The sequence below is a fragment of the Triticum aestivum genome, chromosome 2A (genome assembly GCF_018294505.1).
Source record: "Triticum aestivum cultivar Chinese Spring chromosome 2A, IWGSC CS RefSeq v2.1, whole genome shotgun sequence".
Classification (NCBI taxonomy): Eukaryota; Viridiplantae; Streptophyta; class Magnoliopsida; order Poales; family Poaceae; genus Triticum; species Triticum aestivum.
In genome coordinates, this window is record NC_057797.1 from 150,925,298 (window position 1) to 151,069,476 (window position 144,179).

General features: G+C 45.7%; 1 protein-coding gene across 1 annotated transcript; it reads left to right on the forward strand.

The window, feature by feature from the left end:
* Nucleotides 1-61,822: 61,822 nt before the first annotated feature.
* On the forward strand, nucleotides 61,823-65,012 carry LOC123188090 (uncharacterized). The gene is made up of 2 exons (XM_044600126.1): nucleotides 61,823-62,104; nucleotides 64,789-65,012. The coding sequence occupies exons 1-2, from the start codon at nucleotides 61,823-61,825 to the stop codon at nucleotides 64,906-64,908; spliced, it is 402 nt and encodes a 133-aa protein (XP_044456061.1). The 3' UTR covers nucleotides 64,909-65,012.
* The last annotated feature ends 79,167 nt before the right edge of the window (nucleotides 65,013-144,179 follow it).

Sequence of the window (144,179 nt, forward strand, 5' to 3'; positions counted from 1 at the left end):
GGTCTGGTCATAGTCACTTGTTGAAATCTCTAAAAAGACAAATACTCCCTCCGTTTGGAAATACTTGTCATCAAAATGGATAAAAGGAAATGTACCTAGACGTATTTTAGTTTTAGATACATCTCTTTTTATCCATTTTGATGACAAGTATTTTCGGACGGAGGGAGTAGAAAATAGAGTTGGTGATGATGGTGTGCGTGCCATCCTGCAATATAGGCCGTCTTTATATCTAACAGATAGGAAAGAAACTATGGCAATTTTGCAAAAATATACGCACACGCCTCTCCACGTTCACAAATAAGGCCTTCCCTCATTCAACCTTTTCTCTCACAAGATAAACTACTCATACAAATGCATCTTGAGGTGTCCATAGAATCGAAGAGAGGGATGATGTGTGTGTGTGTGCGCGCGATCGATAAAGAGTGCCATCGAATTTGTGTGTGCCCACGTCAAAGATATAGAGTGGCTGGCATACTGGAACGTGAGATGGGACATGTGCAGTTTGTCGCTGTGGCATGGATACCTACCTGCAGCGCTCGACTATCGGTGTGTGGTGGGGGAACGGGGAGGCCCAATTAACTATAGAGGTACAATGGCCGGTATATGTGTGGAGGAGGAGAGAGGCCTACCTCATGTATTAAGGAGATCGATCTGCCTCATGTATTAAGGGAGATCGATCGACATCCATGCATATGTGCAGGAAAGGAATAAGGTTGGGAGAGAGACAGAGCTAGAGTGTTGGAGGGGGTGGTAGTGGTAGTGGAGTTGCTTCTAACAAATGGTGGGATAGGCTTGCTAGACAAACGGAGGGCACGCCCGCAATGTCAATAAGAGAGGAGATGACTGCTTGTTGTCTGTGCACGTGCGTGTGAGAGACGGGTCAGGAGGCATGCATGAATGATGAGGGGGGACGATGTGGCTGTGGTAAGCAGACGTAACTACATAGGAAGATCAATTGCCCTTTGTTAGAGAAAGGAGAGACATAACTTGTGAGGTACGTCAATCGATGGGGGGTAGTTACAGTCGATCTAGGTATATGTTGGGAGATCGATCAGTATACATGCATGTGTGTGTTAGAAGCAAATGAGGCATGAGGAGAAGGATAGAGAGAGAGGGATGCATGTAAGAGGTGGTACGAGAGGCATACTATATCGAGGGGGGAGGAGTGTGCGAGTATGAGAACGATGAAAAGTGTCGTGGGTTTGTCACGGCAGATGTCCTTGTGAAAGGACTTAGTCGTGGAGCCATCGCTATGGGTTAGCTTTAAGGGGTTAAACCGGACAAGGGGACACGGGGAATTTTATACTAGTCCGGCCCCTTCGAGGAAGGTAAAAGCCTACGTCTAGTTGTGATTGGTATTGCTAGGGTTTCGAAGGCCAGGGAGCGAATCCGCTTTTTCTGGCTCTCAAGTTGTTGTCTGTCCCTAAACCGCTGCCGGTTTGTCCCTTTATATACATAGGTTGACGTCCGCCGGTTTACAGAGTCCCGAAGCCGGATCATAAACGTATCCAGTTCAGTCTCTATCCTTCCTATCTTACAATACAAGTTACACGACTAAGCCGGTTTACATTTACAGGCTTTAACCCGCCTTCGGGCCTTGGGCCTCCATGAAGCGCCATCATCCTTGCATCTTTACGGGCTTCTAATCTTCAAGGAGTGAACCCGGCTACATAAGGCCGGTTTACCTCCAGTAGTAATATCCCCAACATTAGGCCCCAGATTGGTTTGAACTCGTTCATGTCAATCTTCTATAGTTAGAAAAATTCTTCCCACATATCTTCACCTCGATCTTGTAAACCGTCGTGACGTCATACTTCAAGATTATGATAAACCGCCCTGACATCATCTATCCGTTGATGTCGAAGATTACCTTCATTTAATATGTCTTCAGCCATCGAGGCGACACCCCTATTAACTTATCCATTTTTTGGCTCCTCGATTCCTGCACTTGCCGTCTCATCTCTTCGGCCTATAAATAGGGACAACAGACCCCTTTTCTTTTATTTCTGCTACCCATTCATCTCTTCTTCTTCCTCTCGATGACCTCGCACCCGAGCACCGCCGTCATCTTCGAACTCCACCTCTGCTTCGCCGTTGGCCGCTGCATCAACCTGTTCGCATCAGAGTTTCACAGCGCCCTTCCGCTATTTCCGCCATCGCAGTAAGTCTTTTCCCCTTTCTTTCTTAGATCCATTAGGGTTTCCTTGTTCTTCGCTGTTCTTGAGGTTCGTCAAAGCTTTCAGTGTTGCTCTTTCATGGCCTTTAGGTGAATACTTCATATCTGACGCACTCCTTGTCGTAGCTAACCTTCCATTATCACTTCATAAGTAGCACAGGATTACTCAGACATTTTACCTTTATAACTATACTCCGTTTTAACAGTGTCTGAGTAATCCTGTGCTAGTATTACCTTTTTCCCTTATTGCATTAGTCTCCGGTTTACACCATTTCGCATATCAGTATGTTTCTTACTCCCTTGTCTCTTGCATATAATCATGCGTAATTTATAAACTGGCCTTTCATTTTCAGCTTGTTTTGTTTCGCAATGGCCAAACAATTCATTGCCTGCAACTGGGCTCGCTCCCGGGTTACTGAGATTCAGTTGAATGAGATGGTTAGCATCGGCTCCCTGCCTAAGAAAACTGAAATCAAATGGCGAGTTCCAGGAACAGAAAATCTTCCAACCCCAAGGCAGGGCGAGGTGGTGGTCTTTGTTGACCATATAGGCTGTGGCTTCAAACCGCCAGGGTCAAAGTTTTATCGAGATGTGCTTGCCAGCTTCCAACTTCATCCGCAAGATATTGGTCCCAACTCGGTTTCCAATTTATGCAACTTACAGGTCTTCTGTGAAGTATATTTACAAGAAGAACCAACTGCAGAACTATTTTGGGATTTCTTTCACTTAAACCGGCGCACAGAGTTTGTAAATGGCCCGAACACAGAACTTGGTGGTGTCTCGATTCAAAAGCGGAAAGAAGTTGAATTTCCTCATGCCAAACATCATAGCCACCCAAAGGAATGGAATCAAACTTGGTTTTATTGCAGAGACACTTCCCCTGAAGACGAAAATCCCCTCCCTGGCTTTCGTGATCACAGACTATCCAATACTCACCCCATGCCTCAACGCCTGAGCTCTTCAGAAAGGGCAAAATACGCTCCTCAACTCGCCAAACTCCGGGCCTTTATGGCAAACGTTTTAACAGGCGTGGACTTTGTGCGCTGTTGGATATCCTGGAGTATCTTGCCGCTAAGCCGGCGTCCTGGTTTAATGTGTGAATATACCGGTGAGGTTGACGACCCTCAACGCCATTACAACATCCAATTATCTGAGGAAGAAGTCACTGGGGGTGTAAAGAAGATTCTGAATGAGTCGGAACTGATCTGTAGTCAAACCGGTCTGAGTCCCTTCTATGCCAAGAACAAACCGCCTGCTGTAAGCATTATACTTCCTCTTCATCTCTAATATCTTTAACTTATGCAACCTGTAACCCTTCTTCTTTATATGTAGGGTGATGACCCCTTATGGAAACGAAAAACCATAGAGAAAGCGGCAAAGCCGACTGTTGATAAGGCGGCCAAGCCATCCCGCCCAAAGACCAAAGCCGTAAAACGGATGTCAAAACGGAAAATGGCTGACCGGATTAATATGGAGCTTGATGATGATACTGATGATCTAGAAGTTGAGGTAGAACTTGACTCACTTGGCTCTCTTTTCATGCATCTCATTAACAATGATCTTCCTCAGGAGGACGCAGAAGCTAGTCAAGCTGATGACGTAGAGGTAATTACCCTTTCCTTTGGTTCAGACTCTATGCCAACACAAAAAACTCGCCAAGCAGTCCGGAAAGTAAGCTTTTCTCATCCTCTTGCTCACTTGGATCCAACATTTATTTTGAAGACTCAACAGCATGAAGCTCGCCGGACAACCCAGCACAGTGGCCAACAGGTCACTTCAGCCGGTTTACCTGATACTCCGGTTCGGAAGCGCCGGTCTGAGGTCTCTCCTACTTCTGACCATTCTTACCCCAAGGCAGGTTATTTCAGACAGCCTCTTAATCCGTCCAATTCAAATTATTAGGTGACACCTCCTTCATCTTCTAGTGAATCGACATCAACTCAACTCCCCCCTTTGAAAACTGTGGTCGGGTGAGTTGTAAAAACCTTTCCTTTCAATGCGCCATAAATCCTTTGAATAGGATGTTAATCCTCTTTTATTCTGTTTGCAGGGCCAAAGCCAGACCCAGCAAGAAAGCTTAGGTCACCAATCTGCCAGAAGACCCTATCACCGAAGAAGAAGAACCAAGAGGTGAACCGGAACAGACTGGTGAACCGGAAGGCCCTCATCCTGAAGCTACTTTTAATGATCCACCCCTTGAAGGCCAACATACCGATGAACCAACAGATGCTGAGCCTGCCGCACCTGATACTGAACCGGCAGAACCAAACCGACCTAGTCTGGTGAAAGACACTGAAATTCCAGTATCATCAACCAAAAACCCTGAAGGCCAAGGTGATGATGTTATTATTACTGGAATGGGCCACAGCTCCCCTGGCCATCCCATCATTTTGGCTCAGCGGAGTGCCAAAGAAGAGCAAGCTGCCCGGGATAAAGATAAATGGAGCAGCGACTTATCAAGCTATGCTCATCTTAACGCTGATGAGCTTCATTCTGGCTTCTTGAACCGTCTGCACTCAAACCGGGATTATGAAGCCGGTTTGGTGAACTTGATGAAAGAGCGATATGAGGTAAATTCCTCTCCTTTTGTTGATTGATTTACAACTGAATTACTATCCCAAGTAGCCCCCAAGGGTCGTTTATATGATTATTAATCATAAACCGGGTCTTTGTGACACTTTACACTTCTCATCATTGATCCTTGCAATGGCAAGTCTCTACTAAGAGGTAAAACTCATCTTGAAATAATTAGATAACGTTCTGCAGCATAGCCCCCAAAGGACGGTTTAACTTAGAAGGTTAATCTGGGTTTTAATCTGCACCTCCACTTTAGAATCGACGCACATTAGCCCCCAAGTGTCAAGGATAACGTTTGCATTCTTCTGGAGACTTGTGTAAATTGTAGCACTTTTTAGAGCAAATAGGCATTAGCCCCCAAGTATGAAGTGTATAACTTGTTATATGCTTTATACTTAGCACATATATATGTTGTTTGTTGAATATACCTTCAATGTTGTAGGCTGAACTGAGAAACAAAGATGCTCGAAATTCTGACTTGCAAGAAAATGTGAAGTCACAACAAGCCGAGGCTGCAAAAGCCAAAGAGGAGCTGACCCAGGCCCTGGCCGTAATGGAAAAGCTAAAAGAATCCTTCAACCAAGAACACGCTGAATGGGAAACCGAGAAATCCGGTTTAACCAAAAGAGTTGTAGACGCCGAGGCAGCCCTGAAGCCAGTGGTTGAAGAACTAGCCGGTTTGAAACGCCAAATCAATGCTATGACCTCTGCTATCTTTGGTAAGTGTCTGCTTATGTGTGTTGCGCCAGTCGATGAATCTTATAGCTGACCAAAATGTTCATAAAATCTTTGGCAGGCACTCGGATCGCTCAGCTGGGTACAGATATGCGGATGAAGCTCAAAGCGGCATATACATTGGTTCAACAACTATACTCTAGGTCTCAGCGGGTTATTAGCACGGCAGCTTATAACAAATCGGCTCCAACTTTGATTAAGGAGACCCTTGAGAAGCTGGGCATGTTACCAGCCCGTATTGCCGAGTTGAAGAGAGCAGCTGCCAGAGCAGGAGCTTTAACCGCCCTTATTCGAGCCAAAGCCTAGATTCCAGACCTTGCAGTGGAGGATATCATTAAAGGATACCCAGGCGTTAAAGAAGACGGTTCAAACTTCAACAATGATGATCTTTGGTGCCTGACCAAACAGATGCGGCCAGCAGCCAGCAAGTTGGCTCATGATACCTATTTGTCCCATTTTCAACTGTTTTATGATGCAGAAGGGAAAAGACAGCCGGCCGACATCCGTGAAGTCGAAGAACGTGTGCCTCCGATTCGTAAGCACACTTACGCCCCTGATATTAACCCTTCCAAGCATTAACTGGAATCGACTGGTCAACGGCTGATTTCCAGCGTCTGGGGAGGGATGAAGAAGTGCCTACACCAACTAACCCTCAACTGTCAAACCGTCGCGATGAAGAGTCCTGATCTGGTCGCCGGTTTATATGGCTACTGTGAAAAACAATGATACTGTTTGAGCCGCTTTGAAGCTTCATGTAATAGGATAGCTGAAACTCCGTTATCTGCCATGCCATCGAGCATGTTTCATAATACTTTGTGACAATCTGTGCCGCCCTTTGGGATATATTTATGCATAACCCATGATGAATTGCATTCCTGGGTACAACAATTTACAAGTATCTAGCGGTTTACCGCTAGACGTGTCATGATGTCCAAGAAGTATATAGTACCTAGATGAATAATCAAGTGTTTGTACAAAAAGTAATGTACAGAACATACCTCATTGGTTGACCAAACATGTATACGGCAAAGGTGTTAATACCAATCTGGAACGTTGATAACTCCATCTTCATAATGTCGGTCTATATATTAAACCGGACCGGGATAACCACCGGATTATCTGTATAACACTGGCGATTTTGTCAAACCAGACCGGGTCAATGAACACCGGTTTATAATTGATCATGTGCCCACAACTTGTAGGTGAGAAGCAAGTCGGGTCAAGGACACCGGTTTATCAAAAAATACTTATGATTTTCAAGAAACAAAATTCAAACAGGAAAATATGCAAGGCTTTTTACGAGCTGCCAGGCTCCAAATCGAGGCTTTTCATGGGCTGCCAGGCCTCTGAGTTAAACCATTTAACAAAGACTTTTAAGATGGGCCTCCAATTAACCAATCATTGTTTTAACTGTGACAAGTTCAGGGTCTGTAAAAGATTGACTTGTCAAACATTCGATGGGTCATACCAGGATTACCTGGACAGGGGTGGCTTACTTGATGAAGGCAGGTTAACCCGGGTTTTTAGGTGAATACACCAGGCTTCCAAGTCGTGGCTTGATAGCCAATTACGAGGGTCCTTTCAAACTCTTTGTTGCTTTGCAAAAAGAGCCCCCAAGTAACTTTGTGAGTGATGCTCAGTGTGTGCCCATGTTTGAGTCTGTACTATGTACAACACTCTCTTTGGCTTCACAATTTTTTTCCCTTGTGGCTTAAATGCCTATCAAGAGGTGTAGCTATGGTGTGAGGACAACCAAGCCCCCTAGTGATATCCCTTCGTGGTTTAAAAACCGATCAAGAGGTGTAGCTGTAGTTCAAATATGACCAAGCCCCCTAGTGATTTTCTTGATATCTATGCAGCTGCTAAAGCCGGATTAACAAAAACTCCGCTTTGTCAGTTAACTTGTAAAAGCACACACAGAATATAAAAAGAACAGATACCCCGCTTATAACGGAGGCTCCGGTTTATTATATGATATATACACTGTCATAAATATGTACAGATGAAGAGCCTATGGCTTCAAGTATAGTAAAGCCGAAGGAGAGCTATGTTCCATGGCCGCTTGGTCTCCTCCTCCGATTGACGTGAGTCTTCATGCTCTCGAACATCAATGAGGTAGTAAGATCCGTTGTGCAGATTTTTGCTGACCACAAAGGGTCCTTCCCAAGGTGGGGATAATTTGTGCATATCAGTCTGATCCTGGATGAGCCGGAGCACCAAATCACCTTCTTGAAAGGTTCTGGTTTTAACCCGGCGGCTGTGATAATGTCGGAGATCTTGTTGATAAATCGCCGATCGTGCTGCTGCAAGATCACGCTCTTCATCCAACAGGTCCGGTGAATCCTGACGTGCCTTCTCATTATCAGCTTCAACATAAGCTGCCACACGGGGCGAATCGTGACGGATGTCACTAGGAAAAACCGCCTCCGCTCCATAGACCATGAAGAAAGGTGTATAACCCGTAGACCTATTGGGTGTGGTGTTGATGCTCCATAATACAGAAGGTAGCTCCTCAACCCAATAACCCGGCGTCCTCTTTAAGGGAACCATAAGCCTTGGTTTGATACCCCGAAGAATTTCTTGGTTTGCCCTTTCTGCTTGACCATTAGATTGGGGGTGAGCCACCGACGCTAGCTCAAGCCGGATGTGCTCACATTGATAGAATTCTTCCATCTCCCCTTTTGATGGATTAGTACCATTATCTGTTATAATGTTGTGTGAAAAACCAAACCAGAATATCACCTTCTTGATGAATTGAACCGTCGTGGCTGCATCACACTTGCTGACTGGCTCTGCCTCCACCCATTTATTGAATTTATCAACTGCTACTAACAGGTGGGTCTTTTGTCCTTAGAACGCTTGAAGGGTCCAACCATATCAAGCCCCCAAGTTGCAAATGGCCACGTAATTGGAATCATCCGCAACTCTTGAGCCGGAACGTGCGCACAGCGGGCAAATTTTTACATCCATCACATCTCTTGACTAAATCCTCCGCATCAGCATGCGCCGTCAACCAGTAAAAACCGTGGCGAAAAGCTTTGGCAACCAACGGCTTTGAACCGGCGTGGTGACCGCAATCCCCTTCATGGATTTCTCGCAAAATCTCACAACCTTCTTGAGGAGAAACACAGCGCCGAATTGCTCCTGAAACACTGTAACGATGTAACTCCCCGTTGAGTATGGTCATGGACTTGGAACGCCGGATTATCTGTCGAGCCAACGTTTCATCGTCTGGTAACTCGCCCCGGATCATGTAAGCCAGATATGGGATCGTCCAATCCAGTATGGCATGCAGAGCTACCACCAACTAAGCCTCCGGATCAGGAACAGCCAAATCTTCTTCGGTTGGCACTTTGACTAACGGATTATGCAACACATCAAGAAAAACATTAGGCGGGACCGGTTTACGCTGAGAACCAAGACGACTTAAAGCGTCCACCGCTTCATTCTTCCGCCGGTCTATATGGTCCACCTGATAACCTTTAAAGTGACCAGCCACTGCGTCCACCTCTCGCCGATATGCAGCCATGAGTGGGTCCTTAGAATACCAAGTGCCAGACACCTGCTGAGACACTAAATCTGAATCGCCGGAGCACTTAACCTGGCTCAAATTCATCTCCTTAGCCATCCGAAGACCATGGAGCAAAGCCTCATATTCAGTTGCATTGTTAGTACAAGGGAACATTAAACGGAGGACATAACAAAACTTGTCACCTCGTGGGGAAGTTAGTATGACTCCAGCCCCCGAGCCCTCCAACTGTCTGGATCCATCAAAATGAATAGTCCAATATGTATTATCTGGTTTCTCTTTAGGTGCCTGTAACTCTGTCCAATCATTGATGAAATCCACGAGTGCCTGGGATTTGATCGCTGTGCGGGGTATATATTTGAGTCCATGAGGTCCAAGCTCAATAGCCCACTTGGCAATCCGGCCAGTTGCTTCTCTGTTTTGAATGATGTCGTCCAGAGGAGCTGAACTGACCACTATGATAGGATGGCCCTGAAAATAATGTTTAAGCTTCCGGCTTGCCATAAATACCCCATACATCAGCTTCTGCCAATGCGGATACCTCTGCTTTGACTCAATGAGCACCTCGCTGATATAATAAACCGGCCGTTGAACCAGATATTCCTTGCCAAGCTCCTTGCGCTCTACCACAATGGCTACACTAACAGCCCGAGCATTAGCAGCCACATATAATAATAATGGCTCTTTATCGATCGACGCTGCAAGCACGGGCGGTTCAGCTAGCTGCCTCTTCAGATCCTCGAACGCTTTATCAGCTGTCTCGCTCCAGACAAAGTTATCTGTTTTCTTGAGCATCTGATATAAAGGGATGGCCTTCTCTCCAAGGCGACTGATAAACTGGCTCAAGGCTGTAATCCGGCCGGCCAAACGTTGAACATCGTTAATACACTCCGGTTTAGCCAAGGATGTAATTGCTGCAATCTTTTCCGGATTGGCCTCAATGCCTCTGTTTGATACCAGAAAGCCTAAGAGCTTGCCTGCCGGGACACCGAATACACACTTCTCCGGATTGAGCATCATCTTGTAAACCCGGAGATTGTCAAAGGTTTCTCGTAGATCATCTATCAATGTCTCCTCCTTTCTGGACTTGACTACAATATCATCCACATATGCATGAACATTGCGCCCAATTTGTTTATGAAGGCAATTCTGAACACATCGTTGGTAAGTTGCCTGGGCACTCTTGAGTCCAAAAGGCATGGAAACATAGCAGAAGGCTCCAAAGGGAGTTAAGAAAGTTGTTTTCTCCTGGTCCTTAACCGCCATTTTGATCTGATGATAACCAGAGTAAGCATCCAGAAAACACAAACGGTCACAACTCGCCGTAGCATCAATTATCTGATCAATGCGAGGGAGAGCAAAGGGGTCTACAGGGCAAGCCTTGTTTAAATCTGTGTAGTCCACACACATGCGCTAAGTGCCGTTTTTCTTAAGAACCAGCACCGGATTAGCTAACCACTCTAGATGAAAAACTTCGACAATAAACCCTGCGGCCAAGAGACGGGCTACCTCTTCACCTATAGCCTTACGTCTCTCTTCATTGAAACGGCGGAGGAACTGCTGGTACGGTTTAAACTTAGGATCAATGTTGAGTGTGTGCTCAGCGAGTTCCCTCGGTACACCTGGCATGTCAGAAGGTTTCCATGCAAAGATGTCCCGATTCTCACGGATGAACTCGATGAGCGCGCTTTCCTATTTGGGATCCAGGTTAGCACTGATGCTGAACTGTTTGGATGAATCTCCAGGAACAAAGTCAACCATCTTAGTGTCTATAGACGATTTGAACTTCAACGCTGGATCATGTTCTGTAGTTGGCTTTTTCAAAGAGGTCATGTCTGCCGGATCAACTTGCTCCTTATAGAATTTCAACTCCTCCGTGGCACAAACCGACTCAGCATAAGCCGCATCACCTTCTTCACACTCCAAAGCAATCTTTCTACTTCCATGTACTATGATAGTCCCTTTATGACCTGGCATTTTAAGCTGTAGATAAACATAACATGGCCTTGCCATAAACTTAGCATAAGCCGGCCGCCCAAACAAGGCGTGGTATGGACTTTTGATCTTTACCACCTCAAATGTCAATGTTTCTGACCTTGAATCATAGTCATCTCCAAAAGCTACCTCCAAAGCTATCTTGCCAACAGGATATGCAGACTTACCAGGCACCACACCATGAAAGACTGTATTTGACGGTTTAAGATCCTTATCTGTCAACCCCATACGGCGGAATGTATCATAATACAAAATATTGATACTACTTCCCCCATCCATGAGTACTTTTGTAAACTTGTATCCCCCAACTTGAGGGGCCACCACCAGGGCCAAGTGACCTGGATTATCAACCCGGGGTGGGTGATCATCTCTACTCCACAAAATAGGTTGCTCAGACCAGCGTAAATATTGAGGTACTGCCAACTCAACAGAGTTTACTGCCCTTTTGTGAAGCTTCTGATCATGTTTGCACAAACTAGTAGTGAAGACATGATATTGACCGCTGTTCAGCTGTTTGGGATTGCCCTGATAACCCGACTGCTGCTGCTGCTAATTCCCCTGATGGTTGTAACCTCCCAGGTTGCCTTGGTGCCCTTGATTGACGTGTCCGGTTTGGTTGCCTTGAAACCCTAAACCGGATCCACCACTTCCGTAACCCGGCCCGTGGAAACCTCCTCCTGAACCGCCGGGCGGGCCGTTGTCATATTGGAACATATTGGAATTCTTGAAATCCCGCATGATATAGCAGTCCTTCCAAAGATGTGATGCTAGTTTCTCCTTCGATCCATGCTTTGGACAGGGCTGATTTAACAAGCGCTCCAAATTGGGGCCTGAACCTCCACCCCTCTAGGGCTGCTTGCCCTTACGGCACTGGCCATTCTCCTGCGCGCTGGTATTTGCAACAAAGTCCAAGCTACTGTCGGCCTTGCACTTACCATCGTTTCCATGGTCTGTCGGATTATGCTGTTGACCCTTGGCATTGCCATTCTTCTTACCTTTCTCCGGTTTGTCCTCCTCTGAATCTGGATCCTTGGTATTATCTGAATCGGCGTATTTAACCAAATCGGCCATGAGTGTTGACATATCATTGCAGTGACGTTTGAGCCTTCCCAATTTCTGTTTTAGCGGTTTGAAATGACAATTGCCCTCTAATGTTAACACTGCAGTGTCTGCATTGATACGATCTGATGAATGTAAAATTGTTGAGGCCCGTTTGACCCAATGGGTCGTGGACTCCCCTTCCTCTTGGACACAAGCGGCCAGATCCACGATTGACATCGGCTGCTTACACGTATCCTTGAAGTTCTGGATAAACCGGTGCTTCAATTCAGCCCATGATCCAACAGAGTTGGCCAGCAAGCTCTTCAACCAAGTGTGAGCTGTTCCTTCCAACATCATGGTGAAATATTTCGCACAAACTGCCTCATCCACATCTAACATCTCCATTGCCATCTCATAGCTCTCCACCCATGCCTCTGGTTGCAAATCGGCGGTGTAATTTGGTACCTTACAAGGTCCCTTAAAATCCTTGGGCAGTCTCACATTACACAAAGCGGGGGTTAGACACGGCACCCCTAAGGAACTGAACATCACTCCTGGCTCCACGGAGGCCGTGGGGTGAACCGGAGTATGCTGTCGCGCTCCGTGTCGAGCCGCCAACTCGGCCTCCCGACGTGCGCGGCCATGGTCCACAACATCTTGCGCATTAGCGCCTCCCCCGGCCGGGTTGTTCCCTCGTGGTGAATTTCGGTGACGTGCACTACTACGGTCGGTTCGTCCTCCACATGTCTGCTATAGCTCCGGCTTGGACGGGGAGTAGAATGAATCCTCTCACGACTGTGTGAATACGCCTGCTGTTGATTTAGTGTTGTTTGAAGGAGATCCCTGGCCCGACATGCTTCCACTGCAACTGGTGACTCGCCGTCGGTTGGGAGGGCCGCCAGGCGTGAAGCGGCGGCCACAATGTTGTCCAACAGGTTGGAATAATGCCCGGGCGGTGTTGGTACATACTATGGCACAATGTTGTTCTGGCGAGGCGGGTCCGTCGTGCGCGGTTGAACCGGCGCTCCTTTTCTCGGCGCCCCCGCCCGGTTTAGTGTGGGTTGGCTACCCGCTCCTTCTCCTGGTGTGTTGAAGAGATTCTGCGGCTCATAAACCGACGGGAGACGTGATCGATACCTTCTTCTCATGACTTCCTCTGAAGCATTCTGATCCAGTCTAATCCGGTAGGCCTGTGCTTCCAATTCAGCCCGCTCTATAGCCATCCTAGTATTCTCTGTTGCCAGGTCCACTTTAGCCTGGGCTATCTAATCTTTTACCTTTGCAATCTCCGCATTGTGCTGATCCCTGGCTGCTGCATCCACCTCCGCGGCCATCAACGTTGCCAAAGCGTCGAACAAATCAGACAGGACTTGGGCCAGAGGTGGCGCCGAGCTTCCTGCCCCTGCTGGTGTGGCTGTTGTTGAACCGGGGAGCATTGCTGCGGCGGTAGATGAATGAGGTGCCGATTGTGTGCCGGCCATGAAGATGGCGGCCCAGTTTGGTAGATCGGGGGAATCTGGAATACTGTTGCCCTCGGATCCTCCATCAATCCGGCCGTCCTGCAACTGGTAAAGTGATTCGGTCTCTCCAGAAGACTCGTCATCAGAACAGACCACGGTCTCTCCATCGGACACCGGTCCATCCTCGTACCTCGATCCATGGATGACACCCATGAAAACATGCCTTGCCTCGGGCTGAACCGGCGAAGAACTTGCACGCCGAGCCGTTTCGATGATGTCGGTGTAGATGTCCGGCTCAGGGGCCGGTTCGTCGATCTTGCCGATGAAGACGTGAATCCCACCAAAGGGGACCCGGTACCCGTATTCGATTGAATCGGCCTCGGGACCCCATCCTACGTTGTCGACGTAGAGCTTGCCGCGACGACTCTTCGTCATCCGGCCCACAGCGTATCCCTTGAGTCCATTGAAGCTGCCCTTCAAGAACTCAAAACCATCGTGCGATAGCCCCACGGTGGGCGCCAACCGTCGTGGGTTTGTCATGGCAGATGTCCTTGTGAAAGGACTTAGTCGTGGAGCCATCGCTACGGGTTAGCTTTAAGGGGTTAAACCGGACAAGGGGACACGGGGAATTTTATACTAGTTCAGCCCCTTCGAGGAAGGTAAAAGCCTACGTCTAGTTGTGATTGGTATTGCTAGGGTTTCGAAGCCAGGGAGCGAAACCGCTTTTTCTGGCTCTCGAGTTGTTGTCTGTCCCTAAACCGCTGCCGGACCGTCCCTTTATATACATAGGTTGACGCCCGCTGATTTACAGAGTCCCGAAGCCGGATCATAAACGTATCCAGTTCAGTCTCTATCCTTCCTATCTTACAATACAAGTTACACGACTAAGCCGGTTTACATTTAGAGGCTTTAACCCGCCTTCGGGCCTTGGGCCTCCATGAAGCGCCATCATCCTTGCATCTTTACGGGCTTCTAATCTTCAAGGAGTCAACCCGGCTACATAAGGCCGGTTTACCTCCAGTAGTAATATCCCCAACAAAAAGAGTGGTGGGAGTGAGGCATGGACAGTGACAAGAGAAGAGGGGAAGCTTGTGTTTGTGCTAGGCACTCCTAGCTAGAGAGGCATATCGATCGATGTGTGTCGTAAAGAAGGAGTTGGGGGGCCTACACACACCGTGGGTGAACGACCTAAAGTGAAAAGATGAATTTGCGCGATGGACCTAGAGAATGCTGAGAGAGGGTGAGAGGGATGCGGGCGTGTGCATGCACAAGAGAAAGTTAGCGCTAGCTAGAAAGATAAGAGGGTTGTGTGGGTGTAAAAGACGAATAGAGATCATATATACTTCATTATAAAAAGCGAATTCAGATTATTTGAAGAATTTATCATAGTGTTTCAAACCGACGCATGTGTGAATATATATAACAGTGATACACATGGTGTGGTTATGAACATGTTATACTACATTTAATATATTTTATCTCTACTCTTATAAAAAATGGAGTTGTTGATGATGGTGTGCCTGCCATCCTGCATTATAGGCCGTCTGATTTATATCTGGCGGATAGCAAGGAAACTGTGATGGTTGAAGTTGGCAACAATCATGATTGTAGATTCTTATTGAAATAGATAAACGAATTCAAATTTAGTTCGAATTGCAGTGGTAGTATAGACATTTGGAATGCACTAAAATGTTGGTATGAGTAGGTTACATGCATTATACAGCAAGCGAAAAAATTTAATCGGACATAACATGGATTCATACTCCCTCCTTCCATCTATATAGGGCATAATGAGATTTTTAAGACCGCCTTTGACTATTGACAAGATTAATAGTACATGACATGCACAATGTGAAAATTATATCATTGAAAGAACCTTTCATAGACGAATTTAACGGTGTGCTTTGTGTAAGTTGCATGTCATATATCATTGCTCTAATATTTGGTCAAAGTTAGCATCGAAAAACACATTAGGCTCTATATAGATGGAAGGAGGGAGTAGCTTTGAATAGCATTTGTATAGTAAAACGGGGCAAGTCTCTCTCTTTGTGTGGTGTGAATAGTTTTATTTTTTTCGTTTTCTTTTTGGTTGAGGGAAGTGTGAATTGATTTGGTATGTATACAAGTATAATATTACTACACGTTAGGATTGTCCCTAAAATTCAACTCGCGTCTTGTTATATCCCGAAAATTTAGATATCGTGCTCCCAAAACTGGCGCCTTTACAACCCGCGCCTTGCTATCCCGAAATTACAACGCGCGCGAAAACTCCCTCCAGCTACCAAATCTCGACACGCGAAATCCCCCTTCTAACCCTGAGCCTAAAGGACCGCTAGTTCAAATCGGTGAGGGTACTTTTGTAACACACCCTACATTTTGGACAAGTGCGTCCCTAAGTCATGCTTCACCCCCTCCCATCGCCCCCTTTTCGCCATTCGAAATCCCAGGCCGCCATAACCTCTCCGCTCCAACCGCGAAACCCCACCCTCCTTCGTCTGCCACGTCACCGCTGCCCAGCCGGAGCCTCTTCCCCGACGATGTCGTCCACCGCAACAGCTCGACATCCCTCGTCCACCTCCCCAGATGAGGATCCGTCGTCCATCTCGCTGTCCTGCCGGTTCAGCCGCCCCGTCCTCCACCTCCAAGGAGCTGCTCCGACGATCGCCTCATCTATCGCGTCTGCTCCATCCCCACAGCGCCGCCTTAACCTACTCCACCGGAACCGCAGCATCCTCACCGACTCCTCGGACGAAGCCGAGGCCTACTCGGCGCCACCAAAGAGGTTGTACACTCATCGCATCGCACCTTCTCCTTAACTCGACCTCCCGGCGCCAATGGTGCTCCATCCCGCACCCCCATGGAGCGGCTACCTTGAAGCCGGCACCGCGGGCAACATCTCCACGGCGGCTCTCCCCCAGTGCGAGGCCCCTTCGGCGGTGGCGACCATACCAGCCGGATCTGCTACTGCTGCTCCGGCTCTCGCTCGCTCGCTCGCGCTGCTGCTGCTCCGGCTCTCGCTCGATCGCTCGCTCGCCCAACTGCTGTTGCTGCTCTCCCCCTCGCTTGTGCTGCTGCTCTGCTCCGATTAAGCCATACTTCAGTCGACTGAAGCGACTTTTGGATCAGTCGATTTTCAGGGGTTGGGGGGCTCGCCGGAGTTAAGGAAGAACCACCCGCAGCGGGGACAGGGGCTCGCCGGAGAGGTACCCCACTATCTATCTTAGGGTTCAGGGTGGGGCGGGGGGCCTAGAGGGCTGGCCGAGGGCGGTGGTGGCGAGTTGTTTCAGGGCAGCGTGGCGGCGCTGGGGCCGGCGGTTCGGCCGGTAGTGGCTGGCGGCTCAGGGGGGTGCAGGTTGAAGATGAACTGCAGGCCCTCCCTAAACTACATGTCAAGTGCCTCTCTGCTACCATTGCGTTCAGTTTGGACAGTAGCATTCAGATTCCACAGTAAATTTCAGTTTCGACGGTTAAGTTCAGAGTCAACAGTTTTTACCTCATCTGTTGTAGTCAGGTGGTTTTTGGTGATGTTAATTTTACATCCATTTTACATCATCTATTGGAGATGCTATTAGAATCCCACTTGAGATTGACGATGTCTGTCTTGTGCTGCTTCAGCCTTGACGTCTTACGGCTCACCGGAGCTGCTCCAACGACAGAACGATCCATCACAGCAGAGCAGTGCCCTGGACGCCGTCTATAGATTCCTCAGATCTTCCTCCACACCTCCGACAGCCACCTCTGCCTCAACTGCTTCAGCGACCAACCCAATGATGCTGAGGTCGACACGGCTACGGCAAAGAGGTTGTACACTTGTTGCATCACTTATTACTATACATTCACGTCGATCCATTAGGGCTATTTTGGTTCAACAGAAAAACGTTGATCCACTGGTTGTTACCATCACTCTAAATTTCTTCATGCTCTCCTTACATAATCTCCCCATATTTTTTTCGTATGCATGTCAGATATTGTACACAGTCATGCTGAACATGTAGAGAAAAAGAGGAGATTTTTGTGCAGCAATACAATGTCATGCATACATTGCTCCATGGTGGGTTCAACGGCAAACCCTCCCCACCCCTCTCCAGATTGTAATCCAGAGGAAGATATCTGTTCTGAGGCGGATTCAGACGCCGCTGACCACTCCAATTTACCCCCCAAGGTGTTTGCTCTACCTTGGCATGATGTTAGTCATACCATGCATATGTTGCCTTGCAGTGCCTACTTTTGACATCATATATGTCATCTGCTTAGTTTAGACATGTTCTGTAATGCCACCTATTTAGTTTCTATATCATATATGGGAATTATGCAGTCTCATGTCTTTTAGCAAGCCATAATATATGTGAAATGTGCAATGCCATCCTGTTTAACCAGGCATCATATATTTGAATGATATCTTGCCCATCCTTTTCTTCATTACATTTCCATTTGTCGACAATGTTTGTACATTAAACTACTTTTCCTGTGAATCAGCCATTTGGTGGGAGATGGAAAAATCTAGAGTGAAAACAAGGCCTTCAGAGCAAACAGTGCTACCTGTCAAAGCAGATCTCTTGTTGTGTCCCGATAGCTCCTCAGAGATGGATTCAGAGACAGATGACCAGTCCTATTCCCCCACCGAGGTGTATGCTCTAACTTGGCATGGTTATACTGCTCATATCATGCATACGGTGTCGTGCATTGCATAGTTTAGACATCATATACACAATATTCAACACCATGTTTTTAGTTCAGACATCATATCGAATGCCCTCTGTTTAGCATATAAATCACATATGTGAATTAAATGATGCGATCCTGATTACTTAGATAACATGTAGGTGAATTATGTCATGCGATCTTGTTTAGTTATTCATCATATCTTTGAATTATGTTATGCTATACTATCCAGTTTAGATAGACATCATATATGTGAAATTATGTCATGCTATCCGTTCTAGTTAAACAATATACATGTCAACTATTTCATGCCCTCTTTTTTCCACACTATCTATTGCATCTGTCTCTCATACAATGTCTGTACATTCAACTATGTTTCCTGTTTATCAGCCATTTGAATTGGAGCGGGTGATGCCAGTATCTAGCAGACTAAAAACACGGTCTTCAAATAAAACAGTGCTACCTCTTGGAGGAGATAGCACCCTGGTTGTACATGCACAAGAACCAGTCCTACCACACATAACCCAAACTCTCCCAGATTGTACCCCAACTGCGATGGACAGAGAACCAGCTTCACTCAATCTAACCCCAACCCCAGCCGATAGTAACCCAGTTCCTGTTGACACGGCACCATCTCCACCACAGAGCTCCCAAACAAGAGCAGTTAGTAAGGCAGCTCTAGTGCCCAATGGGCCAGTACTATCACGGCGAACCCCAACTCCACTAGTTAGTACGCCTATTCCTGTGGAGGAAGCACAACCAGCTAGTCATAGTTTAGCATCTATCGCATTTGATGTTGTTAAATCGTATGTGCGTATCTTCCCATCTTGGAAATATTATACTGAAGATGAAGGAAAATGCCAGTTGCAGGTGTTTGTCCAGGAGTTATGTGTAAGTAATGTTATTCATGGCAATTACTTTGCTTCGTCTCATACATCCTACCTCCATGATGGTTATAATACAGCAAATTTTCCCATTTTTCTCTATAGAGAAGGACCGATTTGGAAACTTAGGATGAGGTAACCTGTGTTAATACCTCTGCTATCTTCAAGAATGCTTAGTGGCAGTATCGGAATTACCTAAAGAAAACGTACTTCACCCGCAAACAAACTCATCAAATTCCCTTATGTTTTCCTGAGACACATTTACTGGACAATGACTGGGAACGCCTTGTTCTGTACTGGTCGTGAAGCAAGAATGTGGTAAGGTCTATGAACTCATTTTCTATTTTTAAGTATTATATTCTTGTGTCTTACTGTACTCTGTTCATGTAGAACAAGTCCTAAACCTGAAGAACAACTGTTCTAATTTAAGATTCCATTGTTATCATAGTTCAAAAAAGTGCTAGGCGTTAATTGTGTGTTTTGCCACCGCCTTGCGCTTTATTGACCAAAGTGCATGCTTATGCGTAGTTATGCACAGATTATGCGTAGTTATGCGCAATGCATTTTGCCAACGCCTAGAGCCTAGGCGCGCTTAAGCGCTCACTTAGGCGCACCTTTTTTAACTATGATTGCTTTGCTCTTGTATCACTGTATTTACTCATACAAACTTATTTTTAAATTGAAGGATCCAAACGAAACTCCAATGGCATAGCAGGTATGTTCACGCATGTTTCTTTAACAGGTTTGCTCTTATCAATAGCTCTACTGATTTCAATTTCAATTGTGTATACAGTTGACTTTCATATCATGCACATTACTAGCATCACAACAGAGCCAATAGTGTTGTTGTACATGTAGACCCGTGGTACCCATCTGAAATCTTGTTGTGCCGTGTAGTTTCCCACGCTTTGTATTCTTTCACTGGTGCTCTGTCTTGAACTGATATGATTTGAGTCGTGTCTCTATTTTGATTTGGCAAGACAATGCAGTGACCATAGGACATAGATATATGTTTGTTTGATGCTTTTATTATGTACTAGTACTTGGCAATAGAAGACTTGGTAGTTTAATCCTGTCCACCTTACTGATGAACTCGTTCACCGAAATGAGTTTCATATACTAGTACATGCTAAACTTGTTATGTGTCTGCTTGTTTCTTCTTTTAGAATGCTGACCGAATATTGGGGAAGAGTGCCTTATTAAGCAATGGTAAAGGAAGTAATGCAGATAAGGTTCAGGATAGTGACACATCCTTGTTGGTCTCCAACAAAGCTGATAAAATAGCTAAAGAAGACTATCTTGAAGACAGCGAGACAACCCCAAAGTCCTGTCCTGGTTTAGTGTTCGAGTTACTAGCCACTACCGCTTGCACAAGCTATTCAAACTCACTGTCCAAATCAGTTCAGTTTCTTGAGTCTCAACTACAAGCTGAAAGACATCGATCAGTTGTGCTGCGACAAGAAGCGAAAGGACTGCAGAAGTCCCTGGAGCATTCAGATGCATACTTTCTGGTGCAACAGCAAGCGTTGGAGGATTTTAGCACCAAACAGGACAAAGCTAATCAACTTGCTAAGCTTATTGCCAGCATGGTGGATACCCATGATAACGTTTCTTGAGCTCTTCTGAAGTTGTTTCAGTTATGCTCTTGTTTTGCTGCCGCGTTTATTTGCACTGGTAGCCAATTTTGACGGCCAATGTATGTAATGTGCTGCTTTGTTCCCTATATTTGCACTGGTGGCGAACTTTGATGCCCAGTGCATGTAATATGTGTAATAGCGGTAATAGGCTAGCGTTAATTGCTTGCTTATTTATTTCCTTATTGTCTTGTTTAGTTGTTTGCTTGTAGTCACTGCAGTTCTTTTTCTATTTTTTTCTAGTGGCCACAATAGCCTATTTTTGATAACTAGGCCAAAATAATCATGGGCCTTCTACGGGCAGTATGATCCATGGGCCTTCGTCTGGCCGTAGGATCCATCGGCCTTCTATACGGGCCTTAGGGTCCATGGGCCTTCTACGGGCCGTACTATCCATGGGCCTCATACGGGCCGTAGGATCCATGGGCCTTCTACGGGGCGTATCATCATTTCGCCAATCATGGGCCGTACTATTTGTGGACCATAACGGGCCGTTAATAGGCCGTATTTGATAACTCTATGAAAACAGCCCAACGGTTTTTTTTACATGAAAACGGCCCAACGTATTAACGATCCGCAAATGGGCCAACTGTAACGACGGGCTGAATTTGGCCCACAAGCAGAAAATGATAGTAACGGGCCGTATGTAACCGAATGCTGCAGATGAGCCCAAGAATCAATGGGCCCTGAGAAGGCCGAAAGATAACTTGGGCTAGAAATGGCCCAATGGAATAATGGGCCGTTAATGGGTATAAAGTGATACACTGTTCATTACGGGTCAGTTTCACCATGGGCCGTTAATGGGCCAAGAGTTACAAAGGTCCTTATATGGGCCGAAAGAATTCATGGGCCACACATGGGCTGGAAGTTAAAACGGGCTGAATCATATTGGACGGCCCAGATGACGCTACTGGGCCTAATTCGGAAAGGGAGTAACGGGGCCTGGGTTAGCGGGCTGTAAATGGGCTATATGCGAACATGCCGTTAACAAGCTTTCCGTGGGCTGGCCCGCCACCTTTTGACCAAGTCAAACGAGCCGACCTATTCACATGAATGGGCCTCTATTGGGCCATGCCACGTGTCGCCGTATCATAGGCGCCTTCGGTCCAATGAGCGGATGACATCTGTCCCAACGGTGAGCCGACACATGTTTCCTCCAGCCAATGATGATTTTACACGTGGAAAATCCCCATTGGTCGGGGCAGTTAACGGGTTATTGATACGTCTCCATCGTATCTATAATTTTTGATTGTTCCATGCCAATATTCTACAACTTCCATATACTTTTTGGCAACTTTTTATACTATTTTTGGGACTAACATATTTATCCAGTGCCCAGTGCCAGTTCATGTCTGTTGCATGCTTTTGGTTTCGCAGAATATCCATATCAAACGGAGTCCAAATAGGATAAAAATGGAAGGAGCTTATTTTTGGAAAATATGGAAAATTCGGAAGGAAAATCAATGCGAACCAGTGCCCGAGGTGGTCACGAGGCAGGGGGCGCCCCCCCTAGGGCGCGCCCCTACCCTCGTGAGCCCACCGTAAGGCGGTTGACGCTCTTCTTTTGCCGCAAGAAAGCTAATGTTCGGAAAAAAAATCACGGCGAAGGTTTTAGGCCAATCGGAGTTACGGATCTCCATATATGTACAAAACGGTGAAACAGAGCCAGGAGAGAACGCAGAAACAGATAGAGACAAAGAGATAGATCCAATCTCGGAGGGGCTCTCGTCCCTCCCACACCATGGGATCCAAGGACCAGAGGGGAAACCCTTCTCCCATCTAGGGAGGAGGTCAAGGAAGAAGAAGAAGAAGGGGGCCCTCTCCCCCTTGCTTCCGGTGGCGCCGGAGCGCTGTCGGGGCCATCATCATCACCGCCATCTTCACCAACAACTTCACCGCCATCATCACCAACTCTTCCCCCCTCTATGCAGCGGTGTAACCTCTCTCTTACCCGCTGTAATCTCTACTTAAACATGGTGCTCAATGCTATATATTATTTCCCAATGATGTATGGCTATCCTATGATGTTTGAGTAGATCTGTTTTGTCCTGATGGCTATTTGATGATCGTGATTGGTTTGAGTTGTATGTTTTATTATTGGTGCTGTCCTATGGTGCTCTCCGTGTCACGCAAGCGTGAGGGATTCCCGTTGTAGAGTTTGGAATATGGTTATGATTTGCTTATGGTGGGTGGCGTGAGTGACAGAAGCACAGACCCGAGTACGTAGGTTCTTTGCGTATGGGATAAAGGGGACTTGATACTTTAATGCTATGGTTGGGTTTTACCTTAATGAATCTTTAGTAGTTGCGGATGCTTGCTAGAGTTCCAATCATAAGTGCATATGATCCAAGTAGAGAAAGTATGTTAGCTTATGCCTCTCCCTCATATAAAATTGCAATAATGATTACCGGTCTAGTTATCGATTGCCTAGGGACAAATAACTTTCTTGTTGACAAAGGCTCTCTACTAAAACCAATTTAGTTGTGTCTTCATCTAAACAGCCCCTAGCTTTTATTTTCTCGCTCTTTACTTTCTTGCAAGCCTATCCAAAAAAACCCACAAAGTACTTCTAGTTTCATACTTGTTTCCGGTAAAGCGAACGTCAAGTGTGCGTAGAGTTGTATCGGTGGTCGATAGAACTTGAGGGAATATTTGTTCTACCTTTAGCTCCTCGTTGGGTTCGACACTCTTACTTATCGAAAGAGGCTACAATTGATCCCCTATACTTGTGGGTTATCAAGACCTTTTTCTGGCGCCGTTGCCGGGGAGCAATAGCGTGGGGTGAATATTCTCGTGTGTGCTTGTTTGCTTTATCACTAAGTAATTTTTATTTGTTGTTCTTAGTTGTTCTCTATCTTTAGTTATCGATATGGAACACGAAATACCAAAAAAAATTAGGTGTACTTGCTGCTCATGGAGATGGGGAACCTCCTAAAATCCTCGATGCTGGTTATGTGAAAGATATTATGTACTACTTTAATGATCCTGAGAAAACCCCATTCAATTATGTAATGGGAGTAAAGTTGGATCAACGTGAATACTTTAGGGATTACCGCTTGACACAAAAAGGGAAACTATTATGGGATCAAATTCATATATTGAAGTGGTATGCTAGACAACTATGCGTGGAATATGATTATACTTGTTGCTCTAAGATGAAGGCTCCACACCTTCCCTTTTCATGCAAATTTAATGATAATAAAACCTTAGCCTCTTATGCTAATGGTATATATGATTACTATGATGTGGAACAAATAGAAGAATTTGTTTCTTTTATGGGTGCTTATGAAATTGAATCTATGTTTAAAGAGTTTGAAGATTTTGATGATGCTTGTTATAGATCTGAAAATTTAGCTATCCTTAAATATTGCTATGAGAATTATGAATACAATTACGAAATTAATGCACTTGTTGAGAAAGTCACTGTTGTCCAAGAAGAGACTAATATTTTGCAGGAGTCTATGGAAGAAGAAGTTGATGAAACTGTGAGCTCATTGGATGAAAAAGATGAGGAGGAGAGCGAAGAACAAAAGGCGGAAGAGCGGATTGATCACCCGTGCCCACCTTCTAAGGAGAGTAACTCTTCAACTCATACATTGTTTAATTCCCCTTCGTGCTTACCAAAGGATGATTGCTATGATGACTGTTATGATCCCTTTGATTCTTTTGAAATATCCCTTTTTGATGATGCTTGCTATGCTTATGGCCAAGATGCCAATATGAATTATGCTTATGGAGATGAACTTGCTATAGTTCCTTATGTTAAACATGAAATTGTTGCTATTGCACCCACACATGATAGTCCTATTATCTTTTTGAATTCTCCAAACTACACTATATCGGAGAAGCTTGCACTTATTAAGGATTATATTGATGGGTTGCCTTTTACAGTTGCACATCATGATTTTGATGAATATAATATGCATGTGCTTGCTGCTCCTACTTGCAATTATTATGAGAGAGGAACTATATATCCACTTCTCTATGTTTCCAATATGATAAAATTGCAAGAAACTGTTTATACTATGCATTGGCCTTTACTTTGTGTGCATGAATTGTTCTTTTATGACATGCCGATGCATAGGAAGAGAGTTAGACTTCTTCATTGCTTGATATATGTTACTTTGTGCTCACTACTAAATTACAAATCATCGTTGATTCAAATTGGCTTTGATATACCTTGGGATCCGGGTGGATTCACTACTTGAGCACTATATGCCTAGCTTAATGGCTTTAAAGAAAGCGCTGCCAGGGAGACAACCCAGATGTTTTAGAGAGTCATTTATGTCTGTTGAGTGCTTTCATACGGTTTAAAAACAACAAAAATAAAGAGGGGAACCCAAAACTTTTTCTAAAAGAAAAGTGAAAGTGAGAGAGACGAGCATTGTGAAAGTGGGGGACGTCCTTGAACTTTGTTCATGCCCATGGGAACTTTGTGAATCTTAATTACAGAAACCTTTCAACAAAAAAATAATTATCCCCTTGTAAAATTCCATTGTATTATAAAAATAATGTGCCAAGGTTTGCCTTTAGGATGTTTACATTTGCTTGATGGTTTGTACGGTGCAGGACAGAAACTTTGGCTGTACTGCGCGATTTTACATTTTTAGCTGGAACGTCAAATGGTTCTGATTATTTTTGCACTGTCTTTCTATACAAATTGTTTATTTTTCATAATTTTGGCTGAATTGTTCAACTATCAGAAGTATGGTGAATGTTCAGATTGCTACAGACTGTTCTGCTTTAGACAGATTCTGTTTTTGATGCATAGTTTGCTTGCTTTGATGAAACTATCAATTCATATCAGTGGATTAAGCCATGAAAAAGTTATATTACAGTAGACACAATGCAAAAACAAAATATGAATTGGTTTGCAACAGTACTTAGAGTAGTGATTTGCTTTATTATACTAACGGATCTTACCGAGTTTTTTGTTGAAGTTTTGTGTGGATGAAGTGTTCGATGATCGAGAAGGTCTCGATGTGAGAAAAAGGAAGAGAGGCAAGAGCTCAAGCTTGGGGATGCCCGAGGCACCCCAAGTAAATATTCAAGGAGACTCAAGCGTCTAAGCTTGGGGATGCTGGGGAGGCATCCCCTCTTTCTTCAACAAGTATCGGTATGTTTTCGGATTCGTTTTGTTCATGCGATATGTGCAATCTTGGAGCGTCTTTTGCATTTAGTTTTCATTTTTATTTTATGCACCATGCTGGTATGAGATAGTCCTTGGTTGATTTATAGAATGCTCTTTGCACTTCACTTATATCTTTTGAGTATGGCTTTGTAGAATGCTTCATGTGCTTCACTTATATCATTTGAAGTTTGGATTGCCTGTTTCTCTTTACTTAGACAACCGCCATTTGCAGAATGCTCTTTTGCTTCACTTATATTTGTTAGAGCACGGGCATATATTTTGTAGAAAGAATTAAACTCTCTTGCTTCACTTATATCTATTTAGAGAGATGACAGGAATTGGTCATTCACATGGTTAGTCATAAAATCCTACATAAACTTGTAGATCGCTGAATATGATATGTTTGATTCCTTGCAATAGTTTTGTGATATAAAGGCGGTGATATTAGAATCATGCTAGTCGAGTAATTGTGAAATTGAGAAATACTTGTGTTGAGGTTTGCAAGTCCCGTAGCATGCACTTATGGTGAACTGTTATGTAACGAAGTCGGAGCATGAGGTGTTTATTGATTGTCTTCCTTATGAGTGGCGGTCGGGGACGAGCGATGGTCTTTTCCTACCAATCTATCCCCCTAGGAGCATGCGCGTAGTACTTTTTTTTGATGACTAATAGATTTTTGCAATAAGTATGTGAGTTCTTTATGACTAATGTTGAGTCCATGGATTATACGCACTCTCACCCTTCCATCATTGCTAACCTCTCTAGTACCGTGCAACTTTCACTGATACCATAAACTCACCATATACCTTCCTCAAAACAGCCACCATACCTACCTATCATGGCATTTCCATAGCCATTCCGAGATATATTGCCATGCAACTCTCATCATCATCATATACATGACTTGAGAATTCATTGTCATATTGCTTTGCATGATTGTAAGATAGCTAGCATGATGTTTTCATGGCTTGTCTGTTTTTTGATGTCATTGCTACGCTAGATCATTGCACATCCCAGTACATCGCCGGAGGCATTCATATAGAGTCATATCTTCGTTCTAGATATCGAGTTGTAATATTGAGTTGTAAGTAAATAAAAGTGTGATGATCATCATTATTAGAGCATTGCCCAAAAAAGAGAGGCCAAAGAAGCCTAAATAAAAAAAGGAGGGCCAAAGAAGCCTGCAAAAAAAGAGAAAAAAAAGAAAAAGGGGCAATGTTACTATCCTTTTACCACACTTGTGCTTCAAAGTAGCACCATGTTCTTCATATAGAGAGTCTCTTGAGTTATCACTTTCATATACTAGTGGGAATTTTCATTATAGAACTTGGCTTGTATATTCCAACGATGGGCTTCCTCAAATGGCCTAGGTCTTCATGAGCAAGCAAGTTGGATGCACACCCACTTAGTTTCAGTTTGAGCTTTCATATACTTATAGCTCTAGTGCATCCATTGCATGGCAATCCCTACTCCTCACATTGATATCTATTAATGGGCATCTCCATAGCCTGTTGATATGCCTAGTTGATGTGAGACTTTCTCCTTTTTTGTCTTCTCCACATAACCCCCACCATCATATTCTATTCCACCTATAGTGCTATGTCCATGGCTCACGCTCATGTATTGCGTGAAAGTTGAAAAGGTTTGAGAAACGTCAAAGTATGAAACAATTGCTTGGCTTGTCATCGGGGTTGTGCATGATGTGAATGCTTTGTGTGGTGAAGATGGAGCATAGCCAGACTATATGATTTTGTAGGGATGAGCTTTCTTTGGCTATGTTATTTCAATAAGACATGATTGCTTGGTTGGTATGCTTGAAATATTATTGTCTTTATGTCAAAGGATAGATTATTGCTTTGAATCACTCGTGTCTTAATATTCATGCCATGATTAGACATATGATCAAGATTATGCTTGGTAGCATTCCACATCAAAAATTATCTTTTTTATCATTTACGTACTCGAGGACGAGTAGGAATTAAGCTTGGGGATGCTGATACGTCTCCGTCGTATCTATAATTTTTTATTGTTCCATGCCAATATTCTACAACTTCCATATACTTTTTGGCAACTTTTTTATACTATTTTTGGGACTAACATATTTATCCAGTGCCCAGTGCCAGTTCATGTCTGTTGCATGCTTTTGGTTTCGCAGAATATCCATATCAAACGGAGTCCAAATAGGATAAAAATGGAAGGAGCTTATTTTTGGAAAATATGGAAAATTCGGAAGGAAAATCAATGCGAACCAGTGCCCGAGGTGGTCACGAGGCAGGGGGTGCCGCCCCCCTTAGGGCGCGCCCCTACCCTCGTGAGCCCACCGTAAGGCGGTTGACGCTCTTCTTTTGCCGCAAGAAAGCTAATGTTCGGAAAAAAATCACGGCGAAGGTTTTAGGCCAATCGGAGTTATGGATCTCCATATATATACAAAACGGTGAAACAGAGCCAGGAGAGAGCGCAGAAACAGATAGAGACAAAGAGATAGATCCAATCTCGGAGGGGCTCTCGTCCCTCCCACACCATGGGATCCAAGGACCAGAGGGGAAACCCTTCTCCCATCTAGGGAGGAGGTCAAGGAAGAATAAGAAGAAGAAGGGGGCCCTCTCCCCCTTGCTTCCGGTGGCGCCGGAGCGCTGTCGGGGCCATCATCATCACCGCCATCTTCACCAACAACTTCACCGCCATCATCACCAACTCTTCCCCCCTCTATGCAGCGGTGTAACCTCTCTCTTACCCGTTGTAATCTCTACTTAAACATGGTGCTCAACGCTATATATTATTTCCCAATGATGTATGGCTATCCTATGATGTTTGAGTAGATCTGTTTTGTCCTAATGGCTATTTGATGATCGTGATTGGTTTGAGTTGTATGTTTTATTATTGGTGCTGTCCTATGGTGCTCTCCGTGTCACGCAAGCGTGAGGGATTCCTGGTGTAGGGTTTGAAATATGCTTATGATTTGCTTATGGTGGGTGGCGTGAGTGACAGAAGCACAGACCCAAGTAAGTAGGTTGTTTGCGTATGGGATAAAGGGGACTTGATACTTTAATGCTATGGTTGGGTTTTACCTTAATGAATCTTTAGTAGTTGCGGATGCTTGTTAGAGTTCCAATCATAAGTGCATATGATCCAAGTAGAGAAAGTATGTTAGCTTATGCCTCTCCCTCATATAAAATTGCAATAATGATTACCGGTCTAGTTATCGATTGCCTAGGGACAAATAACTTTCTTGTTGACAAAGGCTCTCTACTAAAACCAATTTAGTTGTGTCTTCATCTAAACAGCCCCTAGCTTTTATTTTCTCGCTCTTTACTTTCTTGCAAGCCTATCCAAAAACCCCTACAAAGTACTTCTAGTTTCATACTTGTTTCCGGTAAAGCGAACATCAAGTGTGCGTAGAGTTGTATCGGTGGTCGATAGAACTTGAGGGAATATTTGTTCTACCTTTAGCTCCTCGTTGGGTTCTGCACTCTTACTTATCGAAAGAGGCTACAATTGATCCCCTATACTTGTGGGTTATCAGTTATCAGATCCAAAACCCGACCCGATAGCTTAACGGCGTTCCGTTATGGTGGATGCCACGTGTCGGTCACCCTTGACGAAAGCACTTCTGTGACGCGCGATTTATCGTCATGGAAGTGGACACTTCTGTGATGATAATTTTGGTAATGTCATGGAACACTTCTACGACAGCACAGGTATGACTATCTTGATTCTGTCATAAATTTGTCATGGATGTACATGCATGACAAAAAACGCGACCTACTGTGACAAACACGTATCATCACGGAAGTGTATTTTTTGTAGTGTCGTCTATCAGTAACTTTACTTGAGGCTATATTTTTATTCACCACATGATATGTGTTTTTCTTGGAGCGTCTTGTATGATTTGAGTCTTTGCTTTTTAGTTTGCCACAATCATCCTTGATGTACACACCTTTCAGGAGAGACACACATGAATTGGAATTTATTAGAATACTCTATGTGCTTCACTTATATCTTTTGAGCTAGATAATTTTGCTCTAGTGCTTCACTTATATCTTTTAGAGCACGGTGGTGGTTTTATTTTATAGAAATTATTAATCTCTCATGCTTCACTTCTATTATTTTGAGAGTCTTCTAGAACAGCATGGTAATTTGCTTTGGTTATAAAATTAGTCCTAATATGATAGGCATCCAAGATGAGTATAATAAAAACTATCATAAAAAGTGCATTGAATACTATGAGAAGTTTGATACTTGATGACTGTTTTGAGATATGAAGATGGTGATATTAGAGTCATGCTAGTTGAGTAGTTGTGAATTTGAGAAATACTTGTTCTAAAGTTTGTGATTCCCGTAGCATGCACGTATGGTGAACCATTATGTGATGAAGTCGGAGCATGATTTATTTTTTGATTGTCTTCCTTATGAGTGGCGGTCGGGGACGAGCGATGGTCTTTTCCTACCAATGTATCCCCCTAGGAGCATGCGCATAGTACTTTGTTTCGATAACTAATAAATTTTTGCAATAAGTATGTGAGTTCTTTATGACTAATGTTGAGTCCATGGATTATACACACTCTCACCCTTCCACCATTGCTAGCCTAGCTAGTACCGCGCAACCTTCGCCGGTACCATAAACCCACCATATACCTTCCTCAAAACAGCCACCATACCTACCTATTATGGCATTCTCATAGCCATTCCAAGATATATTGCCATGCAACTTTCCACCGTTCTGTTTATTATGACACGCTTCATCATTGTCATATTGCTTTGCATGATCATGTAGTTGACATCGTATTTGTGGCAAAGCCACCGTTCATAATCCTTTCATACATGTCACTCATGAGTCATTGCACATCCCGGTACACCGCCGGAGGCATTCACATAGAGTCATATTTTGTTCTAAGAATTGAGTTGTAATTTTTGAGTTGTAAGTAAATAAAGTGTGATGATCATCATTATTAGAGCATTGTCCCATGTGAGGAAAGGATGATCGAGACTATGATTCCCCCACAAGTCGGGATGAGACTCTAGACGAAAAAAAGGAAAAAGGGAGGCCATAAAAAAGGCCCAAATAAAAAAATTAAAAATGAGAGAAAAAGAGAGAAGGGGCAATGTTACTATCCTTTTACCACACTTGTGCTTCAAAGTAGCACCATGATCTTCTTGATAGAGAGTCTCTGATACGTCTCCAATGTATCTATAATTTTTGATTGCTCCATGCTATATTATCTACTGTTTTGGACATTACTGGGCTTTATTACCCACTTTTATATTATTTTTGGGACTAACCTATTAACCGGAGGCCCAGCCCAGAATTGTTGTTTTTTGCCTGTTTTAGGGTTTCGAAGAAAAGGAATATCAAACGGAGTCCAAACGGAATAAAACCTTCGGGAACGTGATTTTCTCAACGAACAAGACCCGGGAGACTTGGACCCTACGTCAAGAAAGAAAAGAGGAGGCCACGAGGTAAGGGCGGGCCTACCCCCCCCCCCCGGTGCGCCCTCCACCCTCGTGGGCCCCCTATTGCTCCACCGACGTACTCCTTCCTCCTATATATACCTACGTACCCCCAAACGATCAGATATGGAGCCAAAAACCTAATTCCACCGCCGCAACTTTCTGTATCCACGAGATCCCATCTTGGGGCCTGTTCCGGAGCTCCGTCGGAGGGGGCATCGATCACGGAGGGCTTCTACATCAACACATAGCCCCTCCGATGAAGTGTGAGTAGTTTACCTCAGACCTACGGGTCCATAGTTATTAGCTAGATGGCTTCTTCTCTCTTTTTGGATCTCAATACAATGTTCTCCCCCTCTCTTGTGGAGAACTATTCGATGTAATCTTCTTTTTGTGGTGTGTTTGTTGAGACCGATGAATTGTGGGTTTATGATCAAGTCTATCTATGAATAATATTTGAATCTTCTCTGAATTCTTTTATGTATGATTGGTTATATTTGCAAGTCTCTTCGAATTATCAGTTTGGTTTGGCCTACTAGATTGATCTTTCTTGCAATGGGAGAAGTGCTTAGCTTTGGGTTCAATCTTGCGGTGTCCTTTCCCAGTGACAGTAGGGTCAGCAAGCACGTATTGTATTGTTGCCATCGAGGATAACAATATGGGGTTTTCTTCATATTGCATGAGTTTATCCCTCTACATCATGTCATCTTGCTTAAGGCGTTACTCTGTTTTTAACTTAATACTCTAGATGCATGCTGGATAGCGGTCGATGAGTGGAGTAATAGTAGTAGATGCAGGCAGGAGTCAGTCTACTTGTCTCGGACGTGATTCCTATATACATGATCATACCTAGATATTCTCATAACTATGCTCAATTCTATCAATTGCTCAATAGTAATTTGTTCACCCACCATAGAATACTTATGCTCTCGAGAGAAGCCACTAGTGAAACCTATGGCCGCTGGGTCTATCTTCATCATATTAATCTCCTACTACTTAGTTATTTCCTTTGCTATTTACTTTGCCTTTATTTTACTTTGCATCTTTATCATAAAAACACCAAAAATATTATCTTATCATATCTATCAGATCTCACTCTCGTAAGTGGCCTTATAGGGATTGACAACCCCTATTTGTGTTGGTCGTGAGGATTTATTTGTTTTGTGCAGGTACGAGGGACTCGCCCGTAGCCTCCTACTGGATTGATACCTTGGTTCTCAAAAACTGAGGGAAATACTTATGCTACTTTGCTGCATCATCCCTTCCTCTTCGGGGAAAACCAACGCAGTGCTCAAGAGGTAGCAAGAAGGATTTCTAGCACCGTTGCTGGGGAGGTCTACGCAAAAGTCAACATACCAAGTACCCATCACATACCCTTATCTCCCACATTACATTATTTGCCATTTGCCTCTCGTTTTCCTCTTCCCCCCACTTCACCTTTGCCGTTTTATTTGCCCTCTCTCTCTCTATCCTCCCTCTCTTTCTCTATTTGCCTCTTTTTGCCCGCTTGCTTTCTGTTTGCTTGTGTGTTAGTTTGCTTGCTTCTCACGATGGCTCAAGATAATACTAAATTGTGTGACTTCACCAATACCAACAACAATGATTTTATTAGCACTCCGATTGCTCCTCTTACCGATGCTGAATCTTGTGAAAATAATACTGCTTTGCTGAATCTTGCCATGAAAGATCCGTTTTCCGGCCTTCCTAGTGAAGATGCCGCTACCCATCTAAATAGCTTCGTTGATTTGTGTGACATGCAAAAGAAGAAAGATGTGGATAATGATATTGTTAAATTAAAGCTATTTCCTTTTTCGCTTAGAGATCGTGCTAAAGCTTGGTTTTCGTCTTTCCCTAAAAATAGTATTGATTCATGGAATAAGTGCAAAGATGCTTTTATCTCTAAGTATTTTCCTCCCACTAAGATCATCTCTCTTAGAAACGATATTATGAATTTTAAGCAACTTGATCATGAACATGTTGCACAAGCTTGTGAGAGAATGAAACTAATGATACGTAATTGCCCTACTCATGGTTTAAATTTGTGGATGATTGTTTAGAATTTTAATGCCGGATTGAATTTTGCGTCTAGAAATCTTTTAGATTCGGCCGCAGGAGGCACTTTTATGGAAATCACTTTAGGAGAAGCTACTAAACTCCTAGATAATATTATGGTTAATTATTCTCAATGGCATACTGAAAGATCTACTAATAAAAAGGTGCATGCAATAGAAGAAATTAATGTTTTGAGTGGAAAGATGGATGAACTTATGAAATTATTTGCTAATAAGTGTTTCTTTTGATCCTAATGATATGCCCTTGTCTACTTTGATTGAGAATAATAATGAATCTATGGATGTGAATTTTGTTGGTAGGAACAATTTTGGTAATAACGCGTATAGAGGAAATTTTAATCCTAGGCCTTATCCTAGTAATCCCTCTAATAATTATGGTAATTCCCACAAAAATTCTTATGGAAATTATAATAAGATGACCTCTGATTTTGAATCTAATATTAAAGAATTTATTACTTCGCAAAAGAATTTTAATGCTATGATTGAAGAAAAATTGCTTAAGATTGATGATTTGGCTAGGAACGTTGATAGAATTTCTCTTGATGTTGATTCTTTGAAACTTAGATCTATTCCACCTAAGAATGATATCAATGAGACTCTCAAAGCCATGAGAATTTACATTGATGAGTGTAAAGAAAGAACCGCTAGGATGCGTGCTAAGAAAGATGCCTTTATAAGAGCATATTCTTCTAGTTCCTATGAAAATAAAGATGAAGATCTAAAAGTTATTGATGTGTCCCCTATTAAATCTTTGTTTTGCAATATGAATCTTGATAATGATGGGACTGAATATGATCCACCTTTACCTAGAAGGCATTCCAAGAATTCGGAATTTGTTGATCTTGATGCTAAATTTGATAAAAGTGGGATTGAAGAAATTAAAACCCTAGATGTTGCTAAACCCACTATTATGGATTTAAAGGAATTTAACTATGAAAATTGCTCTTTGATTGATTGTATTTCCTTGTTGCAATCCGTGCTAAATTCTCCTCATGCTTATAGTCAAAATAATGCGTTTACTAAACATATCATTGATACCTTGATGCAATCTTATGAAGAAAAACTTGAATTGGAAGTTTCTATCCCTAGAAAACTTTATGATGAGTGGGAACCAACTATTAAAATTAAAATTAAAGATCACGAATGCTACGCTTTATTTGATTTGGGTGCTAGTGTTTCCACGATTCCAAAGACTTTGTGTGATTTGTTAGGTTTCCGTGATTTTGATGATTGCTCTCTAAACTTGCACCTTGCGGATTCCACTATTAAGAAACCCATGGGAAGAATTAATGATGTTCTTATTGTTGCAAATAGGAATTATGTGCCCATAGATTTTATTGTTCTTGACATAGATTACAATCCTTCATGTCCTATTATTCTTGGTAGACCTTTCCTTAAAACGATTGGTGCAATTATTGATATGAAGGAAGGAAATATTAGATTCCAATTTCCATTAAGGAAAGTCATGGAACACTTTCCTAGGAAGAAAATTAAATTACCTTATGAATCTATTATGAGATTCACTTATGGATTGCCTACCAAAGATGGCAATACCTAGATCTATTCTTGCTTGTTATGCCTAGCTAGGGGCGTTAAACGATAGCGCTTGTTGGGAGGCAACCCAATTTTATTTTTATTCCTTTATTTTTGCTCCTGTTTAGTAATAAATAATTTATCTAGTCTCTGTTTTGGTTGTGTTTTTGTGTTTAATTAGTTTTTGTGCCAAGTAGAACCGTTGGGAAGACTTGGGGAAAGTCTTGTTGAACTTGCTGTAAAAAAACAGAAACTTTAGCACTCACGAGAACTGCTGTCATTTTTCTTTGGATAGTGATATTTAGTTAATTCTTTTTGAATATGATTAATAGTTAAATTCCTCACGTCCAGCAATTCATTTTAGAATTTTTGGGGTTCCAGATATTGCGCTAGCTACAGATTACTACAGACAGTTCTGTTTTTGACAGATTCTGTTTTTCGTGTGTTGTTTGCTTATTTTGATGAATCTATGGCTAGTAAAATAGTTTATAAACCATAGATAAGTTGGAATACAGTAGGTATAACACCAATATAAATAAATAATTAGTTCATTATAGTACCTTGAAGTGGTCTTTTATTTTCTTTCGCTAACGGAGCTCACGAGATTTTCTACTTTAAGTTTTGTGTTGTGAAGTTTTCAAGTTTTGGGTAAAGATTTGAAGGATTATGGAACAAGGAGTGGCAATAGCCTAAGCTTGGGGATGCCCATGGCACCCCCAAGATAATCTAAGGACACCTAAAAGCCAAATCTTGGGGATGCCCCGGAAGGCATCCCCTCTTTCGTCTACTTCTATCGGTAACTTCACTTGGAGCTATATTTTTATTCGCCACATGATATGTGTTTTGCTTGGAGCGTCTTGTATTATTTGAGTCTTTGCTTGTTAGTTTACCACAATCATCCTTGCTGTACACACCTTTTGAGAGAGCCATACATGATTTGGAATTTGTTAGAATACTCTATGTGCTTCGCTTATATCTTTTGAGTTATATAATTTTGCTCTAGTACTTCACTTATATCTTTTAGAGCACGGTGGTGGATTTGTTTTATAGAAACTATTGATCTCTCATGCTTCACTTAGATTATTTTGAGAGTCTTAAATAGCATGGTAATTTGCTTAAAATCCTAATATGCTTGGTATACAAGATTAATAATAAAATTTCTCTTGTGAGTGCGTTGAATACTATGATAAGTTTGATACTTGATAATTGTTTTGACATATGGAGATGGTGATATTAAAGTCATGCTATTTGAGTAGTTATGAATTTGAGAAATACTTGTGTTGAAGCCTGTGATTCCCGTAGCATGCACGTATGGTGAACCGTTATGTGATGAAGTCGGAGCATGATTGATTTATTGATTGTCTTCCTTATGAGTGGCGGTCGGGGACGAGCGATGGTCTTTTCCTACCAATCTATCCCCCTAGGAGCATGCACGTAATACTTTGCTTTGATAACTTGTAGATTTTTGTAATAAGTATATGAGTTATTTATGACTAATGTTGAGTCCATGGATTATACGCACTCTCACCCTTCCACCCTTGATAGCCTCTCTAATACCGCGCACCTTTCGCCGGTATCATACACCCACCATATACCTTCCTCAAAACAGCCACCATACCTACCTATTATGGCATTTCCATAGCCATTCCGAGATATATTGCCATGCAACTTTCCACCGTTCCGTTATCGAGTTGTAATTGTTGAGTTGTAAGAAAAATAAAAGTGTGATGATCATCATTATTAGAGCATTGTCCCAGTGAGGAAAGGATGATGGAGACTATGATTCCCCCACAATTCAGGATGAGACTCCGGATGAAAATAAATAAATAAATAAATAAATAAAAGAGGTCAAAGAATCCCAAATAAAAAAAGAGGCCATAAAAAGGAGAAAAAGCCCAAATAAAAAAATGAGAGAAAAAGAGAGAAGGGACAATGTTACTATCCTTTTACCACACTTGTGCTTCAAAGTAGCACAATGATCTTCATAGTAGAGAGTCTCTCATGTTATCACTTTCATATACTAGTGGGAATCTTTCATTATAGAACTTGGCTTGTATATTCCAATGAGGGGCTTCCTCAAAATGGCCTAGGTCTTCATGAGCAAGCAAGTTGGATGCACACCCACTTAGTTTCTTTTTGAGCTTTCATATACTTATAGCTCTAGTGCATCTGTTGCATGGCAATCCCTACTCACTCACATTGATATCTAATGATGGGCATCTCCATAGCCCAATGATACGCCTAGTTGATGTTAGACTATCTTCTCCCTTTTTGTCCTCTCCACAACCACCACTCTATTCCACCTATAGTGCTATATCCATGGCTCACGCTCATGTATTGCGTGAAGATTGAAAAGGTTTTGAGAATGTCAAAAGTATGAAACAATTGCTTGGCTTGTCATCGGGGTTGTGAATGATTTAAATATTTTGTGTGGTGAAGATAGAGCATAGCCAGACTATATGATTTTGTCGGGATAACTTTCTTTAGCCATGTTATTTTGAGAAGACATACTTGCTTTGTTAGTATGCTTGAAGTATTATTATTTTCATGTCAATATGAACTTTTGTCTTGAATCTTTCGGATTTGAATATTCATACCACAATTAAGAAGAATTACATTAAAATTATGCCAAGTAGCACTCCGCATCAAAAATTATGTTTTTATCATTTACCTACTCGAGGAACGAGCAGGAATTAAGCTTGGAGATGCTTGATACGTCTCCAACGTATCTATAATTTTTGATTGCTCCATGCTATATTATCTACTGTTTTGGACATTATTGGGCTTTATTATCCACTTTTATATTATTTTTGGGACTAACCTATTAACCGGAGGCCCAGCCCAGAATTGCTGTTTTTTGCCTGTTTTAGGGTTTCGACGAAAACAAATATCAAACGGAGTCCAAACGGAATGAAACCTTCGGGGACGTGATTTTCTCAATGAACAAGACCCGGGAGACTTGGACCCTACGTCAAGAAAGAAAAGAGGAGGCCACGAGGTAGGGGGTGCGCCTACCCCCCCCCCCCCAGGCGCGCCCTCCACCCTCGTGGCCCCCCTGTTGCTCCACCGACGTACTCCTTCCTCCTATATATACCTACCTACCCCCAAACGATCAGATACGGAGCAAAAAACCTAATTCCACCGCCGCAACTTTCTGTACCCATGAGATCCCATCTTGAGGCCTGTTCCGGAGCTCCGCCGAAGGGGCATCGATCACGGAGGGCTTCTACATCAACGCCATAGCCCCTTCGATGAAGTGTGAGTAGTTTACCTCAGACCTATGGGTCCATAGTTATTAGCACGATGGATTTTTCTCTCTTTTTGGATCTCAATACAATGTTCTTCCCCTCTCTTGTGGAGAACTATTCGATGTAATCTTCTTTTTGCGGTGTGTTTGTTGAGACCGATGAATTGTGGGTTTATGATCAAGTCTATCTATGAATAATATTTGAATCTTCCCTGAATTCTTTTATGTATGATTGGTTATCTTTGCAAGTCTCTTCGAATTATCAGTTTGGTTTGGCCTACTAGATTGATCTTTCTTGCAATGGGAGAAGTGCTTAGCTTTGGGTTCAATCTTGCGGTGTCCTTTCCCAGTGACAGTAGGGGCAGCAAGGCACGTATTGTATTGTTGCCATCGAGGATAAAAAGATGGGGTTTTCTTCATATTGCATGAGTTTATCCCTCTACATCATGTCATCTTGCTTAAGGTGTTACTCTGTTTTTAACTTAATACTCTAGATGCATGCTGGATAGTGGTCGATGAGTGGAGTAATAGTAGTAGATGCAGGCAGGAGTCGGTCTACTTGTCTCGGACGTGATGCCTATATACATGATCATACCTAGATATTCTCATAACTATGCTCAATTTTGTCAATTGCTCAACAGTAATTTGTTCACCCACCATAGAATACTTATGCTCCGACAGAAGCCACTAGTGAAACCTGGCCCCCGGGTCTATCTTCATCATATTAATCTCCTACTACTTAGTTATTTCCTTTGCTATTTACTTTGGCTTTATTTTACTTTGCATCTTTATCATAAAAGTACTTGTCGGTGTCAAAACCGGCGGATCTCGGGTAGGGGGTCCTGAACTGTGCGTCTAGGCCGGATGGTAACAGGAGGCAGGGGACACGATGTTTTACCCAGGTTTGGGCCCTCTTGATGGAGGTAAAACCCTACGTCCTGCTTGATTAATATTGATGATATGGGTAGTACAAGAGTAGATCTACCACGAGATCAGAGAGGCTAAACCCTAGAAGCTAGCCTATGGTATGATTGTATGTTGTGGTTGTTGTCCTATGGACTAAAACCCTTCGGTTTATATAGACACCGGAGAGGGTTAGGGTTACACAAGGTCGGTTACAAAGGAGGAGATATCCATATTCGTATTGCCTAGCTTGCCTTCCACGCCAAGTAGAGTCCCATCCGGACACGAGACGAAGTCTGCAATCTTGTATCTTCATAGTCTAATAGTCCGGCCAATGGAGATAGTCCGGCTATCCGGAGACCCCCTAATTCGGGACTCCCTCAGTAGCCCCTGAACCAGGCTTCAATGACGATAAGTCTGGCGCGCAGTATTGTCTTCAGCATTGCAAGGTGGGTTCCTTCTCTGAATACATCACAGAAGAATTTGAATACGAGGATAGTGTCCGACCCTGTAAAATAAGTTCCACATTCCACCGTAAAGAGAATAATATTTTCACAGATCTAATTTGCTGGCTTGTTTTAGCAGCATGACGTTACGTCATGGCCCGGTGATTATTCAAACTGTTTCTTTTAACCAGCTCCACACATAACGTGAGGCGGTTTCTTGACACGTCTTGTCGAAGCGGAGATCGTGTTCCCCCAATTACGGGATTCTCATTAATGCGGTCGTGGGTAACCCAACCGTGTCTAGGACTCCTAGATTATAGACAAGTCCTAAACGGCTACGGAGAGGACGCTTGATATTCACCCTCTTTATAAAGGGACAAGGTTTTCGCTTTTTTTCCTCTCGTGCTCAATCGAACCCTTCCCCCGCCTCGAGTTCTAACACCCAAAGCCCAGGTTAGGTGCTCCGTATCTTCAATCATGTCCGGATCCAGCCTTCAAGGCCGATGGATGCCCTCATCCGTTATGGAAGAGGACATTAAGAAGTTGAGGGAGACCAGATACCTGACTGTCGAGGTTTCGCATCGGCTGCCTGCTCGAGGGCAGATCGTCCCTACTCCCGAAACTAACGAGAATGTTGTGTTCGTCTCCCACTTCCTCCGAGGTCTAGGCCTCACTCTGGATCCCTTCGTTAGGGGTTTGATGTTCTATTACGAGCTAGATTTCCACGATCTAGCTCCGGACTCCTTTCTCCACATCTCGACATTTGTTGTCGTGTGTGAGGCTTTCCTCCATGTTACCCCTCACTTCGGCCTATGGCTCAAGACCTTTGAAGTAAAGCCAAAGATGATCGAGGGGCAACATGCAGCGTGCGGAGGTGCATCAATAGGCAAGATGGCAGGAGCTCCATGGACGAAAGGTTCCTTTCCAGAGGTGTCCGAATTATGGCAACGGGAGTGGTTTTACGTCACGGCTCCCAGAAGTGCCAGGTGGGCGGCTGCCCCCGCTTTCCGCTCAGGCCCCCCACCACAACTGATGTCATGGATTAGCAGAGGTCTGAGCTGGGGTCCAGCCAAGGACGTGCCTATACTGCAAAGCCGCATCCGAGATCTCTTCGAGGGAGATTTTAATTTGGTTGTGGTAATACAAGTTATGCTGGTTCGTCAAGTCCAGCCTTGCAAACACCATCCCCTTCGCTTGTGGGAGTTCAACCCAGAGGGACCACGTGCCATTCAAAGTTTCCTCGGCCTGACACATGAGGAGATGTACAAGTCATTCTTCGGACCTCAGGTAGAGTGTCCGGATATTACCGAGGACGTGGGCCTGAGCAGTAACCGCGCCGCCGAACAAGTAAGAAATCCTCTAGCCGAACACACTGTCTTTTATTCGTCATGAAGTTATTTCTGAGAGTTCGCTTTTTGACCAGGACTGGCTAACAAAGGCGAAGATGATTCGGTGTTTGGCCCCCCTCCCTGAGGGTTTGGAAAATCCGGTATTGGAAAAGATGCTCGAGGTCGCACCTTGCCCGGAGCCCTCGAAGGAAGATACGAGGGGATAATACAGGCGGACGCGGGCCCCCATCGCTGCCCGTTCCAACCAAGGGAATGAGCGTCTCCATGAAGGAGGATAACCGGGGGAGGAAAAGGACTGCTTCCGAGGATCCAGAAGCCAAAGCCTCCAAACAGGAGAAGAAGTCTCCCACAGAGGGTCCTGCCTCGGGGGGTGCTTTTGCCGCACAAAGTCCGCGGGGGGATCAACCCTCCAACGAGTCGTAAGTGATCCAAAATACTTTAATAGTAAAGGTATGCTATCTTTTTTTGAGAAAATAACCACCGCATATATCTTGCAGTTCGGGCCTTAGCCCCTCTCAGCTGAGCTCGTCTTCGAGGGATCTTCTTCCAGAGATGATGGAGAGCGAAACGCCTCCCCCGGACTCCTCCGCTCAAGAAGCGGGTGACCCCGAAGTGTCGTCACGGAGGGCCTCTTTGGATCCGGTGAGGCCAGAAGATAATCCCATAGACCCCCGAAGTCCCCAGCGTCCGGCTCCCGAAGAGAGCAAACAAAAGAGTCCGGCACCATCTGGTATGCGGTTGGACGTTCTGAGGGAGTTGGTGGGGCGGGCGGCCATCTCAGAAGAACACTGTACGCTGATGGGTACGGTGATGGAGAGAATTTCGTCCGCCGAAAGCGGATTACATGAAGCCTTTATGAGTCTACTGATAGGCTTTGAGGTACGTGAGATAATATGTGATAGTACTGCACATGTTAGGTGTGCCCTGTGTAGATAGTAGCCCCTGAGACTCTGGTTGTCGTCGAGAATGGCGGCGAACAGAGGATCATATTCCCAGGCAATAACCAGACTGCCCCTATGTGCAGGTGGTGGAAGCTCCGGTGGCTAGCCGGACTAGTGAGTTTTCCAAATTAAAACGGCAACTGGATGCGGCAGACGCCGACATCGAGCTTGTTAACAAGAGGCTTGACGAGGCACAGGGTAAGTGCTATTATCTGGTGAACACCACATAGTAAGAGCAGCATGATGCCAGTATCTTTAAGATGTTGTGACCGCAGATGGAGCTGCCACCGTGGAAACCTTGCGGGCAGAACTTGTCTGAGCCAAGGAACAAGCGAGGATTAGTAATGTGGCTGCTTTGAAGGTGGCCGAAGAGTTGAAAGCCGAGAAGGCCGCACATTGCAAGAGCCAAGAGAAGATGGCCAAGATGGCCGTAGAATTAAAAGACACTGCCGACCGTTGCCGGGTCCTTGAAAAAGAAAACCGAGCGAAGGCAACGGACCTTGAGAAGGCCACGATGGCGGACAAAGACACCCGTTCTGCTAAGAGAGCGAAGAAGGAGGAGCTGCGAGAAGCCGGGGATATTGCGGCTGGGAAACCCTTCATGTTACGGAGGAAGTTCGGAGATCCACGGTATGCCCCTCTGGATCGGCTGTGGAGTTCGGCAGATGCGTATATGGATTTGGCGGCGAGCGCTGCCGATGCGGCCAAGTACTTCCAAGGTCAGATAGATCGTGAAGTGGACAAGCTGTTCTGGTCGCAATTCAACGTTCCAGAGCGTCCGCTTTCATTGCCTGACCAGCTAGCCGAATGGGCCGAACTGAATAGGTTGTCCGGACTCGCCATGAGGTCTGTTGTGGATCAGCTATGGCCGGAAAAGCCAAAGCCGAACAACTATTTCAGCTTAGTGCAACAGTTCCTTGGTGCGGTGCCGCGCATTAATGCGATGAAGAGGTCGGCGTGCATAGAAGGCTCGCGGATGGCCCTTGCCTGTGTTAAAGCATACTAGGCGGAGATGGACGCTACCACTATTGCAGCGCAGGGTTCGGCCATAGGCCGAGTGGCTGCCGAGCACTATTTCGAGGAGGTTCTCGAGGGTGCTTGTTTGATAGAGGCCCAGTGCTCGAAGAATATTATGTTTGAGTGATATGTATTCTCATTGTAAACACAATGCTTTTATGAAGTTTTATAAGGCTATGTTTATACTTTTGCCTAAAAGTAGTATGATGCCTCCTGTGCGGCCGTTTATGTATACATGTGTATAACCTGAAAGATTGCAGTCGTCGGCTTCAACCCCCACGCATATAATGCGGAGGTGCTCGCGAAAAACGCATGTTCAGACTTAACCCAACGTCTTGGTCCTATTAAGGAGGTGATAGCGTAGCGAACGAAGCAACCGGACTATAATGCTTTAACACTTTCACTTAGCCATAGGAGTTTGACAGTGGGGCTACTAGATAGCCCATGGTGGCTCCGCACTCTCCCGATCACGGGGTGCGTACATGCCTGGCCGGAAAACGGCCCTTCGTTAAGGCGGAGGAATTCTAACATTCCGATAGGTCATCGAGTGGTTGACCAGTCTCACGCTATATCATGACAGTCAGTTTTCGGCTTTCTCTACTGAGGTGCTCGTCCGGATGAACCAGGGCACAATCGCAGTAGTTCTCCTGGTGCTACCTTAGCCGATAAAGCGTAACGTAAGGCACCAAAACACAGGAGCCGGGCAAACCCAATATTTGACCAAAGACAATGATTCGGAGCTGATGCATATAAGGCCAAACTCGCGATGCCAAACACTCCCTAAGGTATTCGGTCTTTATGGTATAAATCGGGCCTAAATAGTGCCCTTTGTAAGAAGCCCCTTGTGTCCAGGTACGTGCATTATTCTGACGTGGCCACATGCCAAGACGTCAACATCCTTCTCAACTGTGCTGAGAATTCGGTGGATGTGTATCAACAAGAGACAGTAAAAAAGGTTTACGCAGGGTCTTAATCTAAAAAGAATCCTTGGAACGGGTCCCTGCTGCACATCTGCGCCTGTGTCTCCATTGTGCCGTATCCTGGACGGGTGTAGCACGATGATCATCTGTAAAAGAGAGGAACTTAGGTGAAAAAGTTGTCGTGCAAAAAGATAGTTTTTAAAGAAACCATGTATAATTCAAGATGAGTAAAAATTGCCACTTGTCCGCGCACGTTGAGCCCCTTGTATTTGTAATAGGGGTGTGACCATTGATCTGGTATGAATTACATATAGCTGCGCCGGACTCGTCTTAATCGTGTCCGAGGTCTTGACGACCTGTTAAATGCTTTAGTTGGTGAGTCCATTTTTAGTGTGCGCCTGCCAAAGCAGCCGCACTCTCTTCGGCGCGCAAAGATCGCTTAATACTTCCGTTCACTGTAATGATGCCACGTGGGCCGGGCATCTTGAGTGTGAGGGAAGCGTAGTGCGGTATTGCATTAAAGCAAGCGAAAGCTTCGCGTCCGAGTAGTTCTTGATAGCCACTTTGGAACAGAGCGATGTGGAAGGTTAAATGTTCGCTACGGAAGTTATCGGGGAAGCCGAATATAACCTTTAGTAGCAGGGAGCCCGTGCAATGAGCCCCTGGGCCTGGCATTACCCCTATAAAGGTAGTATTGCTATGGCAAATTTTCGTTGGGTCTATCCCCATTTCGCGGATTGTATCCTGGTATATCAGGTTGAGACTGCTGCCACCGTCCATCAGGACTCGTGTGAAGTGGTATCCATCGATTATTGGGTCTAATACCAGGGCAGCCCATCCTGCACGCTGGATACTTGCTGAGTAATCACGATGGTCGACAGTGATCGATTGAGACGACCAGTGGCAGGGCTCCGCGGTGATAGGCCCTTGGGCATATTTTTCTGGGAGTGCCGTTTTGTTTCTCCCCTTGATCACGTGTAACACATTTACTGTTTTGACTTCTGGTGGAAATTTCTTTTGTTCCCCAGTGTCTTGCTTGAGAGGCTCATCCTCGTCTTCGCTTGGTGCATCCTCCCCCTTGTGTACGGCGTTGAGCTTGCCGGACTGCTTGAAGACCCAACATTCTCTGTGAGTATGATTAGCGGGTTTACCAGGGGTGCTATGGATCTGACATATTTGGTCCAAAATTTTGATTAGGCTGGACAGTTCATCTCTGGCGCCTTTAGAGGGCGGCTTTTGCTGACCTGGCCGAGAGCTTTTGAATCCGGCGTTTACTGTCGTGCTCTTCGTGTTGTCTTCTTTATTCTGGCGTTTGTTATTGCTGTTGCGCCGTGATTTCCCGTTTCCATCTCTAACTTCAGATGTACTGGGGTCGCTGGTGCTGCATCTGGCTAGCCAGCTGTCCTCACCCGCGCAAAAACGGGTCATGAGGCTTGTTAATGCTGCCATTGTTCTCGGCTTCTCTTGGCCGAGGTGTCTGGCAAGCCATTCGTCACGGACCCTATGCTTAAAAGCTGCCAAGGCTTCGGCGTCCGTACAGTCGACAATTTGGTTCTTTTTAGTAAGAAACCTGTTCCAAAGTTTTCGGGCTGACTCTCCGGGCTATTGAGTTATATGACTCAAATCGTCTGTGTTCGGAGGTCGGACATGAGTCCCTTGAAAATTTGCCCGAAAAGCGTCATCGAGCTCTTCCCAGCTTCCAATGGAGTTTTTGGGGAGGCTTTTAAGCCAGTGACGAGCTGGCCCTTTGAGCTTGAGGGGTAAGTACTTGATGGCATGGAGATCATCTCCTCGAGCCATATGGATATGGAGGATATAGTCCTCAATACAGACCCCAGGGTCTGTTGTTCCGTCGTATGCCTCTATGTTTACGGGTTTGAATCCCTCTGGAAATTCATGGTCCAGCACCTCGTCGGTGAAACATAGGGGGTGTGCGGCACCCCTGTATCTGGGTGTACCGCGTTGTTCGGATGTTTGTTGTGTTACATCATATGCTGGGGCGCGCTTCCGTGGTCCATAGATGGATCTGGTTGCGCCGTCCTTTTGGTGTGAGCCCTCGCGTGGATCGCGTATTGGTTTGTGGGTGGCGTTGTTTGCCGCTCTATGTTGGCCGTGAGGTCATCTATCCGGCCAGGTGGCCGTTTTTATTTTTGGTTGTGGGGGGTCTGATGCCTCCTCGTCGAATTCAGGTAGCAACTTCCGCTTTGGGTAGCTCTTGGTGGGGCGATTGTCGCCGTACTTCGCTGTTGTGTTGAGTACTTTACTCCATCTGATTTGGAGTGTGTCCTGCGCAGCCTTGAGCCTTTACTTCTGCTTTTTCAGACTCCTCGTGGTGGCAACAAGCCTTTGACGGGCATTCTGCTGCTCCGGGTGCCTGTCCGGCGTTATGTCGTCTAGACTCTTATCTTTGATAGAATTGGTTTGTTCGGTTTGATTCTCCGTATTGCCGTGGTCCGGCAGTGGTTCGCCCTGCTCCAACGCTGGGTCTGTATGATCATTATTTCTGCCGAGGCGGGATTTGGGGCGGTGCTGCACCACCGCTTTGACTGCTTCTCGAGGGAACAAGCCTTCGGTGTGTCCTTCCATTCCTCGTCATCGTCTTCTTTTGGTGTGTCCACCATGTATACGTCATATGATGAGGTGGTCATCCAACGCTCTATGGGGCGCGATCGGCGCCCAATTGGATTCGATTGGCAGGGGCGCGGGCGGTTCAGAGTCAGAAAAAGAGTCCGACACCTTGGAGTCATGGGCTGCGTAGGATTATGCTGGTGTTTGGCTCGATCGCCGTTGAGACTGCAGCCCCTGAGGTGGTGTCTAACCACCCGTCCTCGATTGGCACAGTTGGCTCTGAGCTAAGGGTCGGAGCTTATGCGGGCGCGGCCTCTGGGGTACTGTTCGGCGGCAGAGCTAGGTCATACCCATCGTGACAGTGCGGCGCGCCCGGCTGTGGCTCGAATCCGTCGAAGATCAAGTCTCCGCGGATGTCGGCCGTGTAGTTCAAACTTCCAAATCTGACCTGACGGCCAGGGGCGTGGCTTTCAATCTGCTCCAGAAGGCCAAGCGAATTAGCCCGCAGTGCTAAGCCGCCGAATACGAAGATCTGTCCGGGGAGAAAAGTCTCACCCTGGACAGGATCGCTATCGATGATAGTAGGAGCCATCAAGCCTAACGGCGACGACACAGAGGAACTCTCAATGAAAGCACCAATGTCGGTGTCAAAACCGGCGGATCTCGGGTAGGGGGTCCCGAACTGTGCGTCTAGGCCGGATGGTAACAGGAGGCAGGGGACACGATGTTTTACCCAGGTTCGGGCCCTCTTGATGGAGGTAAAACCCTACGTCCTGCTTGATTAATATTGATGATATGGGTAGTACAAGAGTAGATCTACCACGATATCAGAGAGGCTAAACCCTAGAAGCTAGCCTATGGTATGATTGTATGGTGTGGTTGTTGTCCTACGGACTAAAACCCTTCGGTTTATATAGACATCGGAGAGGGTTAGGGTTACACAAGGTCGGTTACAAAGGAGGAGATATCCATATTCGTATTGCCTAGCTTGCCTTCCACACCAAGTAGAGTCCCATCCGGACATGAGACGAAGTCTTCAATCTTGTATCTTCATAGTCTAACAGTCCGGCCAGTGGAGATAGTCCGGCTATCCGGAGACCCCCTAATCCAGGACTCCCTCAATACCAAAAATATTATCTTATCATATCTATCAGATCTCACTCTCGTAAGTGGCCTTATAGGGATTGACAACCCCTATTTGCGTTGGTTGCGAGGATTTATTTGTTTTGTGCAGGTACGAGGGACTCGCGCATAGCCTCCTACTAGATTGATACCTTGGTTCTCAAAAACTAAGGGAAATACTTACGCTACTTTGCTGCATCATCCCTTCCTCTTCGGGGAAAACCAACGCAGTGCTCAGGAGGTAGCAGTCTCCTATGTTGTCACTTTCATATACTACTGGGAATTTTACATTATAGAACTTGGCTTGTATATTCCAATGATGGGCTTCCTCAAAATTCCCTAGGTCTTCGTGAGCAAGCAAGTTGGATGCACACCCACTTAGTTTCTTTTGTCGAGCTTTCATACACTTATAGCTCTAGTGCGTCTATTGCATGGCAATCCCTATTCACTCACATTGATATCTATTGATGGGCATCTCCATAGCCCGTTGATACGCCTAGTTTATATGAGACTATCTTCTCTGTTTTGCCTTCTCCACAACCACCATTTTATTCCACCTATAGTGCTATGTCCATGGCTCACGCTCATGTATTGCGTGAAGATTGAAAAAGTTTGAGAACATAAAAAGTATGAAACAATTGCTTGGCTTGCCATCGGGGTTGTGCATGATTTAAATATTTTGTGTGGTGAAGATAGAGCATAGCCATACTATATGATTTTGTAGGGATAACTTTCTTTGGCCATGTTATTTCGAGAAGACATAATTGCTTAGTTAGTATGCTTGAAGTATTATTATTTTTATGTCAATATTAAACTTTTGTCTTAAATCTTTCGGATCTGAACATTCATGTCACAATAAAGAAAATTACATTGAGAATTATGCTAGGTAGCATTCCACATCAAAAATTCCGTTTTTATCATTTACCTACTCGACGACGAGCAGGAATTAAGCTTGGGGATGCTTGACATGTCTCCAATGTATCTATATTTTTTGATTGTTCCACGCTATTATATTATCTGTTTTGGATGTTAATGGGCTTATTTATACACTTCTATATTATTTTTGGGACTAACCTACTAACCCAAGGCTCAGTGCAAATTGCTGTTTTTTTGTCTATTTCCGTGTTTCACAGAAAAGGAATATCAAACGGAATCCAAACGGAATGAAACCTTCGGGGGAGTTATTTTTGGAATAAACGTGATCCAGGGGACTTGTAGTAGACGTCAAGAAATCAACAAGGAGGCCACGAGGCAGGGAGGCGCACCTGCCCCCTGGGTGCGCTCCCACCCTCGTGGGCCCCTCGTAGCTCCACCGACCTACTTCTTCCTCCTATATATGTCCATATACCCCAAAAACATTTGGGAGCACCACGAAACTCTATTTCCACCACCGCAGCCTTCTGTACCCAAGATATCCCATCTTGGGGCCTTTTCCGGAGCTCCGCGGAGGGGGAATCGATCATGGAGGGCTTCTACATCGACACCATAGCCTCTCCGATGATGTATGAGTAGTTTACCACAGACCTTCGGGTCCATTGTTATTAGCTAGATGGTTTCTTCTCTCTCTTTGGATCTCAATACAGTGTTCTCCTCGATCTTCTTGGAGATCTATTTGATGTAACTCTTTTTGCGGTGTGTTTGTCGAGATCCGATGAATTGTGGGTTTATGATCAAGTTTTTCTATGAACAATATTTAATTCTTCTCTGAAATCTTTTATGTATGATTGGTTATCTTTGCAAGTCTCTTCGAATTATCAGTTTGGTTTGGCCTACTAGATTGATCTTTCTTGCAATGGGGAAGTGCTTAGCTTTGGATTCAATCTTGCGGTGTCCTTTCCCAGTGACAGTAGGGGCAGCAGGGCACGTATTGTATTGTTGCCATCGAGGATAAAAAGATGGGGTTTATATCATATTGCTTGAGTTTATCCCTCTACATCATGTCATCTTGCCTAATGCGTTACTCTGTTCTTATGAACTTAATACTCTAGATGCATGCTGGATAGCGGTCGATGTGTGGAGTAATAGTAGTAGATGCAGAATAGTTTTGGTCTACTTGTCGCGGACGTGATGCCTATATACATGATCATGCCTATATATTCTCATAATTATGCACTTTTCTATCAATTGCTCGACAGTAATTTGTTCACCCACCGTAATACTTATGCTATCTTGAGAGAAGTCACTAGTGAAACCTATGGCCCCCGGGTCTATCTTTTATCATATAAGTTTCCAATCTATTTTACTTTGCAATCTTTACTTTCAATCTATATCATAAAATACCAAAAATATTTATCTTATCTTATTATTATTATCTCTATCGAATCTCGCTCTCGTAAGTGACCGTGAAGGGATTGACAACCCCTTTATCGCTTTGGTTTCGAGGTTCTTATTTGGTTGTGCGGGTACGAGGGACTTGCGTGTAGTCTCCTACTGGATTGATACCTTGGTTCTCAAAAACTAAGGGAAATAATTACGCTACTTTGCTGCATCACCCTTTCCTCTTCAAGGGAAAACCAACACAGTGCTCAAGAGGTAGCAGTAAGCAATATGACTATTATCACCCACAACTCTTTGTCTTCTACTCGTGCATATAACATCTACGCATAGACCTGGCTCGGACGCCACTGTTGGGGAACGTAGTATTTCAAAAAAAATCCTATGATCACGCAAGATCTATCTAGGAGAAGCATAGCAACGAGTGGGGAGAGTGTGTCAACATACCCTCGTAGACCGAAAGCGGAAGCGTTTAGTAACGTGGTTGATGTAGTCAAACGTCTTCGCGATCCAACCGATCAAGTACCGAATGGACGCCACCTCCGCGATCTGCACACGTTCAGCTTGGTGACGTCCCTCGAACTCTAGATCCAGCTAAGGCCGAGGGAGACTTTCGTCAGCATGATGGCGTGGTGACGGTGATGATGAAGTTACCAACGTAGGGCTTCGCCTAAGCACTATGACAATATGACAGAGGTGGAAAACTATGGATGGGGCACCGTACATGGCTAAAGATCAACTTGTGTGTCTATGGGGTGCCCCCCCCCCCCCGTATATAAAGGAGGGGAGGAGGAGGCCGGCCGGCCACAAGGGGTGCCCCAAGGGGGGAGGAATCCTACTCCTAGTAGGAGTAGGTTTCCCCCTTTCCTAGTCCAAGAAGGAGAAGAAGGGAAAGAGGAGAGAAGAGAAGGAAGGAGGGGGCGCCCTCCTTCCCTTGTCCAATTTGGACTGGGCAAGGAGGGGGGCGCCACCTCTGGCCGGCCCTCTCTCTTCTCCACTAAGGACCATAGTGGCCCATTAATCCCCCGGGGGCGGGGGGGGTAACCTCCCGGTACTCTGGAAAATACCCGATACACTTCAGAACCATTCCGGTGTCCGAATATAACCTTCCAATGTATCAATCTTTATGTCTCGACCATTTTGAGACTCCTGGTCATGTCCGTGACCTCATCCAGGACTCCGAACAACCTTTTGTACATCAAAACACATAAACTCATAATACAAATCGTCATCGAACGTTAAGCGTGCGGACCCTACGGGTTCGAGAACTATGTAGACATGACCGAGACACATCTCAGTCAATAACCGATAGCAGAATCTGGATGCTCATATTGGCTCCTACATATTCTACGAAGATCTTTATCGGTCAAACCGCATAACAACATACGTTGTTCCCTTTGTCATCGGTATGTTACTTGCCCGAGATTCGATCATCGGTATCACCATACCTAGTTCAATCTCGTTACCGTCAAGTCTCTTTACTCGTTCCGTAATGCATCATCCCGCAACTAACTCATTAGTCGCATTGCTTGCAAGGCTATAGTGATGTGCATTACCGAGAGGGCCCAGAGTTACCTCTCCGACAATCGGAGTGACAAATCCTAATCTTGATCTATGCCAACTCAACAAACACCATCGGAGACACCTATAGAGCATATTTATAATCACCCAGTTACATTGTGACGTTTGATAGCACACTAAGTGTTCCTCCGGTATTCGAGAGTTGCATAATCTCATAGTCATAGGAACATGTATAAGTCATGAAGAAAGCAATAGCGATAAACTAAACGATCATAGTGCTAAGCTAACAGATGGGTCTTGTCCATCACATCATTCTCTAATGATGTGATCCCGTTCATCAAATGACAACACATGTCTATGGCTAGGAAACTTAACCATCTTTGAATAATGAGCTAGTCTAGTAGAGGCATACTAGGGACACTCTGTTTGTCTATGTATTGCCGAAAAAGGGTTTCCCCCCGCTTTGTATACAAAGCAACCAACCGAACATCCAATGATAGGTGCTGGGGCGAAAGTAGCACAGTCACGCCCAAAAGAAAAGAAAGAGAAAAAACAAGAGAAACTAATGCCAACAACGGCGGATCGACAAAAAAACGAAGAAGCCTCATGGCCACTGCACCCACCGGAGATCGCCCACCAAGCTCTGATCCTCCGAAGTGCTGGTACCAATTAGCACCTCCAAGAAGGGACGCGACGATGACGACTATTTGTCTATGTATTCACACATGTACTAAGTTTCCGGTTAATACAATTCTAGCATGAATAATAAACATTTATCATGATATAAGGAAATATAAAAAAAACAACTTTATTATTGCCCCTAGGGCATATTTCCTTCAATTGCAAGGTACTGCATTTCCTGCAGAAATGGAACCATTCAAATTAACAAGTTCTCGCTTGTCGTGGCAATGCATCTATATTAGAAAATTGGAGACGCTGTTCTACTCATGCTCTACCAAGGCACAGGAGGGCTCTTCCTTCTCATTGACGAGATGTCGAGTCGCCGTGATCAAGCTGCTTTCAGCGGATAGTTGTGGTTGTTGGCCCTCGGCCTCTTAAAATGTGCTAGTTGTTACTATGTTAAGTATGTAGATAGGGACCATATGGTTCTTGGCCCCCAGCCTCTTAAAATGTGATAGTTGTTACTATGCTAAGTATGTACATGTGGACCATATGGTTGTCAAAACCGTGTTACGAAGATCCTCCTTTTGTCGAATAGTGTAACCACTATATATATGTTACTCAAATGTTGTCAGCCAGGTTCTTAAATTTTCATGGAAATTATTAATATCGTACACAGTTCATTGAGTTTAAGCGTGTGCCCGATGTCTAGAAGGCATTTACATATTAACTGTCCATATTGCAAATTCACACACGTGTTAATATAAGGAAACGTATGTGTAACTTACTAATCATCGCACACGAGTACTCGCAGACGCATCATGTGTGATACTCCTAGCCACTGCAAGCAACTAATTTGCAATTTTCAAAGTCTTTTATACACACGGAATCGCACACGAATTAACTATAGTAACCATCTGTGTTGTAATTTCTCATCGCAAACAGTTCATCTGAGTCGGCTGTTTGCCGCATATCACACACATCTTTTTTACATGACTTGTTTGTGTTTTTTGGGATCGTCGCAAACAGTTCATCTATGTGAACTGTATGCCGCATATCACACACATTTTGTTAAGTTGAACCGTTTCTGTTGTGTTCCCTAATCGAAAACAGTTTGTCCTAGTGAACCGTAAGCCGTATATCACACACACCTTGATCTGGCTAACTATTTCTGTTGCACTCCTTAATAGCAAACAGTTCATCTGAGTGAACTGTATGGCGTATATCGCACACACCTTGATATGGCTGCCTGTTTTTGTTGTTCTCTCTCATCGCAAACAGTTCGGATGGATCAAACGTGTGCCCTGCATCGCACACGCAACTAAAACCGTGTTTGATGGCTCCGCCATCGCAAACGTTTTGCATCTTTTTTGACGGGTTTTTTGCATCACCATTTGCGATTAATGCATCTCACAGTTTCGTCAAAGGGTCTCTGATCATAGTGTCGCATTAGCAGCATCCTGCAGTAGTGTAGCCATCCATGAAACCAGTCATGAGCAGGTGCGCCATCAAACGACCATCCTCATAGGGGTCGAGCCAAACTCCTCCTTTGCATCTTCGACACGGACATAAAATCTCTTTCCGGTTATTTTCATTCATGTCCTGCATCGCCGACCGCAACCACCTTTCCACCATCATTCCACTGACCATCATGAACGCCCGCACGGTAATAATAAACAAATTTATTATAAAAATGCATGCATGCATTAAAGTCATGCAAAAATTCGGCATGACCTTCCCTAAAAATAGGACATATAGAGTTTGCCCGAAATTCACCGAAACAGAAATAAATCGACATTTCGGCAAAACATAGACAACTCAAGCACAATTCGGCGGCAACTCATGCCGCACACACAATTTCCATCATATCGCCTGGTTATGTCATATCACACACATACACATATTTCCATTCTTGCAAACGCACAAATTTTTAATCACCTATGTCGAGATCGAGCATGGTGATGATGGTGTTGATCGATGTCGCCACACAACTAGGGAATGATCAAAAGTGGACAAATCTTACTTCTTGACATGGCTAGATCTAGTCAGGGAGGTACATAGGTCACTTTATTAAATGGGTATATCTACCTAGATAGTTGGGGAAGGAGATGACTTAAACTAGTGGAGGGGGAGGAAAAAGAGGAAGGAGTTGCATTAATGGAGGCGGTGTAGTTAGCTAGGAGCAATAAAAAGAGATGAAGAGAGGTAGAAGAAAGAGAGTAATGGGAGGGAGAAGTAGTGAGGAAGAAGCAAAGTGGGGGAGAGAGGAGGTGGGAGCTAGGGGAAAGTGAAAGGAAAAGAGGATGGGGGAGGCCGGGAGGGGGAGGGGAGGAAAAGGTGGTGCTGCGCTCTAGCAGTAGCGTGGGAATGAAAAACGTGCCGCTGCTAAAAAATAGCAGTAGCACGCTCCTGGAAGACGCGCTACTGCTAAGTGGGGCCCGCCATGTGGCCAAGTTCAAACTTAACAGTAGCGTCCTACCCTGAAAACACGCTGCTACAAAGTTCAAACTTAACAGTAGCGCCCTACCCTGAAAACGTGCTACTACTATTTTATTAGCAGTAGCACGGTTTGCGGAAGGGCGCTGCTATACCTAGCCCGTCGGCAACAGTGTGGCAATTATAGTAGTAGCGCATTTTCATCTTGTCGCGCTACTGCTATATGGATAGCAGTAGCGCCCTTTGTGACCACACACTACTGCTAAGTAGCAGTACCGCCTCCTTTTAACCAACACTACTGATAAGCTTCTGTGTATAAGGTTTTCTGTAGTAGTGCATGGTTATCCCATGTATAGTTTATTGTTTGGCTATGGAAAATTTTATGTTTCAGTTTTTATAGTGTTGGAGACTAACTGAAAAGCCAGAACACATTGGTGTTAGTTGGTTACACGAGAGCTCCGTCCCTGATCCTTATGCGTGTTGGGCCAAAAAGAACAAGCATCTACTCCCTTGCTTTTCTTCTTACTCTACATATTAGATTTGTCTGAAATCAAACTCCTTAAAGTTTGACCAAGTTTATACAAAATATTATTAACATTCACAATACAAGAACGACATCTTTACGTCCACCATAAAATATAATTTCATATTATACTTATTAGGTATTGTAGATGTTGATATTTTATAATACAAAGTCATTATAACTTTGCAAAGTTTGACCCCAGACAAATCCAATACATGAAGTAAAACGATACAAAGGGAATATTACATGTGTATACATGGACACAAGAAATGCCATGATTCAAGAGTAAAATGGCAGTTGACCTGGCATCCAAAATTTGGCAGCTGTAAGAACACTCTAGCAGACTCCTTAAAGCCAGTAAAACCCTTATAATTTTTAGATTTTTAAAAAGTGTCCAAAACAGAAAATAAAAATGGCCCGACCCTTAAATATTCTAAAGGCCACCATAAATCCACACCTGAGACCAATATATTTGAAGGCTTGAAGGCCAAACTGAGGGTGACCCTTATATCGGTCAAACCTCATCGGGAAGGACGCACCGCCGCAATTTCATCGCATACCTCACCAGAATCGTCCGCTGCCCACTAGAATCGGCCACCGCCCGCTGGAATCGGGCACCGCCGGTTCGAATTGGAGCCGGAGAAGGGTGGGGCGAGGTGGCCGAGATGAGCACGGATGTGGCCGGCCGCCGGCGAGGGCGTTCGAGGGATAACGGGGAACGAGCAAGGGAGGCGGAGGAGGACGACGGGGAAGAAGAGGAACATCCGTCTTTACAGTGCTGTTTACAGGGTCCGTTCCGGAAGGTAAAACCGACTCTTAAAACACGTTTTTTGCGACCCTTATAACGGTTTTAAGGGTCCGCGATATAAAGGGTCTGCTAGAGATGCTCTAGGGATCTTAAAAGATGAAAATAAAACTATAAGAACCTTTCAATAAAAATAGTAGTATACAACCCTGAATTTTTTATCTCAAAATATGGAAAAGTAGTATACGGGAGGGGCTGAAAAGATGGCGCATGAAATCCTAAAATTTTGGATCTAAATGAGAACTCTGAGGACTTTTCTGTATAATCAATAGAACATGTGTGGGGTAAAAATTAAAAGGGCTGAAAAGATGGCGCGTGAAATCCTAAAATTTTGGATTTCAAGACGTGGAAATGAGAACCCTGAGGACTTTTCTGTAAATCAGTAGAACACGTGTGGGGTAAAATGTAAAAATATAGTGACATCCTTATGTGTGCAGATCCTTGCTACGCTTTATAATTTTAAGTTATCAGGTGTCCCCGTAGGGACTACTGTTAAAGCAGCGCGGTGCTTATAAACAGATCCTGCTCTATCTGGCTAGCCGAGGTTTTGCTCCTGGCACTGCCCAGCCGAAAGCCAGCGGATCCCATTCCCGATTGGCGGGCCGTGAGTGGGGTGTAGTTCCTTGCGCAGCCCAAGTTATTGGGGTGTCATGTCTCAAAAAAGAAAAGTTATTGGGGTGTCGCTTTTTCTCTCTCAAAAAAAGAAAGTTATTTACATCAAAAAAAAGTTATTTGGGTGTCGCTCGCCCATCTCTCTTCTAGGGTTTCCACCTCCGCCGCCCCCGCCTTCCTCCTCCGCGCGCTAGGGTTACCGTCGTCGCAAGCCCTAGCCCATCCCTCAGCTCCTCGGTCGCCGCTCGCCCGCCACAGCCGCGCCTCGCCGTCGCTTGCCCGCAGATGCCATCCAGACCGTAGCTCCACCCTGTTCTCTGTAGGATCAGGCCCAGGATCAACAAACACACGCGAGGTGGACACTCACACGATACGAACTGAAGGAGAAAGAAGAACTGCACGAACGCAATGAACGGAGAGATTTTTGCGACGCGCTTAACCTGCGTCTTTTTGTTTCCTTCCTCTTATTCTCAAGCATAACAAACTCGCAGCATGCACTGCCCATGATCCGTTTTACCCGCGCCATCCCACGGACAGAGTTGTGGCCAGTACACCCACGATTACAGCAACAAAGAAAACTACGACAAGTCTGAAGAAAAGACTAGCCTGACACTAACTGTCTAAACTGAACCTGACCGTGTACACTGCACGTTTTAGGATTATTCAGAGAACTAACTTACTGAAAATAGAACAGGTGCAACTAGATTACCATAACATTTCACCTCCTTAAGATTGTTGCACCAGCTAAACATTTTGTAACCCAATCTTCTCCTTCATTTCCTGAAACCGCACCCTTGCTAATGGTTTGGTCAATATGTCAGCAAGTTGCGCCTCTGTTCTGACATGTTCCACTGAGATTTGCTCTTCTTCGACACAGCTTCTCACATAATGATATCTAATGTCTATATGCTTGCTTCTCTCATGGAACACTGGGTTTTTGCACAATGCAATTGCTGATTGGTTATCAACCTTCAGCAATACTCTGTCCGGCTCCCTGTTCAACAATTCTCCAAGGAGCCGAGCTAGCCACACTGCTTGGCATGCAGCTGATGCGGCTGCTACATATTCGGCTTCACAAGACGATAGAGCCACAACTCTCTGCTTTTGCGTTGCCCATGTAATTGGACTCCCACCCAGGAAGAAGATCATGCCTGTAGTGCTCTTGCGGTCATCCACATCCCCAGTTAAATCACGGTCACAATATCCGAGAAGTTGTGGATTCTCTCCAGCTCCTTTCTCATAAAAACATCCAAGGTTCAGAGTTCCTTTCACATACCTCAGGATGTGCCTGATTGCTGCCATGTGATCAGTCGTGGGCCTCTCCATAAACCGACTGACATAACCAACAGCATAGCATATGTCTGGTCGAGTGTGGACCAAATAGCGAAGGCTCCCAACCACGCTACGATACTGAGTATGATCAACCTCTAATGCTTTACTGGACTTAGTCAACCTTAACCTCGCCTCCATGGGAGTGTGAATTGGATTGCAGTCCTGCATCCCCATCTTGTTCAGAATTCTAGCTGCATATGCTGACTGACATAGGGCAATTCCCCGAGCTGATTGCTTCACTTCTATCCCAAGATAGTAACTAAGAAGCCCGAGATCGCTCATACTGAATCTTGTTTTCATTTGCCTTTTTGAAAACTGCTATATCAGTGTCATTGCCTCCTGTAATTATCAAGTCGTCAACATACACCCCAACAATCAGAGTGTGCTTGCCATTTGTTCTCTTGTACACCCCTGAATCTGACGGACACTTCTCGAACCCCATCTCTGTTAAAGTGCAGTCTAGTTTGGAATTCCATGCACGCGGTGCTTGACGCAAACCATACAATGCCTTCCGTAGTCTGCACACCTTGCTGTCCTGACCCACAACTTCGAAGCCTGGAGGTTGGCATACACACACCTCCTCAATCAGATCCCCATTAAGAAAGGCTGATTTAACGTCCATATGATGCATCTTCCAACCAAATTGAGCTGCCAGTGCAACTAGAAGTCTGACGGACTCAATGCGCGCGACAGGGGCAAAAACTTCTTCAAAGTCAATTCCCTGTCTCTGTACATAACCCTTTGCAACCAACCTCGCTTTGTGTTTGATTACTGCTCCAGTGGGGTCTTTCTTCAGCTTGTAAACCCACTTCAGCCCAATTGGTTTGTGCCCTTTCGGGAGATCGCACAACTCCCATGTGTTGTTCTCATGGATGGAGCTTAGTTCCTCTTTCATTGCCTTCTGCCAACAGGTCTCTTTTAGAGCTTCATCATGATTCCTAGGCTCCTCAAGGCCGAACAGGCATAGCTTGGCATCTATTTTTTTGATCTCTGTTTCCTCATAGATCTCATCAAGGAGTCGCTTCCCTTGTGGCCCCTGCGAAGGCTCGGTGTACGGGGTGTTAGGAGAACCAGGAGCATAAGCAGGGGACACCGGAGAGGCTTCTAGGTCCAGTGGGATTGCAGCCCCGTCGTTGGCATGTCTTGTTCTATGCCTCTGCCGAGGCGCTGCTATGGTAGGAGTTCTGCTTGGTGAATCTGCTGCCACGGTAACGTCTTCTGCTACCTCTTCTCCATCACAAACTGGCTGTTCTGGGTAGCTGACAACAAATGAACTTCTATCACTGCTTCCCACTGATCCCGAGAGGCTCCAATCCCAAAACCTGTCTTCCTCAAACACTGCATCTCGTGATACAACAAGTTTCTTACTTTCCGGGTCATACATGCGATAAGCCTTGGAGCCAGTTTCATAACCAATGAAGACCATTTGTGAGCTTCTGTCAGAGAGCTTTGACACGCCGGGCCCAACCTTTTTCACATGAGCAACACAACCAAAAGTGCGAAGATGTTGGACTGACGGCTTTCTCTCATACCATGCCTCATACGGTGTTTTGCCCTTGACACTCTTTGTCAACGATCTGTTCAGCAAATACACGGCAGTGGTCACTGCTTCACCCCAATACCGAGCTGGCACCCCCATACTTTTCAGCAGACTGCGCGCCATGCCCACGACGGTTTGGTTTCTCCTTTCGACCACACCATTCTGTTGTGGGCTATATGGTGACGTGCAAAAATGCTTGATTCCGTGCTGCTCACAGTGCTCTATAAATTCTCTTGAGGTAAACTCACCCCCTCGGTCTGTTCTAATTGCCTTCAACTGATGCCCACTTTCAACTTCAGCAGCCTTCTGAATTTTCTGTAGTACATTGAGAGCCTCATCTTTGCTCCGCAACAGAGTAATCCACATAAACCGAGAGTGGTCATCCACTACCAGAAGAAAGTATCTCTTTCCACCAGGCGTTTCAGGCGTTATAGGCCTGCATAAGTCTGCATGAATGAGCTGAAGTTGCTCCGTTGCACGGTAAGTGGCCTGAACCGGGAACGGGAGGCGTCTCTGCTTAGCAATCATACACCCATCGCAGATCTTATCTACCTGATCTAGGTACGGCATACCATCTACCATACCCTCTGTTGCAAGTGCTCGGAGTGACCTAAAGTTCACATGTCCATACCTCATATGCCACAGCCATGATTGCTCCTTAGCATGCGCCAACAGACACACAGGTTCAGTTGGTTGGATGTTTAAGATATACATCCGGTTCTTAGTCCTCTTTACTCTAGCTAGGACATTTCTCTAGCGACCCCATACTGTCATCAGCCCATCTTCACTAGAATATTTGCACCCATTTTCATCTAGCTGCCCCAGACTGATGATATTACTCTTGAGCCGAGGAATGAAGTATACATCGGTAAGAACACGATGCTCGCCTGTGAGACATTGTATGAGAACCGATCCACGTCCACAAATGTCTACTGCAGAACCATCACCAAATTTCACCTTTCCTTTCACTGTTTCATCCAATTCAGAAAACTTATGTGCATCTCCAGTCATGTGTTACTTGCCCCTGTATCTAGGTACCAAGCGACGTCGTGGCTACCCGTCAGTTTAGGCGCCACTTTCTCTTCATTCAACAGTACTTGTTCAGAGGTGATGGGGTCTGAAGGCATCATCTCACATGTCTCCAGCATAAGGAGTGCAGCATCTTCAACCTCTTCTGCCTGCGCAAAGTTCGCCTGCTCGCGCTTCGGCTCCGGGCAGTCAGACTGAAAGTGGCCCATTTCATTACAATCGAAACACCTAACCTTTGTGATGTCAAATTTGTGGTGCTTCTTCTGCTTCCAGGCATCCTTGCTCTCACCGCGCCCGGCTTGTCCACGATCACCACGGCCTCCGCGGCCAGCGCCGCGACCTCGACCGCCTCCACGTCCACGACCGGTGTTACTGCTGCCGGCTCCGGGTGACCCCTTTTTGCCGTTCATCAGCTGTTCAAGTGCCTGCGTCATGAACATCAGTTGGTCCTCCTTCACACCGGAGTGACGCCGCCGCCCGCGTTGGCTCTCTTCGAACGCGGCGAGGCGACCGACTGCCTCCGACACGGTCATGGTAGTGAGGTCACCCCACTGCTCAATGGTGTTCACGATGTCCCCAAACCGGCTCGGGGCGGCGTTGAAGAGGACCTCAATGATCGACTCATCTGACACCGTCTCGCCCAGCGATCGGATTTCTCCAACGAGCGTCATCAATTTCTGCGCAAACACACTGACAGACTCACCGTCGTCCATCTCCATGCGGTCGAGCTGCCGCTTCAACTGCTTGACCCGCGCCTTCTTGACACGGTCCTCGCCGACGCGCATGCGCCGGATCGCCTCCAAGGCCTCGTGGGCGGTAGTGCAATCAGCCACCGCCATCATCACCGAGTCGGGAACCGGCTGAGAGAGTGCGGCAAACGCTTCGTCGTCCCTGCTCTGGTTAAACTCGCCCGTGCCCTCGAGCGCCGGCCACACGCCATACGGACGCAGCAGGATCTTCATCTTCACCGCCCACAGACCATAGTTCGAGTCCGTGAGCATTGGGTACTGGATCGGGACGCCGCCGGTCCTCGACGGCGCACGCGGCACGATCGCCACCTCTGCGCCCGTGTCGTCATCCCCGGTCCTCTTCGCCGGCGGCGTGTACTTTCCGCCGCCGCTGCTCTTCGGTGAAGTATCGCCCATCACTGCTCGCCGCCGCCACAACTCCTCCTATCTCCGCCGCCGTGCTCCGCCTCCGTGAACCAACGCTCTGAATACCAAATGTAGGATCAGGCCCAGGATCAACAAACACACGCGAGGTGGACACTCACACGATACGAACTGAAGGAGAAAGAAGAACTGCACGAACGCAATGAACGGAGAGATTTTTGCGACGCGCTTAACCTGCGTCTTTTTGTTTCCTTCCTCTTATTCTCAAGCATAACAAACTCGCAGCATGCACTGCCCATGATCCGTTTTACCCGCGCCATCCCACGGACAGAGTCGTGGCCAGTACACCCACGATTACAGCAACAAAGAAAACTACGACAAGTCTGAAGAAAAGACTAGCCTGACACTAACTGTCTAAACTGAACCTGACCGTGTACACTGCACGTTTCAGGATTATTCAGAGAACTAACTTACTGAAAATAGAACAGGTGCAACTAGATTACCATAACATTCTCCACCACCAATGGCCCGGCACCTCCTCGCCCTGGTATTGCAGCTGTTTGGCATCGGAGCTCCGCGATCCGGCGCCGGCGACCGCCATCGTCCCGTGCATCTGCGCCCAACGAAATGGAAGCCTGCGTTTCCACGAGCCGCGTCCTCCTCCCTTTCCCTCTCTGCGCCGCGCGGCCGGCGGATGCCTGCTTCCGGCGCCGAGCAGGGGCTAGCCGACGAAGAGGGGTCGGGCTAAACCCGGCAACGGCGTCGCTCGACAGCGCCGCAGTGCTCCTCGACGCCACCGTCGGGGCGGGGACGGGGTACTCGCAGGCGCGCTACTACACCTCGCTGGGGTTCTTCGTGCTGTCCGTGCCGGGGCTCTGGTTGCTCATCAAGCGCTCCGTCAAGTCCAAGGTCTCCCCCGGCCTCTCCTCCTCCGTACTTGCTTCCTCTATTTCTTAGTCCCACAGTCTGCCCTCCTTTCTATCGAACCAAATTAGTCAAATAAGTTAAATCTCCAAAGTTAATATTGTTGGAGACGCCTTCTTCAAATTGTAAAATATATACGTGGACCAATTTGACAACGATGGATCTGTCCCTCTTTGAGGTAGTGACTTCATGCCGGCTTTGTGAACAATTGCTATTCTTGAATAGGATCTATTCGAATTAAACGTGCATACACAGACTTCTTAAAATTTGTTGAGGGGGTGCACTTTTAGGAACAATTGCTCTCAACTTCTTCCAGGTTGAATTTGACTAAAAAGTAAGTGCCATGTTGTTCTAATGACCACCAGAAAATATTTTCCTTGCAATGCCAATTGTTGCAGGTTTTCATCCTTTCTGTTTCTATCTAAATTTATTCTTAAGGTAGTCAATGCTTTTCTAGGATGTATGCCTTGGCGTAGTGCTAAAGCTGCTGCCTTGTGACCTCATCTTCACCGCCCACAGACCATAGTTCAAGTCCTGGAAACAGTCTCTTACAGAAATGTAGGGAAAGGCTGCGTACTATAGACCCAAAGTGGCTGGACCCTTCCCCGGATCCTGCGCAAGCGGGTACATGCCCCGGGCTGCCCTTTATAGATGTCTTGAATTGCCTGCAGTATACTTCTTTGTCATCTAATATGTCTCCCTGATGATTTAAATAGATACCAAGGATATGATTAGGCACATATATATGAGTATGTTTATGACGACACCTGCACCAGCAGTTGTAGTTGTTATTTTGCCTGTAGCCGCCCCCAAAACTCACTTCGCAGGGTGAGAGACCCCTTTCCTTTCCATTTGTTGGGTTTCGCTTTGTGCCATCATTTGGTTGGTCGACAGGCACCGGAAGAAAGGAAGAACATAGTACTTCTCTCCTATGATGTACTCATATGTATGAATTTTATCTCAAATGACCCGACATCCAGTGGTCTGCATGAATTATTTCAGATGTTTTGGGGCAAATGAAAATTATAGGAAATTAAATTGACCCCATTAGTAATATCTATAATCTCTTCATTCTGGGTCTATCTTTCTACTGCACAAAAATATATTAATTATTTTGCATATATTGGTTAAAATTATGTCTGGTTTCATCCTTGGCTCAAAATGTTGATGTGTAGTGCTAAAATTTGCTTGGGATAGATAGTTAAAGGGAAACTCTTCTGTTCACCCGACCGATCTTTCTGCGCGCATCTATCGCCTTTATGCTCATCGGATGTTTCTTTAATCAGATGGCTTGGAAGTATCCTTTTTCCACGGTCTAGCTTTGCAACTGGACTATTGTTGCAATTTTTGCCCCCGCAACAACTAGCTTGTTGCAAGATCTGGATCCCCACACGCCGGCGTGGACGACCATGCTCTCCTCCTTCATGGGCCCTCTCCTCTCTCCTCCTCCTTTCTCTCCTCCGTTGACGGGCCCGACCTGCTCTCATGCTCCATCTGCTCGGTCGTTGGTTGCCTCTCCACGACCGCTCGGTGACCTCGTCCGAGCTGCCTCCCGCCGGATATGTGGTGCTCCGGCGAGATCGACGCTGCATTGCCTTGGCAGCCTCCGCCCCTCGGTTGTCCCGACGTAGCTGACATCTAACGTTGCTGTTGGACGGCGTGGAGTGGGATCCGCAATTGATTTTTGTCTTCTGCAACAGCATGTTTTTGCAAAAAGGCTCTTGTTGCAACAGGTTAAGAGGAAAAAATAGTTTAAAATTTTAATGCAACTGGCCTTTGTTGCGAATAATTTCGGCAACTAGACCTCTGTTGCAGAAAGTACTGCAGCAACACATGTGTTGCAAAGATGACGGATCACGTGGGTAGATCACACAGCCATCCGCAGCTTCATCCAATGGTCAGGGAGGCAGCTAATCTTTTAACTTTATCCATCGGCGGACGCGTAGCATCGCCCATAGATAAATGATAGAACTTGTTTCAGTATAGGGTATCTTGCTGGGGAAACACACTTTGTAGACTGTACTGTCTATGCCTGTCAAACTGTTTATTGCTACTGCAACTGAAGCTAGCTCTGTATAGAAGGGCTTTGGGTTGTTTAAAGTTCCACTGAAAAGAATGTTTATTTCACTCCAGATCTTATTTACAGTATGTTGTGCCATCCTAAAATCTGCCTGCAAAATACATGGCCTTATAGTAGATTCGGTCAGGAAATTGGGGTGCTTTTGTTTGTGGTGCTGAAAATTTTACTGCAACTTTTTTTAGTTCCATTCTTAGCTACGGCATGTTGTGTGATGCTAAACCTGCCTGGAATAGATAGTTGGCGCATAGATGGATGATGGAATTGTTTCAGTCCGGATATTTAGTTTGGAAAAAATTGTCATGTGGCAGGAAAATTCTCTGTATATGGTGTGAAACTATTTATTTATTACTCCCTCCGTTCCAGAATGATGTGAAGATGTTTCACTAGTTTCCCGAATTGCCATATAGGTTTACTGAAAAGAGCCGGTTTTAACCATTTCATGTGCTTCGTATCGCATTGCTCCGAATTTATGGACCGTAATTATTGGGCTAGGTTTTACACTGGCTAGGAGTTGGAGCAGATAGCTGGTTATCACTTCAACACTTCGTGCAAGTGTGATTCTGATGATTTTTCTGGTCTTATTACGCAGGGCTCTGGGATGAGGCTTAAACGGTTTGGAGCGAAACCTGATGCCAGGAATAGAAGACGCCTTGATGATGGATTCGCCCAAGGCTTCCTCCTTGGAGGTGGAAAAACCTTCCCTTGGTGACGGCGAGGGGCCCACGCTTGCAGGGAAGAAAAGGAAGGATGTTCCTGGGCGCGAGAATGGCGGCGTGGCGAAGAGGGTGCTCAGGTCGGACACCATGAAGCTGCATGTGGATGCTGAGCCTGAGGGTGAAGCCGCCGCCGTGGATGTTTGCGAGGGTGACAGTTTGGAGAAGGCTGACTGTGAGGCTACTGTGGGTGACAGTTTGGAGAAGACTGACTGTGAGGCAACTGCGGGTGACAGTCAGGAGAAGACCAACTGTGAGGCTGTTGCAGAGGAAGGCAGAAGCGGGGTGCAGGCAGTTGATGCTTGTAAAGGTGATGAGCAAATGGATGATGCTCCAATGAAAGTCGATAATGCTATAGAAGTGCCATAGAAGTGTTCTGAAAATAATGTGGAAAGTGCCGGCATTGCTGAAGAGAATGGCTTGGATAACCAAAAAAGCAATTTTGAATCTGATGATAAGAAAGAGAAGGCAGACGAGAAGATTTACTCTGCAACTCAGGAGGAGGAGAATGTGTCCTTCTACTTCAGCTCAGTCTTCCCAGCAAGTTAGTTTTTTCTCCAAACGATAGACTCAGCTGGTTTCACTTGTGCAGAACCATTCATTAAGCATCCCCTGGAAAGCAAAAGGAGTAAATTAAAGGTGCAGAGCTACCAAATTAATCTGACAATGCTGCATCTTTCTTACCATCTTATTATTTTCAGTCTGTGTACTCTTAAGATCCAAAGTAATCAACTAAAGTATCTCACTATCTCCTGTTATCACTGATTTCCACAATCCAATCAGATCATTTCTCTCTCAGCAAAATAGACAATGATATTATGTTGTCTGAAGATATTATCAAAAGGAAATGGCATTTTCATCTTTAAGAGGGTTAAAGATGAACCTATAATGTGAATGGTCTGTGATGTATATGTATGTTCCAGAAGTGATCACCAATTTTAACTGATTTGTGAAGTTCACCGTTGTAAGAAACCAAACCATACTAAATGAAGCTACTGCCATTACCACTGCCAGAAAAATGCTAGTACTTCCATCAACGATAGGAGGATGCCTTAGAGAACAACAAAGCATTACATGGAACTAAGGCGCATATATGTGATATATTTGTACTAAAGCCAAACTGTAGTTACTTTTTCTAATGATTGTTTGACTGCTGCTATATGTTGATTTTATATACAAGCAGTATGGTACGCTGAAATAGATATACATGGCAATATCCCAGAATGTAGAGTATTTGAATTCTAATAATTAGGTATTATACCCCAGAACTAAAATCTCAAAAAACAGTACCAAAATTATGTTTGATTTGTGCATAAATCATGGTGCCCTGGCTCCATGGAGCAGCAATTCAGTGTCCAATATATACTGTATCAGTAGTGTTCTCCCTTACTGTTTCAAAACAACAAATTTAAGTTACAATGAAGATGTAGTTGTGAAATGAGCAGCAGGGAGAGTATCCAAGAATCAAATGGAGCATCTGAATTATCTGGGTGCTCACTGAAACAAATTGCGCAGATATGGAGGCCCCGAATTAATGTTTCAAGGCATTGCTCTTCATCGTAGTTGATCAACCGTTGAACAACATCCTCTACAGACAGAATCTCTCCAACAACCCGAGCATCCACAGGAGCCGTCGTACTATCAGACATGCGTACGATTATCCCACTATCAAAACCAAAATGAGAGAGCGTAAAGCCCTGCACCCACTCAAAAACAACTTCCTGTGCAGACTGATGTGCCCAAATCGATTCAAGCATGTGACAAAGGGTTGAGACCTTCAAGCATGATTATCCCGCCATCAAAACCAAGATGAGAGAGCGTAAAGCCCTGCACCCACTCAAAAAAACTTCCTGTGCAGACTGATGTGCCCAAATCGATTCAAGCATGTGACAAAGGGTTGAGACCTTCACAGTATCCAACCACTGTACACCGAGAAAGAAGTATGGAGGATGATGGCTCAGGTATGATGGAGGCATAAGGCATGTCAGTGATATTGGAGCCAAGTGCTTGACACTGAATGTGAACTGGTTGTCTGGGTAATCATCAACACTCTGGAGTTCTGTGGGCACACTGATACCATCTGGAATTTCACAGTGCACATGGATCTGCAAAGAATTGAAAACGAGTTAGGAAAGAGCACCGCACATTTTGTCGGTATTTTGGTAACTGATGAGTACTGGAACTGGAAGTCTGGAACCAATTAAAACAACAATAAACTCCTCAAGAAAATAAATCATACAGCTGTGGCAAATATTGTAGTAATAGTTTACTTGAAAGGTAACCTCAACTTAACATCTAGTGAAGATTCTCATAGGAAAACTCAGGTCTTAGAAAGGTAACGTCAACTTAATATCAAGAACATGACTTGTAGGATTAGCAAGGATTCACATTGGAAATCTCAGTAGACTTATAGGATATTTCTATTTTTCTCACCAATAAAAGAAGTTCCTCCAAATGAATAAATCATACAGCAGTGCCAAATAATGTAGTAATAGTTTAGTGGCCTTTCAAGACCAATTGCAGTAACAGTAGTTTGATAGCTTAATTGGCAGGGCCGTAATAAATAAGCTGATTTTTATGATTAAGTGTATGATGAGAGGAATACGGAATGGCATGAATGGATTTGGTACCCGGATGCAGTGCTGCTTATCCCTTTTGTTGTAGACAGTTAAGACGTAAACCATCTGCAGGAGAACAAATGAGCAAAGAAAATAATTAGAGTGCAATGGGCATTGTTGCAGATTGGTAATCAAAATCTCAAGCACTAAAATAAGTTGGTGTCTCTTTGCTATAGCTGTACTTGAAGGAAACAGATCTCCTAAGGAGGAAATTATCAAAAAGCTGCATGTCCATACTAATACCTATCAGTGACAGCAACTTATATATTCAGACCTCCTAAAGACGCAACTACTTACACATACTTGATCTGAAACATTCACAGTTTATACTTTCAGTGACAACAACTCATAAATTCAGTTCCCACTTTACTCGTTTAGAAAAAAAATCATTCCAGTGTCCCGGGCACAAACTGAATCTTGTCATGCATATCATTAGATGCAAATGCCACGAAGATGATCAAAGGTACAACAGAAGCTCAATTTCTTTAGGCAGCGTTCTTCTCCGTCTGTTCTGCGACTGTTGGTTGGGGGGGAGTGTGTGAGAGAGAGAGGTGAACCTGTAAGGGTGGAGATGGAGCCGGAATTGGAGGCGCTACAACTCCGACCATCTCGAGGGCATCCGGCGCTCATAGCAGCGGCTCCCCGAGTTGAGAGCCGGAGAGGGCCACTCTGGGACCTGGATGCGCCGGTCACCCGCCAGCAGCGAGAGAGAAGGGCCGCAGTCCTCCTGACGGGTGCACGCGAGCATGACAGCGACGACACCGAGTCTTCCCGTCGATGGTGACGCCTTCGGGCGGAGCAGCTGTGTGAATGGATGACGACGCTCCTCCGATGAACGCGATGGAGGGGTGGCGGGGGTCTCCTGCTGGTGGGTGGTGGTGGGGCAGGCAGCCGGACCTCTTCCAAGGGGGCGGCAGCGAGCTGCGCTCCTACTGCCGACCGCCAATGGGGTGGGGAGGAGGAGGAGACGCCTAGACGGGTGTGGGGCCGAGTATGGGGAGCAGGGCGAGCAGAGGAGGACAGGAGCGCGGCGACGACTGCAAGAGCGAAGGAGAGGAGCGCGAGTGGGACTGGAGGCTAGGGTTCTGAAGTCTGACCAATCGGGCACCCTCCTCACCCATACGTGAAACCTAACCATCCACACCACGCCACGCACGGCCGCACACGTGAAATACCACGAATGCCCTCAGCGGGGCAGGGAAATTTCTGGCGGGGCCACTCGTCTTTGACCACAGAAGGATTGCACCGGGCACGCCTACAGCCAAGGCCGCTGACACGCACAACCCACGAACACCAGGCCCCACAGTTCAGCCAGATAAGATCAAAATCATGAAGTGTATTTGGCTTTTACTATTCATTGCTTAGAACCCGATTTTTATCTAACGGCCAGGAATCACTGGAGGCTAAATCGGACCGGTAGAATGGCATCAAGCTCGAGTTCGGACAGCCCAAAATCGCTAAGCTCTGAGGAGGCCCAGGTTCAGACGTGAATCTAACTATGGGATTTTTTGTCCTTGGACATCATCACTAATATGTATCAATAAGTATGTGACTTGTTTGTGAGACTATATATTGTATAATATAATTTTTCTAACATTCCCTAGTTGATAAGATTATGCAGGGACATATGCTTTTGTTGGAAATATGAGCAATTTACCATATGATTTTATTAACAGAAATACTAGATAAAACATGACTATTATAGCAGAGAAATAAGTCATGCAATCTGACAGTGAGAAGGTAAATACCATATGTAAATATGAAGTAGAACCTAACATATGTAGGACAGACACTAGAACAAAGAACCGAGGCAGGACCTATAACAGAAAGAGCAAGAACACGTACGGGACAGCAGCGGCAGCACTGGACTTGGGGTCGACATTCTTGCCAGCCATGTCGTCGAAGAGGTTGTCGACGTTGAGGAAGAAGTCATCGTTGGGGAAGTGGTCGTAGGTGTCCGGAGCGTTTGTGATGAACTGGTCAGTAGTCGCGCAGGCGCTCCCCAAAAACCTTATCACCTTTCTCCCGTACAAGACTCAAAGGGGTGCGGTTTCGGAGGCTTACTGTCGGTGTCAAAACCGGCGGATCTCGGGTAGGGGGTCCCGAACTGTGCGTCTAGGCGGATGGTAACAGGAGACAAGGGACACGATGTTTTTACCTAGGTTCGGGCCCTCTCGATGGAGGTAAAACCCTACTCCTGCTTGATTAATATTGATGATATGGGTAGTACAAGAGTAGATCTACCACGAGATCAAGGAGGCTAAACCCTAGAAGCTAGCCTATGGTATGATTGTTGTTCCTACGGACTAAAACCCTCCGGTTTATATAGACACCGGAGAGGGCTAGGGTTACACAGAGTCGGTTACAATGATAGGAGATCTACATATCCGTACCGCCAAGCTTGCCTTCCACGCCAAGGAAAATCCCTTCCGGACACGGGACGAAGTCTTCAATCTTGTATCTTCATAGTCCAGGAGTCCGGCCGAAGGTATAGTCCGGCTATCCGGACACCCCCTAATACAGGACTGCGGTGCACGCCGCAAGCCGGGATGGGGAAGATTGTGGCAGTAGCTTAGTGCTCAGGAACTTGGTGGCTAGAGGAAGAGAGTATTCTGGTGTGTTTCTCTGGAGAGGAGCGACCTCCCTTTTATAGGCACGGGAGAAGAAGGCGAGAGGCTACGCCGAGAGCTTAAGGGAACGAGGGAGACGAAACGAACAAGAAGCAGTCGAAGGGTGCACCGTTCATATTCAGTATCCACTACAGCAAAAACTTTCCAGCTCCGGAGTGACCTTTCGTATACCCATAGTGCGTGGCAAAAATTTAGACATCGGCTCAGCTCATTCCCCGCAACCCGCGGTGCGTCGTGACGAGGCGTGGCGTGACGTGGCGAGGCGGGCAACGGAGAAGGAGCGCGCGTGAATGTCCCTCTTGTTCTCATGCTCATACATGTGGGGAAACATCCTCCCTTATAAGGAGGTCCAACTCCCACTAAACTAGCAATGTGGGACTAAACTTTATTTCCACCTCTTGCCTTGCACGAATGGGTTGTATGGGCCTCTAGGATTTATTAGGAATTTCTGAAACCGCTATTGGGCTTGGCCCAAAATAGACAAAATTTCAGCAATCCCCCACCAGATCCCAGAGGCACACAAAATTTGCCTTTGGTTCCAAAACACTGTTTTATATACCGGTACTGCAGTGGAGACTGTTAAGTTGAACTTCCACCTAGAACTCTATGCTACACTGGGAAGCAACTTGAACAATGGACTGGGCCTTAAACTGCAAGTTTTCTGCGAATCTAGCTTCACACAAAGCCTTGACCGATACTTGGCTACCATGGGTCTTCCTCACTGGTGGAGCTTATGCGTCATACTCCGAGACCTTTCATGAGTTTACTAGAGAGTACCCTACCCTCATAGATTATGACGTTTAACAATCAGACTCATATAGGTGTGTTCTTCAAAAGATGTTCTGCAGGACAACATCTCTGCTTCAATGAGCCACTTAGAACGCATTAAGATATACATCAACCTGCCATGCAGATTAGGAGAGTATTGCATCTTCATTGAGTGGTATTGTTAATAGTAAGGATACCCTCCTCTCAGTTGACCAACAACTTGTCTTTCACATTTAATTCAATGGATCTCCGATCACATAGACTAGGTTACCACTGTGAACAACTCACATTGTGGGTCTCATACCCATCTCCTTCGATGCATTATCTATCACATTACGTGATAGACCCTTAGTAAAAGGATCTGCCAGATTTTTAGACGTTCGGATATAATCCAATGCAACAACTCCAGAGTTTTTCATTTTTCTGACAGACTTTAACCTTCTCGGAACGTGTCTTGATGACTTCATGTTATCCTTTGAGCTGCTCACTTTTGTGATCACAGTTTGATTGTCGTAGTTCATAAGGATACACGGTACAAGTTTCTCAACAACCGGCAAGTCATTCAAGAGCCGACAAAGCCAATCTGCTTCAACCTTAGCTGTATCTAGTGTCATGAGTTCTGCTTCCATTGTTGACCTCGTTAAGATGGTCCGCTTGCAAGACTTCCAAGAAACAGTGCCACCTCCATGAGTGAATACATATCCGCTCGTGGCCTTTATCTCATTAGCATCTGAGATCCAATTTGAGTCACTATACCCTTCCAATACCTTTGGGTACCCAGTGTAGTGAATTCCATAACTCGTAGTGCCTTTTAAGTAACGCATAACTCTCTCTAGAGCTTTCCAATGCACATCTCCAGATTTTGAGACAAACCGACTCAGTTTGCTAACAACAAAAGAGATGTCAGGTCTTGTACCACTCGCTAAATACATAAGCGAGCCAATAATCTGAGAATACTTCAATTGATCTCTAGCAATTCTTCGATTCTTTCGAAGCAGCATGCTAGCATCGTATGGTGTTCGAGAGGGCTTGCAATGTCTGTAACCAAAGCGACTCAAGATCTTTTCTGAAGGAAATATGCCCTAGAGGCAATAATAAAGTTGTCATTTTATATTTCCTTATCCATGATAAAGGTTTATTATTCATGCTAGAATTGTATTGATCAGAAACCTAAATACATGTGTTAAACAAACACCATGTCCCTAGTGAGCCTCTACTTGACTAGCTCATTGATCAAAGATGGTTAAGGTTTCCTAACCATGGACATGAGTTGTCATTTGATAATGGGATCACATCATTAGGCTAATGATGTGATGGACAAGACCCATCCGTAACTTAGCATTATGATCGTTCAATTTTATTGCTATTGCTTTCTTCATGTCCAATACATATTCCTTCGACTATGAGATTATGCAACTCCCGAATACCGGAGGAATGCCTTGTGTGCTATCAAACATCACAACGTAACTGGGGGATTATAAAGATGCTCTAAAGGTATCTCCAAAGGTGTTTGTTGAGTTGGCCTAGATCGAGATTAGGATTTGTCACTCTGAGTATCAGAGATGTATCTTTGGGCCCTCTCAGTAATACACATCATAAGCTTGCAAGCAAACGACTAAGGAGTTATTCACGAGGTGATGTATTACGGGACAAGTAAAGATACTTGCTGGTAACGAGATTGAACTAGGTATGAAGATACCGACGGTCGAATCTCGGGCAAGTAACATACCGATGGACAAAGGGAATTATGTATGTTGTCATAACGGTTCGACCGATAAAGATCTTTGTAGAATATGTAGGAGCCAATATGGGCATCTAGGTTCTGCTATTGGTTATTGACCATAGAGGTGTCTCGGTCATGTCTACATAGTTCTAGAACCCATAGGGTCCGCACGCTTAACGTTCGATGACGATATAATATTATATGAGTTATGTGATTTGGTGACCGAATGTTGTTGGGAGTCCCGGATAAGATCACAGACATGAAGAGGAGTCTCGAAATGGTCAAGAGGTAAAGATTGATATATATGACGATAGTATTTGGACACTGGAAGTGTTTCGGGGGGTACTGGGTACTTATCGGGTCACCGGAAGGGGTTTCGGGCACCCCCGGCAAAAGATATGGGCCTTATGGGCCAAGAGGGGAAACACACCAGCCACAAAGGGCTGGTGCGCCCCCCATATGGGCCGGCCAAGGTGGAGAAGGAAAGGGGAAGGAGGAAAGGAAAGAAAGGGAATAGGATTCCCCCTTCCCCCTCTTTCCTCCCCCCTCCGATAGATATGGCAGGGGGAGGCGCGTAGCTTGGGAGGAGCCCAAGTAGGATTCGGTCCTACTTGGGGCGCCTCCTGGCCTCTCCCCTTCCCCTCCCCCCCCCACATATATATAGGATGGGTCTATTATGATAACACCCCTTAAAACCTTATTCTGATAATAGTAGCTCTTATTCTGATAACACCATCGAGCTGACCCGTATAGAAACTAACCTCGCAGAACAAACGAACCGAACTGCATCGGACACAAAAAACCCCACACCCCACCTTATCCTCCCACTCTCCCCACGACCCCAGCCAGCCACCACTCTCCCTGCGCCAGCCCACCTCCCTTCCCACCTTCTCCGATGCGGCGCGCCCCTGCCCTCCCCCACCTTCTCCGGCGACGCCGCCCACCACCACCTCCCTCCCCGCGCCGCGCCCCGCCTCCCTGCCCACCTTCTATGGTGTGGTGCGCCCCTACCACCTCCCTCCCCCGTCCTCATCCCGGATCCCTCCTCTCACGCCGCCTTTGGATGCGAGCCACCGCCACCAACGGCCAGCGCCCCGTCGGCAATAGGGCCAGCCCTACCACTGTCAAACCCCATGGCCTCGCCGCCCTCACCCCCAGGGCCGGCCACGCCCCCGCCAAGCAACCACCGGATCCAGTGGGATCCGGTTCCACCTCCCTCGTCCGCCCCCTGCCCCCTGGGTAGCTACCCCCGATGAGCAGGACAACGGCCGGCGTCGGCGGCCCCAACCCCGCCCCACCCTGGCCGCGAATACGACCCCGCCCCGCGACGCCGACCTCGACGGCCTCGGCCTCCCGCGCCGCCCCACGACGGCCGGCCTCCAAGGCCCCGGCCCCTGCGCCGCCCGGCCCCGGCCATGACCGCTGACGTCCGCGACCCTCCTTGATCCCCTCCGACAAGTTCCGCTGCCTCCCCTCCCCTCCGACGAGCTCTCCTGCGTCCCCTCCCCTCATGTGAGCTGTGTGGTATGTTATTTGAGAAAAGGCCCAAACCTTAATTCGTTTGGTTGTTGCTACAGTTCACCTTTTTGATTTTTGATAGGGAAAATTAAGCACACATCAGTTTACTATTCGTGTTCTTGATTCAGTTTGCCATTTTTTTGCAGGAGAGGAAAACATCAAAAATGAGGGAAAAAGTGTGTTGCGCTCCTGATGCAATTTGACAGCTCACAAGAGCAGTACACAACGCCAACATCATGTTTGAGGAAAGTTCTTTTTTGTTGCAGATTATGGATGAGCATCTGCCGTGCGGTTTCAGTGCGGATGAGGTTCCGGAGCGGTCCACTGATTTTTTTTGCTTGCAGTGTAGTGTGGTGAAATTATACTCGTCCTCCCCCTTCATCCTCACCACTTTATACTTAGTCATGCAGTGCACCCCTAAAAGTGGTGCAGTACTCGCAAAATTGTCGTTAGTTTTATACTTAGTCATGCAGTGCACTAGCAAAAAAGTGGTGTTGTACTCGCAAAATTAGTTTGTTTCTCCTCACCGACGACAATGGTGCAGCGCTTTAGTCCAAAACAATGGGAGCACACAACCAACGTTTACTCTAGAAAGCAGTACACTTAGGTACTGTGAGCTGTTGTGCAAAACAAAAAAAAGGAATCAATTGTATTTGTATTTTGGTTTTGACACCTATTGAGTAAGCTCCGGCAACCTATTTGTCAATAATGTTAAAAGATAGATGCAGTTTGATGTAAACCCTCATGTGGTTTACTTTGTGAAGAAAAATAGGATAATAAAAACTCCTGAGAAGTTCACATCCCCTTCTAAAAATGCAATTTATTTTATACAAAAAACTATTAAAATCTAATTATTTTTTGAACCAAAAATTCTAAAAAAGAACCAATGTAATTAGCTTGCCCCTACCGTGGAGTTCACTTGCTCATTCCATGTAGTTTGGAGTTCAGCATGCAGTTTGGGCCATGTGGACATGCAGTGCAGAATGGTATTTTTCCGTGTTTGAAGATTTTATGCCTAAAAGTTATATGGACTCATTTGAAAATTGTTTACAAAGGAAGTTCATTTCGAATTGTGTCGCGGCTCATTTCCCTCGACCATGCGGTTCGCTTCTTCGCACGTGTACAGCTCGCCAATGTGGAAACCCAAAACTCCAAACAGAAAAAATAAAGAAGGAAATGAAGTGCAAAGACGTGTTAAATGAAAAATGGTATAGAAACGACAAAAAAAGTAATGTCGTTCACTTGAACATTTGATGCAGTGCGGTTTTCTAAACTGAAGCAGTGCGGTTGGGTGTCTGATGTTGTTCATCTTGTAAGTGACCATTTGATGCAATGCGGTTTTCTAACTGAAGTAGTGCGGTCGGGTGTCTGATATTGTTCATCTTGTAAGTACGAAAGAAAAAAATGTTACCGAAACGACAAATAAACTAATGCGGTTTACTTCTCCATACTTTTGGGGTTCACTTATGCCCGATGTGAAGTCCCGTCCACTTCCTCACATGAGAAAATTTACGTGTAAAATAAAAGAAATCAGGCAGTTCACTTGCCCATCTAAGGACGTGTGGTTTCCTATTTGAAGCAGTGCGTTCTTCTGTCCGATTCAGTACACAAGTTGATTTGGGTGTCGCCAAAAACAGAGTTTCCGCATTTTGATAACATTGAAATTGCTCTTAAACCGTAAGGAATTAGAGAGTGTGTTCTACATGAAAAAGCTGCGTCTCGTCGATATCTTTCCAACGGTGTAGAATTTGGATCATTCCGACCAGCGGTTTGTAAAAATTTCGTGAAAAACGGCCGCTGCCACATGTCGTCCGCCGCATAATTTTTAAATTAACTTAAAACCGTAAGGAATCTTAAAAACATTTCAACATATGAAAGTTGCACCTCGTCCGTAGGTTTCCAACGGCATATCATACGCCTTGTTTCGACAAACGATTCAAAAACTGAAGCGAAAACAGTACAAAAAATTACAAAAAAATTCAAAAAACAGAATTCCGCGATTTAGTAAAGTTGAAACCGCTCTTAAACCGTAACGAATTAGAGAAAACAATAGTTATGAAAAAGATGCGCCTTGATGATATCTATCTAACGGTGTATCATTTGCTTCATTCCGACAAGCGGTTTAGAAAAAAACGTGAAAAAATGCTTGCTGCCACTCGTCATGGGACGCACCATTTTCAAAACTGCTTTTAAACCACGGGGAATCTCGAAAAGTGTTCAACATGGCGAAGTTGCGCCTAATCCGTAGCTTTCCAACGGTATATTACATGCCTCATTCCGATAAACGGTTAAAAAATTAGAGCGAAAACAGTACCGAAAAAACACTACGCGCAGTTCTTTCCGACGCGAAGTTCACTAGTCTCTGTAATGCAGTGCTCTTGCTAAAGAAAGTGCAGTGCCCTCGCGTTAACCATGCAGTGCGGAAGTGTTATCAGAATAATTATTCTGATAATATTATCAGAATAGACAGACTGTATATAAAGAATAACTTATTCTGCACCCTGGGTGATGAATAGTATATATATATATATGTGTGTGTGTGTGTGTGTGTGTGTGTGTGTGTGTGTGTGTGTGGAGGGGAGGGGGGGCTAGCACACACCAGGCAATTGTTTAGCCATGTGCGGCGCCCCCCTCCACCGTTTACACCCCGGTTATATTTTCGTAGTGCTTAGGCGAAGTCCTGCGAGGATCACTTCACCATCACCATCACCACACTGTCATGCTGACGGAACTCATCTACTACCTCGACGTCTTGCTGGATCAAGAAGGCGAGGGACGTCACCGAGCTGAACGTGTGCAGAACGCGGAGGTTTCATGCATTCGGTACTTGATCGGTTGAAGCGCGAAGAAGTTCGACTACATCAACCGCGCTGAGAAACGCTTCCGCTTACGGTCTACGAGGGTATGTAGACACACTCTCCCCCTCGTTGCTATGCATCTCCATGGATAGATCATAGCGTGTGCATAGAAATATTTTGTTTTCCATGCAACGATTCCCAACAGTGGCATCATGAGCCAGGTCTATGCGTAGATGATATGCACGACTAGAACACAAAGAGTGGTGGGCGGTGATAGTCATGCTGCTTACCACCAATGTCTTATTTTGATTCGACGGTATTATGGGATGAAGCGGCCCGGACCAACCTTACATGTCCACGCACATGAGACGGTTCCACCGACTGACATGCAACTAGTTTTGCATAAAGGTAGCTGGCGGGTGTCTATTTCTCCTACTTTAGTTGAATCGAATTTGACTGCGGCCGGTCCTTGAAGAAGGTTGAAACAGCAAACTTGACGAAACACCGCTGTGGTTTTTGCCGTAGGTAAGAACGGTTCTTGCTAGAAACCCGTAACAGCCACGTAAAACTTGCAACAACAAAGTAGAGGACGTCTAACTTGTTTTTGCAGGGTTTGTTGTGATGTGATATGATCAAGACATGATGTGATATACGTTATTGTATGAGATGATCATGTTTTGTAAGATATCTGGCAACCGACAGGAGCCTTATGGTTGTCTCTTTATTGTATGAAATGCATACGACATGTAATTGCTTTACTTTATCGCTATGAGTTAGCGATAGTTGTAGAAGCAATAGTTGGCGAGACAACCACGACACAACAATGGAGATCAAGGTGTCGAGCTGGTGACGATGGAGATCACGACGATGCTTTGGAAATGGAGATCAATAGCACGAGATGATGATGGCCATATCATGTCACATATTTTGATTGCATTTGATGTTTATCTTTTATGCATCTTATTTTGCTTAATACGGCAGTAGCATTATAAGATGATCCCTTCACTAAATTTCAAGGTAAAAGTGTTCTCCCTGAGTAAGCACCATTGCGGCAGTTCATCGTGTTGAGACACCATGTGATGATCGGGTGTGATGGACTCTACGTTCACATACAACGGGTGTAAGACAGTTTTACACATGCATCGTACTTGGGTTAAATTGACAAGCCTAGCATGTATAGACATGGCCTCGGAACACTGGAGATCAAAAGATCGAACGTGAATCATATAGTAGATATGATCAACATAGAGATGTTCACCATTGATGACTACCCCATCTCACGTGATGATCAGACATGGGTTAGTTGATTTGGATCATGTATCACTTAGATGACTTGAGGGATGTCTATTTAAGTGGGAATTCTTAAGTAATTTGATTAGTTGAACTTAATTTATCATGAACTTAGTCCTGATAGTATTTGCATATCTATGTTGTAGATCAATGGCCCGTGCTTCCGTTCCCCTGAGTTTTAATGCGTTCCTAGAGAAAGCTAAGTTGAAAGATGATGGTAGCAACTACACGGACTGGGTCCATAATTTTAGGATTATCCTCATTGCTGCACAGAATAATTATGTCCTTGATATACCGCTAGGTGAAAGGCCTGCTACAACAGCAGATGCTGATGTTTTGAACGTTTGGCAAGATCGATCTGATGACTACTGGATAGTTCAGTGTGCCATGCTTTACGGCTTAGAACCGGGACTCCAAAGACGTTTTGAACATCATGGAGCATATGAGATGTACCAAGATTTGAAGTTAATATTTAAGCAAATGCCCGGGTTGAGAGATATGAAGTCTCCAACAAGTTCTATAGCTGCAAGATGGAGGAGAACAGTTCTGTCAGTGAACACATACTCAAAATGTCTAGGTATTATAATCACTTGACTCAGTTGGGAATTGGTCTTCCAGTTGATTGTGTCATTGACAGAGTTCTTTAATCACTACCACCTAGCTACAAAGGCTTCATGATGAACTGTAATATGCAAGGGATGGAGAAGACAATTCCCGAGCTCTTCGCAATGCTCAAAGCTACGGTGGTAGAAATCAAGAAGGAGCATTGCTACTTCATGAGCTTGCGTTGGTTTTTCCCTTGAAGAGGAAAGGGTGATGCAACAAAGTAGAGATAAGTATTTCCCTCAGTTTGAGAACCAAGGTATCAATCCAGTAGGAGACAACACACAAATCACCGAATACATGCACAAACAATCAAACAACTTGCACCCAACGCGATAAAGGGGTTGTCAATCCCTTCATGGTTACTTGCAAAAGTGAGATCTGATAGAGAAAGATGAAAGTAACAGACGATAAAGTAAATATTTTTGGTATTTCTGGTTTATAGATCGGAAAGTAAAAGATTGCAAAATAGTAGATCGGAAACTTATATGATGGAAAATAGACCCGAGGGGCCATAGGTTTCACTAGAGGCTTCTCTCAAGATAGCAAATAATACGGTGGGTGAACAAATTACTGCCGAGCAATTGATAGAAAAGCACAAAGTTATGACGATATATAAGGCAATGATCATGAATATAGGCATCACATCCGTGTCAAGTAAACCGAAACGATTTTGCATCTACTACTATTACTCCACACATCGACCGCTATCCAGCATGCATCTAGAGTATTAAGTTCATAAAGAACGGAATAACGCATTAAGTAAGGTGACATGATGTAGAGGAATTAACTCAAGCAATATGGTGAAAACCCCATCTTTTTATCCTCAATGGCAACAATACAATATGTGCCTTGCTGCCCCTACTGTCACTGGGAAAGGACGCCGCAAGATTGAACACAAAGCTAAGCACTTCTCCCATTGCAAGAAAGATCAATCTAGTAGGCCAAACTAAACCGATACTTCGAAGAGACTTGCAAAGATATCAAATCATGCATATAAGAATTCAGAGGAGAACCAAATATTGTTCATAGATAAACTTTATCATAAATCCACAATTCATCGGATCTCGGCAAACACACCACAAAAGAATATTACATCGAATAGATCTCCAAGAACATCGAGGAGAACATGGTATTGAGAATCAAAGAGAGAGAAGACGCCATCTAGCTACTAGCTATGGACCCATAGGTTTGTTGTAAACTACTCACGCTTCATCGGAAGGGCAATAGGGTTGATGTAGAAACCCTCCGTGATCGAACCCCCCTCTGGCAGGGTGCCGGAAAAGGTCCCTGGATGGGATCTCATGGCTACAGAAGGTTGCGGCGGTGGAAAAGTGTTTTCGTGGGCTCCTCCAGTGGTTTGGGGATATTTGGGAATACATAGGTGAAAGAATTAGGTCAGGAGAGTTACGGGGGGCCCAAAAGGGTGGGGGCGCGCCCTACCCCCTGGGTGCGCCCTCTGTCCTTGTGGCCGCCTCGTGGCTCCTCCGACTTCATCTCCAAGTCTTTTGGTTGTCTTCTGGTCCAAGAAAAATCATCGCGAAGGTTTCATTCCATTTGGACTCCGTTTGGTATTCCTTCTCTGTGAAACTCAAAAATAAGGAAAAACAGAAACTGGCACTGGGCTCTAGGTTGATAAGTTAGTCCCATAAATGCAGAGCACCTCCAAAGTTCAAGCAGCGACTAAACATTGTAATTCATGGTAGAGAAGCTCTAGTCATGATGCACCCAACATTAGCTACACATAATGCATCAGCATGACAGCGGTGCTCTCAGGTTGTGGCGCTTATTTTAGAAGGTGATGACACAACATAAAAGTAAATAGATAGTCCCTCCGCGGAGGGAAGCAGTGATTTGCAGAGGTGCCAGAGCTCAAGTTTTTAAAACAGAGGTGAAAGATATTTTGAGACATGCACCCTTCTCATTTCCTTCATGACTATCAGTTATCAATATCTTCCATGCTAAGCATGCTAGTGGCGGTTCCCAAGCAATAAAGTAAAGGTTATGACTCCATTGGGAGTTTTTGTTTGATTATTTGAGAGATCAATTCTTTTTGCAGTTTGGGTCTGGGCATCCCTATTACCGCCCTTTTCTCATGCGATGGCGAGTGAATAAACACTCGACCCGAGAATAACCCGCTTAGCATGGAAGATACCGACTACCTCTTGTCGTTCCATGGATGATCCAGACACACAAAAAGGATATTTATTTGAAGTTTTTAGAGGTGGCACATGCAAATTTACTTAGGACGGCAGGGTAGTACCGCATATAGGTAGATATGGTGGACTCATCTGGAATAACTTGGGTTCAAGGTTTTTGATGTACAAGCAGAATTCCCACTTAGTACAAGCGAAGGGTAGCAAATAGGTTGAGAAGCTGCCAACTAGAGAGCAACAACGGTCATGAACATGCATTATGCATAAGTAACATTGGACACTAGCATGAGTAGAATATGAACACCATGAACATAAATATCATAGAGGATATGTTGGTTTTGATTCAACGACATGCATGAACATGTGCCAAGTCAAGCCACTCGAACATTCTGAGGAGGATACCATATCACCATACTAAATCACAATCATTTTAACACAATGTTGATATCCAAGATAAATCATTATCAACCCCTAGCTAGTTATGCATGGCATGAGAAACTATAATCTCTAATTGTCATTGCAAACATGTTTAATCATAATGAGCTGAATCATGTATACTAGGTTAAACGTATTTATAAAAACAGAACAAGTCGAGTTCATACCCGTTTCTCTCTGCCACGACGAGTTCATCAAATGTCATCATTATTGCCTTTCACTTACATGACCGAACAATGTGAAAATAATAATAGTGCAAGAGTGCCATGGGCTAAGCTGGAATCTACAAACATTTTATTCAACAGGAGAAGACAAGGTAATATGGGCTCTTTGTTAGATCAACAATTATGCATATGAGAGCCCCTCAACATTTTCATCGTGGTCTTCTCCTTGGTATGACTCAAATAAAAAGAAAAGAATATCAGAGAAACACATTGAAATATTTTTGGAGTTTTTGGTTTTCTTGAACAAGCAAATAAAAGGGAAAAGCAAAAACGAGAAAAACTATTTACACGGGAAAGCTACCAACAAGCAAAACAAGAACAAGGAAATCTTTTTGGGTTTTCTTTTTAGTGCTACTGCTAACTACTCCAGAAAGAAAAATAAAAAAGAAGCAGGGAATGATTTTGTATTTTCTCAAGGTTTTTCAAATGCACAAGAAGAAAGCGAGAAAATAAAATTAAGTATGGACAATACAATGAAAAAGTGTGAACACCGACAACTGAAATGTGTGAACATGAATGTAAAGTCAGTGAGAAACACGTACTCCCCCAAGCTTAGGCTTTTAGCCTACCTTGGTAATCAATCAATAGCCTGGATAATAGTCGTGGTGCTGAGGAGCGGGCATCCATGGATCCCACTATTGAGGCTCCTCCTCTGCTACAGCCTGGTCATTCCGGTACGCGATGATATTCGCAGGCATAATCCTATATCCGCCTCCGGCAATAGGATCAAACAAAACAGGTGCATGCAATGGAATAATATCACAAGTGTTCACACTAAAAACCAGGTTATATGGAATAGGAATGTTAGGGTAATGTCGTGCAATGAACTGGTGGTGTGCCATTGCTGCACGATCTAGGTAGACCTTGGGCAAAGGATAATCAAGCAGGTGTATCTCAACATCAAAGCGAGCCGCCAAATGATTAGCATAAAACCACCATGTATTTTACCCTTGGATTTATTAATGTGAAGGCAACGTGCCATTATAGCCCCTAAGCTATAAGTGTTGTCGCCCTCAAGTGCACGACATAAAACAGCAAGGTCTGGGGCACTGAGTGCACCCACCTTCTCTGTAGCAAGCAAGCATTTTGCAATGGAAATATTAAAAATAATGAACAACAGGAAAATGCAAGCCAGCGGCAGTGATACCCGACACCCCTCTCTCATTACCCACTGTCAAGGTACGATAAAAGGCTTCTAACTCTGCAGGCCTAGGCTCTACCAAACCACCATCAGAAGGAAGCAAGCATATTTCACAGAACTTAGTAAGCGGTATCTGATGGGGCTTAGCGTATAAATTAAACTGCACCTCAGGAGGATTATTCCTAGGAAGGAAATTAAAACTTTGCACAAGGTGTTTGTGAGGAGATGATACTGTTCGCATTTAGCTATGATGAAGTCGGTGAGGCCGGCATTAGCAGCATATTGTGCAAACTCTTGAAGGATTCCAGCCTCTTCCATGAATGGGGTATGCGGCCATTCGCACGACCGTACTTCCACCAATCTTTGGGTTTGGAGATCACTATCAGACGACTCCCCAATAACTCCCTTGGTATTTTTCTTGAAAGCAAACTTCCTAAAGATATTCATTCTTTTCCTATGAACAAAAATTCTGAAATTTTTAGTCCACAAATTTTTCTGAACAAAACTTAACAAAATCGATAGCAACTACTCATAGGGATGCATAGAGGCCATAGCAAGCATTCAAAATACTTAGAACTCTAAGAATTCAACATGCAAGCTCATCTACAACAGCACCAAGACTATCTAATTATTCAAAATATAAACCACTAAAACAAAAACTAATTGGACAAACAGTGGAGTCACATACCAAGCAACAATCCCCCGAAACAGTTTCGGAAACGGAGCTTCGAGTAAAGAGATCGAAATCCGCGGGTTTGAGAGCAAGAACACGAGAGAGAGAGAGAGAGAGAGAGAGAGAGAGAGAGAGAGAGAGAGAGAGAGAGAGAGAGAGAGAGAGAGAGAGAGAGAGCAATGGTGATTTTTTTCTGGAGGCAGGTGATGAAGTGGTATGAAGAGATAAGTGAGGGACCACGTGGGGACAACAACCCACCAGGGCGCTGATACGTCTCTAACGTCTCTATAATTTTTGATTGTTCCATGATGTTATATTATCAATTTTGGATGTTTTATAATCATTTTATAGTCATTTTATATCATTTTTTGGTACTAACCTATTGACATAGTGCCAAGTGCTAGTTGCTGTTTTCTGCATGTTTTTTACATCGCAGGAAATCAATACCAAACGGAGTCCAAATGCAGCGAAACTTTTTGGAGATTTTTTTACCAGAAGGCAACCAATGGGCCGAAGAAGCGCCTGGGGGTGCTCCAAGTGGAGCACAACCCACTAGGGTGTGCCCTGGTGGGTTGTGCCCACCTCGGGTGCCGCCTAAACCACCTATTTATTCTATAAATACCCCAATATTCCAGAAACCCTAGGGGAGTCGACGAAAATCAATTCCAGCCGCCGTAGAGTCCAGAACCACCAGATCCAATCTAGACATCACGGAGGGGTTCACCACTTCTATTGGTGCCTCTCTGATGATGCATGAGTAGTTTTTTGTAGACCTTCGGGTCTGTAGTTAGTAGCTAGATGGATTCCTCTCTCTCGTTTGATTCTCAATACAATGGTCTTTTGGAGATCCATATGATGTAACTCTTTTTGCGGTGTGTTTGTTGGGATCGGATGAACTTTGAGTTTATGACCAGATCTATCTTTTTATATCCATGAAAGTTATTTGAGTTTCTTTGATCTCTTATGTCCATGATTGCTTATAGCCTCGTATTTCTTCTCCGATATCTGCGTTTTGTTTGGCCAACTTGATCTATTTATCTGTTGGGGAACGTAGTATTTCAAAATTTTCCTACGATCACGCAAGATCTATCTAGGAGAAGCATAGCAATGAGCGGGGAGAGTGCGTCCACGTACCCTCGTAAGCTGAAAGCGCAAGCGTTTAGTAACGTGGTTGATGTAGTCGAACGTCTTCGTGATCCAACCAATCAAGTACCGAACACACGCACCTCCACGATCTACACACGTTCAGCTCGGTGACATCCCTCGAACTCCAGATCCAGCTGAGGCCGAGGGAAAGTTTCGCCAGCACGATAGCATGGTGACGGTGATGATGAAGTTACGGACGCAGGGCTTCGCCTAAGCACTACGACAATATGACCGAGGTGGAAAACTGTGGAGGGGAGCACCACACATGGCTAAAGATCAACTTGTGTGTCTATGGGGTGCCCCTCCCTCGTATATAAAGGAGGGGAGGAGGAGGCCGGCCGGCCACAAGGGGCGCGCCAAGGGGGGAGGAATCCTACTCCTAGTAGGAGTAGGTTTCCCCCTTTCCTAGTCCAAGAAGGAGAAGAAGGGAAAGAGGAGAGAAGAGAAGGAAGGAGGGGGCGCCCCCTTCCCCTTGTCCAATTCAGACTGGGAAGGGGGCGCCACCTCTGGCCGACCCTCTCTCTTCTCCACTAAGGCCCATTGTGGCCCATTAATCCCCCGGGGGGATCCGGTAACCTCCCGGTACTCCGGAAAATACCCGATACACTTTGGAACCATTCCGGTGTCCGAATATAACCTTCCAATATATCAATCTTTATGTCTCGACCATTTAGAGACTCATCGTCATGTCTGTGATCTCATCCGGGACTCCGAACAACCTTCGGTACATCAAAACACATAAACTCATAATACGGATCATCATCGAACGTTAAGCGTGCGGACCCTACGGGTTCGAGAACTATGTAGACATGACCGAGACACCTCTCCGGCCAATAACCAATAGCGGAACCTGGATGCTCATATTGGTTCCTACATATTCTATGAAGATCTTTATCGGTCAAACCCATAACAACATACATTGTTCCCTTTGTCATCGGTATGTTACTTGCCCGAGATTCGATCGTCGATATCATCATACATAGTTCAATCTCGTTACCGGCAAGTCTCTTTACTTGTTCCGTAATGCATTATCTCGCAACTAACTCATAGTCACATTGCTTGCAAGGCTTATAGTGATGAGCATTACCGAGAGGGCGTAGAGATACCTCTCCGATACATGGAGTGACAAATCCTAATACTGCTCTATGCCAACTCAACAAACACCATCGGAGACACCTGTAGAGCATCTTTATAATCACCCAGTTAAGTTGTGACATTTGATAGCACATTAAGTGTTCCTCCAGTATTCGGGAGTTGCATAATCTCATAGTCATAGGAACATGTATAAGTCATGATGAAAGCAATATCAATAAAACTAAACGATCATTAATGCTAAGCTAACGGATGGGTCTTGTCCATCACATCATTCTCTAATGATGTGATCGCGTTCATCAAATGACAACACATGTCTATGGTCAGGAAACTTAACCATCTTTGATTAACGAGCTAGTCAAGTAGAGGCATACTAGGGACACTTTTCTTTGTCTATGTATTCACACATGTACTAAGTTTCCAGTTAATACAATTCTAGCATGAATAATAACCATTTATCATGATATGAGGAAATATAAATAACAACTTTATTATTGCCTCTAGGGCATATTTCCTTTAGTCTCCCACTTGCACTAGAGTCAATAATCTAGTTCACATCGCCATGTGATTTAACACCAGTAGTTCACATCGCCATGTCACCAACACCCAAAGGGTTTACTAGAGTCAGTAATCTAGTTCACATCACCATGTGATTAACACCCAAAGAGTACTAAGGTGTGATCATGTTTTGCTTGTGAGAGAGGTTTAGTCAACGGGTCTGCCATATTCAGATCCGTATGTATTTTTGCAAATTTCTATGTCTACAATTGTCACATCCCTAGTTCTGGTATGCACTAGGCTAGCCCTTCATGTGTGCATCATGTTTAAATTTCAAATAAACTTTAAATGGGGGGATGTTCAAACCCTAGCATAAAAAGGAATACACCAGGTTCAACTAAAATATTTTCAGTAATTCTAAATGGCCTTCAAAAATGTTCATCATTCTTGGGAAAATGCTGGAAACAGCAACCAGAGGTGATGCACAATTTTTCATGACATTTTGGATTGTTGAATTAACACATATTGTATTTTGAATTGGAGCAAATAAATACTACAAATACTTTATTGCTCCAATAATTCTGATTTTTGTTGAGGGGCTTTGGAATAATCCTTCTAGTCCCTGCAAAATTTCTCAGAAGCAGCAAAATTGATTTGGTTCAAAAACCAAATTAAAACAAATGTCAGAAATAGAAAACGAAAACAAAATAAAAAAAGGAAACTTACCTCGCGTCTCTAGCCGGCCCAGCACTGTGCGGCCCACTGGCCCAACCGCCAGTCATCGTCCTCCTGGCGACGACAGAAGGACGAGGGGCACGTGCTCGCCGCCCGCGCGCATGGGCGCCACGCCACCTGCCTGATTGCCCTCCCTCTCGACGCTCTGACCTCTGCGGACGTCGCCACGATGCACCCCAGGCCTCTCTCACTCTCTCTTGTGCTCATTCCCTCCTCTACCACTCGCTCTCTCACCCGCCCGAGCGCTCGCCATTGCTGCCGCTCGCCGTTTGCTGCCCACGCGCTCCCCGCCATCCCCTTGACCTCCCGTCGTGCTTTGGAGCTCCGCCACGTTGCTTGCTACCTCTCCGTCAAGCCAAGAGATGCCGGACGCCCCGTGGAGCCATCACCGCCGTCTTCTTCATCGTCGGCCGCCCGAGATTGCCGTCAACGCCCCGTCGCCGTACGTCCTTCCGCGAGCCCGCTGAGCACGCCGCTGCATCCGCTGTGAGCTCCTGCTCCGAGCCCCGCCTCTCCCCCCTCATTTTTGCGCGCTCTAGATCTGTTCCCTGCCATGGCCATAGCTCCTCGTCGCCGTGGCCAAGGACACCGCATCTCGCGCCCACGCATGTTCTCGGGCTCAGCAGCCTCCCAGAAGGCCAACGCCGCCGCCCACAGCTCCTGCGTGCACTGCAGCACCACGCGCGCACCTGGCTGTGCTCCGGCCGCCGCCCCGAGCTTGATTCCGGTGAGCTCCGGCGCCCCTGCAGCCTCCCGCTTGCTCCCCTGGTTGCGGACGAGTCCGGGCTACGCCCCGGTGCTCTCAGACGCCACCCCCATTTCCAGTAACGCGAACACCGCCGTGTCTCGTGGTCGCCGGCAATGACCTCGCCGGCCTGACACGTGGACCCCACCGGCAAGGAGATTAGTTTAGCACTAATCCCCCCTTAGAGACAATGACAGTGGGCCCCGACGCCCACTAATACTTTAGTAGGCTAATTACCCCTGTTAACTAACTGTGTCACTAACGTGTGGAGCCCACACGCCAGGTTTGACCTGGTCAGCTATGTTGACTTGCTGACGCAATCATGACGTAGTAAATGATTTTCTGGATTATTTCTATTTTGGAGATTCCAGAAAATGTTCAAAACTTCAAAAATTCACAGAAATTCAACTGTAGCTTGAAATAATTTATATATGAAAAATTATCAGAAAAATGCAATCTATCCATCGGTACCATTTTCATGCATGAAAAACCAAGTTATACCTGCTGTATATGTGAAAACACATTAATGGCTTTTAAAGAGACTTAAGTTAGAGTTGCATTTGAACCTTTGGTTCAAATGGACTTCTTCCAAGTGAATGCTAGATGCATTAGCACAAACCATATCACATCTACATGCTATGTTCATGCATCATATTGTTGCATATGCTTGGGTATTGATTGCCGACACCGTCCTTCTCGATAGGTCCTGCTCTGGAGAGTGCTCCAGAGTACCTGTCTAAGGAGCAGTGCCCCCTGTTGATCTTTCAGGCAAGCAAAACCCCCTTGTTCATTCCGATACAATCCCACTCTCCCGCTCCTGCTCTCTTTTATTGCATTAGAACAACAATGATTCAACTGCTACTTTATGCTGCGGTAGTTGAACCCATTCCTCTACATGACCTGTCATTGCCACAGTAAATAGTTGAAACCCACTAGTATGTGTAGGAGTTGATTGAGCCATGTTGTGTTCCTACCATGCCATGCCTGCTATTGCTTAGAGTTATGTCAGGTCTAATTCATTGGGAATGGATTGAAGTGTTATGATGTTCTGATGTTGAGAGTTAAGCGTGTGAACACGTTCTGGTAAAGGTAGCAGTGAGAGGCCATGTAGGAGTACATGGTGGGTTGTCTCATTGGGACCGTCCTTAAGAACTGAGTTCTGTGTAAGTTTTCCAATGACTAGCTACTACCACACATTGGGCTCCGGGCGCTCCAAGCTCTCTCGACTTATTAACTACTTTGATCTTTGTCAAGGAGTTGCAACTAGTTTCTGGTGTTTGTAGGTAGTGTTATTTTTCTACCAAGTGGCACCCGGCAGGGTGGGATTGGGGCAGACTAGGCACAGGTGGCGTGGTGTACCAAGCGTAGATCCATCCAGCAAGGTGGGCTTGGGAACCCTGCACACATCGTTTGGGGCCATGAGCGAAACTCCTGCCGGATCTCCTTGCAGATTGAACCCGAATAGGCGATAAACCTGGACTAGAGTCTTGCGTGGTTAGTCAGGTCGTGGCCGACACCCTCGCCAGGCTTCCGCTTGAAGGTTGCCGAGATACATGACATGTACATGGCGGTAAGTGGCGACAACGTGTGTGAAGAAGTACACCCCTGCAGGGTTAACGTGATCTATTCGAATAGTCGGGTCCGCGATTATGGACTTCTTGGATGCTTACATGGTACATAGACAACTTGAAGTGGATACTCTAAAATGCTCAAGACAAGTGTGAGTGCTATGGATGGCCTTCTCGTAGGGAGACGGGAATGAATCCATAGTAGTGTATTGATGTGGTGATTAGTGGACTCGTGTGTGCTTTCTCACCTCAAAGAAGTTACTTGTAGTCGTAGAACAGGATAGCCACTAAGTCAAATTTGGCTTGCTGCAGCCAAACCCCACATTGCCTTCTTGATACTAATGCATGTATGATAGGATCCGATGTAAGTCTTGCTGAGTACCTTTGTACTCACGTCTGCTTAATTTATGTTTTGCAGATGAGAAATCTGTCTCACTAGTAGTTCCGCTTGGACTTCGACGAGTAGCTTGTTACCTCAGGTACGAATCTTGAACCTTGGGAGGGTCTTGTAGATAGTCAGGCTTCTCAGCCTTTTTCATTTGTAGTTGTCTGTACTCAGACATGTTTATGCTTCCGCTAGTTGCTTGTATGCTCTGTATGTTGGGTCATGAGACCCATGTTTGTAATACTTGGCTCCTCGGAGCCTAATGAATAAATACTTTGAGTTGTAGAGTTTTGTTGTGATGCCATGTTGTATTTGCACATATCGAGCATATTGTGTGTATGATTTGAAATGCTTGGTATGTGTGGGATCCAACAACCTAGTTGTTTACCTTGGTAGCCTCTCTTACCGGGAAATGTCTCCTAGTGCTTACACTGAGCCATGGTAGCTTGCTACTGCTCCAGAACACTTAGGCTGGTCGGCATGTGTCCTTCTTCGTTCCTGTGTCTGTCACGCGGTGTCTACCGGAGTCCTGTTAGCCTGCTACAGCATGGATTCTTCGGAGTCCTATTAGCCCAGCTGCTACAGCCCGGGTTCACTCGATGATGACCGACACATTCGTTGCTGGGTCATGTATGCATGTCCTTGTAAGTTAGTGCCACTTTGGGTTTACGACTAGTCATGTCGGCCCGGGTTCTTTGTCATATGGATGCTAGCGACACTATCATATACATGAGCCAAAAGGCGCAAACGGTCCCGGGCCAAGTAAGGTGGCACCCGTGGGAATACCGTGCATGAGGCCGCAAAGTGATATGATGTGTTACATGCTAGACCGATGTGACTTAGGATCGGGGTCCTGACAGCTTTGGTATCAGAGCCTGACTGCCTGTAGGATTACCAAGCCAAACTGGTCGAAGTTGAGTCTAGAAATTCTTTAGTTATGTAAGGGAATTGATTGTGGAAGGGAACGTAAGGCTCTTTTACTCCTTATACCTTATGTCCTTCTGATCTGAGTCATCATATCTTTCCTACGGGGTTAAGGAACTAGGCTTTCTCTTCCGTCTATCAGGATCACGAGTTACTACTCCGTAGTCTCTTAGGATTGGTTGATCAAAGTCATATTCCAGTTTTCGAGTACTTTTGGTGTAGTCTGTTTAGTACTATCACAGAACCTTGGGTGATGATGTTGAGTATGGTACTACCCCATCGTTTGCAGGATGTCTCATTTTGATCATTTATTGCCGCTATGCTTCCGAATTTGTCCTAGGAGTTCGAGAGATACTAATTCCCTTGTGCTACATTCTACATCCTATAGTTGATGCTGATCCCATCCTTGGTTTCATTTCCCAGGATGTCGTCAGTTACCCAAAGTTCTGTTGCTCGTAGCCTGAACCATAGAGATGGTAGGGATGAGGATCCTCCCGATCAATCTTTGTTGGCAGAGTTCTTGTTAGAGATTGAGCGGAACAAGCGTGAGTCTAACCGCTTGTTGGCACAGATTGAGAAGAACACCGCCCATCAGCGTAATGAGTTGGTTTCCATCACTGACTTCATAGGCCTGAACCCACCCACCTTTGTAAGTGCATCTAGTGCCACCCCTAGTTGGTTTTGGAGTATTGACGACAAACCTAGTTGAGGGACTAATGTGTTTGTGAGAATTGCAGGAAAACACAGGTGGAAGTCCCTCATTGATTCGGTTTTACTACCAGAGATGACCCCTAAAAATGTATGAAGACATTGAAGACAAAGGTGGTATATGAAGATATTCACATTGAAGACTATGACAAAAGAAGACACATTATGAAGCCTATGGAGCTCGAAGACTTAGATCTTTCGTAGTTCTTTTTCTTTTATGTTGAGTCATAGGAACCACCGTACTGTTAAGTGGGGTCCAGGAGAACCAGTCAGAATGACTGAAGTGATGCCTAAATCAAAAACCTATGTCTTCGAGCGAAGACAATGAGAGCGAATCTTGTCCAGAGCCGGACAAGTCAGCTTTGCTTGTAGCCCAAGCAAAGTTGCCATGAGAGTTTGAAATCTGACCGTTAAGACACGTGTCAGTTCCTTAGTGACCCAGGGTCATTTCGGACAAATCAGGTCGGGTTGCCAAGTGGCTATAAATAGCCCACCCCCACAACCATAAACAGTTGGCTGCTCAGATTTCAGTGCATGGCTTTTGTCGTTTGAGAGCAACCCACCTCGAAGCCTTTGAGAGAAAATTCCTAGTGAGGAGAAAAGCCCTAACTACCCAGAGCCAGAGTAAATTGGGCATCACTTAAGTCTTCTTGTCTGTGTGATCTGAAGACTTATTACACTTGAGGACTGTGAATCCTCCAGACGGTTAGGCGTCGCGTTCAGAGCATCCAAGAGACATTGTGGATTGCCAGTGAACGAAGTTTGTGAAGGTTTGGGAGTCTACCTTGAAGACTTACCAAAGTGATTGGGCGAGGACTAAGTGACCTTAGCTCAAGGAGAATACGATGAGGACTTGGTGTCCTGAACTGTGTGTTCAGGACTGGGTGTTCGGGACTGTGTGTCCTAAGGTTTAAATACCTAGCCGCTCCAACCAGACGTACAGTTGTCACAGCAACTGGAACTGGTCCAACATATCATTATCTTCAACGAGTCACTGGTTTCATCTTCACTTCCTTTTCTTACTGTTACTCATTGTGAAGCCATTGCATGCTTGCTTTATCTTTTGTCTTCACAACGTGAATGCATGATCAGTTTGGCTTCATAACTTCTTCCTACCTGATCCTTATTACACTGAAGTTGTTTGTCATTGTGCTTTCACTCTATTGAATACATGACCATGGCTGGCCTAGTGTAATCTAACTTCCGCTGCATAGTAATAGGCATAATCTTCGCTGTTTGTCTTCATAACTCTCACGTTTTGAAGACTTTCATAAAAATCGCCTATTTACCCCCCTCTAGTCGATATAACGCACTTTCAATTGGTATCAGAGCTAGGTGCTCCCTTGTTCTGTGTGATTCGGTTTAACCACCTGGAGTTTTAGCTATGTCGACTGCAGGGATAATCAAAGTCTTCGCTGCTTGCCCCGTCTTCGATGGAACTGAATATCCCTACTGGAAGAATAAGATGCGCATGCATCTTGAAGCTATTGACGTCGACCTATGGTATGTCATCGAGAACGACGTTCCCAAGGCTGGAGAAGGTGTCACTGCTGCTGATGTCAAGAAGTTCACTCAACTGGACTCTACTGCCAAAAATATCATATGTGGTCATCTGACAAAAGGACAGTATGGTCGTGTGAGTGCCTTGAAGACATCCAAGCTGGTCTGGGACTGGCTCTCCAAGGTCAATGAAGGCGTCTCAACCCAGAGAGATCAAAGAATCAGTGTTCTTCGCAACCTCTTCAACCGCTTCAAGTGAAATGAGAATGAGAATGTCCATCACACATTTGACCGGCTCACTGACATCACAAATGAGCTTCAAGCCCTCAGCGCCACTGAGATCACCAAACATGAAATCGTCAAGACGCTGCTGAGATCACTTGATAGTTTGTTTGACATCCTGGCCCTGATGATTCAAGAACGTCCTGATTTCAAGACACTCGATCCGTCTGACATACTTGAGAGGCTCAACACACATGAGTTTCAGCTTTCTGAGAAAAGAGATATCTACGGTCCAAACTATGGGCAAACTCGTGCCTTGAAGGCAAAAGCTGTTTCCTCATCTGAAGAAGAATCTGACTGAAGTTTTGATGATCCTGAAGACATTGGAAGAGAACTTGTAATGCTAGTGAAGAAGTTCCAAAAATTCACCAAGAAGAAAGGCTTCAGAAAATCTTCACGATCAAGTTCAAGGAATGATGAAGCTTCTGCTCATGACTACAAGAAGAAAACATGTCACAAGTGCAAGAAAACTGGACACTTCATCTCTGAGTGTCCTCAGTGGGACAATGAGAACAGAAGGAAGAAGAAGAGCAAGGAATATGATTCTGACGACAAGAAGAAGAAGAAATACTCAAAGTCTTCTTCCAAGTCTTCCTCAAAGTCTTCATCACACAAGAAGAGCTCATCTGGCAAGGCACATGCGTTTGTTGGCAAGGAGATGGATTCAGAGGAGGAGTCCGCAACTGAGGAGGCAGAGGTGGAGTCTGAGGAGGAGTCTGATTCTGGCATTGCGAGTCTGGCTACAGCATACGTCGCCAAGTCCATCTTCAACACTGAAGACAATGACTGCATCACCGACACCGACGCAAATGACAAGAACGACTCCACTCCTACCTACTGCTTCATGGCACACGGTGCCAAGGTAAACACACGCACTACTCGCTATCAAACATCAAGTGACGATGACTCTGACTGTGATTCAAAACCCAGCTACAAAACACTTGCTAAAATTGCAACTGAACAACAGAAAGCTATGGAACATATTCAAAAACTGTTAGACAGAAGCGATGATCTATTGGGTGCTGAAATGACTCGATCTGAATCCTTAATTGAAGACATAAAAAACCTTCACATTAAGTATCAGGAACTTGAAGATCGTCTTGATACTCTCTCAGCAACTCATGAAAAGCTTTCCTATGATTATCTTCAAAGGAAGCAAGAACTTGAGAAATTGAGAGCGGCTCATGAAGATCTTCAAAAGGAAAACGAGTCACTTCGCGCCGAACAGATCAGTCCTGCTCAGGAAGGATTTGAACCACCATGTCTTAAATGCATTGAGCGTGATAATGCTACTTCTGTTGCTGAATGTTCCACTGCTACTGCTGTTGCAATATCTTCAACTGTTGATGTGGTAACTAACCCCTCTGCTGAGGATACCACTGCTATTGCTGATGAGAATGCTAGGTTGAAGACATTGTTTGAAACAGGGATGTACAAAAGTCTTAAAGGACATCAGACATTATGTGATGTCCTCAAGAAGCAGATTCTGAACCGAAACCCTAGGAAAGAGGGTGTTGGGTTCGTGAGGAAAATAAATGAAGATGGCTCTTACTGGAAACCTGAGCAGTACCCCAAAACCACATGGGTTGCTGCAAAGGAACTTTCAGCAGATCCATCCAATTTATCTGGCTTCACTTGTGCTAACCCCATTATCATTGATGAATCCTTTGATGCAAACTATAAACTGTTTAAGAATCAGAAGGGTGAAGTGTTTGCCAGGTACATTGGTACTAACTGCAGGAATGGACCGCCTATGAAGAAGATCTGGGTTCCGAAAAGGTGTCTGGAAAATCTTCCTGTGAATGTCTTCATGACACCTCACTTGAAGAAGACAAACCTCATACCAAAGGCTTCATATGGTCCAAAGGCTTCATACAAACAGAGGACTCACCTGAGTCACACTAACGCAAATGTTTTGCAGGGAAACCATACTCAGGCATATGAATATGAGAGCGGTTCTTCGAATCGTCATGTTCATATGACCCAAAATTATTCTGCTTATTCCTATGAGTATTATTGTCCACCTGCTAGATTGTTTGCTAAGGCTTCAAAGCCAAAATTCTCAGATGCTGCACTTAGACTTATTGCTTCTAAGCCACCCTTGAAGATGTGGGTGGTTAAGAAAGCTTAACTCTCTTTTGCAGGGAAAGGTCTCCAGCAGAAAAACAAAATCTTCTAACGCTATTGCTGGGGACCTTAAAAATCTTGTGGGGCCCAAGATAAAATGCCCAAATGGCATCGTTATGTACCTCGTTCCTGAATCGCATGCTACTTTCCCTATTAGTTCTAATCTGGATCTAAGTTTTCATAACCCACTGGTTCGTCAAATGTTTATGCTTCACAATTCTCTTCGTGAAGCCTATCCCCTAACTGAACTGTAGGGTACGACACCAGCGACTTCAAAGTCTTCAGAATGGATTATTGACAGTGGGTGTACAAATCACATGACTGGCAAAAGAAGCCTTCTTATGGACTCAATATTACATCCATCCGACAAGAGCCACATCATATTTGCTGACACTGGTAAAAGTAAGGTATTGGGTCTAGGTAGAGTTGCAATCTCAAAGGATCAACACATGGATAAAGTCATGCTTGTTGAATCCCTTGGCTTCAACTTAATGTCTGTCTCAATGCTTTGCGATTTGAATATGATCGTAATGTTTGGAAAATATCGTTGCCTGGTACTAATGGAATCTGACAAGTCTCTAGTGTTTGAAGGGTATCGGAAAGGTGATTTTTATGTGGTAGATTTCTCAGTAGGGCCACAACTTGCAGTATGTCTTCTTGCAAAAGCTTCAGAATGCTGGCTTTGGCATCGGAGGCTTGGGCATGCTGGCATGAGGAACCTCCACACCCTTGCGAAGAAGAAGCATGTCATAGGCATCGAGGGCGTCAAGTTCAAGAAAGATCACTTATGCGGTGCCTGTGAAGCAGGGAAGATGACAAGGGCAAAACATCCTTCGAAGACAATCATGACTACTACTCAACCCTTCGAACTGCTCCACATGGATCTTTTCGGTCCCACTCACTACTCAACCTTTGCTACTACTGCTTGCCTCTATGGCTTCGTCATTGTTGATGATTACTCTAGATATACTTGGGTGCACATAATCCTTTACAAGACTGAAGTGCAGGATGTCTTCAGACGCTTCACCAATCGAGTAATGAACAATTTTGGCGCCAAGATAAAGCACATCAAAAGTGACAATGGGACTGAATTCAAGAACACTGGTCTTGATACATATCTTGATACCTTGGGCATCACACATGAGTTCTCAGCTCCGTACACGCCACAGCAGAATGGCGTCGTCGAACGCAAGAACAGAACACTCATTGAGATGGCCAGAACAATGCTAGATGAATACAAGACTCCAAGAAAATTCTGGACAGAAGCCATTGACACTGCATGCCATACAATCAATCGTGTTTATCTTCACAAGCTTCTGAACAAGACATCTTATGAACTCCTAACTGGCAAGAAGCCAAATGTCAGTTACTTCAGAGTATTTGGCGCAAGGTGCTGGATCAAGGACCCACACCACACCTCAAAGTTTGCACCAAAAGCACATGAGGGCTTTATGCTAGGATATGGAAAGGATTCACACTCCTACAGAGTCTTCAATCTCTTCCATTACAAAGTGGTTGAAACAGTGGATGTGCGGTTTGATGAGACAAATGGTTCACAAAGAGAGCAACTGCCAAATGTGCTAGATGAGATTCCAGCTAGTGAATCAATCAAGCTTATGGGAACTGGAGAGATTATACCTTCTGAAGCTCATCCTGAAGAAGAACTTATCATCTCAGCACCTGATCAACATGAAGACATTGCTCAGCCTGAAGACATTCCTCCCAACAACAACACAGATCAGCAAGAGCAAAGTCTTCGCCCTGTACATCCTTGTGTTGCCAATGAAGTGCAGATAGACAGAATAATTGACAGCATCAATGCACCTGGTCCACTCACTCGTTCAAGGGCAACTCAGCTAGCAAATTTCTGTGGGCACTTCGCATTCGTATCAATATCAGAACCCAAGAAAGTTGAAGAAGGCTTCATGGAACCTGAATGGATTCAAGCTATGCAAGAAGAGCTTCAATAGTTTGAACTGAATAATGTATGGGAACTGGTCAAGCGTCCTGATCCACAGAAGCACAACATAATAGGCACCAAATGGATATACCGCAACAAGCAAGATGAGCATGGTCAAGTTGTCAGAAATAAAGCTCGTCTCGTTGCTCAAGGATATACTCAAGTGGAGGGCATTGACTTCGATGAAACATTTGCTCCTGTGGCTAGGCTTGAAGCCATACGCATTCTGCTGGCCTATGAAAATCATCATAACATACTTCTATATCAAATGGATGTGAAAAGTGCCTTTCTCAATGGCAAGATTGAAGAAGAAGTGTATGTTGCACAACCGCCTGGTTTTGAAAATCCAAAACATCCTGACATGGTATACAAGCTCAACAAGGCACTGTATGGCCTCAAACAAGCCCCTAGGGCCTGGTATGACACACTCAAGTACTTCCTGAAGAGTAAAGGCTTCATACCTGGTTCCCTGGATCCCACTCTTTTCACGAAGACATATGATGGTGAACTGTTTGTGTGCCAAATATATGTGGATGACATTATCTTCGGCTGCACCAATCAGAAGTACAGTGAAGAGTTTGGATATATGATGCAAGAGCAATATAAGATGTCCATGATGAGGGAGCTGAAGTTCTTCCTTGGCCTTCAAATACGACAACAACGCAATGGCATCTTCATATCTCAAGAGAAGTATCTCAAAGGTTGCCTGAAGAAGTTCGGTATGCAAGACTGCAAAGGCTTCACAACACCAATGCCAGCCAAACATCATCTAGGTCCTGACGACAATGGTAAAGAGTTCGATCAAAAGGTATACCGCTCCATGATTGGTTCTTTGCTTTATTTATGTGCATCTAGGCCAGATATTATGCTTAGTGTTTGCATGTGTGCTCGATTTCAAGCGGCACCAAAGGAGTCGCATCACTTAGCTGTGAAGCAAATTCTTCGATATTTGGCTCACACCCCAACTCTAGGATTATGGTATCCAAAGGGCTCAGAGTTTGATTTGGTTGGATTTTCGGATGCTGATTATGCTGGTGACAAGGTTGATCGCAAGTCTACATCAGGCACATGTCACTTTCTGGGACGATCACTTGTATGTTGGTCTTTAAAGAAGCAGAACTGTGTATCTCTCTCCACTGCTGAATCTGAATACATTGCTGCTGGATCTTGCTGCGCTCAGCTTCTGTGGATGAAGCAAACACTCAAGGTCTATGGCATTCATCTGAAGCAAGTGCCACTTTACTGCAACAACGAAAGCGCCATCAAGATTGCCAACAACCCAGTTCAGCACTCGAAGACAAAGCACATTGAAATTCGTCATCACTTTCTCAGAGATCATGTTGTGAAGGAAGACATTGATATCATACACGTCAACACTGAAGAGCAATTGGCGGATATCTTCACCAAGCCCTTGTATGAGAAGAGATTTTGCAAGTTACGGTGTGAGCTAAATATCCTGGAATCCTCAAATGTCCTGTGATCAGGCACACATCCTAACACTTATGCATATTGATGACTTAGATGTGCAACACACAAAGTAAAGTATATCTTCAATCAATGAAGACATACCTTCTAAGTGTGAATACATTAATGTGGAATTTGACTTCGGAGCGCCACGATAATTGTGCGCCGTGTCTGGGTCTAATACTTCCTATACGGTGGGTAACACCACCACCAAACGTTCAATTTTGAAGTGTTTCACTCATGGCGTTACCTTGAAATATCTTCACATTTGGTTTGGCTTCGAACTCAACATGTCTTCATGATTATCTTCACTACATTGATTATATAGATATATATACTAGTGTTCTGTCCTCTACAGCATTCACTTATAGCTATGTCTTCTTGGTTGAATCTTTTGAACTAAGTGAATGTGATCGGACCCTAATCTCTCTATGCTTTCTATCTCAAATTCTATCTCTCCAAGTCATATGCATTCTATTGAAACTGTCGAATGTCTTCACTGCGTCCTAGTCAGCAGAAGATATAGAGACAACCATAAAGTCCGTCTTCAATGCTCTTTCCTCCACATAAAATCCGGAGAAGCAGGAACGACCGCCCGACAATCCAGGCGTGCGTGGGACGTGGAACAGACCCAAAACTTCCGCAAACTGGCCACGCGTTCCTCAGATGCGAACCACCAGGGGCACCTGTGTAATAGCACAGTGCCGCCCCTGAGCCTATAAATTCACACTTACCGCGGTCATTATCTCCTTCTTCCACCCTCTCACGAACCCTAGCGCCACCACTAGCACTCGACGACGCCGGAGACGAAGCGCTTCGCTGCCGCAACCTCTCCAACGCCGTCCTCACGCCGACCGCGGACATCGTCCTCTCCGCCGTCGCCATAGGTGTTTTCCGTCGCCAAGTTAGGGCACGGAGGACTGAACTGCTCGGCATCAACTCCCTTCCGTCTAGTAGTTCCAGTGTGGTAAATAAAACTTCTTTTTACAGCCCCTTTGATCTCAATGTTCTGTCACTTTCTACCATAAGAAGTTTCTCTTCACACTAGTTAGATCTCTCGCTGCATCTCATAACATGCCTAGTATATTCACTTGTGCTTCATAAAGTAGTTAGATTCCTCACTTGTACTGATCTGTGGGTTCGTACAAATCTGGAACCAACTTCTTATCTATGAGTGAATGTCTTCGCACGATGAGGTCAATGTCTTCTAAACTAATTAATCTTCAAAACTTTCTGAGAATGCATATGACCTCTTCCCCTTCCCTCGCACCTTAATGCTGTCACAGGTACATGTCCGTGGGAGAATCCTTCGGTTCTCATAGTCTGCATTCATTTGCAGAATTCCTACAGCATCACATAAACTCTCCTGAAGCCAGTTCCTGTTGGTCCAGAAAAAGAAAGCCTTTGAAGCCTTTGAAAGTTTTGAAGCCTTTCAAGTTAAAGTTTATGGCTTCAGAAGCAGCAGCAAGGAAGGGGGGCAGACAGAGACGTGAGGGAACTTCCAAGGATCTGCCTGAAGACTTGACAGAAATGTACAAAATAGATCCAGAAGAGAGCTATGGGCAGCGCAAGACCTGAATCCAATGGATTCGACGCTATTGGGCAGAACAGTGGTTCAAATACCGCTTCGTCACTCAGGAGTATGCTGAAAAATGTGCCATCAAGAAGCCATGGGGGGACATCTTATACAAGAATCTCGTACCCAAGACCAGAGATGAAGCCATTGCTCAAGGCTTCTACCCATGCATGGTCCGAGGACCACAGCCTAACGATGCGCATCCGTCGTCACTCCTCTGGTGTCGTGACGACAATCTCTTCAAGCGCAACTTTCAGTTTGCCCAACAGTCAGCGAAGCTAAACAAGAAGAAATTTGGGTTAGATTTCAACCCTGGTCCCTCCGCACCAAGGGCAGATGGCACACGCGACGCGGAACCCAATGTCATCGGTCCGTTTGCCAATCTTGAGGGCCTGATCACCCACATCTTAGTCCAAGGGACTGCCGTAAATGACCCTCCAGCTGACTCTGAGTCTGATGAAGCTCCTGCTGTGCCGAAGCCAAAGCAGACGAAGAAACCAAAAGCTTCAAAGCCGGCCCCTGCCTCAAAAATCTCAAGGGCGAAGCCATTGAAAACTGCACCTCCTGAAGTCAGTGTGCAGTCTGAAGACGTATCCCGCGTCTCCAAGCCCCAGAAGGAAAAGGAGCCCCAGCAACAAACAGGCAAAGAGCTCACTGCTGCTGCCATTCTGCGCAGCGAAGCCATTGATCTATCAAGCGATTAAGATCTGGGAGATGACGCTCTAGAGCAGCTTATCAAAAGCAAAGAAAAAGCTGAAATCTTCAACAATTTTCCTCTCTTTGATGTCGCCATCATCCACAACTTCATTGATGAATGGTTTGCCTCACCAGACATCAGCTTCGAAGATCTGCAGCTGCCCGTTGGCCTCAGCGTCGCCTTCCAAGGCGCAATTGCTTCAGAATTGGCCATTGCTCAGCGCATTATTGAGCTGAAGCAGAAAATTGATCATGAAAAGGCTCAGTTCAAGAAGCACATGGCCAGGCTCAGCGTGCAGGAAGTGAAGAGCTTCAAAACCATGTTGCATGAGCTCAAGGAAAATTTTCTGAAGAAGCATGCTGAAGCTCGGGGCTCACGTGAGCGGATGAAGTCTCTGGTAGAACGATGTGTGCAGGCCTACAATGAGGCCGAGAAGCACAAGGCACTTGGGTGTCCTAGCATCGACCCCAAGATGGCCGCGAAGAAGAAGAAGCAGCCTGCTGTGAATGAACCAGAGGCACCAAGGCAAGAAGTTGTTCCGATTGTCTTCCCCACCGCCACGACTGGCTCGAAGCCAAAGAGCCAGTCAACTGCTTCTGAGCTCAAGAAGACACGGAATGCAGAGGCTGAAGCTAGAAAGAGGAAACACTCTGCAGCCTCTCCTTCTGACCCAACCAAGAAGAAGCGCAAGATCAAGAAAGCTCGGGCTGCTCCCATAGAGCCCTTGATGGTTGAACCCCCCTCTGTCATTCACCCCAATGCAGAAAGACGACTGATAGTTCATGAGCCTGCTCCCACAGAGGCTCCTGAAGCTGAAGATATTCCAGCAGCCGACCCCATAGCTGCTGAAGACATTGGTCATCAAGACAATGTGCAAGATGATGCAGCCCTTCCTCAGCTTGAAACAAGCGAACTCATCAGTATTGGTTGTCCTCTGATGCCAATGTCACAAGATGAGTCATGGGCGGATCGCCCTCAGGAGGAAGAAGACTTTGAGGTCCAGCCCACTCCGACCCCACAAGCGTCGTCTGTGTTCCGTAGGCTTCGCAAAGGTCCACGGCCTCAAGTCCATACTGCAGAAATTCCGGCTGCATCAGTCGAAGACAATGAAGAAGCACCACCAGAACCCACTCCCCCGCTCCATCAAGATGCAGTTCTCAAGGAGAACGTGCCTGAGTTTGCTCCTCCAACTACACAAGCGGAGGAAGAAAATGTTGCGGTTGCCACCACAAACACTGAAGCCAATGTGGAGCCCGCCCCACCAAATGCTTCAGCGGACAGCGAAGCTACCGAGCCAGACACTTCTGTTCCTGAGTCTGCTGCAGGTCCTCAATTCGATTATCATATTGAGCACAGGCCTCATGTTTAGAAGCCAGTCCCAAGGCTGCCAAGGTTCCCAGGTCCTGCATCAGCACCTGGTTCCTTTGACATCAATAACTTCAAGGCAGACAATACATTTTTCAATAGCTCCAAGAACCCCTATTCAAGGGAAAGGATTGTATCAGATAGGTTCTGGAGCTATTCTTAGCGCAGCTATTATTCATGCATCCTATACAACCAAGGTCGCATCTTCCCACACAAGCGCCTTGAGGTTGAAGCCATTGCTGGTCTGCCCTGCTTAGAGGAAGCACTGGATTGCTTCAGGCAAGTGGGTCTGCTGCCGTTTGTGACTGATGAAGAGCACTGGAATGAAGAGCTTCTGCTTCAGTTCTATGCCACCCTCCATATAAAAGGATACAACAGAGATCCAAAGACTTGGATCCTGGAGTGGATGATCGGCAATGTCCATCATGAAGCCAATGCATTTGATATCATTGAGCTCACCGGCCTGCCCACTCCAGGCGAATTCTTCGAGGAAGGCTGTCAACTACATTCTGAAGCTATTGAGAGCATATTCCAGAGGCCTGAACCCAATATGAGTCAGATGCTCTCAATGATGAAGCCATTGCCCCATGATGCACCCTATCCTACTGAGTTCTTCGTCGAAGACCTAGAGTACCTGCCCAGGACCATATATCACATCATCCGGCGAACTCTCTGGCCCATTAAGGGACACTCACCACATGCCAAGATTGAGGGTGCAATGAAGACTCTCATATTCTATATCCTGCATGGCAAATGCTTCAACGCACAGGATCTCTTCATACGCCAACTTGCTGCGTCAGGCTCAAAATTATTTGGTTTGAAGTTCTATGCTCCTTGGGTGATGAGGCTGATCAAACTGCACTCTGCGATCTCGTATCAGCCCTCTGCCCGAAACCATCAGATCTTCTTGCCAGATGTGGATACTTCTGCTGAAGCAATATATCTTGAGCCTGCTAAGCAACCGATAAGTCTTCAGAATGCAGAACACCAGAGCTTCACGCAGAATGTTGAAGGTGTTGAAGCCATATCCAGGGTATATCCGTTGGCTGGCACTACATGTGCACCAGCATCTACTGAAGCCACAGACAGCACAAATGCTCCAAGACCCAAGAAGCGTGCTCGTGTCCTCAATGACCGAGAGCTTCTTGTGGCCCTTCACCAAAAGCAAGATAGACATCACGACTGGCTAAAGCGTCAGATGAAGAGCCTCTTGGTGGATGTCAATCGTCTTCGAAACCTAGCCACCAAGAATGCTTTCATTACACATGAAACGTGCCGTCGTACATGGAAAGGGCTCTCAATGATATGTACTGAGGCTGAACTTGAAGAGGATGGCTTCACAGAGCATTTCAAGTTTGACACCACACCTCCCAGAAGGCCTGTGATGCGCAACACACCATCACTTGAAGACTATGAGTTTTCTTCATCTGCTGCCACAGTTACTGCAAGGATCATTGATGAAGACGACGATGCTACATCACCGCCACCTGCTTCAGCACCTCCAAGCTCGTCTGCACAGCCAAACACCTCCAACGACCCTGCTGCTCCTGGAAACAAGTAGACACTCTATGTCTTCGAACCTTTTTAGTCCTTGCTGACAAAAGGGGGAGAAGCGCATGGGTTGATAGTCTTTAAGCGGGTCCATATGGGCGGGTGCTATATTCTTTTTGCTAAATTTTCCTTCGTGCTTACAACTCTCGTTTTTGCTTCATTCGGTTCTTTGAGTTGTAACACTAAGACTCGATGGTCGTCTGCTACTCGTTTGCCACTCTGTTTGCGAAGATAAATTCCGCATGTGCGACGATAAATTCCGCACTTATCTCATTCTGCAGACGTCCATTTTCCATTATGCATGTCATTATATTCATATACTTTCACATGCATAGTGGATTGTCATCATAAGCTGAAGTGGATCTCCACAAGTACAACCTGCCATGTGCATTTGCATTCCAAAAGCAAATTAACTTATATGCACATCTTCAGGGGGAGCCCTTGCAACTTATGAAGACAATTTCCTATCCTTTACAAACTTCACACATTATATTCCCCGTTGAAAACTTCAACTAGTTTGTCATCAATCACCAAAAAGGGGGAGATTGTAAGTGCATCTAGTGCCACCCCTAGTTGGTTTTGGAGTATTGACGACAAACCTAGTTGAGGGACTAATGTGTTTGTGAGAATTGCAGGAAAACACAGGTAGAAGTCCCTCATTGATTCGGTTTTACTACCAGATATGACCCCTAAAAATGTATGAAGACATTGAGGACAAAGGTGGTATATGAATATATTCACATTGAAGACTATGACAAAAGAAGACACATTATGAAGCCTATGGAGCTCGAAGACTTAGATCTTTCGTAGTTCTTTTTCTTTTGTGTTGAGTCATAGGAACCACCGTACTGTTAAGTGGGGTCCAGGAGAACCAGTCAGAATGACTGAAGTGATGCCTAAATCAAAAACCTATGTCTTCGAGCGAAGACAATGAGAGCGAATCTTGTCCAGAACCGGACAAGTCAGCTTTGCTTGTAGCCCAAGCAAAGTTGCCATGAGAGTTTGAAATCTGACCGTTGAGACACGTGTCAGTTCCTTAGTGACCCAGGGTCATTTCGGACAAATCAGGTCAGGTTGCCAAGTGGCTATAAATAGCCCACCCCCACAACCATAAACGGTTGGCTGCTCAGATTTCAGTGCACGGCTTTTGTCGTTTGAGAGCAACCCACCTCGAAGCCTTTGAGAGAAAATTCCTAGTGAGGAGAAAAGCCCTAACCACCCAGAGCCAGAGTAAATTGGGCATCACTTAAGTCTTCTTGTCTGTGTGATCTGAAGACTTATTACACTTGAGGACTGTGAACCCTCCAGACGGTTAGGCCTCGCGTTCAGAGCATCCAAGAGACATTGTGGATTGCCAGTGAACGAAGTTTGTGAAGGTTTGGGAGTCTACCTTGAAGACTTACCAAAGTGATTGGGCGAGGACTAAGTGACCTTAGCTCAAGGAGAATACGGTGAGGAATTGGTGTCCTGAACTGTGTGTTCAGGACTGGGTGTCCGGGACTGGGTGTCCGGGACTGTGTGTCCTAAGGTTTAAATACCTAGCCGCTCCAACCAGACGTACAGTTGTCACAGCAACTGGAACTGGTCCAACATATCATTGTCTTCAACGAGTCATTGGTTTCATCTTCACTTCCTTTTCTTACTGTTACTCATTGTGAAGCCATTGCATGCTTGCTTTATCTTTTGTCTTCACAACGTGAATGCATGATCAGTTTGGCTTCATAACTTCTTCCTACCTGATCCTTATTACACTGAAGCTGTTTGTCATTGTGCTTTCACTCTATTGAATACATGACCATGGCTGGCCTAGTGTAATCTAACTTCCACTGCATAGTAATAGGCATAATCTTCACTGTTTGTCTTCATAACTCTCGTGTTTTGAAGACTTTCATAAAAATCGCCTATTCACCCCCCTCTAGTCGATATAACGCACTTTCAACCTTCCATCATGCCATTGAGCCACTCGATGTCGATGACTAGCTTCGTAGCATCACTCACAAGCTACATTCCGCGAGCATAGCTGAAGGTGACAAGGTCACCTATGCTACATATCACCTGGAAGGTCCTGCTAGTCTTTGGTGGCAGAACTATGAGGCTATGCTTCCAGCTGGCCAGATACCTACCTGGAGAGATTTTACTGAGGCTTTTCACGAGCATCACATTCCTCAAGCCCTCATCGATGGCAAGAGAGAAGAGTTTTGTAGTTTCACCCAGGATAAGATGGCTGTTGATGCCTACAGTAGAGAGTTTGAGAACTTTGCCCGCTATGCTACAGAGGAGGTGTCCACGGATGCCAAGAAGCAGGCTAGGTTCCGGAAGGGTCTCAACCCCAAGTTGCGTCGTGATCTCCACTTGCACCATTGCAATACATTCTAGGCTCTTGTGAACAAGGCCAGCTCACTTACGAGGAGTCTCGTAAGCACACCTGTGATTTGGGTTCTTCCCCCGGTTCTAGTTCTCAGAAGCGCCGGATTTGGTTTCCGAACTCCGCTCTTCCACCCGGATATGCACCGAGGCCATCTTATGTGGCACCTCGCCCAGTTCGGCAATACACTCCACCCAGGCCTATTGGTGGACTGCCTGCCAATGCGGGTCCACGTCCTACCTCCATGATTTGTTACAAGTGTCCAGAGCCAGGCCACATTGCCCGTAATTGCACTCAGACCAGTGTTGCTCCACCCCAACCCGAGAAGTCTGTTGGCCGTGGTAAAGCCATCACGCAAGATGATCAGTGTCAAGTCTGCTCCCACTGAACATGGACGTGTGCATCACGTCTCAGCTAGAAACGCTCATGATGATCCGGATGTCGTTCTTGGTACACTCCTTGTCAATTGTCATCCAACATCGGTTCTATTCAATACTGGAGCATCTCATTCCTCCATTTATGAAAGCTATGCCCGCTTGCACGACATGTCATTTTGTGATATGCCCTCCCCACTACTCATTCAAACTCCTGGATCCAAATGGCAAACTTCTAGGATAAGTTATGGCAATGAAATACATGTTGACAGACTTGTATTCCTTGCTTCCTTGATATCTCTCAAGTCTTCATATATTAACATCATCTTGGGTATGGACTGGATGACAGCTCATCATGCCAAGATTGATTGTTTCACCAGGTCTGTTTAGCTTACACACCCATCTGGCAAGATAGTCACTGTCACCACTAGAGTTGCAAAGCGTCAGCTTTATTCTCTTAATGCCAGCCCTCTTCCAGACCTTGAGGATATCCCGGTAGTCCGTGACTTTTCGGATGTCTTTCCAGAGGAACTGCCAGGCATTCCACCTGACAGAGATGTAGAGTTTGTCATAGATCTTATCCCAGGAACCGCCCCAATTTCTAGGAGAACTTACAAGATGGCACCCTTAGAATTGGCTGAGCTTAAGAAACAACTTGATGAGTCCTTGCAAAAGGGTTTCATCCGTCCCAGTTCTTCTCCTTGGGCTTGTCTCGTTCTCTTCGTCAAGAAGAAGGATGGTATGGATCAGATGGTTGTAGATTATCATCCCATTAACTTGGTCACGATAAAGAACAAGTATCCGCTCCCCAGGATCAACGACCTGTATGATCAGCTCGCTGGATTCCTCAGTCTTTTCAAAGATGGATTTGAGGTTAGGCTACCACCAAATCAAGATCAGAAATGGGGACATTCCTAAGACGACTTTTGTCACTCGTTATGGCCAGTACGAGTACACCGTCATGTCCTTTGGTCTAACCAATGCTCCAACTACATTCTCCCGCTTGATGAACTCGATCTTCATGGAGTACTTAGATAAGTTCGTCGTGGTTTACCTCAATTATATTCTTATTTACTCGAAGAACGAGGAAGAGCATGCTGAACATCTTAGACTTGTGCTAGAAAAACTCAGAGAGCACCACCTTTATGCCAAGTTCTCCAAGTGCCAATTTTGGTTGCTATAAGTGACCTATCTCGGGCACGTAATCTCTGGTAAGGGCATTGCTGTCAATCCTGAGAGAGTTTAGGCCGTTCCTGATTGGACTCTGCCTGAAACAATTAAACAAGTTAGGAGTTTCCTTGGTCTAGCTAGTTATTGTCGCCGCTTTGTTGAGAACTTCTCCAAAGTGGCCAAACCTCTCACGGAACTTCTCAAGAAAGATAAAAAGTTTGAGTGGTACCCACAGCGTGAGCACAGTCTTCAGGAACTAAAAATACGCCTGACTTCTGCTCCCATACTTGTGCCACCAGATTTCACTAAGGACTTTATTATCTATCGTGATGCCTCACGATAGGTACTAGGTTGCATTCTTATGCAGGATCGTCATGTGATTGCCTATGCATCTCGACAGTTGCATCCACATGAGGAGAATTATCCTACACATGATCTAGAGCTTGCAGCCGTAGTCTATGCACTTAAGACATGGCGACATTACCTTCTTGGTAAACATTGCGAGATCTACACCGATCACCAGAGTCTCAAGTATATATTCACCCAACCAGACTTGAACCTTAGGAAAAGACGTTGGTTGGAGTTAATCTCAGACTACGACTTAGGGATTACTTACACTCCCGATAAGGCCAGTGTCATGGCTGATGCACTAAGTCGTAAGTCCTATTGCAACAATCTCATGTTGCAACAGGGCAAACCACTTCTCCATGAGGAATTCTGTAAGCTTAACCTTCACATTGCTCCTCACGGATTCCTTTCTACCTTGGTGGCGAAACCTACTCTCATGGATCAGCTCATCTCTGCTCAGAAGCAGGATATGAGAATTTCCCGGATCAAGACAAACATTAATAAGGGGGTTGTTGGTTTGATCGAGGTGTTGTCTTCTTTGAGATCCGCTTGGTAGTTCCCAAGAATCAACATCTTAGGCAACTGATCCTTAAGGAGGATCATGAATCTCCTCTCACGATTCATCCTGGTAGTACTAAGATGTATCAAGACTTACGCCAGAGGTTCTGGTGGACTAGGATGAAGAGAGAAATTGCCGAGTTCATTGCTAACTGTGACGTTTGTCGTCGCGTTAAGGCAGAACATCAGAGACCTGCTGGCACCCTTCAGCCTCTAGCTATTCCTGAGTGGAAATGGGATAAAGTTGGTATGGACTTCATCACCGGCTTTCCTAGGACCAAGAGAGGGAACAATGCTATCTTCGTGGTCATTGATCGTCTCTCCAAGGTGGCTCACTTCCTACCTGTTCGGGAGAGTATCACTACTAGTCAGCTCACTGACTTATATATTTCTCAAATAGTGTCACTTCATGGTGTCCCACTAGAGATCAATTCAGACCGTGGTAGTCTTTTCACTTCTCATTTCTGGGAGAGTTTCCATACTGCCATGGGAACCCATCTTTCTTTCAGTACCGCTTTCCACCCTCAGTCAAGTGGTTAGGTGGAACGGGTCAATCAAATTCTCGAAGACATGCTTAGAGCTTGTGTTATCTCATTCGTTATGGATTGGGAGAAGTGTCTTCCCTTTGCCGAGTTTGCTTATAACAATAGCTACCAATCCAGTCTCAAGAAAGCTCCTTTCGAGATTATGTATGGACGAAGATGTCGAACACCTTTGAACTGGTCAGAAACCGGTGAAAGACAATTCTTTGGACCGGACATGATCCAGGAGGCAAAAGAGCAAGTTCGCATCATTCGTGAGAATTTGAAAACAGCCCAGTCTTGTCAAAAGAGCCAGTATGACCATCGTCACAAGGAAGTGGCTTATGAAGTTGGCGACAAAGCTTACCTTCGGGTTACCCCTTTGAAGGGTACCCATCGTTTTGGTATCAAGGGAAAGTTGGCTCCTCGTTACATTGGTCCTTTTCGCATTCTCGCTAAACGAGGAGAGGTTGCCTACCAGTTGGAACTACCCCCACATCTTTCTCGAGTTCATGATGTCTTCCATGTCACACAACCTTCTTCTTGTAGACGTTGTTGGGCCTCCAAGTGCAGAGGTTTGCAGGATAGTAGAAAATTTCCCTCAAGTGGATGACCTAAGGTTTATCAATCCGTAGGAGGCATAGGATGAAGATGGTCTCTCTCAAGCAACCCTGCAACCAAATAACAAAGAGTCTCTTGTGTCCCCAACACACCCAATACAATGATAAATTGTATAGGTGCACTAGTTCGGCGAAGATATGGTGATACAAGTGCAATATGGATAGTAGATAATAGTTTTTGTAATCTGAAAATATAAAAACAGCAAGGTAGCAAGTGATAAAAGTGAGCATAAACGGTATTGCAATGCTAGGAAACAAGGCCTAGGGTTCATACTTTCACTAGTGCAAGTCCTTTCAACAATAATAACATAATTGGATCACATAACTATCCCTCAACATGCAACAAAGAGTCACTCCAAAGTCACTAATAGTGGAGAACAAATGAAGAGATTATGGTAGGGTACGAAACCACCTCAAAGTTATTGAGGGAGTCCTCGATTAGGGGGTGTCCGGATAGCCGGACTATACCTTCGACCGGACTCCTGGACTATGAAGATACAAGATTGAAGACTCCGTCCCGTGTCCGGAAGGGACTTTCCTTGGTGTGGAAGGCAAGCTTGGCGATACGGATATGTAGATCTCTTACCATTGTAACCGACTCTGTGTAACCCTAGCCCTCTCCGGTGTCTATATAAACCGGAGGGTTTTAGTCCGTAGGACCAACATACAATCATACCATAGGCTAGCTTCTAGGGTTTAGCCTCTCTAATCTCGTGGTAGATCTACTCTTGTACTACCCATATCATCAATATTAATCAAGCAGGACGTAGGGTTTTACCTCCATCGAGAGGGCCCGAACCTGGGTAAAAACATCGTGTCCCCGGTCTCCTGTTACCATCCGCCTAGACGCACAGTTCGGGACCCCCTACCCGAGATCCGCCGGTTTTGACACCGACATTGGTGCTTTCATTGAGAGTTCCTCTATGTCGTCACTTTTAGGCCCGATGGCTTCTCCGATCATCAACAACGATGCAATCCAGGGTGAGACCATTCTCCCCGGCCAGATCTTCGTATTCGGCGGCTTTGCACTACGGGCCAATTCACTTGGTCATCTGCAGCAGATCGAAAGCTATGCCCCTGGCCATCAGGTTAGATTTGGAAGTTTGAGCTACACGGCCGTCCTCCGCAGAGACTTGATCTTTGATGGATTCGAGCCCCAGCCGAGCGCGCCGCACTGTCACAATGGGCATGATCTAGCTCTGCCGCCGAACAGTGCCCTAGAGGCCGCACCTGCATCAGCTTCGACCCTTAATTCGGAGCCAACTGCGCCAATCGAGGATGGGTGGTTGGACACCGCCTCAGGGGCTGCAATCTCTATGGCGATCGAGCCGAACACCAGCCCTATTCTCTGCGAAGCCCGTGACTCCAAGGAGCCGGACTCCTCTCCAGACTCCGGGCCCTCTGCGCCCCTACCGATCGAACCTGATCGGGCGCCGATCATGGAGTTCACCGCCGCGGACATCTTTCAGCACTCGCCCTTCGGCGATATTCTGAATTCACTAAAGTCTCTCTCTTTATCAGGAGAGCCCTGGCCAGACTATGGCCAGTGAGGTTGGGAGGTGGATGATGAAGAAATTCAAAGCCCACCCACCACCCACTTCGTAGCCATTGTCGATGATTTAACCGACATGCTCGACTTCGACTCTGAAGACATCGACGGTATGGACGCCGATGGAGGAGACGATCAAGAACCAGCGCCTATAGGGCACTGGAAAGCCAACTCGTCGTATGATATATACATGGTGGACACCCCAAAAGAAGGCAATGGCGATGGAACAGCGGAGGATGACCCCTCCAAGAAGTAGCCTAAGCGCCGGCGTCAGCGGCGCCGCTCTAAATCCCGCCAAAGCAAAAATGGTGATTCCGACACGGGAGATAATAACACCCCGGACAGTGCCGAAGACAACCACCTCCAGCAAGATTCAGCACAGGAGGATGGAGAAGCCAGCCCTCATGAGAGAGCAGCAGACAAAGAGGTCGAGGACGATAATTATATGCCTCCCTCCGAAGACGAGGCAAGCCTCGATGACAACGAATTTGTCATGCTGGAGGATCCCATCGAACAAGAGCGTTTCAAACGCAGGCTTATGGCCATGGCGAGCAGCCTCAAGAAAAAACAGCAACAACTTAGAGCTGATCAAGATTTGCTAGCCGACAGATGGACTGAAGTCCTTGCGGCCAAAGAGTATGAACTCGAACGCCCCTCCAAGAGCTACCCAAAGCGCAGGTTGCTACCCCGATTAGAGGAGGAAGCACCTCAACCTACATCACCAGCGCATGATGCGGCTGACCGGCCACCCTGTGGCCGCGACAGAGAGGCCTCTCAGCCCTCCACTCAAGTCGCACCCCGGCGCCGCTCAAAAATACTAAGGCACGGGAAAATGCGCCAGGCATGCGAGATATATTGGAGGACAAGGCAAGGCAAACAAGATCGATCTATGGATCGCGTGGGCGCCCCACGGCACGAGATGGTAATTGTCACTCCGGATACAGTAAATCCGGCCGGGCCGAACACAGTAGACAAAGCTCGTTTGAGCTGCGTCGTGATATAGCCCAATACAGAGGCGCCGCACACCCATTATGCTTCACAGATGAAGTAATGGATCATCAGATCCCCGAGGGTTTCAAGCCCGTGAACATCGAATCATACGATGGCACAACAGATCCTGCGGTATGGATCAAGGACTATCTCCTTCATATCCACATGGCCTGCGGTGATGACCTACACGCCATCAAATACCTCCCACTCAAGCTTAAAGGACCAGCTCAGCATTGGCTTAACAGCTTGCTAGCAGAATCAATTGGTTGTTGGGAGGACCTGGAAGCCGCATTCCTCGACAATTTCCAGGGCACTTATGTGCGACCACTAGACGCCGATGACCTTAGCCACATAATTCAGCAGCTAGAGGAATCGGCCAGACAATTCTGGACATGGTTCCTAACCAAGAAAAATCAAATCGTCGACTGTCCGGACGCAGAGGCCCTAGCAGCCTTCAAGCATAACATCCGCGACGAGTGGCTTACACGGCACCTAGGACAGGAAAAGCCAAAACCTATGGCAGCCCTCATGACACTTATGACCCTCTTTTGCGCGGGAGAAGATAGTTGGCTAGCTCGCAGCATTAACATGACCAAGAGCCCTGGTAATTCGGATACCAAGGACAACAGTGGCAGGTCGCGTCGCAACAAGCAAAAACGCCACATTAACGGCGACAATGCTGACGATACGACAGTTAATGCCGGATTCAGAGGCTCTAAACCCGGTCAGCGGAAAAAGCCATTCAAAAGAAATTCTCCGGGCCCGTCCAGTTTGGACCGAATACTCGACCGCTCATGCCAGATACATGGCACCCCCGAAAAACCAGCCAATCACACCAACAGGGATTGTTGGGTGTTCAAGCAGGCAGGCAAGTTAAATGCCGAAAGCAGAGACAAGGGGCTGCATAGCGATGACGAGGAGGAGCCCCGGCCGCCGAACAACAATAGACAAAAGGGTTTTCCCCCACAAGTGCGGACGGTGAACATGATATACGCAACCCACGTCCCCAAGAGGGAGCGGAAGAGTGCGCTAAGGGACGTATACGCAATGGAGCCAGTCGCCCCAAAGTTCAACCCATGGTCTTCCTGCCCGATCACTTTTGATCGAAGGGACCACCCCACTAGCATTCATCATGGCGGATTCGCCGCATTGGTTCTAGACCCAATTATTGATGGATTTCACCTCACTAGAGTCCTTATGGACGGCGGCAGCAGCCTGAACCTGCTTTACCAGAATACATTGCAGAAAATGGGCATCGATCCCTCGAGGATTAAACCCACTAAAACGACCTTTAAAGGCGTCATACCAGGTGTAGAGGCTCAATTACACTTGAAGTGGTCTTCGGATCTCTGGATAATTTCCGATGCGAGGAGTTAATCTTCGACATAGTCCCGTTTCGCAGTGGCTATCACGCACTGCTTGGGCAAACCGCATTTGCCAAGTTCAATGCGGTGCCGCACTACGCATACCTCAAGCTCAAGATGCCAGGCCCTCGAGGAGTCATCACAGTCAATGGAAACACCGAACTCTCTCTCTGAACGGAGGAGCATACGACGGCTATCGCAACGGAAGTACAAAGCAGCCTGTCAAGGCAATTCTCCAGTCCGGCCATTAAACGTCTGGACACCGTCAAGCGCGCCCGGAGTAACCTACAACAAGACTGCCTGGCATGTTCCGAGCAAGCGTAGCAATGCGGCCCCAACCCCAGCCCTCACGAACTTGCGAAACCAGTGTTGCGCGTACATAACTACGCTCTGGAAATACCATGGGCACAGGGGGAGGGGCACCATCACGGCACGCCCGAAACGCGGCTTAAACTACACTAGGGGCTGCCGATTTCTTAATTTTCTCTTATTTTTAGGACTCCATTCTTCGGAAGGCATGTCCGGCAGTAAAAATTGCCGCATAAACGATACAACTAGGGGAGCAGAAAGCTACGCCGCACTATGGAACTCTAAGGTGGTCTCTAGCAGTATACCTGTTTCACATACCATTCTGCAGCCCGCCCCTGGAAAGGACATGTTAAATAGTCCCATCTTTTGCTTATTGCACTATTTGTATCGTTATGCTTTGATCGCAGCTTTTTTAAATAAACAATGCATATCTTCTGTCTATTATTGCATTACTCTTTTTTACAAATATATGTTCATTAATGACATGTTGCACCCGTACACTTTGGTACGGCCAATACGCCAGGGGCTTAAGTATCCCACAATACGGTGTGAGAAGTCTGAACACTTTCACAAGTGCGGCACCCCAAACTTATAGCATTATATGCATCGGCTCCGAATCATGTCTTGGGTCAATAGTTGGGTTTGCCCGGCTCCTATGTTTTGGTACCTTATGTTCCATTATATTGGCTAAGGTAGCACTAGGAGAACTACTGCGATTGTGCCCCAGTTGAGCTGGGCTAAGCACCTCAGTAGAGAAAGCTAAAACTGACCATCATGATGAGGCGAGAGCTGGTCGCTGTTCGAGAGGTTTTCGAGTCCCTAAAGACTTATGCCACCTAGAGCGAGGAGTCGGCTTTGTCCGGCCTAGGCGTGGATAGCGCCCCGAACTCGGTCTTCCGAACACTAGGGGCTTCGCCGAAATTTAAAATTATAGAATTCTATGGCTAAGTGAGAGTGTTCAAGCATTATAGTCCGATTGCCTTGTTCGTTGTGTTGAGCGCCTCCCTCGAAGGACCCAAGAATGGGAAAAAGAGCGCTCATGTTTATCCCGAACACCCCAGCACTCATGGCATGGGGGAAGAAGCCGACGACTCACCATCTCTCAAATTTGATAAACGGCCACACAGAAGGTAATATTTTAAATTCAAAAGCGTTGCTTAGCGCATATGAACAAGTTTTCAGCGTACAGGATCACAAATGCAAGTTTACTCAAATATTACATCTTTGGAGCATTCATCCACTATAAGCCGGGCACCCTTCAGGACGCCCTCATAATACGCTTCCGGGACGCGATGCTCCTTGCCCGGCGGCGGCCCGTCCTTCACCAGCTTCTCCGCATCCATCTTGCCCCAGTGCACTTTAGCACGGCAAGCACCCTACGGGCACCTTCGATGCAGACGGAGCGCTTGATTACTTCAAGCCATGGACAGGCATCCACCAGCCGCCTCACCAGCCCGAAGTAGCTCCCAGGCAGAGCCTCTCCAGGCCAAAGCCGAACTATGAGGCCCTTTATGGCCTGTTCGGCCACCTTGTGGAGCTCGACCATTTGCTTCAGCTGGTCGCTCAAAGGCACCAGGTGTCCGGCCTCAGCATACTGAGACTAGAACACCTTCTCCGTCGAGCTCCCCTCCTCGGCTCGATAGTAGGCGGCGGCATCAGACGCACTACGGGGCAAATCTGCGAATGCTCCTGGAGAGCTCCGGACTCGGGTAAGTAACAAGTAATTCACTTTCACGTGCTTGCTTTGCATAATGAATGCCTTACCCGCCGCTATCTTCTTCATATCTCCAATTTCTTGGAGGGCTTTCTGGGCTTCGGCCTTGGCAGACTTCGCGCTTTCGAGGGCTGCCGCAAGCTCGGACGCTTGCGTCTTTGAGTCAAGCTCCAAACTCTCGTGTTTTTTCACAAGAGCCTAGAGCTCTTTCTGCACCTCCTCCACCCGCGCCTCCTGCTTCCCTCTCTCTGTGCACTCTACGACCACTCTGTTTTTGGCCTCGGACAGCGCTTTCTTAAGGGTTGCCACCTCGGTCGTGGCCCCTATAATAGCACGTTGATCCTGTCATTTTTTGCAACCACATCTTCTCTATATACTTGCGCAAGGTATTACTTACCTTCCTTCTCCTCGAGTTGCCTCTTGGCATGGCCAAGATCGTTCTCGGACCGCGCGAGGTTTTGCTTCAGCATATCCACCTCCGCAGTCAGTGCGGCAGAGGCTACCAGCGAAGCCTGCATATGCATATTGACTTGATTATGTTAGACTCCTGCGAATGTTATTAGATCCTCTATTCGGCTTTTCTTTCTGAACGCCGAACAGAGCATCAGGGGCTACTGTCTATGCGGTAATATTTTTACATATTCTTTACTTACCTCAAAGCCTGTTAGAAGGCTGGCACAGGCTTCAGTCAGTCCGCTCTTGGTGGACTGAACCTTCTGGATCACCGCACTCATAATAGTGCGGTGCTCCTCGTCGATGGAGGCGCCGTTAAGCACCTCCAGCAAATTGTCAGGTGCCTCCGGTTGGACGGAGGTCGCCGACTCGGTAGGCTTGCTCCTCTTGGAAGGAGGCTGCCTACCGGAGTCCGGAACCGTTGAAGGTTCTGGTGCGGTGTCTGGCTTAAGGCCAGACTTGGAGGCCTTGGGGGTCCTATCCCCTTTACGCCTGGAGTCCGGGAGGTCGCCCTGCGGCGCCTCCAGGACCACCTCCTCCTGGCTTGGAACCTATTGGGACGCCACCTCGGCGTCGTCCGTAGGGTGGGGGGAGGTAGCCATCGGAAGCGAATTCACATCCGACGAATCCAGGGAGCCGCTCGACGACTCATTGAGCCCGGCCTTGGGCGGACTGCATAGTCATATTCAGCGTAAGGAGGAGCTGTGCAAGAAAGGAACACTATGAATTGCTCTTGTGTCCGAATACTTACGATCTCGCCAGGGGCTTGGCCCTGTGCGACCACTCCTCTTCGCCGTCGTCGGCGTTGGTGGAGTAGTCCGGAGGAAGGGTCTTCCCCTTCTTGGACCCTTCGGCCTCCCCAATTGGGGCGGCCTTCCTTTTCTTCCCTCCTCCCACTGGAGGGGGAGAGGTCTCTTCTTCCTCCTCCTCGTCTTCACGGGAGGAGTGCGTCTTGGAGTCGTCGGATGATGAATCCGACACCTCCAGGCGCCGGGAACTCTTTTGAGTCCCCGTGGCCTTCTTCTTGGCCTTCTTCTCCGGCACCACATAGGGTGCCGGAACCAGCAGCTTCGCCAAGCGAGCGTCCGCTGGGCCTTCGGGCAAAGGAGCCGGACAGTTGATCTGTTCGGACGTCTCCTGCCAATCCTCTCAAAGGTAAGGGAGCTTAGATCCCGCATGGAGTCAAACTATGAAAAACTAATACCCTATAAAAGGTAAAAACAGCTTACCGCACTAGCGTGATGCTGCGTGCTGAATCCGCAATCCTCGGTAGCGGATGCGGGGGCTCGGCGCCCTTGAAAAGCACCTTCCAGGCATCTTCGTATGCCGTGTCGAAGAGCCTGCTCAGAGTTCGGTGCTGCGCTAGGTCGAACTCCCACAGGTTGAAAGCCTGTTGTTGACACGGGAGGATCCGGCGGATGAGCATAACCTGGACTACGTTGACAAGTTTGAGCTTCTTGTCCACCAGGGTTTGGATGCATGTTTGGAGTCTGGTCAACTCTCCTTTTTTACCCCACGATAGGCCCGTCTCTTTCCAGGAGGTGAGCCGCGTAGGGGGTCCGGATCGGAACTCGGGGGCTGCGACCCATTTAGGGTCGCACGGCTCGGTGATGTAAAACCACCCCGATTGCTACCCCTTTAGGGTCTCCACGAAGGAGCCCTCAAGCCATAGGACGTTGGGCATCTTGCCCACCATGGCGCCTCCGCACTCCGCCTGGGTGCCGTGCACCACCTTCGGCTTGACATTGAAAGTCTTGAGCCATAGGCCAAAATGGGGGCGGATGCAGAGGAAAGCCTCGCACACGACGATAAACGCCGAGATGTTGAGGACAAAGTTCGGGGCCAGATCGTGGAAATCCAGGCCATAGTAGAACATGAGCCCCCGGACAAATGGGTGGATAGGGAAGCCCAGTCCGCGGAGGAAATGGGGGAGGAACACCACCCTCTCATGGGGCCTAGGGGTGGGGATGAGCTGCCCCTCTTCGGGAAGCTGGTGCGCAATGTCATTAGACAAGTATCCGGCCTTCCTTAGTTTTTTGATGTGTCCCTCCATGACGGAGGAGACCATCCACTTGCCTCCCACTCCGGACATGGCTGGAGAAGGTTGAGGTGGGGTGTGCGGACTTGGGCGCTGGAGCTCGAGTGCGCGGAAATGGATAGGCAAAGGAGGAAGAAGGCGTGGATGAAAAGGTGGATCCTTATCCCCTTATATGGGCAGACGTGACTATGCGTCCCCACCAGCCTGGTAAGACTCGCTTATCTCCCAAGCGCCATAATCAATGGCGTGGTTGGGTTACCCGCGCTCGTATTGATGAGAATCCCGGAATAAGGGGACATGATCTCTGCTTTGACAAGACGTGCCAAGGAAACCGCCTCGCTAAACGCGCTGAGGTGGTACAGTAAAACGATTCGAATGAAGACTTGGCCGTGGTGTGATGTCACGCTACAGAATACGTCAGTAGAGTAGATTTGTGTAAATATTATTCTCTCTATGGCAATATGTGGAAACTTATTTTGCAGAGCCGGACGCTACCTTTGCGTTCAAAATCTTCTATGAAGTACTTGGAGGAGGAACCCGCCTTGCAATGCCGAAGACAATCTGCGCGCCGGACTCGTCATCATTGAAGTGTGGTTCAGGGGCTACTGAGGGAGTCCTAGATTAGGGGGTGTCCGGATAGCCGGACTATACCTTCGGCCGGACTCCTGGACTATGAAGATACAAGATTGAAGACTTCGTCCCGTGTCCGGAAGGGACTTTCCTTGGCGTGGAAGGCAAGCTTGGCGATACGGATATGTAGATCTCCTACCATTGTAACCGACTCTGTGTAACCCTAGCCCTCTTCCATGTCTATATAAACCAAAGGGTTTTAGTCCGTAGGACGAACATACAATCATACCATAGGCAAGCTTCTAGGGTTTAGCCTCTCTGATCTCGTGGTAGATCTACTCTTGTACTACCCATATCATCAATATTAATCAAGCAGGACGTAGGGTTTTACCTCCATCGAGAGGGCTCGAACCTAGGTAAAAACATCGTGTCCCCGGTCCCATGTTACCATCCGCCTAGACGCACAGTTCGGGACCCCCTACCCGAGATCCACCGGTTTTGACACCGATAGTTATTCTTTCCAATCAATCCGTTGGGCTATTCCTATAAGTGTCACAAACAGCCCTAGAGTTCGTACTAGAATAACACCTTAAGACACAAATCAACCAAAACCCTAATGTCACCTAGATACTCCAATGTCACCTCAAGTATCCGTGGGCATGATTATATGATATGCATCACACAATCTCAGATTCATCTATTCAACCAACACATAGGACCTCAAAGAGTGCCCCAAAGTTTCTACCAGAGAATCACGACGAAAACTTGTGCCAACCCCTATGCATAGGTTCATGGGCGGAACCCGCAAGTTGATCACCAAAACATACATCAAGTGAATCACGTGGTATCCCATTGTCACCACAGATATGCACGTCAAGACATACATCAAGTGTTCTCAAATTTTTAAAGACTCAATCCGATAAGATAACTTCAAAGGGGAAACTCAATTCACTACAAGAGAGTAGAGGGGGAGGAGAAACATAAGATCCAACTATAATAGCAAAGCTCACGATACATCAAGATCGTGCCAAATCAAGAACACGAGAGAGAGAGATCAAACACATAGCTACTGGTACATACCCTCAGCCCCGAGGGAGAACTACTCCCTCCTCATCATGGAGAGCACTGGGATGATGAAGATGGCCACCGGAGAAGGATTCCCCCTCCGGCAGGGTGCCAGAACGGGTCTAGATTGTCTTTCGGTGGCTACGGAGGCTTCTGGCGGTGGAACTCCCGATCTATTGTGCTCCTGGATGTTTTTAGGGTATATGGAGATATATAGGCGGAAGAAGTATGTCAAGGAGCCACGAGGGGCCCACGAGGGTGGAGGGCGCGCCCTGGGGGGGTGGGCGTGCCCCTACCTCGTGGCCTCCTTGAAGCTTCCCTTACGTGGACTCCAAGTCTCCCGGGCTTCTTCTGATCCAAAAATAAGTTCCGTGAAGTTTCAGGTCAATTGGACTCCGTTTGATTTTCCTTTTCTGCGATATTCTAAAACAAGGAAAAAACAGAAACTGGCACTGGGCTCTGGGTTAATAGGTTAGTCCCAAAAATAATATAAAAGTGTATAATAAAGCCCATAAACATCCAAAGTTGATAATATAATAGCATGGAACAATCAAAAATTATAGATACGTTGGAGACGTATCAGCATCCCCAAGCTTAATTCCTGCTCATCCTCGAGTAGGTAAATGATAAAATCATAATTTTTGATGTGCAATGCTAGCTAACATATTTATCATGTATTTCCCTTTATTGTAGCAAGAATATTCAGATCCATTAGATTCCAGACAAAAGTTTAATATTGACATAAAAATAATAATACTTCAAGCAGACTAACCAAGCAATTATGTCTGTTCAAAATAACATGGCCAAAGAAAGTTATCCCTACAAAATCATATAGTCTGGCTATGCTCCATCTTCACCACACAACATATTTAAATCATGCACAACCCCGATGACAAGCCAAGCAATTGTTTGATACTTTTGATGTTCTCAAACTTTTTCAATCTTCACGCAACATATGAGCATGAGCCATGGACATAGCACTATAGGTGGAATAGAATGGTGGTTGTGGAGAAGACGAAAAGGGAGAAGATAGTCTCACATCAACTAGGCGTATTAACGGGCTATGGAGATGCCCATCAACAGATATCAATGTGAGTGAGTAGGGATTGCCTTGCAACGGATGCACTAGAGCTATAAGTGTATGAAAGCTCAACAAAAGAAACTAGTGGGTGTGCATCCAACTTGCTTACTCACGAAGACCTAGGGCATTTTGAGGAAGCCCATCATTGGAATATACAAGCCAAGTTCTATAATGAAAGATTCCCACTAGTATATGAAAGTGACAACATAGGAGACTCTCTATCATGAAGATCATGGTGCTACTTTGAAGCACAAGTGTGGTAAAAGGATAGTAGCATTGCCCCTTCTCTCTTTTTCTCTCATTTTATTTATTTTTTTATTTGGGCCTTTTCTCTTTTTTTATGGCCTCTTTTCTTCTCTTTTTTATTTTTTATTTTTTTTGTCCAGAGTCTCATCCCGACTTATGGGTGAATCATAGTCTCCATCATCATTTCCTCACTGGGACAATGCTCTAATAATGATGATCATCACACTTTTATTTACTTACAACTCAAGAATTACAACTCGATACTTAGAACAAAATATGAATCTATATGAATGCCTCTGGCGGTGTACCGGGATGTGCAATGATGCATGAGTGACATGTATGAAAGAATTACGAATGGTGGCTTTGCCACAAGTACAATGTCAACTACATGATCATGCATAGCAATATGACAATGATGGAGCATGTCATAATAAACGGAACAGTGGAAAGTTGCATGGCAATATATCTCGGAATGGCTATGGAAATGCCATAATAGGAAGGTATGGTGGAAATTTTGAGGAAGGTATATGGTGGGTTGATGGTACCGGCGAAAGTTGTGCGGTACTAGAGAGGCTAGCAATGGTGGAAGGGTGAGAGTGCGTATAATCCATGGATTCAACATTAGTCATAAAGAACTCACATACTTATTGCAAAAATCTATTAGTTATCGAAACAAAGTACTACGTGCATGCTCCTAGGGGGATAGATTGGTAGGAAAAGACCATCGCTCGTCCCCGACCGCCACTCATAAGGAAGACAATCAATAAATAAATCATGCTCTGACTTCATCACATAACGGTTCACCATACGTGCATGCTACGGGAATCACAAACTTCAACACAAGTATTTCTCAAATTCACAACTACTCAACTAGCATGACTCTAATATTACCATCCTCATATCTCAAAACAATCATCAAGTATCAAACTTCTCATAGTATTCAATGCACTTTATATGAAAGTTTTTATTATATCCCTCTTGGATGCCCATCATATTAGGACTAAATTCATAACCAAAGAAAATTACCATGCTGTTTAGGACTCTCAAAATAATATAAGTGACGCATGAGAGTTCATCTATTTCTATAAAATAAAACCACCACCGTGCTCTAAAAAGATGTAAGTGAAGCACTAGAGCAACAACAAACTACTCCGAAAGATATAAGTGAAGATCAATGAGTAGTCGAATAATTATGCAACTATATGAAGACTCTATAACATTTAAGAATTTCATATCTTGGTATTTTATTCAAACAGCAAGCAAAACTAAATAAAATAAAATGACGCTCCAAGCAAAACACATATCATGTGGTAAATAAAAATATAGCTCCAAGTAAAGTTACCGATGAACAAAGACGAAAGAGGGGATGCCTTTCGGGGCATCCCCAAGCTTAGGCACTTGGTTGTCCTTGAATATTACCTTGGGGTGCCTTGGGCATCCCCAATCTTAGGCTCTTTCCACTCCTTATTCCATAGTCCATCGAATCTTTACCCAAAACTTGAAAACTTCACAACACAAAACTTAACAGAAAACTCGTAAGCTCCGTTAGCGAGAGAAAACAAAACACCACTTTAAGGTACTGTAATGAACTCATTCCTTATTTATATTGGTGTTAAAACTACTGTATTCCAACTTCTCTATGGTTTATAAACTATTTTACTAGCCATAGATTCATTAAAATAAGCAAACAACACCGAAAAACAGAATCTGTCAAAAACAGAACAGTCTGTAGTAATATGGATCAAATGTATACTTATGTAACTCATAAAATTCTCAAATAAATTTCTGTACGTGAGTAATTTATCTATTAGTCATCTGCAAAAAGAATTAACTAAATATCACTCTCCAAATAAAAGTGGCAGCAGTTCTCGTGAGCGCTAAAGTTTCTGTTTTTTATAGCAAGATCAAAAAGACTTTCCCCAAGTCTTCCCAACGGTTCTACTTGGCGCACACACTAACTAAAACATAAAAAAAATCAATCATAACAGAGGATAGATAAATTATTTATTACTAAACAGGAACAAAAATCAAGGAACAAAAATAAAGTTGGGTTGCCTCCCAACAAGCCCTATCGTTTAATGCCCCTAGCTAGGCATGATGATTTCAATGATGTTCACATAAAGGATAAGAACTGAAACATAAAGAGAGCATCATGAAGAATATGACTAGCACATTTAAGTCTAACCCACTTCATATGCATAGGGATTTTGTGAGCAAACAACTTATGGAAACAATAATCAATTAGCATAGGAAGGTAAAGCAAGCAAAACTTCAAGATTTTAAGCACATAGAGAGGAAACTTGATATTATTGCAATTCCTACAAGCATATATTACTCCCTCATAATAATTTTCAGTATCATCATGAATGAATTCAACAATATAACCAGCACCTAAAGCATTCTTTTCATGATCTACAAGCATAGAAATTTTATTATTCTCCACACAAGCAAAACTCTTCTCATTAATAGTAGTGGGAGCATCATAAGAGACTTGAATACTATAAATTGTTTCCTCATTAAAAGAGTAATGTTCAGAGAAGGGGTAATCATAATCATGACAAGTTTTATAAATATAATCACTAATTTTTATAGCATAAGTATCATCACAATAATCATCATAAGTAGGAGGCATGCTATCATCATTATAAATTTGCATATCAAAACTTGGGAGACTAAAAATATCATCTTCATTAAACGTAGCATCCCCAAGCTTGGGACAAACATTAATTGCAGCAAATATATTCTCAAAAACATCATCTTCATCAAACATAGCATCCCCAAGCTTGGGCCTTTCATATCATAAGCATAGTCACTCTCATCATTAATAGTATGGATAGCACCAATAGTATAGCAATTATTATATTCTTCCAAGCAAGTGCCAAAAAGATTTTCAAGATCATAAGAAGTATCATTATCTTCCACAATTATATTTTCATGAGGCACAATAGTAATAGGAGCAACACTATTTGGGGGATATATCTTTTTACCTCTCTTCCTTTTTCTTTTCTTCATGTAGTCGGCAATATAAGGATTTTCAATACAATTCACCGCACAATACATATAAATTTCCTCTAGATCAAAATGAAGAACTCTATCAAGGGCAAATTTTGGAATATCCTTAGTTATACGTTTCATTTCTTCATAACCCAAGAGCAAACTAAGTTCATTATGATGTGCAAGGGAAATCAAGTCATCACAATTTTTGGACACGATAGGATCATGAAACAATTTGCATTGTGTTGTGGATATTACTGCTGGGCGTAAACCGGCCTATCTGGGCCGGGTCAACTTCATCAGTAGTTCCAGAAGTGATAAAGCCCAATAAGGTAGATGAGGGCCTAAGGCCCGTAGCCGGTTCAAGACTTGTAGCTGTAAACCGGAATTTGTATATAAACTTGTATTGTAAGTTAGGAATAAGGAGAGACCAACCCGGATACGAATATTGACCGGTGTTGGGACTCTGTGAACCGACGGGTGTCACCCATGTATATAAGGGGACGACCCGGCGGCGGTTCAGGGACAACAGACAACAACTCGAGACATAGGCGAAGCTTATTTGCTCCCTAGTCATCGAAACCCCATCAATTCCATCACAACTAGACGTAGGCTTTTACCTTCATTGAAGGGGCCGAACTAGTATAAACTCTCTTGCGTCCCTGTGTCCGCTTTAACCCCTTCAAGCTAACCCATCGCGATGGCTCCACGACTAAGTCCTTTCTCTAGGACATCTGCCATGACAAAACCACGACAGTTGGCGCCCACCGTGGGGCCATCGCACGATGGTTTCCGGTTCTTGGAGGGCCACTTTGAAGGACTCGAGGGCTACGCTGTAGGCCGGATGACTAAGAGTCGTCGCGGCAAGCTCTACATCGACGACGCAGGCTGGGGCCCCGAGGCCGGCTCAATTGAGTACGGGTACCGGGTCCCCTTTGGTAGCATTCATGTTTTCATTGGCAAGATCGGTGAACCGGGCCCTGAGCCGGACATCTGCACCGACCTCGTCGAGACGGCTCAGCGTGTGCGATCCGCCCGGGTTAAACTGGCCATGAAGCGTGCCTTCGTGGGAGTCATCCATGGAGGAAGTTATGAGGAAGGATTGGAATTTCGCGGCGCGACCGTCGTTTGTTCCGGTGACGAATCTTCGACCGGAGAACCGAATCTCTTTATCAGCTACAAGATGGACGGATTGGGAGCTGTTCCGATGGCGACAGTATTCCAGACCCCTCTGATCTGCCCAACCGGGTTGGAATATTCATGGCCGGAACACAAGCAGTGCTTCATTCTTCGACAGCTGCGGCAACGATCTCCGGTTTAGCAGCGGCGACGGCTGCCGGGGCAGGAGGCCTTGTGCGCCCGCCGGCTCAGGTTCTATCAGAACTATTTGATGCGTTGGCTGTGCTTATGGCGGAAGTTAATCCGCCGGATCAGGACGTTCGCAACACGGAGATTGCAAAGGTAAAGGAACAGATCACCCAGGCCAAGGCGGATCTGGCGGCTGAGGACACCAGGATGGCCGCAGAGCGGGCCTCTTTAGACGCACATGCCTACAGGTTTATGTTGGACCAGAGCGCGTCGCATGAAGTCATGAGGAGGAAGCACCGATCCCGCTTACCTCCGGTTTTCGAGGCCAGAGACCTTTTCAACACTCCAGGACCAAGAGCCGGCAATCCGCTGGAGGGAAACCGGGCAGAAGCCCCTGGGACCGGTGCACCGGTTCAGCCTCGTCAGATGGACCCGCCTCGTCAAAACACCATTATACCTTAGGCTGCTTTAATACCTCCGGGTCACTACTCCAACCCAATGGACAATCTTGTTGCCGCTGCTGCATGGCTGGAGGCCATTCCAATTGAAGGTGACTCGCCGCAGGCAGTAGAGACGCGACGGGTCAAGGAACTTCTAAGGACAGCTTTGGCCCAACAGGAAGCATACTCGTATAGCCGTGACTGGATCCACTTGACCCCCCATCCAAGCCGGAGCTATAGCAGACATATGGATGAACCAGCAGTGTCGAGTAATGAACGACGTGGGGCACCCCGTGACAATAACCCGACGGGTGGTGCTCATAACGCTCAAGGAGTGGTGGACCGGGCCCGCGCACGCAGGGAGGCCGAGTTAGCCACACAGCATCAGGCTCGGCAGCTCACGCTAGTTCGTCCAACCACCTTGACTGAACCTGGTGTTACTTCTAGTTCTTTGGGGGTGCCTTGCCTTATCCCCGCTTTACGCAACGTGCGCCTGCCCAAGGATTTCAAAGGCCCGCGCAAGGTACCAAATTACACGGCGGATCAACCTCCAGAGACATGGGTGGAGAGCTATGAGATGGCCATGGAGATGCTTGATGTGGATGACGCGGCGTGTGCGAAATACTTCACCATGATGCTTGAAGGAACGGCCCGTACTTGGTTAAAAAGCTTGCCAGCTAATTCTATCAGTTCATGGGCCCAATTCCGAGCCCGGTTTATCAGCAATTTCAAGGATACCTGTAAACACCCTATGTCGATAGTGGACTTAGCTGCATGCGTCTAGGAGGAAGGAGAATCAACGACTCATTGGGTGGGCCGGGTTTCACAAGTGTTGCACTCCTCAGACCGCATCAACGCTGACACCGCAGTATTAACCCTAGAAGGCAACTGCCGGTTTGGGCCCCTGAAGCTGAAGTTGGGACGGATGAAGCGTCATTGCACCGACATGGGGACCCTCATGGCCGCTTTGGTGAAATATGCTGATTCTGATAGTACCAAGGATCCCGAATCTGATGATGACAAGACAGGGAAAGGGAAGAAGAACAACAACTCCAAAGGTCAGCAGCATCACTGGGCAAGCAATGGTGGTTGAGGCAAGCGTAAAGCGGATGGTAACATGGACTTTGTGGCTAATACCAACGCACAGGACAATGGCTAGCGACGCAAGGGTAGACCAAAAAATCGTAATGGAGCACCCAACCCTAACCCAAACCGCCTAAACTATCTGCTAAGCTAGCCCTGTCCAAGACATGGGATGAAGGAGGCGCCAACAAACCACCTTTGGAAGGATTGCTTTATTATGCAGGAGTTCAAGAATTCTAATAATTTCTGGTATGATCACGAATCTAGCGGTGGCTCAGGATCTAGGCCGGGTTACGGTGGAGGAAGTTCCGGTTCAGGATTCAATGGTAATCCGAGCGGACATAATGGTCAAAATAGTCAGAACAACTAGGGTGGTTACAACCAACAGCAGCAACAGTCAGGTTACCAGAGCAACCCAAAGCAGTTGAGTAGTGGGCAATACCATGTCTTCACCACTAGCTTGGACAAGCGAGACCGGAAGGTTCAGAGGCGGGCGGTCAACTCTGTTGAACCGGCCATACCCCGTTATCTATGTTGGTCTGAACAACCAATCATATGGAGCAGAGAGGATCACCCTCCCAGGTCGATAATCCAGGTCAGTTGGCTCTAGTGGTGGCACCTCAGGTGGGAGGTTATAAGTTCACCAAGGTGCTCATGGACAGAGGGAGCAGCATTAACATCCTGTATCATGAGACCTTCCATCGTATGGGACTAACAGATAAAAATCTCAAACCGTCTAATACAGTGTTCCACGGCGTTGTGCCAGGAAGATCAGCGTATCCCGTTGGTAAGATAGCTCTGGAAGTGGCCTTTGGGGATGACCATGATTCCAGGTTGGAGACATTGACGTTTGAAGTGGTGAAAATCCAGAGTCCATATCACGCCCTGTTTGGGCGACCGGCTTACGCCAAGTTTATGGCACGGCCCTGTTATGTGTATTTGCAGCTCAAGATGCCAGGTCACAGGGGGAGAATAACGGTTCACGGAAGCCACAAAATCGCTTTGGAATGCGAGGAAGAAGATGCGGCTTATGTAGAGTCGGTTTGTGCCACCGAGGAGTTGAAGTACTATAAAGACAATGTTGATCCGGCGAACATGACTCCGTTGAAGAAGCCAACTACGGAGCATGATCCGGCCCTGAAGTTCAAATCGGCAGCAGAAACTAAGCTTGTTGACTTCGTACCTGGCGATTCGTCCAAGCAGTTCAGCATCAGTGCCAACTTGGATCCGAAATAGTAAAGCGCGCTCATCGAGTTCATCCGTGAGAATCGGGACATTTTTGCATGGAAGCCCTCTGACATGCCAGGTGTACCGAGGCAACTCGCTGAGCACACACTTAATGTGGATCCTAAGTATAAACCGGTGAAACAGTTCCTCCGCCGGTTTAATGAAGAAAGACGCAAGGCGATTGGAGAAGAGGTAGCCAGGCTATTAGCAGCTGGCTTTATTGTTGAAGTTTTTCACCCTGAGTGGCTTGCCAACCCAGTGCTGGTCCTCAAGAAAAATGGCACTTGGCGCATGTGTGTGGATTACACAGATCTTAATAAGGCTTGTCCAGCAGATCCTTTTGCCCTCCCCCGTATTGATCAAATTAATTGATGCTACGGCGGGTTGTGAGCGTTTAAGTTTTTTGGATGCGTATTCTGGCTATCATCAGATCAAAATGGCAGTTAAGGACCAGGAGAAGACAACATTTATAAATCCCTTTGGAGCCTTCTGCTATGTGTCTATGCCCTTCGGGCTCAAGAGTGCCCAGGCAACTTACCAACAGCGTGTACAAAATTGTCTTCACAAGCAGATTGGCCGTAATGTACATGCTTACGTGGATGATATTGTGGTTAAGTCCAGGGAGAAGGAGACTCTGATTGATGATTTGAAGGAAACCTTTGATAACCTGAGAACATACAAGATGATGCTTAATCCGTACAAGTGTGTCTTTGGTGTACCGGCGGGCAAGCTATTGGGTTTTCTGGTGTCCAACAGGGGAATTGAGGCTAATCCGGAGAAGATCACGGCTATCACCTCCCTGGCTAAACCGAAGTGTATCAACGATGTTCAACGCTTGGTAGGCCGAATTGCCGCGTTAAGCCGGTTTATCAGTCGTCTTGGTGAGAAGGCAATCCCTTTGTATCAGATGTTGAAAAAATGGATCAGTTTGTTTGGAGCTCCGCCGCTAATGAAGCATTTGAGGACTTAAAGCGGCAGTTGGCCAATCCACCTGTGCTCGCCGCTCCCATTGACAAGGAGCCGTTACTGCTATATGTTTCTGCTAATGCTCGGGCGGTCAGCGTGGCTATTGTGGTGGAGCAAGAGGAGGCAGGCAAGGAGCATCCGGTTCAACGACTGGTCTATTATATCAGCGAGGTGCTAATCGAGTCCAGGCAAAGGTATCCGCATTGGCAGAAGCTGGTGTATGGAGTTTCCAAGGGCACCCAATTACGATGGTCAGTTCTGCTCCTTTGGGAGATATCATCCAGAACCGGGAAGCAACTGGCCGGATTGCAAAGTGGGCCATAGAGCTGGGGCCGTACGGTTTGAAGTATGTGCCTCGGACAGCGGTTAAGTCTCAAGCATTTGTTGATTTCATCAATGATTGGACGGAAATGCAAGCACCTGAAGAAAAGCCGGATCACACGTATTGGACCATCCATTTTGACGGATCCAGGCAGTTGGAAGGCTCGGGGGCTGGAGTCATATTAACTTCCCCACGAGGTGATAAGTTTCGTTATGTTCTCCGCTTAATGTTCCCTTGTACTAACAATGCAGCTGAGTATGAAGCCTTGCTCCATGGTCTCCGGATGGCTAAGGAGATGAATCTAAGTCGAGTTAAGTGCTTCGGTGACTCGGACCTTGTGGCTCAGCAAGTGTCTGGCACTTGGGACTCCAAGGACCCACTCATGGTAGCGTATTGTCGGGAGGTGGATACTGTTGCAGGTTATTTCAAAGGCTATCAGGTGGACCACGTGGACCGGCGGAAAAATGAAGCGGCGGACGCTTTAAGCTGGCTGGGCTCTCAGCGCAAAACCGGTCCCGCCCAATGTTTTTCTGGATGTGTCGCACAACCCGTCGGTCAAGATCCCTGGTGAAGAGTATTTGGCTATTCCTGATCCGGAGGCTCAATTGGTGGCGGCTCTTCATGTTATTCCGGATTGGACGCTTCCTTACCTGGCGTACAAGAACCGGGGCGAGTTGCCAGAGGATGAGATTCTGGCCCGGCAGATAATCCGGCGATCCAAGTCCATGGCTATCATCAACGGTGAGTTGCATCATTGCAGTGTATCAGGAGCTTTTCAACGCTGCGTGTCTCCTGAAGAAGGCCGTGAAATTTTGCGTGAGATCCATGAAGGAGATTGTGGTCACCATGCCGGGTCAAAGTCTCTGGTGGCTAAAGCATTTCGCCATGGCTTCTATTGGTTAACTGCTCATGCTGATGCGGAGGATCTGGTCAGACGATGTGATGGTTGCCAAAGGTTTTCAAGACGTGCTCATGTACCGGCTCAAGAATTGAGAATGATTCCAATTACTTGGCCGTTTGCGACTTAGGGGCTGGATATGGTTGGGCCTTTCAAAAGGTCCAAAGATAAGAAGACCCACCTCCTGGTGGCGGTTGACAAGTTTACAAAGTGGGTGGAGGCAGAACCTGTTAGCAAGTGTGATGCGGCCATGGTGGTTCAGTTCATCAAAAAGGTGATTTTCCGGTTTGGCTTTCCACACAGTATTATCACAGATAATGGTACCAATTTGTCCAAAGGTGCTATGAAGGAGTTCTGCGAACGGGAGCACATCCGGCTCGACGTTTCATTAGTGGCACATCCACAGTCCAATGGTCAAGCAGAAAGAGCTAATCAAGAGATCTTGAGAGGCATCAAGCCCCGGCTCATGGTTCCTTTGTAGAGAACGCCGGGTTGTTGGGTAGAAGAATTACCATCTGTGTTATGGAGCATCAATACAACACCCAACAGATCAACATGATACACACCATTCTTCATGGTTTATGGAGCGGAGGCGGTTCTCCCCAGTGATATCCGTCATGATTCACCTCGTATAACGACTTATATTAAAGCGAACAACGAGACAACACGGCAAGATGCTTTGGACCGGTTGGATGAAGAGCGTGACATCGCAGCCGCCCGATCAGCGATTTACCAGCAGGATCTTCGTCGTTATCACAGTCGCCAAGTCAGAACCAGAACCTTTCAGGAAGGAGATTTGGTGCTTCGGCTTATCCAAGATCAGACTGATATGCATAAGTTATCCCCACCTTGGGAGGGGCCTTTCGTGGTCAACAAGAATCTGCACAACGGGTGATACTATCTGATCGATATTCGAGAGCATAAAGACTCACGTACATCAGAGGAGGAGACTAACAGGCCGTGGAACATAGCTCATCTTCGGCCTTACTATACCTAAGCCATTGGCTATACTTATGTACATATTACGACAATGTATATATTATGATTAAATATAATAAACCGGAACCTCAGCTAAAGCGGGGTATCTGTTCTTTTACATCATGTGAGGTTACACGGAGTTGCTCTAAAGCGGCCTCCGGTTTACCCCTTGAGTTCGCTTTTTAAAAGCATCATGTTATATCACTTGGGGGTTTGGTCGTGTCCGAACCAATACCATGCCTCTTGATAGGCGAGAGCCACCAGATCACTTGGGGACTTGGTCATGTCTGAACCAGTCATGCCTCTTGATCGGCTTAAGGCCACAGAATCACTTGGGGGCTTGGTCGAACCTGAACCATGACCATGCCACTTGATCAGCATAAATGCCACGGTTTCATTTGGGGACCTGGCTGACTAGAACCATAGTTACACCTAACGGGAGCTTGGTCGTGTTCGGCCATGGTAACACCATCTGATCAGCTCAAATAAACCTTTTTTTGCAACATTTTGTCATTGCACTTGATTTACACTTTTCTTTGAAGTTTTTTTTGCTTTTTATTGCATTTTTTAAACCGACAAAGTTTTTAACCAATCAATTGATGGAACACAGTTCACGTCAATCCGGAGACTATTTGCCCGGTTTGATCCTTGTTGTTAACATCCTCTTATGGAGTAACACGGTGTTTATTATAACCCGGCACGGTTTACATGGTAAACCAGTGTCATATATATACATGAGCTGTTATCTCCTCCAACAGTGTGGGTTTGCAAAACTCCGCTTCAAGATTGACCAAGCCAACTTCATGCTCAACGAGGGCAGGTATTATGTATCACAAAAATTTGGTCATATACTTAAGAATTTTTTTGGATGTTTTGACTTCATATATGCAGACATCATATTCTGCCGGACGGTACAACCGCGGTGGCACTTGAAGAGTTTTTTATTGCAGAAGGTGCTTTGGAAAGTTCATCACCACAGGAAGAACAAATTATGCATGAAGGCATATCAACATCAAATGTATCAGCTAGCCTATTACAAGGCAACACAGTGCCCATAATAATATCATTGTTTTTCGCAAAGGAGAGGCAGTTTCAAAACCAGCTTCCGGTTCAAGCTTGGTCACCAGCCTGGCCTGATGGTTGTGGGTCACCCTGCGCTGCTTCAGCCTCCGTTTCTCTACCCAGTGGCTGGAAATCAACAATTGTCCAGTCTATTCCCATTAATGCTTGAAAAATAGCTTCATCGTAGATCAGCAATGACGGGTCAATATCGGGAGCGTAAGTGTGCTTACGGATTGGAGGGATAAGATTTTCCGACTCATGAATTGGGGCAGCTATTCGCTTGTTCTGATTATCATATTGAGCTTGATAACGAGACAAGTCTGCTTCTTCAGCCAATTGACAAGCTAGCGGACGCACCTCCCGGTTTATGGCTCGCTGATCCGCTTCACTAAATTCTGACCCATCTTCTTTCAAGCTGGGATAGCCCTGAGCCGCTACAATAGGATCAAAATCTGGCACCCAGGCTTTTGCCCGCATTAAGGCATTGATCGCACCAGTTCGAGCAGCAGATTTCTTCAGCTCTTCAACCCGGGCGGGAAGCACCGATAGTTTCATCAGGGTATCTTGAATCAAAGTGGGCGCCGGTTTGTTGTGAGATGCGGTACAGATGATCTGCTGTGCGCCAGTATATAGTTGTTCGACCAACGTGTAGACGGCCTTCAATTTTTTCCGCACATCTGAACCCAAATGACCAGTGCGTGTCCCTGAAATATCATAAGGGTTAAACCGGCAGCTCTGTAAGAAGGCCGAGTCAATTCAGAAGTCAAACTGGCTTACCAAAGATAGCAGTGGTCATAGTATGCACGTGCTGCTTTATACTGGTCAATTCATCCGCCACCGGTTTTAGTGCAGCCTCGACATCCTCTGCTCGTTTGATTAAAGTGGACTTTTCAGTGGCCCAATCCGCCTATTTCTTCTTGAAGCTTTCCTTAAGCTGCTCCATGGCGCTTAAAGCGCTGGCTAATTCCTCTTTTGCTTTGGAGGTTTTAGCTTGTTGGGTTTTCAGGTTTTCTTGGAGGTCGGCGATTTGGTTTTCTTTCGTCTTCAGCTCAGCCTGCATGCAGACAGTTATATGCTTCAACAAAACGGTACAAGGATTGAAGTACCAACCACATAACAAGTTATGCACTTGGCACTTGGGGGCTAATGGCTATTTGCTTGTATATATTCTGATGCGGCAATTTCAATTACTTAAAGTACCGGTTTAACTACACTAAGTTGAACCAGCCCTTGGGGGCTACATCAGCGAATTCCAAAGCTTCAAGATTTATATTAGTAAGTCCCGGTTTGAAAGAATATTACAAACCGGCCCTTGGGGGCTAGGAGAGTCAGCAAGAATGGAAGCATACAAGTAGGAAGGAGCATATGGAAGTTACCTCATATTTATCTTTCATCATATTAACTAGACCGGCTTCATAGTCGCGACTGGTATACAACCGGTTCAGATAGTCGGAATGGATATCTTGGGCGTTCAGAGCAGCATAAGTCGTCAGATCAGCGTTCCACTTGCCTTTGCCAAAGGCAGCAAATTCTTCCTTGGCAGAATGTTTGGACAAAGCGACAGGATTGCTTGGCTCAGTATGGCCAGTGCCAGTAATGACAACCTCATCATCCTGGGTACCACCGGTTTGCACTGGGGCTGTTGGCTTGTTAGTAGGTTTTACTGGACCGGTGGAGCTTTCTATCCGGATGGAACCTGTGGGCTGATTGACAGGACCTGAGGCTTCAGTAGGTCTCTCTTCAGCAATAAGATCGTCGTCTTGCTGCGGTGGATCGTTGGGTATATCCTTAGGAATAGCCGCTTCAAGATTGGGTGTCTTGCCTGGTTCAAGAACGACATCTTCTTCGGCCGCGTTGTCCAGGCGGGCCTTCTTGCTTGGCCTAGGTTTGGCCCCGAGAAGAATAACAAAATCAAATACAACATATGTTCTAAGGCGATGTACTGCAAACATCACAATAAGTATAGCTTACCCAAGCACCGTTTTGAGCTGTGGGAGCTGAGTAGCCGATGACTCGCCAGAAGATGAGTGGGAAGTAACCTGGTAATCAGAGTCAAACAGATTAAGAGGTTGACGAAAGCAGCCCGCTTTAGGACAAGCACTGACAAGCAAATTAGAGACCTCTGAATGGCGTTTCCGAACTGGACTGTTCGGTAAACCGGCGGAGGTAACTACCTGGCCGCTGTGCCGGGTTGTGCGACGAGCTTCGTGTTGTTGGGTCTTCATAAGAAATTTAGGATCCAAATAAGCAAGAGGATGAGAAAATTTAACTTTCCGGTTTGCCTGACGGATTTTTTGTGAAGGCAAAGTTTCTGAATCGGAAGAGAGAATAATTACCTCTGCAACATCCGCGTGGCTGGCTTCGGCATCATCCTGACAAATATCATCATCAATAAGACGCATGAAAAATAAACCAAGTGAGTCAAGCTCTACCTCAAAGTCCGGATTATCCACATCATCATCAGGGGCCGGATTAGAAGATGCAGTGGTTCTTTTCCTGTGGGCAGTCTTCTTCACAGCTTTAGTCTTTTGCCGAGTTGCTCTTTCTGGTTTGTCTGGTTTTTCTGGTTTCTCCTGCGGCAGTTTCTTGCTCCAAAATGGATCATTGCCCTGATTACACAGACACTGATATTAAACAAAGACCAGATATATCATTAACAGATTCAGCAAAAAGAAAAATCAAAGTCTTACAGCTGGCGGTTTGTTGGTGGCACAGAAGGGAAGCAGGCCATTTCTAGCACAGACGTGTTCCGGTTCATTCAGCATCTTATTCACAACCTCTGTGATTTCTTCATCGGTGAGCTGGATTTTGGAATGTCGCAGTGGGTCATCAACACTGCCAGTATACTCGCACATCAAACCGGAGCGTTGACTAAGGGGCAGTATGCTCCATGATATCCAACAGCGAGCGAGATCAACCCCTGTTAAATCATTGGCCATAAAGGCTCTGAGCTTTGACAGTTGAGGAGCATATTTGCTTCTCTCCTGTGCAGTTAATCTTTGTGGAAAAGGGTGTGTATTGCTGAGCCGCTCCGGACGAAAGCCAGGCAAGGGATTCTCACCAGCAGGGGAGGTGTCTTTGCAGTAGAACCATGTCTGATTCCATTCTTTGGGGTGGCTATGCAGTTTGGCGTGAGGGTATGTGACCTCTTTCCTTTTCTGAATCGCCACGCCACCCAACTCCGTATTGGAGCCGTTAGTAAACTCAGTACGGCGGTTTAGATGGAAAAGGTCTCTGAACAATTCCACTGTGGGTTCCTCTTGAAAGAACGCTTCACAGAGCACTTGGAAGTGACACATATTTGTAACAGAGTTGGGGCCAGTATCTTGTGGATGGAGCTGGAAATCGGCTAAAACATCCCGGTAAAATTTAGAACCGGGCGGCTTAAAGCCCCAGGGTAAGTGATCTACGAAAACAACAACCTCTCCTTCTCGAGGTGTGGGAGGGCCTTCTTTGCCAGGAGCCCTCCAATGGATGGTATCTTTGCTGCCTAAAGCGCCAATCAGGACTAAATCGTCCAGTTGAGCCTCTGTGACGCGAGAAGGAACCCAATTGCACTCATACACTTGCTTGGCCATGATGGAATCTACAAGGTAGAAGATCTCGGTTCAAAAATGCATTTGATCAAGATACATTGGTATGGGCACTGTTAAACCGGAGACAGAACTATCTGAACCGGAATTTTATGAAGCAACAAGCATCTGGCGATTCAATAAGGGGACTAATGGCATATACCGGTTTGGAAATTTTTTCTATAAGGTTAAACCGCCTGATCTAAGCATTGCGGATGGACAAGTACGCAGAAACAGGTTTCACAAGATTTCCTTATAGCATTGGATCTGAAGCAAGTTCAGAAAAGAGATAAATACTTAGAGATTCAAAGGAGCAGTACCGAACCAATGAGCAAAACGTTCATATAGATCTATGGTTTTGAGGTGCATAAGTGAAGGCGAAGGTCAAACAACTATCATTGCACAGAGTAAAGATTTGCGGATTCATCTAAAGATCTATCGTATGAGCAAGAGGCAGACGATGAATACTGAAGAACTGTGAAACCCTAAAACAGATCTGCAGGGGAAAGGATAGAAGGTTTACCGGAGCAGAGGAAGACGTGGAAGGTTGCCGTGATGCTCTGGTGCGCCCAGGTTGATGCAGCGGCCAAGGTTGAGGCAGAGGTCGACGGTGGCGGCGGAGCTCTGAAGCCGGGCGATGCGAGGAAGACGAAGCAGAAGGGGAAGAAGGGAAAGAGAAAGGAAATGACCCTTCGGTCCTATTTATAAGGCAAAAAGACATGTGTCAGGCGCGACAATCAAGGGGCCACGAAACGGAGCTGTCACCTCGATTTCCACAGTTATATTAAATAAAGAAGCATAATGGATATCTTCATTATGACAGGTGACGTCACTCCGGTTTACAGTAATCAGAGAAGATGACATCATGGTGGTTTACCAATTTATGAGAAGACGTTGAAGATGAAGTTTTTGTTAAAGGGTTGACATGAACCCGTTCAAATGAATCTGGGGCCTAATGTTGGGGATATTACTGCTGGGCGTAAACCGGCCTATCTGGGCTGGGTCAACTTCATCAGTAGTTCCAGAAGTGATAAAGCCCAAGAAGGCAGATGAGGGCCTAAGGCCCGTAGCCGGTTCAAGACTTGTAGCTGTAAACCGGAATTTGTATATAAACTTGTATTGTAAGTTAGGAATAAGGAGAGACCAACCCAGATACGAATATCGACCGGTGTTGGGACTCTGTGAACCGACGGGTGTCACCCGTGTATATAAGGGGACGACCCGGCGGCGGTTCAGGGACAACAGGCAACAACTCGAGACATAGGCGAAGCTTATTTGCTCCCTAGTCATCGAAACCCCATCAATTCCATCACAACTAGACATAGGCTTTTACCTTCATTGAAGGGGCCGAACTAGTATAAACTCTCTTGCGTCCCTGTGTCCGCTTTAACCCCTTCAAGCTAACCCGTCGCGATGGCTCCACGACTAAGTCCTTTCTCTAGGACATTTGCCGTGACAAAACCACGACACATTGGGTATTGAAATGATCATGTTCATTGCAAAGCTCACAAGTATGGCCAAGATAATTTAAATTTTCAGCACATTCTTCTAGCCTTTCTTGCAACAATTTAGTTTCTAAGTACTTATGCCTCTTGCAATATCTATCTTCCCTATTTGGTGTGTACTTACAAACCCAATGTACTCCACAAAAATTGACATGTTTATAGGAGACCTCATAACTAGTGAAATCATCATTAGTATCATGGATGTTCAAAGAATTCGTACTAACAACATTGCAATCATGCTCATCATTCAAAGATTTAGTGCCAAACATTTTATAGATTTCTTCTTATAGCACTTGAGGACAATTATCCTTTCCATCATACTCACGAAAGATATTAAAAAGGTAAAGCGTATGAGACAAACTCAATTCCATTTTTTATAGTTTTCTTTTATAAACTAAACTAGTGACAAAACAAGAAACTAAAAGACTCGATTGCAAGACCTAAAGATATACCTTCAAGCGCTAACCTCCCCGGCAACGGCGCCAGAAAAGAGCTTGATGTCTACTACACAACCTTCTTCTTGTAGACGTTGTTGGGCCTCCAAGTGCAGAGGTTTGTAGGACAGTAGAAAATTTCCCTCAAGTGGATGACCCAAGGTTTATCAATCCATAGGAGGCGTAGGATGAAGATGGTCTCTCTCAAGCAACCCTGCAACCAAATAACAAAGAGTCTCTTGTGTCCCCAACACACCCAATACAATGATAAATAGTATAGGTGCACTAGTTCGGCGAAGAGATGGTGATACAAGTGCAATATGGATAGTAGATAATAGTTTTTGTAATCTGAAAATATAAAAACAGCAAGGTAGCAAGTGATAAAAGTGAGCATAAACGGTATTGCAATGCTAGGAAACAAGGCATAGGGTTCATACTTTCACTAGTACAAGTCCTCTCAACAATAATAACATAATTGGATCACATAACTATCCCTCAACATGCAACAAAGAGTCACTCCAAAGTCACTAATAGCGGAGAACAAACGAAGAGATTATGGTAGGGTACGAAACCACCTCAAAGTTATTCTTTCCAATCAATCCGTTGGGCTATTCCTATAAGCGTCACAAACAGCCCTAGAGTTCGTACTAGAATAACACCTTAAGACACAAATCAACCAAAACCCTAATGTCACCTAGATACTCCAATGTCACCTCAAGTATCCGTGGGCATGATTATACGATATGCATCACACAATCTCAGATTCATCTATTCAACCAACACATAGGACCTCAAAGAGTGCCCCAAAGTTTCTACTGGAGAATCACGACGAAAATGTGTGCCAACCCCTATGCATAGGTTCATGGGCGGAACCCGCAAGTTGATCACCAAAACATACATCAAGTGAATCACGTGGTATCCCATTGTCACCACAGATACGCACGACAAGATATACATCAAGTGTTCTCAAATCTTTAAAGACTCAATCCGATAAGATAACTTCAAATGGGAAGCTCAATTCACTACAAGAGAGTAGAGGGGGAGGAGAAACATAAGATCCAACTATAATAGCAAAGCTCGCGATACATCAAGATTGTGCCAAATTAAGAACACGAGAGAGAGAGAGAGATCAAACACATAGCTGCTGGTACATACCCTTAGCCCCGAGGGAGAACTACTCCCTCCTCGTCATGGAGAGCACCGGGATGATGAAGATGGCCACCGGAGAAGGATTCCCCCTCCGGCAGGGTGCCGGAACAGGTCTAGATTGGCTTTCGGTGGCTACGGAGGCTTCTGACGGCGGAACTCTTGATCTATTGTGCTCCTTGATGTTTTTAGGGTATATGGAGATATATAGGCGGAAGAAGTATGTCAGGGAAGCCACGAGGGGCCCACGAGGGTGGAGGGTGCGCCCAGGGGGGTTGGGCGTGCCCCCTACCTCGTGGCCTCCTTGAAGCTTCCCTTACGTGGACTCCAGGTCTCCCGGGCTTCTTCTGATCCGAAAATAAGTTCCATGAAGTTTCATGTCAATTGGACTCCGTTTGATTTTCCTTTTCTGCGATATTCTAAAAGAAGGAAAAAACAGAAACTGGCACTGGGCTCTGGGTTAATAGGTTAGTCCCAAAAATAATATAAAAGTGTATAATAAAGCCCATAAACATCCAAAGTTGATAATATAATAGCATGGAACAATAAAAAATTATAGATACGTTGGAGACGTATCAACGTCTCTCAACTCAGGCATTGCTTCTCAGATCCCATCTGCGGAGTGGACCACGAAACGCTTGATCTTCAAGATAACCTCACATATCGAGAGCACCCTGTTCGCATTCTTGATCAAGCAGAACATGTCACTCGACGTCACAACATCAAGTTTCTCAAGGTTCAATGGTCTCATCATTCCGAGAGAGAATATACCTGGGAGCGAGAAGATCGTCTTCGACTTGAGTACGCCACTTTCTTCTCGCCGACTCCTGAATCTCGGGACGAGATTCTTTTGAGTGGGGGTGAGTTGTCACATCCCTAGTTCTGGTATGCACTAGGCTAGCCCTTCATGTGTGCATCATGTTTAAATTTCAAATAAACTTGAAATGGGGGGATGTTCAAACCCTAGCATAAAAAGGAATCCACTAGGTTCAACTAAAATATTTTTAGTAATTCTAAATGGCCTTAAAAAATGTTCATCATTCTTGGGAAAATGCTGGAAACAGCAACCAGAGGTGATGCACATTTTTGCATGACATTTTGGATTGTTTAATTAACACATATTGTATTTTGAATTGGAGCAAATAAATACTATAAATACTTTATTGCTCCAATAATTCTGATTTTTGTTGAGGGGCTTCGGAATAATCCTTCTAGTCCCTGCAAAATTTCTCAGAAGCAGCAAAATTGATTTGGTTCAAAAACCAAATTAAAACAAATGTCAGAAATAGAAAATAGAAACAAAATTAAAAAAGGAAACTTACCTGGCGTCTCCAGCCGGCCCAACACTGTTCGGCCCACTGGCCCAACCGCCAGTCATCGTCCTCCTGGCGACGACAGAAGGACGAGGGCCACGCGCTCGCCGCCCGCGCGCATGGGCGCCATGCCACCTGCCTGCTTGCCCTCCCCCTCAATGCTCTAGCCTCTCCGGACGTTGCCATGATGCACCCCAGGCCTCTCTCACTCTCTCTCGTGCTCATTCCCTCCTCTGCCGCTCGCTCTCTCACCCGCCCGAGCGCTCGCTGTTGCCGCCGCTCGCCATTTGCTGCCCACGCGCTCCACGCCATCCCCTCGACCGCCCGTCATGCTTTCGAGCTCTGCCACGTCGCCTGCTACCTCTCCGTCAAGACAAGAGATTCCAGACGCCCCGTGGAGCCGTCATCACCGTCTTCTTCATCGCCGGCCGCCCGAGATCGCCGTCAATGCCCCGTCACCGTATGTCCTTCCGTTAGCCCGTTGAGCATGTCGCGGGATCCGTTGTGAGCTCCTGATCCTGCCCCTCTTCTCCCCCCTTGTTTTTGCGCGCTCTAGCTCCATTCCCCGCCATGGCCGTAGCTCCTCGCCGCCGTTCATGTCGGCACCGTGGCCAGGGCAACCGCATCTCGCGCCCGCACATGTTCCCGCGCTCAGCAGCCTCCCAGAAGGCCAACACTGCCGCCAGCAGCTCCTGCCGTGCACTGCAGCACCTGGCCGTGCTCCGGCCGCCACCCCGAGCTCGATTCCGGTGAGCTCCGATGCCCCCGCAGCCTCCCGCTTGCTCCCCTGGTTGCGGACGAGCCCGGGCTACGCCCCGCTGCTCTCAAACGCTGCCCCCGTTGCCCGTAACACGGACACCGCCGTGCCCCGTGGTCGCCGGCCTGACACGTGGACCCCACCAGCCAGGAGGTTAGTTTAGCACTAATCCCCCCTTAGAGACACTAACAGTGGGCCCTGGCGCCCACTAATACTTTTAGTAGGCTAATTACCCCTGTTAACTAACCGTGTCACTAACATGTGGACCCCACACGTCAGGTTTGACCCGGTCAGCTATGTTGACTTGCTGAAGCAAGCATGACGCAATAAATGATTTTCTGGATTATTTCTATTTTGGAGATTCCAGAAAATGTTCAAAACTTCAAAAATTCACAGAAATTCAACCGTAGCTCAGATTGAAATAATTTATATATGAAAAATTATCAGAAAAATGCAACCTATCCATCTGTACCATTTTCATGCATGCCAAACCAAGTTATACCTGCTGTATATGTGAAAACACATTAATGGCGTTTAAAGAGACTTAAGATAGAGTTGCATTTGAACCTTTGGTTCAAATGGACTTCTTCCAAGTGAATGCTAGATGCATTAGGACAAACCATATCACATCTACATGCTATGTTCATGCATCATATTGTTGCATATGCTTGGGTATTGATTACCGACACCGTCCTTCTCGATAGGTCCTGCTTCGGAGAGTGCTCCAGAGTACCTGTGTAAGGAGCAGTGCCCTCTGTTGATCTTTCAGGCAAGCAAAACCCCCTTGTTCCTTCTGATACAATCCCACTCTCTCGCTCCTTCTCTCTTTTATTGCATTAGAACAACAACGATTCAACTGCTACTTTATGCTGTGGTAGTTGAACCCATTCCTTTACATGACCTTTCAATGCCACAGTAAATAGTTGAAACCCACTAGTATGTGTAGGAGTTGATTGAGCCATGTTGTGTTCCTACCATGCCATGCCTGCTATTGCTTAGAGTTGTGTCAGGTCTAATTCATTGGGAATGGATTGAAGTGTTATGATGTTCTGATGCTAAGAGTTAAGGGTGTGAACACGTTCTGGTAAAGGTAGTGGTGAGAGGCCACGTAGGAGTACATGGTGGGTTGTCTCATTGGGACCGTCCTTAAGAACTAAGTTCTGTGTAAGTTGTCCAATGACTAGATACTACCACACATTGGGCTCCGGGCGCTCCAAGCTCTCTTGACTTATTAACTACCTTGATTTCTGTCCAGGAGTCGCAACTAGTTTCTGGTGTTTGTAGGTAGTGTTATTTTTCTACCAAGTGGCACCCGACAGGGTGGGCTTGGGACAGACTAGGCACAGGTGGCATGGTGTACCAAGCGTAGATCCATCCAGTGAGGTGGGCTTGGGAACCCTGCACACATCGTTTGGGGCTGTGAGCGAAACCCCGGCCGGATCTCCTTGCGGATGGAACCCGCATAGGCGATAAACCTGGACTAGAGTCTTGCGTGGTTAGTCAGGTCGTGGCCGACACCCTCGCCAGGCTTCTGCTTGAAGGTTGCCGAGATACATGACATATACATGGTGGTAAGTGGCGAGAGCGTGTGTTAAGAAGTACACCCCTGCAGGGTCAACGTGATCTATACGAATAGCCGGGTCCACGGTTATGGACTTCTTGGATGCTTACGTGGTACATATACAACTTGAAGTGGATACTCTAAAATGCTCAAGACAAGTGTGAGTGCTATGGATGGCCTTCTCATAGGGACATGGGAATGAATCCATAGTAGTGTATTGATGTGGTGATTAGTGGACTCGTGTGCGCTTTGTCACCTCAAAGAAGTTACATGTAGTCGTAGAACATGATAGCCACTGAGTCAAAGCTGGCTTGCTGCAGCCAAACCCCACATTGCCTTCTTGATACTAATGCATGTATGATAGGATCTAATGTAAGTTTTTCTGAGTACCTTTGTACTCGCGTCTGCTTAATTTATATTTTGCAGATGAGACATCTGTCTCACTAGTAGTTCCGCTTGGATTTCGACGAGTAGCTTGTTACCTCGGCTATGAATCTTGAACCTTGGGAGGGTCTTGTAGATAGTCAAGCTTCCCAGCCTTTTTCATTTGTAGTTGTCTGTACTCAGACATGTTTATGCTTCCGCTAGTTTCTTGTATGCTCTGTATGTTGTGAAAGTGCTAGATCGACTAGATGGGGGGGGGTGAATAGGCGATTTTTATGAAAGTCTTCAAAACATGGAAGTTTCGAAGACAAACGATAGAAATGAACCTATTAACATGTAGCGGAAGGTAGACTACACTAGGCAAGCCATAGTCAAGTATTTAAAGAAGTGAAAGCACGAAGACTATTAGCAGCTAGGTGGTATGGTTCAGGATGGAAGATTGTATGAAGCCAATCAGAACCAACAGTCACACAATGAAGACAAACAAATATTGCAAGCATGCAATGACTTCACGAGGACAAACTATATGTAAAGGAGAAAGAAGATATAGAACCAGTTGCTTGGTGAAGACAAAGGATTTGTTGGGCCAGTTCCAGTTGCTGCGACAACTGTACGTCTGGTTAGGGAGGCTGAGATTCAACTCAGAAGACCATGTCTTCACCTTATTCCTCTTGAGCTAAGGACACCCAGTCCTCACCCAATCACTCATGTAAGTCTTCAAGGCAGACTTCCAAACCTTCACAGACTTTGTTCACCGACGATCCACAATGACTCTTGGATGCTCAGAACGCGACGCCTAACCGGCTGGAGGATTCACAGTCCTCAAGTGTAACAAGTCTTCAGATCACACAGACAGAAAGACTTCAGTGATGCCTAACACTCTTTGGCTCTGGGTGTTTAGGGCTTTGTCCTCACAAGAATTCTCTCTCATAGGTTTCGGAGGTGGGTTGCTCTCAAACAACAAAAGCCGTGCACTAACTCTGAGCAGCCACCATTTTATGGTGTAGGGGGTGGGCTATTTATAGCCACTAGGCAACCCGACATGATTTGTCCGAAATGACCCTGGGTTACTAAGGAACTAA

Excerpts from the sequence above, each read along its gene's own strand:
- LOC123188090 (XM_044600126.1), top strand. The coding sequence starts at position 61,823 with ATGGAAGCCTGCGTTTCCACGAGCCGCGTCCTCCTCCCTTTCCCTCTC. Across the intron at positions 62,105-64,788 it reads AGCGCTCCGTCAAGTCCAAG|GGCTCTGGGATGAGGCTTAA; the intron begins GTCTCCCCCGGC and ends CTTATTACGCAG.